Source organism: Prosopis cineraria, unplaced genomic scaffold (assembly GCF_029017545.1).
Source record: "Prosopis cineraria cultivar Desert tree isolate PC_DT_omini unplaced genomic scaffold, ASM2901754v1 PC9, whole genome shotgun sequence".
Taxonomy (NCBI): domain Eukaryota; kingdom Viridiplantae; phylum Streptophyta; class Magnoliopsida; order Fabales; family Fabaceae; genus Prosopis; species Prosopis cineraria.
In genome coordinates, this window is record NW_026555340.1 from 15,860,779 (window position 1) to 16,004,957 (window position 144,179).

The following is a 144,179-nucleotide window of genomic DNA, read 5'->3' on the forward strand; positions in this document are numbered from 1 at the left end:
GTAAGGAGAAGCATGGTCTAAACTAGATTGAGGAAACCTTTGGCCAGGCAACCTTTTCCTAATTTGGAGAGCAAAACTAGCCTAGTGATGGGGACTAGAGCTACAATTAGTTTCCTACAAGTTTAATCAAAGGTGATAAAGAGGTTATAAGGGGGACTTGAGCATGCATCATTTGATACATATTTTTCTATAAATCATTATGGAATTAAATGACTAATATAAACTCTAAAATATATCTTGTATGTGGTTTAAGTTGAACATGTGGAATGTATGAATTATATGTTACTACTGCTTTATATGTTGATTTAAATATCCTAATTACTAAGATCTTATAGGAAATCTCACTTGATTACTAGTATGTGTATGTTCTACTCAAATGTCCTCTCTTGCTCTCAAATTTTTGTCTTCTGGATACTTCTATTGGTATGTGTAAGACCTACCCAAATATCTTCTATTTTACCAGTAGATATTTTCCTCAATCATCATCTTTTATCATTAATCCTACCAGTATATCGTTCACCTTCTAGTATGTAGTCTTTTTAATCCTAACTAAAACCTTCATACTTATACTAGTATGTCCTAATATCTACTGGTATGTCTTTGAATTTTTTACCTCTCTTTTTCATTTCAAAAATAGAGCATCTTGATTCACCTATAATCTCTATTCCTTTCATCTTTACTGTGTTGTGTTTACTTCCTTATCATCCTAGAATCTTGTGAAACACAACCACGAGTAAAATTAATCTCTTACTTCCTCCTTTGATTTATTCTTTCTAGCCATATGCCATTGCCCTACTGGTATCCTTCTTTTTAACCTTTTTATCCTTTTGCTAGTATATTTTCTTTTCTTTGTACTTTTATTGATTGTATATCTACTTTTAGAGAGAGTTTTAAAATAGTAGCAGTTCATTATTGAACCTACTATATTCATCCTTCTTGTACTCACTTGAAATGGAGGAACTTAATGTAATGACCCTACATTTAAAAAAATAAATAAATAAATAAAAAAATACTCTCTCAATGGATATTTTATTTAAATAAATTTATAGTAAGTAGAAATTGGTAGTTTAGAGGAACTCATGCTAGAAATTTTTTTGAGAATCAAATTTTAAAATTTTTTTGAGCAAAAGGTTAGTTTTAAAATTGTAGGAAAATCTCATGTCCTTCCTCGTAATATTATTGTGCCTTTTCTTGTAATTTTTTCATGCTCATTCTTGTAATTTTTCCAAAAAATCCTTTCGGTCAGTTTTCTTTTCTCAAGTGAAAAAAACTCAAAAAATAGAGCATCTTGTTTTCAGTTCTCCACCGCCATTATACACTCATCTAGACGCTTCTAGCCGTTTATTTCCTTCACTCTTATAAACCTTCTTAGTTGGCTGTGGTAGGAGATCGTTTTGCTGCTGTTACTTTATCCTTTTCATTCATGTTTCTAGCCATGTTGAAGTTCAGTTGTTGAGACTTCCTTTCCCTGTCTTCATGATGATCTATGTCAACATGAGCCCGTGAGCCATGCGTGTGTTCGTTTTCAATATCGCCGGCGATCTTCTAGGTGTCGGAATAGCAACACCTTTCTCTCTCAGATCATGTTCTTCTATTGCGGTCGCTGGAGGTGTGGGTGATTGAAAGCTTCAGTCTTGCTTCTCCTCTACTCATGCGTCACTGTGAGTACAATTGTTGGAATAAACCTTGTGGGGAATGCTAAATGGGTAAATTTCAGTGTTTGGATTACCTCAAGTAAGTGGATAGTGTCCTAACTAATTTATCAATTAATTTTTCTTATTAAAAGTTATCTTGTTACATTGATTATTTAAATAATAATTATGTTGATTAGTAGATACTTTGTTAATTAAATTTCTTCATTTTTAAGTTTTAAGATGGTGGTGAAAAACGATTCATCATAGCATATGATTGTTTTACCCTTATGAGATATCCTTTCAAGATTAATAAAATTCCTTTTCATTATCATTGAAAATTTTTGATTATTCAATAAATGCAAGCATAAGCATTGAATATGAAATTTGATCCTGGCAAATATTCATACGAGTTTGATTTTGAGAATGAGAACTGTATCTTGAAAGTGATAATTTTCTCACATATTTGAAAATGGCTTTAAAAAGGGACTTTATACAGAACACTGGTTGTTAACGACAGTTTCGTTAGCCCTTGGCGCACCACGGTACATCTAGTTAGCAGGGTGTTTATAGGAGATGTTAGCCTCGTGCGATGGCCAACGCATGTGGAACGGAGAGATGGTTATTCGTGAGCATCGTACTCACGTTTGTTTTGTGGCTTCGACTGTATTTGGTTACACACCCTCGTGGACTGTGTGTCGGTGTTTGTTTGTGGCTTCGGCTGTGTTTGGTTACTCACCTTCGTGAACTGTGTGTCCGTGTTTGTTTCGTGGCTTCGGCTGTATTTGGTTACTCACCCTCGTGGACTATGTGTTCACATTTGTTTTCGTGGCATAAGTTGCGTTTGGTTATTTACTCTCGTGGACTGTGTGTCTATGTTTGTTAATTGTTTTGATAAGTCCTGATAATTATGAATCCAATCATTTGATGATTTTATATACTATTAATTTTTATTTAAAAATTTTTTATAAATATTTATTTCATTTATATGCTTTCTTGAAATCAAGTGATATTATTATTTGCTATGATAGTTCAATGATTTGAGATTTTATTTGAAATTTATAAAGCCATTTTATTATAAAGTTTATAAAATTTTTATGAAAATTTTGTCCATTTAACTTATATAACTATTTCAAACTTTTCATTTTATTTATGTTCTATTATCTATTATTGGGACGTTATTCACTGAAAAATTATTTTGGTCTCAAATACCTTAATTGACGTTGATCTTCCTGCCGATCCTTAGGCACTTATAGGACAGGTAGAGGGTTGATTGAAATTTTTCTTTTGATGTAATTATAAATTGTTACATGTCTTATTTTTATTTTATTTTTGAAAAGTACGATTAGGTGCTCCACATAAGCTATAACTAGGACTTTTATTTTTATATATATGCTGTTTGTCAGCTGGAAGGAGTTAAGCTCTTGATTTATTTGATATTTTGACTGCATTAATGTATTGTAGAAATTTTGAGAAATTCTATTTAAAAGAGGGGTTTTGTTAAAACCTTTATGAACATGTTGCAACTTTGTTATAATTATTAGTGTCAAAAGTGTTATAATTTCAATATAAATCTAATTTAATTGTAGAAACGGAGTGAACTTACAGTTTAAGGCTTATTGGGATGCGTGAAACGGTTCATATCTCGTGCCAATCGCTCTTCAAACTTAGGGTGTGGCACTTAAGCTTGGGGAGCTTAAAAGAAGTGGCTATTACATTTGTAAGGGGGAAGGTTATAGACTTGAAGAGTTTGAATTGTACTATGGCAGCCAAGAGCTTGGGTTAAACTTGGTGAGAGTAGAAAAAAATCTCAAGTACATCTTGAGGATTGGACATAGGCTCAAGTAGTTAGAGCTGAACCAAGATAAATACTTTGTGCAAAGCTTCTCCTCCCTTTGCTCAACTTTGTTTTATGATATTGTTCCTTACACCATTTAATTCTTGCATTATCTACTTTAAATTTTATTTAGCTCAATTCACCCTCCTGACTTTATAGTATTTTAGCCTAAATTGGTTAAAAAGAGGCCTAGTATTATGTTTAAGGATTTAAGAACTTGAGTTAGGTCTAAGCTTGTTTATTATGATTATTCGATTTAATTTTAAAGTATGCTTGGGGAATATCTACATGTGTATTTTATGACTTATCAAATATGATACTGGATGGCAAATGTATGAATTTTCTATTTGAACACTAAAACATGTTACTCACTTAGGTGAGTGGAGCAGAAGCCTGGGTGAGTAAGTGGCTTCTCGTCAGGGTGAGTGGTTCTACAAGCCGAGGCAAGTAAGTAGGAACTAGGATAGGGAAGCCTTATATATATGATTTATGTATGTTGAATGCTTTTAAATGGTTGCTAAACTTGTATGAGATCTAATTATCTTATTTTAAGAGATGTACACCTTTTAGGCTAGTCTAATGTCCTTGAAAGATTGATGTATGTGGTAATTAAGGTAATGACTAGGGTCATTATAGTATAAGAATCTTCTACATAATTGGCTTAGCAATGCTAAGGTCTAAGAGCTTGAGCATTAAGCCATTTAAAGGCAATTCCAGAAGCTTAATTAAATAAGCCTTTGTAATATCAAATCCTTGGTCTTTAATCTTTGCTGTGAGAATCTTCTTATCATCAAATAAATGAATAGAGCTATAGAAAGCTCTTATTATCTCCTCACACATAGGGTACTTTAATTCAGTTACTTCATGTAGGGTTCCATCACCTTGTGTTATATCTATTATCTTCCATAACCTTAAAATCAACATACCAACTTAACCCCAAATTCTTTTTAGCCATTTTCTCGTACTAAACTTAGATGTTTTCTCGTACAAACTTAGATGACCCCTTCATAAAAATCTTTTTAGTTGTAATCTACCTAATTATTTAGTTGCTTAGTGACTTTCCCTTTCCCTTTCTTCTTTAGCTTTCTTTAAATGCTTGCTTCTCCCATATTTAGATTATTAGAGTTTAGCATTTGGGAAGGAGCATTATCTAGAGTTCTCTTAAATGAACTTTAAACATGTGTCTCAGAAACATGGGCTTGGGATTGAGTAGTACCTTGCTTTCCCTTCCAGTGTGAGGGCTTTATGTTTTTGCTTTTTGAAGTGTCCTTCATATCTATATCAAATATATCCAAACATTGTCTTTTATGATATTCACTCAGTATAAGTTTGTTAATACCCATAAGAGTCTTAATCTCTCATAGTAATACATTCATACTTATATTGATACCAGATTCTTCCTACTAGTATCAACTTGAAGATTTTTACTTTGTTTTTTGAAGCCTTAAGAGAGTATTCTAGAGCTCACTTAAATGCTAATTCTTTTATCTTTTTTGAGTTGTTTTCACATCTTAAACACAACTATAGGTTTGATTAATCTCTTAATTAATTCTGTGATTATTCTTTATACTTATATATAATTTGATCTACTGGTACCAATCTTCATCTATTGTCTAAGCATTTAATGCATATAGCTATTACTCTCTTAAGTTGACATTAACATGAACACCTACCCAAAAGCACTGATATATTAGGATAATTAATAGGAAAACTTAGAGTAATAAAGATAAAGTCTCTAACGGCTAATTTATGAGTCTAACAGATTTATTTCAAGGATTAACTATAAATATGACTCATTTATAAAGTAGAAGAAGAAGAGAAAGAGAGAAGTTATTGAGCCAACTATATGCATTCAATTTTAATAGCCTTCTACTATTACATTCATTATTAGAGAGCCTCATTGATTGTACATCCACTCTAAGAGAGAGTTTTATTATACTAGTGATTCATTATTGAATTTACTCTATTCATATCTGCCTTTTACTACTTGAAATAGAGCTACTTAAGCTTAGAGAGCTTAAAAGGATTCATGATCATCTTTATGTGTATGAGAGAAATAGACTTACGAGTCTGAGAGATTATAAGTGGCTTTACAAGTACCTGGATCAAACATGTGGGAGAGAAACAAACTTATAAGTAGAGTTAGGTAAACAGGCTCAACCTAATAGTCCAGCTTGTTAGCTTGCCATTTTTTACAGTTTGGGTTAGTAAAATGAGCCTATTTTAAAATATAAGTTAAGTTAGCCCAAACCACAAAAATAGGCAAGGTAAGTGGGCTAGCTTGCTCTGCTTCTATTTTTTTCCTTTCAATTGCTACACTCTTATAGTATAGAGTACATATACACACACTAACTTGAACTCTAATCCTAATCTTTTAGTCTTATTAAGACTTTGAGATGATAGTCTACTTGGCCAAGGCAAGGTCTAAGATGAACGCTAGAGTGTAGGTAGTAGCAGAGTCTAACTTGACTACTGATTGTTAAGTCTATCTAGGTCTAAGACAGTCATAAAATGTAGAAGCCAAATGCTTGAGTTTAGCAAAGTGCTCAACGGATAAACTGACGAACTTGATAATAGCTTAGGCTAGGATGCTCAATTGCTCATGCAGAGTCACAATGCAATCATGCCTTCTTCTGAAATCATTCCTTAATTCCTTACTCAAGCTCAACTCTTTAATTCAGTCTCTTTTCTCATTCTTTAGTATGCTTAAGCTCAATGCCTCAACATGATCACAAATCCTTCTTTTAAACTCATTCTCTTAATCAGCTAACATGGTAATCGCTCTGGTTGCTCTTTGGTCTCTACTCAGCTTGCCATTGCTCTTCTTCTAACTTCACATCTTTACTCAAGTGTTTCAACTCATTGTCACTCTTTAAGTCTTCAGTCTTTACCATCATCTCTACTCAACTTGTTGTTGCTCTTGGGTACAAAGTCTTGTCTCTACTCAGTTGCCATCTCTCCTAAAGCAATGGTAATGTGCTCCCTCCCTGACTCAGTCTCTAGTTATTGTTGACTCTATCTCTGCTCATCTTCCTCCCTTTCTTACACTTAGGTATCCTATATACCTTGGCTTCTAATTCTATGCCCTGGTTGAATTGTATTTCTTCAAGTAGTGAACCATAGATACTTATAGCATAAATGGTGATTTCTAATTTTAATTTATATTTTGATAGATAAAATGTCTATTGCTTGTCAATAGATTGATTTTATAGATGATGATTTAGACTTAAAAGGGTCTGAAACTGATGATGAGTTAAAGCTAGAAAATACAAGTGTTGCTAATGTTATTGCTCCTAATATTGATGATGGAGAAAGAGAAGAGTATGGTGTTACTAATGAGAAAAACAAGAAACAAGAAATATAAAAAGAGAAAGATCTATTGTTTGGAAGTCTTTTACTAAGGTATATGCTAATGGAATACTAAAAGTAAAATGTCATAGTTATGGAAGGCTGTATAAGATAGGTAGTAAATCACATGGGACTTCTACTCTCCACCATCATGTTCAAACTTATCAACCCCTCACAAATTATCATGGTGTTGGCATGATGATGTTAAATCAAGAAGGAAAGCTTGTTTCTAGGAAAATTGATCTTAGAGTTTTAAGAGAAATGCTTTCTATGGCTATTATTAAGCATAACCTTCTTTATTCTTATATTGCATACAAATGGATAAAGAAAATACATTAGTATCTAAATCTTGATGCCACCCATTTTTTAAGAAAAAATGCTATGTCAGATGTTAGAAAATTGTATGTTAAGAAAAAAAAATTGAAGCAAATAATGCTAAAGTATCCTGGTAGAATGTGTTTAACATCTAATTGTTGGACTACAATAACTTCACAAGGATACATATGTTTAACTGCTCATTTTGTTGATAACAAGTGGAGGCTTAATAGTAAAATATTCTCTTTTTATAAGATGAAGCCACACACTTTGGGATGAAATTCGAAAGAAAGGTGCATGTGTGCTTGATAGAGCAAGGAATTGATAAAAAGTATTTTTTATTATATTGGATAATGCTTCACCGAATGACAAGATACAAGAAATATTGAGGGAGAGATTGATTTGGCAAAGTAGGTTGGTATGCAATGGAGAATTTTTTCATATGAGATGTTATGCCGATATTTTAAATTTAATAGTTCAGGAGGGTTTGAAGATGGCAAGTTTTGTATTGAAAAAGATCAAGGAGAGTATTAAATATGTTAAAGAATTAGAGATGAGGACGATTACTTTTAAGAGGTACATTTACCAAGTTGGGGATATTGACACATTAATTGGCTTAAGAATATATTGTCCCACTAGATAGAATTCAACATATGCAATGCTTAAAAGTGTGATTAAATATCATCGTGCTTTTAATAGCTTTCCATAACTAACAAAGATTATAAGTTCAGCCCTTCCATTAAAGAATGGAGGAGAGTGAAGAGATATGTACTTTATTGGAGCCTTTTGATGTGATTACCAACTTGATTTTATGGACATCTTATCCAACCTCAAACATCTATTTTATGCAAATAGCAAGAATTGAAATCTTGGTGAATGAACACATGATGAGTGAAGACCATATACTATAAGAAATGGCAAGCAAAATAAAAGAGAAATTTTACAAGTATTGGAGTGATTATAGTATGATTCTTGTACTTGGGACTATTCTTGATCCATAAATGAAGTTTGAAGTGATTGAACATTACTATCCTTTGATTGATCCTCTACATGGCTATGCAAAGATTGAAACTATCACGTGCAAGTTGACTTATATATTCGACTAATATAAAGAAATGAGTAGTACATCATCATCTCCAACTACTTAATCATTTCTAAGTCCAAGGACATCATCATTAAATCATCAATCTTATTGATTCACATAACATGGTAGAGAAAAGGAGGGATGAGAAAAAGGCATTATCTTAAGCATATAGTGTAAGTCTTTTAATTTTATATATTTACTCTTGGAACTTTATTTTGATTGGAAATTTATTTCAAGCTTATGTTGAACAATTTATTGGCAATTTTAATTTTATCTTAAGCTTATATTAAATAATTTTATATAATTATTCTTGGCATTTCATTTGAATTTGATACAATATTTCTTAGAGAGAAGATCCATGATGCTTCTTTAATTACAAAGTCTAAATTATATTATTGTTTGGAAGAAGCAACTCTTTATCTTAATGCATTCATAGAAATGAATGTTTTGGATTATTGGAAGAATAATCAACATAGATTTCTAATTCTTTCAAAAATTGCATGTGATGTCTTGAGCATTTGGATCACTATAGTAGATGATGAATCAGCCTTCAGCATTGGCGTATGTATTCTTACAAAGTATTGGTCTTCCCTTCTTCTAGAGATGTTCAAGCTTTTATGTGTACAAGGAATTTGTTGCTTGGATGGAATTATGATTGTAATTTTCTACAAAATGATATATTTTATTAATGTTAACTTTTATTAACATACTCAATTTGTAATATATGTTGATTTGTGTTTGTGGTAGGTGAAGGTTTTGATGATAAAGATAATGATGACAATAATGGTGAAGCTAAATTTATTATATCGGATGAAGATAATCATGCAACAAAACAAGCTTCTAATATCATCAATTTAACTTGAGTTATTTTGAGTATTGTGTATTTATGTTCACTTGAAAGTTAGACTATTAATCATTGTTTGATTTGAGTGGACTTTTGATTCAAGTAATGTTAATTGTTGAACAATTTAAATTAAGATGGCTATATTTGAAATTTTATATTCTTGTTAATTGTGTTATACAAAAAATTTAAATTGTTCAAAAAAAATAATTTTGATGTTTTTAAATGTGTGGCCATGAAATAGGCTAGGTTAGGTTTTCTAGCTCATTTAATTGGCAAGCTGGTCTAACCTGGTCCACAAAAATGCCAGCCCATGCATAGCTTGTTTGCCCAGTGTTACTTGTGAGTTTGAGAAATTGTAAGTGGCTTCACAGGTTCTCAGATCAAACTTGTGAGAGAGAAATAGACTTGTGAGTCTAAGAGATTGTAAGTGGCTTCACAAGTACTTAAATTGAACTTATGAGATTGTTGTAAAGGAGTATGATATAGACATTAAGTCTAAGATTGTGGTGTGGCTTCACAAGTGTCTAGACCAAACTTATGGTTATAGTGAAAAATTTCAAGAGGTTCTTGAAGATTGGATGTAGGCTAAGTAGATTAGGCTGAACTAGGATAAACCATCTTTGCAAAGCTTCTCTTCCTTACTCTCAGATTAGTTTAGTGATATTGTTTCCATTTTATCTTTATATCTACCTCAATTGATTTATTTTTTTCATTAGCCCAATTCACTCCTTTTTGGGCAAATCTTATTGTACCCACTCAAAAATGTACTTTTCATACTCATATAATAGAATTTGAGGTTCTTTATAATAGCTTCTGCAAGAAGTAAATGAATTGTTTTCGATCTTGTAATTAGAGCAAAAGTGTCTTTGTAGTCAATGCCATCTCCTAGATTTTATCTTTGGTCACAATCTTGCTTTATTTTTGACAATGACTCTTTCTTCATCAAGTTTATTCTTGAAGATCCCCTTTATCCCAATAACAAGATGATCCTTACGTCTTGGTACTAAGCCCCAAACTTGAATTCACTCAAATTGATTGAGCTCTCTTACAAGAAATCTATCTAATAAGAGTTGGATAGAGATTACTCAATGGTCTTGGGCTCAACTTTAATAGAAAAGTTTGAGTGACTAGCAATGTTTTGAAGATAGCTTCTTGTATGTACAGGGTTACTTACATCACTAGTAACTTGCTTGAGTAGATGATTCTTGTTGTTCCTCTAAGTAGTTAGTTAATTGGTTCTTCTTTATCCATTAGCAAGTTTTCTTCCTTCTTTACTGAATCTTAAGATTTCTAGATTTGAACATTGTCCATTATCTCAATTGCCTCATCAACATTAAATGCATCCTTCTTTATCAGGTTCTCATCAAAGACCACATATATTGATTCTTCCATGGTCTTATTTTTGTAGTTGAAGACACGTTATGCCTATGTAACATCATAAAATTTTAAGTTAGGGAACTAATTACTAGTTAAGGGTAAATTATTAATTTAGTTGATTAATTAGATAATTAGGATTTTGGATGAAAAATTGGCGTTTTAACTTCTTATGTTGTTGAATGGATAGGATTGGGTAGAAGAATAACAATTTAAAGTGACACGTGCGAGCAGCAATGTGTTTTGTCGCATTATACCACATGCCACGACATACATTGTATATGCCACAGTGTATGGCATAGAAAACTGACGGCACTACTGATAGCCCAATAAAGCATGTGTAATGAACCTTAGTTTATGATTTTATTGTATAAAAGTAGCCAATAAGATTACATAAGCATGAAATGTCAAATGAAACTTGTATAATTGTGTGTAGCTTAGCTCTGACATGTGTATTCATGTGATATATGTTGATTTTATGTAATCGAGGGTTGATACGGTGTCAAGTGCATGTTTGTATGTTTGGTTGCAAAGTTTGGGCCAATCATGTGTAAATATATGATTTTTCCAAATGTATGTGTTTAAGGGCAACTTGATGGCCAAACCCATGTTTATGTGTGGTATGGATATTATAAATGCTCAATCAGGTGTGAAAGGTTCCATTAGATGTAGTTAAGCTTTAGAAGTGGCTAATGACATGTGGTTTGAAATTGAGATGCTCAAGTGAATGAAAGCAACTTAAAATAGTCATTTTACATCCAGGTGTCCAATTTTCAAATAAAGTATCGAATTGGAGTGAAACTAATGTCATTAGCTAAATTTTAAAATAAGCTTTATGCGAGCACTTGAATCCCCCAATTAAATAATGTATGCAAAGATGGCACATGTCAGAAGTTCGTATCAAATGTGCTAATTGACAGCAAAATCTTATATGTGCACTATGGCATATGGTTCATATGTTGTGGTGTATGTGTCATATGTAATGGCATATGGCCTAATTCAACTTAAAATTATTGTTTTAATTGTATTTTCTCTTTGCATGTTGTACATGTAATCCTTATGCTTTCGCTAGGCATTAGTAAGTATTTTAAACATTGATTAATGGTTTTGAAAAGATTTTATCTAGGATCCCAATATTTTTATGTTAAATCGTTATATAATACACACACACACACACACATAGTGGACTGATGTGCTATACTATAATGTTGGAAGGGGTATTATACCCTACTTTTATTAGAGCATCCTAGAAAGATTCCCACATCAAACTTTGCATTAAGTTTTCCAATATTCTCCTTCTTGTTGTTGTGGATACACACCTTGCTTCCAAACACATAAAGATGAAAAATATTTGGCTTCCTTTCTTTATAAAACTGATATGAAGTCTTTTTGAGCTTAGGTCTAACACATGCTCTATTTATGATATGACATGCTATAATTATAGCATCTGCCTAAAATACTTAAAAACCTCCATTGTCATTTAGCATAGATCTTGCCATTTTAATGAGAATTATATTCTTTCTCTCAACCACACCATTTTGTTAGGCATCCTTAGTGCTGAGAAATTATGGTTGATCCCATGTTCATTGCATAATTCCTTGAATTCTTTATTCTCAAACTCTTGTCTATAATCAAACTTGATAGATAGAATATAAGCACTTTTGCATTTTGAAACTTTTTAGCAAAAGCACTAAAAGCATAGAATGTTTTATCCTTAGCATTAAGGAAGAGGGTTCATATAAATCTAGAGTAATCATCTATAATAACAAGTATATAAAGATTATTACCAAAAAATTTTACTCTTAAAGGACCCACCAAGTCTATATGCAAGAGTTGAAGAGGTTTTTTAGTAGATATATAATCATTAGATTTGAAATATAATTTGGTTTATTTTTCAAATTAACATGTTTGGCATACTTTTTCTTAATCAAAACTTAAAGGTGGGAGGCCAATGACCAAACCACTTTTCATTAATTTCTCTAGTTGCTTTTTGTTCATATAAGCCAAGCGTTAATGCCACAAAAATCTTTCCTCACATTTACTCAAAAAACATCTAAGAGAGAAGTTTAGAATCAAGATCAAAAGTATAGTAGTTACCATCCTTATTTTCATAGAGGATGACTTTCTTATATAACTTTCTTTGAATAATGCAAAATTTTGAGTCAAATATGACTTTGTTTCCTTTGTCACATCCTTGATTGACACTTGTGAGTTGTGAAATAATCCTTCAACATATAGAACATCATTAATGCTGACTTTCTTTCCTGTTTTAAGGTCACCAGCAATGTGTCCTTTTTTATGTGCTCCAAGGTAAGATGACCTATTTCTCTTTTGAATAGTTCAACAAATTGATCAATATCTCTAGTCATGTGCCTTAAGCACCTACTATCTATGTGCCACTTCTTCTTCCTCTTCTTTCAAACAGTAGGGCTTACTTGTAAGAAATACTCATTTTACTTTAGGTACCTATTTCTTGTTGGGTACTTTTATATTGGTTAGTCTCATAGGTACACATTAGTGCCATTTTTCATATGAAGGCAAGACTTGACATGGTACCCTTTTTGTTATAAAAGAGCAGGTAATAAAGGGACTAGATGAATGCATACAAGGTTTAAAATAATTATGATAATATATTGCAACCTTCTGTAGCTTCTTTTAAGAAATATTATCTATGAGATTATACCTAATTCATGACCTATCAAAGATGTAATGTTGGGAGTGGATCAAAATGTTTAACATCTCGGTACCTTGAGTAAACTTAATTAAATCTCTTTTTAGGGTGTCATTCAAACTCTATAATGCAATACAATTAGCACATGACTTAGGCTTCTCTTTCTTAATGCTCTCTTTTTTAGAAGAAGTTTTCAATTTATCTTCTAACTTGAAAATAGTCTTCTTAGCATGTAGGAGTTATTTACATTGCTCTTGAAATAAATAAAATATATCATTATATTTAGCTTGGAGATATCAAAATTTACCTCATCTAATTTTGGTTCAATCAAATTATCCTCTTCTTCTTCTTAGGCAACAAGGTACAAGTTGGCCATCTCCTCCTCTTCTTATTCATCACAGAGGAGCTATCTCCCTAAGTAGCAAATGCTTTGTTTTGATGGGGCTACTCCTTTTTCTTCTTCCTCTTCTTCTTCTTCTTTTCTTGCTTCCTTTGCCATTGTGGATGATCCATTTGATGTATCTAGGTTTTTTACACTTATAGCAAGTGAGAGGCTCCATTTGATCCTTTTTGATATTGTTGAAGGATTCTCTTCTAAATTTGACATATCTAGTTAAAGGGGTAAATTAGGCATAAGAAAGATTTGACTAATCAAGTGAAATAAAAGGATAAGTTAAAAGAGATATAACCAAAACACAGATGAGAGTATGGAAGAAATACTTATATATATTAATTATTTTGGTTTTGCTCCAACCACTTGAGCCTATACCTAGTCTCCAAGTCGTACTTGAGATTTTCTCAACTTATTCTACCAAGATTAGGCTGGGCTTTTAGTTTCCTCAGTACAATCCCAAACTTATACTTAAGTTTGAATCACTCCCTCTTGCAAAGGTAATGATTAAACCTTCTTAAGCTCCCCAATTTTAAGATCCTCTATTTCAAGAATAGAAAATAGGGATAAATAGAGTAAGTTCAAAAGTGAACTACTACTATCAACTACTCTCTCTAAGAGTTGATTTACAATCAATGAAGGTCACTTGAATATTACATTAGAAAGTAGGTGAAACAATAAATGAATATGCTCATGTATTAACTCAATTGTTCATTCTCTTCACTTCTTCATAAATGCATCTATTTATAGTGTTATTTATAGAGGATTTATTAGACACAAATAGATAGTTGTTAGAAGCTTTGTCTTCTCTCGTATGAGTTTTTTTAAAAATAAGGTGATGGTATAGTACTTTATGGAGGAGTTTTCTCTTATGGCAAGTAAGAAAAGTAACTGCTCTTTGTAATAAATGTTCTAACAAAAGGTACATGAGAGTTTATATCGAAAGAACAAATCCTATTTGGGAATAAGGATAATGAAATAATCAATAAGAGTTTAATCCATACCAAATTTGTATTTAAAAGGATTCTAGGATGATTATAGAGCTATAACACAACTTAGAAACTATGAAAAGAATGAATATAGAATGTGATTCGATGAGTTTGAACTGAACATGTAAAATAGAATAACATTTTTCATGTTTATTCTAGAATAAAGGTGCTAATATCAAAATAATCAAGAACGCTTGGTGAGTTAGCACAGTGTTCACTATTTTGAATAGCTCACATATATTACAATAAATCATTTAGAAAGATGGTGATTTATGGGGCACTATTTAGGAATAAGGATGTTATACCTAAATTAGAAGGCTAATTCTGGAATAGGGATGCTTACTCCTAAATAAAGAAAGGCGTTCAGAATAATAGTGACAAGTCAAAGCTTTAGAGAGACTAACCACTATACTAGAATAAGGACGTTATTCTCAAATAAGGAATTTAGCAAGTGAAAAGCAGGGTTACTTTAGAATAAAGAGGGGACATGAGAACAAGCTATTCTAGAATAGCTTGCTTATTTTGGAATAAGGACGACAAAATTCAAAACTCATATAAGCTATTAGAAGATTTTAGATGGTAAGACACATTCAAAAACATCTTAAACAAGCAAATTGGTCCATACAAGAATAAAATTAAGTCAAATACTCAACCTTAGAAGGAAACACAATGAAATATAATATTGATTCAATTTTGAGTTTTGTGGCTATTTTGGAATAGAGGCTTTATTTAGGAATAAGGATCTCGAGTCAAAATTAAACCAAATTTACCATTTTTCCCTTACAAGCCATTAGATCTTAATTAACATTCCCTTAAATACACAAAGTTCTCTCATTTTGTAATTATCAAAATTAGGGTTCAACAAAAGAATACCCATGAACTTGTTATAATGGGTGTAATAGGCCCCATTCTATTAAATTTGACTAATATTCATCAACATTGACATTTGAAAAATGGAAGCAAACATAAGATGAAAAAATATTCATAAACTTTTTCTCTAGGATCTTTTGGTATCCTAAAGTCAACAATAATGGTGTATGGTCACCTTTTAATTTTATAAAATAACCTAACCTTCCCCAATATGTTAAGTTTTATTTATAGAAATTCATGGTCAATGTCAAGTATTTTTAATAGCTTAGGAAAGGTTAGAGCCAGCAATTTGGGTCAAACCCGATAGGTCAGCTTGAATAAGCCTAAAAAATTATAGTACCAAGCTTTGGTGTTTAGAAAAATTTCTTTACTTTAGACTTAATCGAGCCATTTGAATAAGCTTAAAAAAATCCAAGCCAAACTTGAATATGCTTGAAACCAAAAGTTATTAGCACTGAGCATGTTAATATGGTCATTTTTTTTATAAAGTTAATCATAAATTATTATTTTTTACCATAGGATACCAAAAGCTCCTAAAGAAAAATGTTTCTATTTTTGGGTATTTTTGTACCTTATTTTTGCTTCCTTTTTTTTAAACAAATAATGTTAATGGAAGTTAGTCAAATTTAACAGAATGGGTATTGTAATGTCTGCTTAGACATTACTCATAATCACAACATATAATAGTGATTAGGAGCTATTAATTCCCTCCTAAGTTTACCATAATCATAGGTGGGTTAAATCAATTAATTATTTGAAATATAATTAAAAAACTTTTGGAACCCTAAAAAACCTTCAAAATTGTTGTTTGAGGTCAAATTTAATTATTTATAAAAGTATGGGAAGCATGGAATGCAAAGGAAGCAAAACGTAGGAAAATAAGGCCAAAACTTTCATTTTTATATAATTTAGCATAGACGTCACGGCATGTGATCCATATGCCATGGCACGTAGTATAGAAAGGAAAATTTGGACATTGCGTCATATGCAACGGCTTGTGCATGACATACCATGGGGCATATGACCTTATCATGACAACTTTTTAAGGTAAAACTTCAAACGAGCATCATTTTCTGATCTAATGTTTAATTAAAGTGATTCAAATGCACACATATGACTTATTAGATAATCTAACTAATGATGTAAGTTTCATTATAATTTAACATTGTATGTAAAATTTGGATACTCAAATGTAAAAAGTTAGATTTAAAACTAATGTAGGACATCTAAGTGCTCAAATCTTAAAACTTATACTACCTACTCAGTCAGGGCTTAAACCAAATCCAATGGATTAATATACATCTGATTGAGCATTTAAATATATAGTAATACATCAAACACAAAATTTGACTACTTAAGCTCGATTTCACCTAACAGGGCTAATATCACACAATCATAAACAAATACTACTTAGCCTTATTATTGCCACAAAATACACTAAATTTACATTATCACCAAATATATACAACATCCCTTGCACTTGTACTAATATTTTAGCCCTTCACCACAAAATCACCATATATTCACTATATATGCACTATCTCAGCTAAAATACAATATAACATAATATAATGCAAGTACAATAAACAAAATGACATACACTCTTAGTTAGCAACTCATAGTGTCATATATTTAATTTTATATACACAACTCAAAACAAAATTGGACATTGCAATTACAATTTAGTCACTTTGCTAGCCTTTGCCTGATTCCTTCCTTTACTCAATTTCAACTGTAAAACTTATAAAATAATAATCATAGGTTGAGATAAAAATATTAATAACTAAGACAATTTACATTATCAATTAACACTTCAAGTTATAAAAAAGTATTTAAAATGTGCAATATCACATACATAGGTACAAAAACTATCACTATGGTATGATGCATGATCACTACCTATTTGATCCTCCAACACTACAAGTTAAACCTTTAGGCTATTTCACAAGACTAGGTTGCATATATAGTCTAAACTCACCATCTATGATAAGGCTACCTGGCCAAGCTGGCCTAAACCACTTCTAGACTACAGATTTCTCCTATTATAAGTAATTATGGTGTTGTTATTCTAACACCATACCACATAGATGCTAAGGAGCATATTCTCTAACACCACACCAGTTTGGGCACTGAGGAGAGAAATTATCCAACACTACACCCTTTTGATCACTAAGGAGAGTATAAGCTCTCTTGGCATCCCAAGTGTCAATAGTGCCATATAGACTTAATTATTACTATCTTCACTAAGGTGAACTCTCACCCATACTAACTTGCACCACATATTACCATAAGGGCTAGTACATATTACTTACTAAAGAATCATGATCATTTCACCACATATTGATATATACATTCATTAGCGAATTAACATGCATTGATATTCAACTTTCTAAATATATATAATTAACTAATATTTTTACTATCCATATAAATAAATATAGTTTCACATGCCAATACTCTATATTTTTTCAAATACTTTACTTTTGCATAACCATATGTGTGTGTGTGTGTGTATTTATTTATTTAACCACTATCAAGTACAATCAACTTGCAAATAACTTTTACAAGCTAATAAATAATATAAATCATCCTATTACCTCAACCCCTTTATTGCTAAAAGGGTTTCCATGGTACTATGTTTCCTCTATCACTACTTGAACCTTTAATAAGGTTCCACTCACCATAATTTTCAATAATAAGTATCATATATTAATTTCTCAAATTAACATAAATACCTTTTAACTAAATTTAGGTACTCAAAATCCTTAGCTTCTATCATTTAGCTATTTGAAGCTACAACAAACTCATCCAATCTTCACTTAACTAGCTAACCCATACTTATAATCAACTCCTATGATTTCACAACTTCAAATCTCAAGCTATGGTTTATCCAATCCACTACAAATTGCACATAAGATTCATATTCATACTTATCCAAGGTTAAGAAACTTAAATTAAACTTTTAGAGTCATATGAAATCTTTAAAACACAGGCTTATAGCTTCATCAATTCAAAGCAATTTTACCTACTCCCAAATTCAATGAAATATAAAATGAAGAGATGAAAGATAGGAGTAGGAAGCTTACCCAAGAGTTTGAAGGCCTAAATTAGCTTTTAAATTCACCAAAATTGAGGCCCTAGCAAAAGTCCTGTCATTCTCCTTTGAGATATGTGGTTTCCCCTAACTATATTTGATTTTTCAAGCTGATTTCATGTCCTTATGCTACCAAAAATGTGCCATGCACCATAACATGTGGCACATATGCTATATCATGTGATTTAGTAAGCAAAGCCTCACTTTTACTCCCCTGATCTAATCTAATTTCCACTCTAGCCAGAGCTTAGAGCTATAACTAATCCAAAATGTCAACCTAAAAACATGATTAACTTAATCAATCCATTAATTTAGTAATTTAACCTTAATTAGCTATTGAGCCCCCCAAATTAAAAATTTATGATATTACAGTTCTCTCCTTCTTTAAAGGAATTTTGCCCTTAAAATTCAACAACTATAAAATACACCTAAGGAGATAGATGCAAATATTGTTACTTCATCTTGTGCTTTGTCTCCTAAGTAGTATTATAGGGAGCCATTCCTTTCCATACTACCTTATCCAGCCACATAGTCTTGTTACACAACTAACTAGTACAAAAAGCATTTTTGCCATAGTTAAAACACATACTTGGCGACAGAAGATGCTGTGTAGTAGTAAATAGCCATTTTTCACCATAGGTCAGACAAAACTATAATGAAAGATACTATTTTTCACCATAAGTCCCAGTTCACCTATGGCAAAAAAGACAGTAATGAAAAATATCATCTTTATTATAACTATTTTCTAAATTAATTACATTTATGAAATAAACGTTTAAGTAATAATTTATTTTGATTAATTAATTAAATTAAATTATTTAATTTTTTTAGAATTTCTCATAAGCATTTATGGTGACAATTCATCTTAGGTCTATTATTATAAATGATATACTTTAGCACTCAATTTTGAATAAGCTACTTGCTCAAATATTACCATAGTTTTTTAACAAACTATGGTGAAAAATATGTTATTAAAATTCTATTTTGTACTAGTGACTGCTTGTCTTTTAACACCTACTATTTACTTTAACTTTACTCGATAAGTCATGTTCTTTTACAGCTCTACCTCCTCGAGCTAAATTGCATGAGATGGATCAGGTGAGGAAACATGGAAAATGTCGTGAATCCTAGACAATTTGTAATGGCAAAGTGATTTAGTAAGTGAAACATCTTGAATTTTTAATTCTTGCATTAATACTAATTAAGAGATAAATTAGTGATTTAATCGTGATTAGGATTTTAAATGATGAAATATTATTTTGACTCTTTAGGATAATATATGAATAGATATGAGCGGAAGTACAGCATTGTGAAGTAGAGTGTGTGAGAGTGATGAGGAGTTTCCTCAATATGCCTAATACCACAGCTAGAGTTGGATGTGCCGCAGTGTATGGCATAGAATTTTAATAAGTTTATATGTGGAACTCATGGAAAACAAAAAGGAAATTAGAGAAAGAGAGGTCAAGCATAGAGAAAAAGAGGAGGTCTGCTAGGGTATTGATTTTTAAGAGCAAGAATGATGTTTCCGACCTGTTAATATCGGGCGTCTTGTATTGCCTTAATCTCCGATTCTACCCTATTTTCTCTTAGTTTAAACTAATGAGAAACTGAATTCAAAAGTTTTAAGAAAATAGTTTCTTATCTTATAATAATAGAAAGGTTCTTTAAAACTAAACTAGTACTTGGTGAATAGTTTAAGTTGAAATGATAAAGCTTTGAAGCTATAGGCTCAAGTTGACCTATTTTAGAGAGAGAGTAATGAGAAAAATCTATTAGTAAGTAGGATAGTGCTTGTAATAAGTGGTAATTGGTTGTAGTATGTAGTAATGAACATGAATAAGGGAAATGGTAATGACTAAGTGCTTAACTATTGTAATTAGCACTTTTACTCAATAAGACAATTGACTTCAGTTGCCAATTTTGTGTAGATTCTAGCATATGATGCATTAATAGTGGAAAGAGACTTGAGTAAGGTTGTAGAAATAGGTAAACCTTTTCTATCAGATGAAAAGGTTGAGGTAATCATATAGTTCGTTATGTTTATTAGCTATTATAACTATGTAGAAGTAAATGTATAATTATGCATTCATTGTTTTATGAGTTTTTATGTATGATTTTGCAATATAAATAAGTTTAGCATGAAATTGATTTGTGAAATGAAAGTTTGATGACTTCTTGCTTGGTTTGATATATATATATATATATATATAGTATAAAATATAGAATTGAGATGAATTATATGAAAAGCATGATCATAAGGGGTGGGAGTTCACCCAGGATATGTGTAGATGTATGTGTGTGGTGATGGGTGTAAATAAATCTATATGGTCAGGCTGGTATCATAGGACATCTAGTGTGACATTATATTTGGGTTGGTACTATGGGACATTCGGTACATTATTATATTAGGACTATTACTATAGAACATCCAGGTAGTCTGGAAACTCCCTAGTGCTCGTTAGTGTACAGTTAGGAGTCAATAACATCTCTATCACAAGTTTGTGAGATGAGGGAAACCATAATTTATCGGTGGGATAGATTACCTTTGGCTGGGTGTTTCTACCACTGAAAGTGTGCTCGAGTCAATATGTGATTGATCCATTAGAGTCTATAATTTCATGTCAGGGAGCTTTAGAGGCTAAGCAAAAAGATGATCATGTTATCACTACTACAAAAAATATCTTTTTGAGCACATTTTTCAGAGCTCTTATGGAAAAAGTGCCATTAAAAAGAGGTAGAACATATAAGAGCACTTATTTTAATAAGCACGCTGGTATGTCGATATTTAGGAGCACTCATTTTAAAAAGTGCTCCTAAAATTCAAAAATAAAAATTTTTAAAATATTTTTAAAAAATATTTCACATTTAGGGGAGCTCTAAAAAAGAGCGCTCCGATAATAACAACCATTTAGGAGTGCTCATTATTAGAGTGCTCTTAAAGATATATATTTTGGAGTGCCCTTATGGTGAGTGCTTCGAAAAATTTTATTAGAAAAAAAACCTTTAGGATTTTGTTTTAGAGTGCTTTTTTTAAAAAAATTAAAAAAATAAATAACCTTTAAGAGCACTCAGTCCATGAGCGCTTCTAAAAGGTTTAGTTTTAGAGTGCTCTTTTATAGGGTACTCTGAAACATTATTTTTAAAAAAAAAATTAGAAAAATAAATAACCTTTAAGAGCACTCAGTCCATGAGCACTCCTAAAAGGTTTAGTTTTGGAGCGCTCTTTTATAGAGGGCTCTACAATATTTTTTAAAAAAATTAAAAAAATAAACCACCTTTAAGATCTCTCAGTCTATGAGTACTCCTAAATGGGTCTCTTTCGGAGCACTTTGTCCATGACTGCTCCGAAAAGTAAATAAAAAAATAAAACGCTTGACATATTTTCAAAAATATTAAAAATATTTTCAAAAAATATCTCACATTTAGTAGCACCCTAAAAAAAAGTGCTCTAGTAATAATAACCATTTAGGAGTGCTCTAATAATGAGCGCTCTTAAAGATATATATTTTGGAGGGCTCTTATATTGAGCGCTACGATAAATTTTATTAGAAAATAAAATACACCTTTAGGATTTCATTTTAAAGTGCTCTTTTATTGAGAACTCTGAAAAATTTTCTCTTTTAAAAAATTAAAAATAAATAAATAACCTTTAAGAGTGCTCAGTTCGTGAGCGCTCCTAAAGGGTTTAGTTTCAAAGCACTCTTTTATAGGGTGCTCTGAAACATTATTTTTTAAAAAAATTTAAAAAATAAATAACCTTTAGGAGTGCTCAGTCCATGAGCACTCCTAAAGGTTTAGTTTTTAAGCGCTCTTTTATAGAGCATTCTGAAATATTTAAAAAAATAAAAAAAAATAAACCACCTTTAGGAGCTCTTAGTTCGTGAGTACTCCTAAATGGGTCTCTTTTGAAGAACTCTGTCTGTGAGCGCTTTGAAAAGTAAATGAAAAAAATAAAATGCTTGATAGATCTGTCTGTGACTTACTTGAAGATTTCATTTTCACCCAGTTTTCGCCGCGACCTCTCTATCCAATAAGTGAACATCTCTACCATGGGAAGCTAATTTGTCGAAGACTATTACAACTTCGCCATCTGCACTGTAAAAAACTCATCAATCTGTGGAGAGTCGCTGCCTACTTTGCCTCACGTCACCATAACTTGCAGATCTGAATTGCCATCCTTGTCTTTAAAAAACTTGCTCGACACCGTGAAGCTGCCAGTGTTGTGCGGCCTTATCGTTCCCTCTAGTAAGCTTTACGCTGTGCTTCCCCTGCAGCCTCTAGTCACCACTGTAAGCACATCATTGCCGCCTCTACATCAGTTTTTTTTAAATACAAAATTATATATATAAATTAGGATTAATTTTTTGTGTGTGTGCGCGCGCGCTCTTTATGAGTTACTCTTTATCTGGAAATGTTTTTGTTTGGCTATGATAATAACACACATTTATAGTTGTAATAACCTACTTATATACTAATTTGCAAATCAAAACACACATTTTACACTAATTTTGATGTGATATTGACAATTGAAGCTAAGTGTGATAATAGTAATTTGTAATCATGGTTAATTTTGCTATGACATTATATGATTATCATTTCAATTTTAGTTTATTTGGAAATTGAATGTAGTTATTATTAAAGATTAGGAGGTTGAAATTTAAGAGAGAAAACTCTTGCTTTAATTTTTTTATTGTATTTGTTAAATGTTCTATTATGCTTACATTGATATTCTTTGTTTGATATTATAATTGTATTAAGCTAATAGATAAACTATAAAGATCAATTATAATATTGTTTGATCGATTTTAGTAACATTATACTTTAAAATTTTTATCTGGATGAATTGATATACTACATTATTAGATTTCATTATTTGGGATGTTCTACTTTTAGGGGAGACTCTGTCAATTTTTTTTTAAATGTAAGTCTTTGTTTCTTCAATTTATATGACTACATTAATATATGGATTGTAAGTGGTTGTCAGCTAATCGACTATCTAGAGAATATTGGGATAGTGTGGATAAGTTCATTGAGTTTGCATTTTGTCATGATTAAGACCGCTGTGGAGTCATATGTCCTTATTTAAAATGTTGCTATGGAAAATGCAAGTTTATGATGCTGTCATTGTTGATTTCTAGGCCTCGACAACTAGAAAACAATATAGATGTGTATGTAGTTCTATTAATTAAAGATCTGAAGATACTATGAGAGACAGGTGTAAAAGTTTATGATGGGTATAGAGAAAAATATTTCATCCTGCGAGCAATGTTGTTTGGCACCATAAATGACTTTCCAGCAGTTTGAATTTCAATAGATTAGCTAATTCAATTGATTTAGAGCAGCAAGTACTCTTTCAAAATAGAGTAAGAAGAACGAGCTATCCAAATATTGAGTATGATTTGGTAAGTTTCAATTAATATTATCTATTCATATTACTTATATATATATATACGGAAATTTTTTTTTATTCTAATATCTTCTTTAAATAGAGGGAAGAGGCTAGACCTAATGCTTCAATTTCTCGAGCTCTTGTTTGGAAGACTGCTTAAGAAGATAAAGAAGGAAAATTACCCAATGAACACACTTGAAAAGTCTAGGAGGATTATGTGAGTATTGATATCTTAGTGTATTACTTTATTTATATTATTTACTTAATAATCAGTTTACAATTTGTTTAACAGGAAGCAATATCACAAGATGATGTGGGTGAACATATGGATGCCCTTGGTAGGGTATTGGGAGCTCCAAAGGTCTCTGGTTGCGTTAGAGGAGTCAGATTCATCATTTCTTAGGGCACTAACTTTATTTAAGATGATTTTAGTGCAAGGATGGTGAAAATGGAGGCAAGAATGGAAAAAAAATTTCAAGCTCAAATGGAAAAGAAATTTGAGCAAATGATTGGAGTCATAAATGTGTCACAAGCTAGCCCTAATGATAAAAATAGCTTCTCATTCCATACTAAAGAATATTTTCTTAAGGTTATAATATCTCTTTATATTATCTTCTCTTTATTCACAAATTATGTTTCACATTTTTTTAAAATATTTAATTTTTAATTTTTAGGGCGAGTCTCAATGTCAATTATGGTTAGAATCACTACATTGTCATGTTGTGGCACTCGGATCTATGTACGATGATAATAGTGTTACTATACACTCTAGACCATTGCTTGCTAATCACTTAAAGATGACTATAACTATTCCAATAGAAAATAATGTTGAGTTGCCAATGCAAATAGAAGATGAGGATATATTCATGATTTTTGATGCTGTTGGAACTTACATGGCTTGGCCTATAAGGCTTATTAAGTTACAAGTATAATAATTGATGGTTCTTTAAAATCATTAATGTTTTCTTTCAGCCTTACCAATTAATTTTACATTTTGTAGTCCTCAAAATCTAAAGAAATAGTAAGGAAGCCAATCAAAGCGAAAGGAAAGCCATTTAAAAGATCTACCTCTATAACTAAGGTAGGGAAGATCTACATATAATCTACTCAACTAAAATATCCTCATCAAAACGCACTTAAAGTGATTATGTAGACAATTTTTAAAAATAAGATCCATGAAGTAGAATTTGAAAAAGATTTTTATGGTGAAATAATTAGTAAAAAATTAGTAGATGAAAATATTAATGAGATTTTGACCAAGGATTGGCTATAAAGCACACAAATTATGGTATTTATTTAATATTAGTTGTGAATGTTTCTATTTTTTCATTTTAGGTACTTGTATCATACTTTTGTGATGCCGAGCTCAATGATAACAAAATTTTTATTTATTAGCCCTCACAATACTAGTACCTATAGTGTTGAGTATCACTCCCAAAAGATTATTAACACAGTCAAAGTCAAACGCAAGAGAAACATTTTATTTTCAGCTCCTCACAATCTAGGGTAAGTTGCTATTGTTATTCATCTTTAAATTTAGTTGACATTTTAGTTAATGAAATATTTTATTTTTTCAGGCAATATTGGATACTTGTTAGTATCAATCCATTCCTCCCTATAATTTATTATCTTAAAGAGATAGTGACTTTAAGAATTACAAATCTATGAGGATATCATTTATTACGTTTTTAGTTCTATATTTTTTATATATGTTTATTATAACAATTAGTTTTTACTTGATAAGCTTAATCATTATAGACTGTACCACGTTATCAAGGTGGTGAAGGTCTCCCTCCAAACATCAAAAGACTTGATCCTGTTGAGTTTTATACATGAAAAAAAATAAAGGTTTGTATTATTTTCTTAATAAAATAAGTTGTTATGTATCGAAATGATTGTTTGATTGATATTTTATGTTTGTTATTCTGAATATGCTATTTTAGATTGATGTAAAATTTTTGAAAAATTCTAAAAATTCTAAGTTATAGGGGAGACTCTACTAGATTTTCAACTGCAAATACGTGTATTATATATATAACTTCATCCGTAAAGTATTTTAAACTAAGTTGAAATTTGTTTCTACCATATTTTAATAATGATATCTTTTATTGTTTTATAGGTACCTACACAATTACAAGGTTGGGAGTATGGATACTATGTTATGAAGTTTATAAGAGAAGTAATCACACAACAAGAGTTGATTTGTAACATTTCAAAAAATTTCAAGACTCGGATTTATTTTAAAAAAATAAAATAAAATATCTATAATTAAATTAAAATTTAGAATAATTTGATAGAGGTCCAGAGTTTAAATTTTACTAAGTAAAAGTTGGGTTTTATTTTATTTTTGACTATGAAAAAAATTACTAAAGTTGATTTGGGCTTTTATGCTATAATAAAAAATGTTAGGCCCTTTCTTGTAATTTTCTCCAAAGTCTTATACCAGCATTTTAAAGGGAAAAACAGACGCAGAAATGAAATGGAACAAAGAAAAAGGAAAGAAATGAATGTGAGAGAGGAAGAAGAGACGAGAAAGAGAGGGAGTTAAGCTTGGATCTAAGAGGCTTTGCGACCATTACGAGCTTGACTACATGATAGGTAAACTTCCTACTTCAATCCTCTTCCCTTCCTCTTAATTTTCTTCAATTTTTAAAAGAAAGAATTTCTAGATTTTGATCCCAAAAGCTTTATTCTTGTAAGCTTTTGTTTCTTTGGATCCTAGAGAGGATGTTTTGAGTTTTTATATGGTGTTCTAATATTTTGAGTGGATAATTGGATGAAAATAGATGTTTTGGGCACAAATCAAACCCTAAGAGGTTGGGTTTTGCTCTTCAATGATTTAAGTCTATTGATTTAGTTACAATTTTGCCATTTGAGCCCAATAAGATTTAAATTAAGTTTTGGTTTTCATTATAAGGGCTAATGGTGAAAGTTGGTGATACTAAGTGAAAGTTTTTAATTGATTAAAATTATATAAATTGAAAATTAGCCTAGTGATGGCTAATAAATGGTTTTGGTGGTTAAGTGACACTATGTGAATGGTTAGTTTAATATATGGACCATTAGGATGGATTATGACTCATTGACCCAAGTTGTGGTATGAGTTATAGTTTTCATTAATACTATTTGTCATGATAAGTGATGTGGATCACTTATATGCTGTAGGGATTATTGGTGAAATTTTTTTGAAAGTTAAGGAACAAGCCAAGTCCTATTTTGTACAAGAAGAACCCTTTTGGTACCAAAGTGTTGAGATAACAGGGGAATTTATATTTCTTATTACCTTGTTTTAGCTATTTTTGAATAACTATTACTAGCTATCATGCATTACATATTTTAAAACATTAAATGTGCTTTATAAGGGGTTATGGGGTACTACTTTGATTATAGTGTAAATATGTTTTCTAATTGTTTAACAACAATGTTTTTATGGAAACAAAATTTGTTTGCATGTATTGTAATCATAAAGAATAGAAGTTGTACTTAAGAAAGTGTAAATAAGTAAGGTACTTTAAATAGGCTAAGGAACCGTTTAAGGGAGATTTATAAATGTTATACTACCTTAGAGTGTTGAAGTGGTCAATACTCGGGAAAGGTAGACACGAATAAAAGACATGATCTCGATGGGAGTTCACTAATGAGAAGGTGTGGACTTTTGATATTTTATGGCACACTGCCAGTACTCAGTGTTGCCTTACGTATTATAGGCTCAATGCACTAAAGTGATTAGTGTATTGAGTGTTTGACACTTCTTAGTGGGGGAGGGAATCTGACATATGAATTGTGAGGTTGAGTGCCTAGGTTAAGGTAGCCCTCACATGGAGAGTAAGTCGGGCTGGCTCTGGGAGGGAGTTAGCTTTGACTGCTCAGGATTCATGTCAAAGGGGCATAGGCGGTTCGGTGGATTAAATCATGCTTTAGATTATGTTTTGTGCCTGTAGAGGTACAAATAGGTATAAGGTTTACCTGCGAGTTAAAGAGTGCCAGGGGGCATTCTGTTGGTCATGAAAGGCCATACCAGCCTAGGTCATGCATTCATGCATTTTAAATGGCTAAATTATATACTATGTTAAATTTATTATTCATTTATTTGATTATGGCTTGCTTTGTAATAATCAATGTAGATTTCTCTATTACTGAGACTGTGGTTATCTCACCCCTTTCTTTTCAACATTTTCAGGTCCAGGTAAAGGAACCAGTGGAGGACGGGGAAAGGAGCAGAGCTAGGGGTTTTTGTGAATTGTAAAGAACTGCAACCCCTTTCTTTCAAGCAAATCTATTATAATGTATTTAGAGTTAGGGTGCCAGTAGGATATGATTATGTATATGTGTGGATTGTATGGCTTGTGTATGAATTTTTGTTTGCTTGTAGACTTGTGGCTAGGAAACTTGACTATGGTATGTGCTTTTGATAAATTTATTTAGTAGACTAAGTTTCTACTACAAGTAAATATTTATTTTGGTATATATGTGATTCTATAAGCAAATGCAAAGTAGTTGCATTGCAAATGGTGTGCTATGGGCAAACATATATCTTGGATAGAGAGAGTAGGTGTGTGGGCCCCACAGAGATCTCTGAGCCAAGTGAAAATGTTTAGCGTGTGTATTTATATGTGTATATGATATTTGGAATAGTTTTTGGCCACTCTTGTGTGATTTGTGCATTTTAGGGGTTTATGGTCTATTTTAGGAAATGGCACCCGAGTGGTTAAATTTTGGTATAAAGAGTTTTTCTATCATTTAAATATTCTATCAGGTGTTTTTAGTCCTATTTGATGTGTCCAAAGTGTCCCTACAAGTTTGTGGCCATTAGGATGAGATTTGGATAATTTTGAAAATGGTTTTTACTAAAAAACTATACTTTTGTATCTGAGTTTCTAAATCTTAATCCGACCGTTGGATTTCTCTAAAATTTGGGTCACAAGTAAAACCTTTATAAGCTTTGTGTGGGCTTTGAAATCATGTTGATCGGATATCGAATGGAGAAATGGTGCTCTTCGGAATTTGGTCCGGAGGAGCTATTATGACAGCACTTTTGCTGTCATGATAGCAACATTGATAATGTTGCAACATATACGAAATTCAATCCATCTATTGGATCTCTCCAAAATTTTGTATGCTAATAGTACTATTTAAAATTGACATGTGGGCTTTGGAATCGCTCCGATCGGAGGTCAAATGATGAAATGGTGCACCCTGAAAGTTAGTCCGGAGGTGCTATCATGATAGTAAAAATGACCAAACTTTTAACATATCTAATTTTTAATCCGATCGTTGAATCTTTTTAAAATTTAGTGTACTTACCCTTTGAATGTGACGTGTGAGATTTAAAATTACTTCAATTGAAGGCTAGAAGGTGAATCGACACCTCCTGGAAGTTTGCCAAGGAGGGCTGTCATGACAGCAAAATTAATGCTATCATGACAATAATTAACTGCCCCTATTTGCCTTATTTGCTTCTGTGCGCTACATATTATTAATCTTTTATACTTTTCTAAGAGGTTTTATACGTGTGTTTTTCCATTATATAAATTGTTATTGATTTAAATGATTTGTTTCCTAAGTTGGTTTTAGGATTAACTCCTTAACTACACTTTGTTTATTTAAATGTGATTTTTGAATAATACTCGGGGCAAGTGTTACATGATCATTCTTGAAAATATAAGCCACAAGCTTTGAAATTAAATTAATATAATGTTAATTACTTATATATTGCTTTCATATCTTGTGTAGTATTTTATTGGAGCAAGATCCTTACGTTTTACTATAGAATAAATAGAAGATTTAATTGAAGAGTGGTCAAAATATATTGCTAGCTTTTTGTGACAGGAATTTAGATTTCAATGTTAGAAAAATACTAATAGTTTCATTTATTATTAGGCTTGTTAGAAATTAAACTAGCTAGTTAGAAAATTGAAATTGTTGTTTACATTTCAAGTTCTTTCCTTGTATATAAATTTTTATGTTTATATTGTTTTTGGATTAGTTTTTAATATTGGCATTAGTCATTTTTAAAGAGACATAAAGGGAAAATTTTCAAAAAATGTAAATTTTAAAAAAAATAAATATGGCCTACGAGAGCGCTTGTATAATGAGCACTCTTGAATAAAGACATACAGAGCGCTCTATAATTGAGGGCTATGATATTCAGTAGCAGTCTTCAATAGAGCACTCTTATATATCGACATACAGGAGCACCCTTGAAAAGAGCGCTCCTGAATATGGACATATGGGAGTGCTCATGTCAAGAGTGCTCCCATATGTTGATATACGAGAGGGCTCTTCAAAAGAGCGCTCCCATATAAGCTACTGTATATTATCTTAAAGTAGATATACAAGAGCGCTTATCAAAAAGGCTCCTGTATATTTCAGAGCGCTCGATACGGGAGTGCTTTGGAAATACTCCCTAAGGCTAAAAAAAGCACTCCTATAAGCTTATTTTGTAGTAGTGTATTGTTAGTAATTGTGTGGAAATGCTTTGAAAAGAAGAAAGTCTATATACTTTTGATATATATATATATATATAGAAGTTATTACTTTGATTTTGTTACTTTACCATGGTTATTTGTATTAATGAACTATTAAATGAGCTATAATGGTTATTGAAATTATTATCTCACAAGTGGTTATTTACATTTTTTAAGTTCTGGTAGTAGTGGTACTAAAGGAAAAGATTCAGGCTAAGAATTATGAATTATCGATAAAGCCTTGTAAGCTTGGGTGTAATGAACTTGCATATTAGTAGTTGAATGTTTGTATATAAGTTACCATAGTAATCAATACTTGTGCATAAACTTGTGAATGTGTATATGTGTGTGTGATTTGTGAGTTCTAAACAATAGACTTGTATATATGTGAGTATGTGATAAAATGTTAGTGTGGGCTAGACAATGGATGTTTGAGAATATGATGGTGAGATATATGTGATGTATGTGTTGAATTTAGCCTTGGATGTGAATGAGATTGAGAAATATGAAATATGCCCAATAGTGTGTGATGGGTACTTTACAGGCCAAATGTGTATATGTGTGTTATATTGTGTATATAACTGTTCAAGCAAGTGGTATTTGTCCATTTGGATGTGGTCAAGGCTCTAAAAGTGGCCAATGACTTGTGATTTCAAATGGTGATGTTCAAGTGGTAAATTTTGACTAAAGAGTTGTCAAAATGTACTTGGATGTCCAATTTTTGAATGGTATATTAGATTTAAATAAGACTACTATCATTAGTTAGATTTTAAAATAAGCTTCGTATAAGTACTTGAATTACCCCAATCGGACATTGAATGTGAAAATGGTGCATATCTGAAGTTTGCATCAGATTTTGCAATTTGAAAGTAGAATTTTGAGGTACACGCCATAGTGCATATATTAACAAGGGACAACATGCCATAGTGCATGGCACAGAGCATGCTGCTTAAGCCTCTATGTCACATACTACGATACATGTGGCACAAGTCGCAGTGCATGGCCCCTGTTTTAGCTTATTTTGGTTTTATTGTTAATTTTGATGTGCTTATGAATAATGCTTCTACTATGTAGTATTTTACAACTCGAATATTTTAAGAATGGGTTTTAAAAATATTTTATCTTGGGATCCCAAAACTTTCAAAATAAATGGTTTTGAATTGATTAGTAGATTGCATGAAAGATTGAATGGTAATGTCATTGAGTGCATTATAATAGGCAACCAGCCTAGCTTTCCTAAGAATCTCAAATAGGCCCATGAATCAGGGAGATAGTTTCTTTGCTCTAATTGGCCTCTCAATTCTTGTTATCGGTGAGATTCATAAAAACACGTGATCACCCACTATAACATAATAACAACCTTCCACACTTATTCACATAACTCTTTTGCCTACTATGTGTCATCAATAACTTTTGCCTAATCACCTCAATCTTGTAGGTGGTCAAATTCACAATGTCTGGTCCCAGAATGCTCCTTTCAATTAACTCAGTCTAATAAAGAGGGGATCGACACTTCTTCCTATATAGTGCCTTATAAGATGCCATCCCTATACTAGAGTGGAAACTAGTATTATAGAAAAACTTAGCCAAATGTAAATGACTATCCCAATTGCCTCTCAACATCAAGGCACAAGATCTCAACACATCCTCTAAAGTCTGTATAGTTCTTTTTATTTTTCCATCAGTCTATAAATGATACTATGTTGAATTTTAAATTAGTGGCCATTTCTCTCTGCAACTCTCCCTAAAAGTTTGATGTGAACTTTAGGTCATGGTTAGAGACAATATCCTTAGGCAACCCATGTAATTTGAAAATTTCTTAAATGTAGATTTCTACCAACTTTTTAAAGAATCTTTTATTCATACTGCCAAGAAATGGACTAAGTTTGTCAACCTATCCACAATCACCCAAACTAAATCATGACCAGACAGTGTCCTTAGCAATACTAAGACAAAATCTATAGAAATATTGTCTCACATCCACTTCAGTATCTTCAATAGTTGCAATGTCCTTGCTGCTCTTCAATGCTTGACTTTGACCTTTTGACAAATCAAACAATGGGATACAAAATCTATCATACAACTGATACCACTTCATATCGTAACACATCTTAGTTACCCCTAAATGTTTCATATATCTACTCTTGTGTGCTTGATCCAAAATTTTCTTTCTCAAATCACCCTTATAGGGTGCACAACCTTATCTTGGTACACAACAAACCCATCATCACTGAAATTAAAGTCTATGGTTCGCTTTTCCTCTATATCTTTTGGTGTTCCTAAAAAATACTCATCCTCAAGCTGTGTAGTTCTCAATACTCTGCAAAATTCATTAGTGATCTTTGTGGAATGTAAGCTATACAGGGTTTAGTGAATCATGTTGAATATCTGAAAAGCCCTTAATCATGTCAAACTTCTTAAATAAACTAAGGTGTAGTAATGTGAGCACCTTAGGTCATTTTATCCTCAAGGAGCAAGCATTTTGCAACAAAATTAAGTCATTGACCATGACAAATTAAAATTCTAGAATTGAATTGAAGAGTTTAAAAGAGAAGTTAGATATTTCTATTTGTTTTAATGTAAAACAAACAAAGAGAAAATGTGTAGAAATCAACCAAGTACAAAAGTAACTTCATAAGGTTAGATTCCACCAGTTTCATTCTTATTCTTTATTAATCTTGGTAAATTTTTTTCACCTCTCACTAACAAATCGATGATGAAGCTGTCTATGTTATTTTCTAAAACACAAAACGTTTTTTAATTAATTAAGATTAAAGGAAATTTTTGTCACTCAATATTCTCTCAAGAATGTATAGTATTTTAAATTTATATGTAGTGTAATTTTCATTTTAAATATTTGAAAATAATCTACTGGGCACTTTGTCCTTAAAATAATGTTTGGTTAAAAATTGTATTTTGGCCTTTTACATAAATAAGAAATAATATTTGTATCCTATTATTTATATGAAATTTTGGAAACTTAATTGATGGTGTACTTGTGTAATTTCATGGGTCCTTTTCTAGAATTTTTGAGATTCTTTTCTATAATTGTAAGTTAATTAATGGTTAAAGTTAATTTTTTTACTGGTATTTTCAATGTATCATTTTTTAATGTTACATGGTGAAATTGCAATACATAAATAATTAGAATATAAAATGTTTGTGAACAAATAGTTTAGGGAAAGCAATATCCTTTAACTCATCAATTAAAACTATCACCAATGTGTGTGTGTATACATTGTAAAAATGTAGCACGTAGCCTTCCTTCATTGTAAAAAATTAACAAGAGAGAATGACAATTAAGTCTTAAAATATTGAATTAATGACAATTATATTCTCAACAAAATTTTTTAGGAAATAAATTATAAATATTAATTTAAATTACAAATAAAAACTTTTATTTCAATCTATATTTCAATCTAAGAGTTATATTCAATATTTAAATATTTATTTGTAATTAAAAATTCTAAATTTATAATTATTTAAATTGATATTTTTAACTATTTTTTTAAAAAAATTATTAAAAATTTAATTATCATTAATTTAAAATTTTAAGACCTAACTGTCTTTCTCCTACTTAACAATATGTCGCAAGAGTAAACAAAATAAATAAATAAAAAAGTTGTCCTTTCAAATTTTTGTGCAGCAATTAATTTATTACTTAGTTGTCATGTCACATCTAAAAACAGTTGTAGATAAAAAATTAAAATATACTCCCTCATTATGCAACAATTAATTTATTACTTAGTTATTATATCACGTCTAAAAAGAGTTGTATATAAAAAAGATAAAATATACTCTATTGTTATGCAATAATTAATTTATTACTTGGTTATCATGTCACATCTAAAAACAGTTGCACATAAAAAAATAAAATATATTTCTTCTCATTCTATTTATAAATTTTTTTATCAATTTTATTAATACTAATACAATAAAAATATAAAAAATAATTACAAATATAATTTTAAATTTAAATTTTAAATGAAAAATAAAAAATAATCCAATTAATATAATATTATTTTTTTATATTTTTCTCTCATACTCTACAAAAAAATTATTCCCAATAAAAAAGGAACGGTTAATTTTCCTTCATAGTGAAAAATGTTAGATGATGAAGGGTGTTTTGAAACTTATTTTAATATGTACAATCATCACCAACAAATGATTAATAATGTGGAATACATTTTCTTTCTAGAAACTCACCAATAATAAGGCGGATTGGAGGGACTACACCTCATGGTGGGTCGTTCAAAATTAGTGGCTGCATGGGTGTGGGATTGTCGGTGACAATTGCAGAATTTAAAGTATGTCTCTATATAAAAATTTTAAAAGTATATCATGTCACTTTTTTTATTAAGAATAATTTTAAAAATATATTTTAAATATTTTTTATAAGTCACACCATGACTTAAAAATATAATTAAATAAATATTTTAAAATGTACACTATAAATGGAATAGGAGAAAGTACTTCTTTTACTTTTTATTTCAAAATTAAGCATATGTAGTTAGTTATTAATTTTACTTAAAAATTGAGTAAAATATACTAACCACTTCTTAAAAAAAAATAAAACAAAACAAAAGAGCCAATATCTTCAAGCAACATTGTTGACTTTGTGTCCTGAGCTTCTTCTATTTATACTTAGGACTCCATCACTCGCCATTACGCTTCCTGCAAAGCCAAATCTTCTTCATAGCGCTTTGCCATTAGCAATTAATTAACCATGTCTTCTTCTTCAGCCTCTTCATCTTCCAAATCCAAATCCAAATCCACAACCTTCGGATACGATTTCTTCATAATTTTGAGAGACCCAGATGAAGGTCGTGCACTGAAAGCCTCCCTCGAAAACTCTTTACAACAGGCTGGATTCACAACTTTCTTTGACGATGATGACGGTGGCGGCGATCTGAAGCCGCAGCAGGAGAATCGGTTCTCCTCCATCCACCATGAGACCATAAAAAGGTGTAGATTTGTTTTGTTTAGTTTCACACAAAACTTCCAGGAGGCTGACTTGTATCTTACTGGAGTGGAGGATGTCCTGTGGTATCGTGATACTATGAATAAAATAGTTCTCCCAGTGCTCGATGGAGGGAGCCAGGAGCAAGTGCATGAGCTGTTGGAGAGTTCGAGTCGAAGATCATATGACAACATGCGAATCGCTACTTGGCTATCCGGCTACACACTGCTGCCACGTGATTTAGGGTAACAAATCAATTTTTAATTATGATCTTACTTTATGCTTTTTACCATTTAAATAATTTATAGAATCTATAAATTGTTTAGGTTCTAATATCATGTACTCTCTCCGATCCACTTTATTAATTAATTATTTTTTAAAAGGGTTAAGTGATTTAATTTATAAATTATTAGATTGATAATGATATTTTATTTAAAATAAAATGTTTAAACTACCCTTAAAAATAAGAGAAAGAGAGAAAAACATAAAAATATTATATAGTTATATTTATTTTTTGAGAGTTATGTTTGAAATTTATTAATTTTTATTCCTTGTATTTTTATTGTATTAGTATTAATAAAATTGATAGAAATAATTTATAAATAAGACCGGAGACTTTTAGCTTGGACTTGAATCCCTACAAAGATGTCAACGATCTAGATTTCAAAATATATATATACACACAATTTATATAAACTATAAAAAATTTAATAAATTCACTTGATAATCAATTTTGAACCGTTCAAAAGATTTAATTTAATATTCAAATTTTAATAATTTTTACAATAATTGACTATCCAGTTATATTTTTGATAGTGAAAATTTAATTTTTTTAATTTTTTATTATTTTTATATATTTTGTTTTGGTAAGTAATATAATATTAAAATTTAAAATATGGTTATTCTTCTAACATGAAATTTTTAAAAAAATTATAGGTTAAAAACTTTAAATCTAAAATGTTTAGCATAAATTTACATAGTCAATTTATAAATTAGGACCCTTTAAAGCTCAGAGTGGTGATCAAGTAGTGTTATCAAATTTTTCTTATAGTTTTATAATTTTTAATAAACGTAAAAATGAAAAAATTTAAATCTTTTCAGTGCAATCCTTGCTCTATATTCTATACAGTGGAGGGACTCCGAAATATAAATCCTTTTGGCTTTTGAGTATAATGTTATGATTTGACATATTCAACCATTGGTTAAGATGACGATTGGATTTCTTCGGTTATTATCAAGAGGAAAGTGAAGAAGAAATTGGATTGTGGGACACATTTGGTTTGAGTCATGTGGTCATGTGACGAGAATCTCAAATTTTTGCACTGTTAAATTAGATTTGATGATTTAAATTTCACAATTTTTAAAAATATATATTTAATTTGAACGATTTATATTTGCAGTAAAAAAGAAATGGAGAGAAATAATAAGAAAGAGAAACCCACCCTAAAAATTGGTTGGCTAGAAAAGTCTTTTGAGGGGAAGATGGGGTGTTATTGGTTTTTTATATTTTAAAGCTTCAATTTCATTAATTTTTCATACCAAATAAAAATTATGATGCAATTCTATTTAAATTCTTATTCATACCAAATACGATTACCAAAAAAAGATTTTAAAGCTGATTTAGAATATTCTTATCCAATTCCTTTCAATAATTTTTTTTACCACAAAAAAATTTTCAATCAAAGGGCTAAGTGTCAAAGTGAGAGCAGGGATTTGGATCTCGTGCAATATATTTTGTGCTGTGGTTAGGAAGTGAAGAGATTCTGATAGTGCATTCTATCTAATGGCTGAATAGAGGCGCACAAAGAACATTATCATCAGCAAAGCTTATAAGCTTTTTTTATGTAACAAAAACTCTTTTTTTGTTTTTTTTAAGGATGATGCAGAGCGTGGATTCTATCTAATGAATATTCTCTTTTTTTTTTAACAATAAAAAAGTTACTTCATTATTTAAACCAAAACGATGTAGTGTGGATTCTATCTAATGAAATGTTTTTTTTTTTTTCATTTTAACAATTCTGCAAAAATCGTACTCTACTTTTGGCTTCTCTCTCATACAATGTTTAGGAGAAATTAAAAAACAAGGAATGGAACAAATGAAAATTTATTTTTTTTTATTTTAACCATACATGAAAAAAAATTAGGTTTTAAAGAGTAGGAAAAAAAAATTGTATGCTTTGTAACTTTTTGTGCACCTCTCTTTTCCTAATTATTGGAATAACTTGTTTACTGGGAAAAGAAATAGGTAGAAGTGCATTACCCCTTTAATCAAAACTAGAGCTTGGTCCTTCTTGAACCTAGTTAGTTTGGCCTTGACTTCCTTCGTACCCTCCCCTTGGAATTTCCTCTTATAATGAAGCACCTTGTTAGCATAGGAAAGATTATGGTGGTTATTCCATGATGGGTTTTAGGTGTTGAAGTACATCCTTCCACCTTGGCCTCCTCTCCCTTGATTGAATTGTTGCCTCCCATACATAGCATTCACTTGTTTGACTTGATATGGACAATTAACATCTACATGCATGGGTGAGCCACATATAGTACAAGAGTAAGGCATAAGAGAATTGGACATACTTACATTGCTTGCATATGGGGAACCTTGGGGTGGAAAACGCATGGCAACTTGAGAAATTTGGGCCACATTACCTTGGCTAAATGTACCTTGTGAATTAGAAAGCATTTTACCTTTCTTCAAAGCAAGCAATTCATGTTGATTATCATTTAAACCCGCATTCATGGAAGACACATTTCTTTTATTCCTAATGGAGTATTGACCTCCATTGGTAGCCGTCTTTTCTAGAAAATCCTAAGCTTTCAAGGCACTAAGGTCAATAAGGGAACCCACCGCTAGCAGCATCAATGTTCACTTTGTCTTTAGGAGTCAAACCATTATAAAAGTATTGGTTTAGGTTCTCACTTGTAATTTGATGGTGAAGGCATTTAGCCAAAAGACTCTAAAATCTAGTCCAATACTCATAAATATTTTATCCTCACTTTGCATAACACTATAGATTTGTTTCTTGGGATTTAAAAATTTAGAGTTTGAAAAAAATTTCTCAAGAAACAATCTTCTCAAATCAGCCCAAGTGTGAACCCTAATGTAAGAGGGGTTGTTAAAATACCACTATTTGGCAACACTTTCTAAAGTAAACATAAAAGCCTTAGCTTGAACCTCATCTACCCTAACATGTGGGGGTTTCATGTTTTTGCACACAAGGAAGAAATTATGGAGGAACCTATGGCAATCCTCACTAGGGAGCCCATAGAACTTAGGAAGAGCATTTAGCAATAAGTGTTTTAACTCAAAGTTTACCTCATTTGGAGCTACTTACAAATCATAAGGATTTTCATCTCAAGTAAGTTAGATAACTTGCTTAATGAACCTCTCCTCTTATTGTTCCTAGGATGCTCATGCCTATTATTTACTACATGCTCTTGGAAGGTGTGTGGATCAACTAGCTAGGAATGCCCATCATGATAGCGTTGACTTGCAAATTATGTAGATGGTTCCTATGAACTATTTTAATTTTTTTTTACTCAGAAATACCTGCCATTTCGATGGCAAACTAGTGTCTTGTTTTCCTTCCTATTAAACTAAGCTTTCCATGATATTCCAAAAAAAGTGGATAGAATGTACTATCAGGATTTCTCTACTTCTCATTTACTACACCAAATATATTGCATGGGATCTAGGCATGAGAAAGTAGAAGAAATGTTTTCACCTATCATTAATTTGGTAAGATATTGATTTACAATTTATTGATAGGATTGTAGTCAAAAACTGATTAATACTAAATTAATATATTTTCTAATTTACATATTATAATATAATAAAAAATTTATAAATATTGTGATTTGTTATTGATAAATATGTGATTAATATTATAATTTTTAGACAAAAATATTAAGAAAATGGTAAATCATGCATTGGGTATTTTTAAGAGATATACTGTAGGGATCAATGTATTGAAAATTGGACTAGTTATTAAACTAGTTTAGACAATGGTTCAAGGGTTGATGGTTCAACTAGGGTCAAACTAGAATCAAACCTGTCTTGATAAAATAATATAATTGAAATAAATGGACGTTAATTCTTAAAACATTCATTCGTATCAATGTCTTTGGAACTATTTCACTTATTATTAATATTAGTTCATGTCAAATTTTAGTTTTTCCTCTTCCTTTTCCCAATTATTTTGTCATTTTTAAGTATGCAATCACATTTCTTTAGAACCCACCATTCTCCCTCCCTCTTTTTCTCTTTCATCATGAATCACTCTTCCCTCCCTCACTTTTTCTCTTTCTTCCTCCTTCAGTCCTCCCTCCCTTACTTTTCTTTCTTTGTCTTTTTCTCTCTTCCTTCTTTTCGAATGCCATTTCCCTCTCCCATCATCCATTTTCACACCTCCACATCTCCTAACCTTCCTTTTAGATGCACTAGCACATGTAGAAGGAAGAGTACAAATTATGGTAGTAAAGACAAACTCCCTCACTCTGGGTTTAAGGTTAACGACTGAGAATGCTAATAAGAGAAGGAAGTTGCTGCACCTAGAAATGAAGACAAAGATGAAGGTTGAAGGAGGCTAAATTTGAGTATTAAGGTAGAAGGATTTGATCTAGTGTACTTGATTTTTTTAATGCTTTGAACCTTTCTAGAACAAGAAAAACATTGGACCACTTGACCCAATCTAACTTGTGGAGTTAAGCGATCAAATATGGTAGATTCTCAGGTCACTTAGGTCAACTTTCAAGCAATAAAATTATCAAATCAGCTGGGACACATGACCGATTTTCCAGTTGGATCAGACAACCATTTTAGTTTTTCATACTATGGTAGGGACTAGTTGAGCTTTATGTATAGCTGATGTGAGTGAGAAAATTAAACTTCATACATGGGAAAGAAGAGGAATTCTCTTGAGATGCTAGGGTTTGCACTTACTACATTTTCTTTCTAAATTTTCTCTCTACGAGAAAAGAAATTCTGTGAGTAAAATTATTTTTTCCATTGTCAATCCTTATCTATTTTTTTTTGTGAATATTGCCCAAGAGAACTCATTTTTAACCTAGGTAGCAACAAAATCTGCCACTCTAAGGTGTTCTTCTTCATTACGCTCTTCTTTTTACACTCTTCTTCTACTACTATTACTTCTTTACTACACTCTTCTACTGCCATGATTTTGAGTTGTTTAAGCCTTGATTCAGAGCATCAAATTTGATTCACTAATATAAAAATGAGATTGAGGAGCATGCATTAAGTTGTTTAAGGAAATATGAGGACCCTCAATTTCCTTTTTGCCATGATTTTGACATGTTTAAGCCTTGAGTTGTTTAATTAAGCCACATGCGTTCTATTTGATTTCCTTGCTTTTCGTTCGATTTCCCTTCCCTTTAATTTTTCATTTTTTTAAAATAAAGGTCGCTTTTTCTTTTTTCCTTCATGAAAGCTTGAGGAGCAAGTTAGGTAATTATAGGATTTGCCACAACCTTATAGGTTTGATTTTACATTTTGCATAAAGGGAAACAAAGATGTTAGTGTATTATTGTAATATTATCTATAGCTCTACTATGCAACCCAGTTTTTGATATTTGATGACTTACATTAAAACAGAGTGCTATTTAACTTTTAAATTTTATTTTAAATTCTAATTCTTAAATGGCTACCTCTTGTCACTGGAATGAAATCAATGACCTGATCACAAAAGCCATATCACAAGAAGGCTTACAACTTCATGTGAAAAAAGTGCTTCTCCTAATAGAGTTAGCTCATATAAAACCAGTCATAGTCGAAATATGGGGAGTTGGAAGAATTGGCAAAACTACTCTTGCTAGATCTATTTTTGATAGAATTGGTCACAATTTTGAGAGTAAAAGTTTCCTTGAAAATATCAAGCATGTATGGGACAAAGATAATGGTTGATTTCTTCTATAAAGGCAACTTCTTTTAGATATTTCTAAAAGTGAACACGAATAAATAGAGAATGTACTCTATAAAAGAGCCATTGTAGTCCTTGATGATGTCAATCACATAAACCAAATCAAGGATCTTTATGGAAATAATGGTAAGTTTTATTATGGGAGCTTGATATTAATTACAACAAGAAATAAAGATTTACTTGGTCCTTTGCTAACATATCATATCAAGTAAAAAGGTTGGACAATAATGAGTCTGTTCAGCTTTTTAGCTGGTATGCATTTAAGAAATCTAGTCCAGCAAATGATTTTGCAAACCTTTCAAGGAAGGTAATTGCTTTATGTGAAGGACTACCATTAGTTCTTGAAGTTATTGGCTCTCTACTGTATGAAAGGACAATACCTGATTGGAAAAAAGTATTAAATACATTGAAAAAAGTTCCTAATGGTGAAATACAACAAAAGTTGAAAATAAGCCTTGACTACTTGACTAATTCAGAGAAAGAGTTATTTTGTGATATAGCCTATGTTTATGGTGGTCAAAGTAGCCACTATGTTAAAACATTGTTAAAGGGATCAAAGTTATATGTAGAAGAGGGAATGCATAAAATGATTAAACGGAACCTTATCAAGGTTGTGAATGGTAAAATTCATGTTCATGATTTACTTCAAGAGATAAGAAGAGGAATTCATCTTAATAAGCAAAATCTCAATTATGTCCACGATGTATTCTTAAGTTTTGGAGGAGAAGATACCTGTAAATCATTCACTACTCATCTTTCTCTTTCCCTAAAACAAGTAGGTATTAAGGTCTTCATGGATGAAGAAGGGATTGAAAGGGGAGAAAATATTTCAGAGTCATTATTTCAGGCCATTGAAAACTCGAGATTTTCAATCATCATATTCTCACAAAATTATGCTGGCTCTAGTTGGTGCTTGCATGAATTACAAAAAATCATGGAGTGCTACAAAACAACTCATCAAGAGGTTTTCCCTATATTCTACAATGTGCAACCATCTGAAGTTTGTAAACAACAGAATGCATTTGGAAAGGCATTAGAAAGGCTTATAATAAGACCCTCGACTAATAAAGGTAATAAATTGACAAACGATTTGAAGAGAGTCCTTGTTGAGGCTGCTAACTTATCAGGATGGGATATGTAAAACTACAGTATTGTTATTTTCTTTTCCTTATTTCTTGAAATGGTCAAATTCCTTAAGTTCATTTTTCTACATATTTTTTTGATTGAGTTCTTTAATTTTGTTTGCAACATGGATGTGTTCATGATTAAGCTAGTTTTACTTACTTACCTAGCTACATCTAATTAAACGCTAAATGAACATGAAATAATCCTAGTTAAATATCCACAAAATGGAATGTAAAAAGTTATATTGATGTGTTTAATTCATAAAAAAAGGAATCTTGGTACATTATACATGTATAGCTCAAAATTACCAAAAAGAATAGTTTAAAAAATAGATGAATAAAAAATGTATTTAACAAAGCCACCAAAAACTATTTTAGGTAATAAGAATGATGCAATCTGTGAATAAAAGTTCATGACTTTAAACCTCCTAGTCTACAAAAGATATATTTAACAAAGCTAGATTAGATAAAACAATAAAATAAGGTAAGGTGTAAGTAGAGGTTGAGGATCTCAAAGCCTCCTACTGTGATAATGAAAGAAATTGTATTTACAAAGCATATGACGGCCAAAAGTAACTAAAGTAGCATATTATAAGTGAATGTTAAATGCTTATATTAAATGTGTAAAATTATGGTATTCCTTTTATGTTTAAATATAAGAGAAAATAACAAATTCACACAAGTTAAGAAAGTTAGTTAAGTATAATAATGATGCTTGGAATTTAAAAATATGGACTAAATTATCTCCATAATTAATGAAACAAATTTGTCTAGGAAAAATAAAAATTGACTTTATGAGGGACAATTTGAAAAAAATGTGATAAATGCTTCTAGAAATTTACAATTTTAGTCAAGTAAAAACAAAGAGACACATGATAGTTTCTCTTATATTTGAAAATGGAAGGAGTAGTTGGTAAAAATTTCCTTTCCCCCTTCTTTTTGCCAATAAAAAAAGTCTTAACTTACTATTAATCATCATGTGTATATATAATTTGTAGGTGTTGATAATGTTGTTTATAATTGAATGGTAAAAATAATAGCTTTTGCTTAATTGATAAAAAGCATTTACTGTTACTTCATTGGTGATTTTCTTACATAAAAAAAATATTTTTTTGCCCTTGAACTATTCCCCAAGAACATTTAGTGTCCTAAACAATTTTTCATAGTAATTTCACCTCTAAAGTAATTAAAACATAGCATATTTGGCCATGATTCTAAATACTCCAATGTTGACTTAAATTTGACAACAAATGTTTACCAAGTGGATTTAAGTTAAGGTGTAATTTTCTCCCTAAACTATTCTTTGAGGAGCACCCAATGTCCTAAACTATTTGCATCGTAGCAATTTTGCCCTTAATGTAATTAAAATGTAGCAAAAATACACCTTAACTTGGATCCACATGGCATGACAAGTGGCATTTTTGATCAAGTTTAAGTCCCAATCAACATTTCTAACGGTAAATGTTGGGGTATTTAACGTCAAGGAAACATATGCTATGCTTTAATTACTTTAATGAAAAAATTGCTCCTTAAGGAATTTAGACATTGATTACTCCTTAAGGAATAGTTTAGAAGTAAAAATGTACCTTAACTCTATTATATTTTCAATGAAAGTCACAAACTTATGCATAAAATATATATATATATATATATATAGGCTAAAGGTGTAAATTTGGCCACAAATTATTTTTTGAGAGCATCTGGTAGCCTAAACTATCAAATGGTGCACAATCATAAACTTTTAAAAATGAAACATCCAATAGCCTGCCGTTAACTTTAGCTAACAGTCGTTATGTGGGGCCCATAATGACATGTGATGCAACACGGGCACGATACATCAACATGGTAAAGGTGCAAATTTAGCCACGAACTATTTTTCAAGAAGCGCTGAGTAGCCTCTACTATAAAAAATGGATGATCTAACACCTCCCTTTCAATTTTAACCAAATATCATTTATTTTCATACTTATAAGGCCCATAAAGCATTAATCTCTCTATCTTCTTACCTTCATTCTCAATCTCAACTCGAGAAGAAGAGGTTCAAAAAGTTTTTATCTAAAGATATTCATGAAGACGATGCTAACAAAGTACAAGAAACAATTCATAACTAAATTAAGCTAGAATCAAACTTTTATCATGCCCAATAAAATCAAGTTTCTACTTTATTAGCATTGTCTTTGTGAATATTTCATATAAGAACTCATTAAACCTCTTCTGGAACTTATATTGAGAATAAAGACAAGAAGATTGAAAATATTAATACTTTGTGGGCCTCAAAAGTATGAAAATATATGGTGTTTGGTCAAATTTGAGGGGAAGGTACTGGTGGTCTATTTTTTTTATAGTGAAGGCTACCCAGCGCTCCACAAAAAATAGTTTGTGGCTAAATTTACACCTTTACCATGCTGACATATTGTGCCCGTGTCATGCCACGTGTATTATGGGCCCCACATAACGTCTGTTAGCTAAAGTTAATGGTGGGCCACTGGATGCTCCATTTTTTAAAATTCATGATTTATTGTGCACCATCTAAAAGTTTAGGCTACCAGATGCTCCTAAAAAAAGTTTGTAGCTAAATTTGATACTTTACCCTATATATATATGTAAGTGAAAGTAACTTAATACGCATAGGGATATACTCCCTTTATCCTTATATATAAAATATTTTTAAACCAAATCATGCAAACCAATAAAAGTTAGTTATCTAGTTAATAGCATAACAACATTCTAATTTTGCCCCTAATTATTGTAAATAAAAAATGATCTATTTTTTCATAGTAAACTAATAAGAGTACTTACCTTTTTCTCTTTCCAATTTAATAAAGGTATAATAATCTATTCATTAAAAAATATGCTAACAACCTCTTATATTTAGGGATAAAAAAGATTTTAAAGACCTCTTATATATAAGGATGGAGGGAGAATATATTATATATAGCAGGGCATAATATACCATATGAATCTCTTGTACTCACATCTTCTAGAGTTAGGCCATAATAGTTGAGCTGATGATCAAGGGTGGTATATTAATTTATTGTTATCATTTATAGCTATTATAGTTTTGTACTATGAATTTTAATGATTCTTACTATAATTCTTGTCATCTTATTTCTTGTTGTTACTAGAATTGAAGTTGAGTTACTGGATGATGTTGTCAAAACAATCATAATGAGGCTAGACAATAGCAAATACATATTTGTTGCTTGCTATCAAGTGGGTTTGGAGTCTCGAGTGCAAGATATCATCCAAGTGCTAAGTAGTGATTCAAATGAGACAATCATAGTCGGCACTTAGGGGATGGGAGGGATTGGCAAGACAATAATGGCCAAGGCTATTTACAATGAAATGGGCAGAGGTTTTATAGGAAAGAGTTTCCTTACAAACATTAGGGAAGTTTGGAAGCAAGATAATGATCAAGTTGAATTGCAAGAACAACTTCTTTCTAGCATCTTAACAACAAGAAGGATAAGCTACCAAATGCAGAAATGGGAAAATCTCTAATCAAGGAAATTCTTTGTAAAAAAAAGAGTATTTCTTGTATTAGATGATGTGAGTAGTGAAGACCAACTCAAAGTTTTATGTAAGGATCATGGATGGCTTGGATAAAGTAGTAGGATAATTATCACTACTAGAGATGAACGCTTGCTTCAGTTCCTTCAAGTAGATATACTATTGAATGCAAGGGAAATGGATGATAATGAATCTATTGAGCTTTTCAGTTGGCATGCATTTAAGAAAGTACTTCCTGAAGAAAATTTCATTGAACTTTCAAGAAAGGAAGTATCATATTATAGAGGACTTCCACTAGCTCTTAAAATCCTTAGGTCATATTTGTTTGATAGAGAAATACCTTATTGGGAAAGCACTTTGAATAAATTAAAATGAATTTTGAATGGCAAAACATATGAAATTTTAAAGATAAGTTATGATGGTTTGAGTGACCAAATGGAGAAGGAGCTATTCCTAGACATATGTTATTTTTTCATTGGGAAGGATAGAAGTTATGCTACTCAAATATTAGATGGTTGTGGTCTTAATGCAGAAATTGGAATTACTCATCTAATTGAAGGAAGCCTTTTACAAGTTGTAAAACTTAGAAACAAGAATAGGCTCGACATGCATGACTTACTACGTGATATAGGAAGAGCAATCATTTGTGAGCAATCACCAAGAAAGCCTGAGAAGCATACAAGATTATGGAGTAATGATGATGTGTTGCATGTGTTAAGAAAGAACATGGTAAGAATGTTTTTGAATAACTTAATTTTACAGTTTAATAAATTTTTCATTGAAATCTTGATACTTATTTCTTCATCATTCATTATGAACTCCTTAAGTTGTTGATTATATGTTATATTGATTTTGTTTTCTCTTCTTTTCCTATTTCATAGGGAACAATAACTATTTAGGGATTGTCTTTGAACATGCTAGGAAAAAATTCAATATCATTGAGTACTAAGGCATTTGAGAATATGGAAGGGCTTCATTTACTCAATTTTGATAATGTACAACTTAATGGAGACTATAGTTATCTATTAAAGGAATTAAGATGACTTTGTTGGCATAGATTTCCCTTGAAAAACTTACCAACGAACTTTAACCTAGAAAGATAGTTTCCATTGACTTAAAGTGGAGTAACCTCACAAAAGTATGGGAAGAAAGCTAGGTATTTACAATGAACTTTGTGAATTAAACATTAGTAGCAAGATTTATGTTCTTTTTCCATCTATTTTATTGTTTCTACATATTTATCATGATTTTTATCTTGGGATAATCTTCTTGCATAGGTGTTGGAATGGTTAAAAGTTCTCAATTTGAGTCATTCTTATTACCAAATAGAAACACCTGACTTTTCAGAATTACCATACCTTAAGAAGTTGATGCTTAAAGATTGTCCAAGTTTATCTATGATTCACCCCTCCATTGGAGATCTTAGGCATATTAGTTCATTGAATTTAAAAGATTGCAATGGCCTAAAGCATCTTCCAAGAAGTATATATGACTTGAAATCATTGAAAACTCTCAATCTTTTTGGTTGTTCCAAGATTGAAAGGCTGGATGAAGATATTGAGAAAATGGAATCCTTGACAATTTTGGTGGCAAGTCAAACTGCTATAACACAAGTACCCATTGCTTTAACGAGAATGAGGAAGCTAAAATATGTTTCTTTATGTAGTCATGAAGGATTGTCACATGATGTATTCCCATCTCTTATTTTTTCATGGATGCCCCAATATATCATTCAAAGTCCTTGTTTCAAGCATATGGAATAATGCCATCTTTAGTAAAGTGTCTTTCACATCCTTTGTTTGACAAAAGTCATAGATCATTCAAAGTAATGCCAAAAACATCTCAAGCTTCATGTAAAAAGGCTTCAACATTGATTGGTTTTCATGAGCAAGTAGCTCACTTGAAAAGTTCAGAAACATTCATGAGTTCTGTCACTATCCATGTAGGTGAGTTCAATAATGTAATTATCAATACACTTTTGAAGGTTATTTCACAGGTTATTCTCTCTATCTCTATTATACTAACAATACATATATAGCTTGTTTGGACTTTGGAAGAGCATCTTTCTTATACATGTTTAACTTAAATGTGCAATATGCTTTTATTAGTATCATGTGTGCACATATAATAATGGCCATGTATGTGTGTAAATGCATATAATAATTCACATTAATTATATACTTTTAATCTTGAAGTGTTGAAAATAATGATAGAAGTGAATAGCAATGTCTATTTTAATTTTGAATAGCTTGTAAGTGTTTAGAAAGTGTCAATTTCTTTAAAACAGTGTCAAATGTCTATTATGTAAATCAAACAACATTGACATACATGTAATTTTGATTAGCTCATACATGCTTTGTAAGATTTTAAAGCATGTTGCATTGCGTATTCAAATATTGGCTTGTAATATATTTATCTTCGTCTACATAAAAATATTTTCTTCCATTTAATTTTGAAATATATCTAACCCAATTTTAATTTCAAAACCCACTCTTAACCATTTAAGTTATAAAGACATGCAAGTACATTTTTGTTTGTAATTAAAAATAATGTTTAAGAGTGGCTGCTGATACATTTATATTTATAAATACCCTTTTGTCTATATGGTTAATATAATTGGGCTCTTCTTTATTATAATTATGGTTCAAGGATGCAATGGAAGAGGGTTTGGAGTTAATTTTCTTCCTGGAGACAATCATCCTCATTGGAAGAATTTTAAAGGTGAAGGATCTTCAATAATATTTGAAGTGCCTCACATTATTGGTAGAAGCTTGAAAGGATTGATTCTATACATAATCTATTTGTCTTCTCAATATAACATTACATCTACATATCCTATTAGTGTCTTGGTATCAAATCATACAAAGGCTATAATTAAGTTCTACTAAAAAGATGCAAGAATTGCTTCAAAGGATAAAGATAATTGGCAAAACATAATTTCTAACCTGGAGCCTGGTAATAGAGTAGAGATTATAGCTACTTTTGCATGTGAATTAAAAGTGAAAAATGTAGTTCTCTATCTAATATATGATGAAGATGTTAGTAAGAGAATTATGAATTGAATGCTTTCAAGAGCATAATTGTATGAATAATGTTGTATATGTATCTTTGACATGAAAGCAAGCTATACAAATGTGCTTGCTTAGATCTAAACTATAACAATGGTTTTCAGTTGTCAAGTGGGTTTCTTTTTGGAGTAATGTCTTCTACTTACAAAAAGGTCACACATAAGTGTATATTCTAAAACTTATATGTGCTTTCTTATAGTAAAGCTATAGACTTTTTTGTTTTGCAACTTTTGCGTAAGATACAATCATATAAATAGATTGTTCACAATTTTTTTTCTCAAGCTTTTCTTTATGGTAGCAAAGTGTTATGTAATTTGGTCACCCAAGAGAAAGTGAATTAGTTATTCTATAAATTTTTTGAAAACCTTTTCCTAACTAAAAATAGATTTTGTTTCAAAACAAAGTTCAAAAGATGAGCTATTAAATTAAATAAAGTTTAGAGAATTACAGAAGCATCTTAACACAAGGATTTATAATGGATCAACCTAATTACTTAGCCTACGTCTAGTCCTCAAGATCACACTAAATGTTTCAATAATCACAAGCTTCTATGGGTGCTTGCCACCAAAATACAGTTACTAAGACTACAAGTCTTGAACTCTCTTTATAGACACTTACAAAACATTGTAAGCTAACATACAAGCACTTAGTAAAAACCTTTCTCTAAAATTTTAGAAGTAAGAATTAACCAATAACTATTATAAACTAGTGAACACTTATAAACCAATAACCATTTCAGAAGTAAGAATAAACTCACAAAAAGAGTAGATTGAAATATAGTGAACCCTTATAAACTAATAAATAGAGAACTTTTTCAAAAATACTTGATGTGATAGGTAAAACAATGAATGCAAGTAGTTAATTTGTTATCCACTCAACTAAATAAGGTTCTATTTATAATTACAGACCTTAAGTAACCATTTGCAGTTATTGCATTGTGTGTATAAAAGAAGAAACGGAGAAAAAGCACTTTATTTTTGAAACTTATTTAATACATGTTAGAACTCTAAAACTCGTGTGTTTTAGGTTTACTCTTACGTGGATGAGTAGTGCAGAAAAGGCTTTAAGAAGGCTTAGCTCAATACATGTGCGAAAGCTCATAAGCTTCTCTGGGAGGTTGAAACATTTATGGAGGCTATATGGATCTCATGAGGAATAGATGCAAGAATTGAATGACCTTTCGAACACTTGAAACTTGCATGGGTGACATCTAAAACTCATGAATTAGGTATTCTAGGCTCAAACTCTAGCAAACATGAGTAACAAGCTAAAACTCATGTGAGTCATACTGGAACTTGTAAGGATGAGTAAGTTTAGTAACTCAAGTTGCAACAAATAGGTGAATACTAGCAAGGATGGGATCATTATCCTTATGAAGGTGAGTAATCTCAAACCTTGGTTAATATTATCACTTAGAAATTCACATGTCTCACTATTAAAACTCACATGTTCTAATTGGTCAAAACCAAACTCCTCTCTGCCATTTTAAAACTCATGTGCTTAACCCCTTAAGCTCATATGTTTGAGTAGGTCAGAGACAACCTTTTCTTTAAAGCTTTAAAGATCGTGTGTTTCAAACTAAAACTTGCATGTTTAGGCATCACATAATCAAAGGCATTTTGGAACACTAAAACTTATAAGGATCACTTTAATACTTACAAGTATCACAAAAAAAACACTCAAAGAATAATCTAAGGCATTAACCTAGATCACGTGTGTTTTAGAGTAGAACTCATGAGGATTATATTAAAGCATCAAATGTACAAAGATATTTTCTAGGTTTAAAAACCATTAGTATGTGTGTGAGAGCTTAAGACTTAACTCTAAAAAATATTTTACTATGATATGAAAATGCAAGCTCTCATGTTTAAACATGTTTTTAGTATCAAGAACTAAGAGAACATAAAATACAACCTATAAAGCTAAGTCTTCTCTTATTCTTGCTCCTTTGCTCTCTTGAGATGATTTTGTCATAATTATTCTTATAACCTACAAAAAAAAACCTTTTACTTGAATTTCATTGTCATCAAAACAAAGTATTCAATATAAAACATTTTTTTTTGTTATGGTCATAAGGTTTAATTTAGTTGCTGAGTCTAGTTAGGTAGATATTAAGCAAGGCTCAAGATGCATAAGTAATAAATCATATTATTTGCATCATTTTTATTCTCTTTATTCTTAGATTTTGATATTTGTTTTGGGTTTTTTTGAACATTTTGGCATCCTTTGGATTTATTCTACTTAAATAAATTATCATAAATATTTATATGTTAAAGGGAAAAAATACCTATTAACTTGTTCTTTAGGAGTACTTAGTATCCTTAAGTGAACAAAGGTGTAAGATGAAAGTCCACCCAAGAGGGGATGAATTAGACTTAATAAAAATTTGACTAATTAAGTGAAATAAAAGGGATAAGTTAAAAGATATATTACTAAATAGATGAGAGTAGGGAAGAAAGGCTTATACAAATCAATTAGCTTAGTTTGGCTCTAACCACTTGAACCTATGTCTAGTCCTTAAGTTGCACTTGAGATTTTCTCCACTTACTCTACTATAATTAAGCCAAACACTAAGGGTAAGTCTCTTCTGTCCATTCCCTTCATCCTTCTCCATTTTCTTGAAGATTTGAATTAAGGTTTGCATAGGATGATGATTTTCAATTTATAATGGCTATAGGTCTAAACTTATTGACTTAAATGGAGTTAATGGGACTTGTTTAGATTAATTAAACCTAGAATTTATGGCTTTAATTATTTTAGGGGTATGGGTGCCATTAATATTCGAAAATGAACACTTGATGAGGTAATTGAGGTTAGTAAATGCTATTAATGGTAATGCAGAAGCTTAATGAAGTTATTGAGAGATAAAGACAACTAATGAACCCTATAGGCATGCCTAAATAAGAGAATTTGAGATTTTAAGAGTTTTGGAAGTGTTGAGAAAATATTAATAATTATTCTAATAGTGATGTTAATGTCAATTGGCATGATTAATTGTAGATTAATCATTTCCTGGCACCATTTGAGCTAAGTGAAGCTTGGAAGTGGTTATTTTGAGAGGAGAACATTTGAGCTCTCAAATTGACGTAACCAATTAAAGTTTAGCTTATGCAATTGTTTATTAATTGGTTATAAACATGTATAATTTGATTTGAAAATGTGACTATGTTTTTGAACATATTAAAAGATGCAATTATGATATAAAATAAATTTTCAGGTGTTTATTCTGAAAAATGAACTTGTGGTGTGGGAATATTTATGATGCTTTACTAGAATATGATAGAAAGTATATAAGTAAGAGAAATGATGAGTATGCTATGTATATATCTTGAATGGATTTGATGAGTTTCGATTGGGCATGCTATGAATTTAATATTTGATAAATATAGAATACAAAGAACTTGTTGAGTATCTGCATGTGTTAGAATAAGCATGAATTGCATTACATGATCATATGAGGTGGGAGTTTGTCTATAAGGAGAAGAGTAGATATTGGAAATCCACATGGTAAGGACACCATTAGGAGCTCAATGGCTTGCCTCTTTATTTTAGTATCCCACTTGATCTTTGAAGGACTATTGCATTTGTTTATTGAGGGACTTGAACCTAACTAGTTTCCATCAATTCATGAGAAAGCTAGATTAGGGGCACGACATCCATAGTTGTTAGTACTGTTACTCACAAGTGAGTGTAGTAGCCTTAACTGGGCATCTCCCTACAAGTGGAAGGCTTGGGTAGTCCGATGTCATGGATAAAGCCCACTAAACAGTCATTAATTTCATGTCAGAGGTATCAAGAAGGTATAAAGATGCCATTGATCATGCATATCTTGGACACATGGTTAGTATTATTATGGTCTTACATTTTATATTGAGGTTACATGGTTGTTAGTTTTGTCATCCTCTCATATTTTTATTGACAAGTCGTATGATTATATATTGTGACTATGAATGACATGATGATTATGATTAAGAATAATATGTGATAATTAATTAGTGCCCCTTATATTACTATAATTGATTGACATGTATTTGTATAAACTAGATTAACTTTGATTATTGAGTGGTTATACTCATTCATCTCTCTTCAATATTTACAAGACCTTGCTCGAGTCAGGATCGAGCAAAAGCACTAGAGCTTAGGATCTACTAAATCCTAACTGTGGGCCTTTTGTAGATTTAATTATGTATATTTTTTTGATAATTTCCCAACTAGGTTATCATAAAATTTTGACTACTTGCACTAATTGTGAAATTGATTTAAATGTGTATTTTACGCCTTGAGTTGTATATAATGTGGTTGCAAAGTCTATATAAGGAAAAGTACTAGTATAAGTAGGACAATGTGTAAATGTAAGGATATCATGAATTATGTGTTGATTTACGAGATTTAGACTTTCCCTTCTATTTCTATGGTGAAAGGGTTAAGCATGAAAATTATGAAATATGTGTTGTTAAATTGTAGTGGTGTGTTGTATAGCTTCTTTCCAGTCATTGAGTGTGATCTAAGGGTTTTATAAGCTTTTGGCACTTGGATAGAATATTAGACACCCAAGTTGTGTTTTAATGGTAAAAGGAGTGAGTTTAAAAATGAGTGTCTAAATTTTGATTGAAAATTTATTTACATGTGAAGCTAGTACCGTTAGATAAAGCTTGGAGAAATCTTTCTGTAGAGACCTAGATCACCTTAATTAGACTTCAAATAAAAATAGGGTGCGTCAAAAGTTAGCCTCCAAAGTTTTCATTTGACAACAACTATGCTGTCATGATCTATGCAATGTGTTGCTGCTCATTGTTTTTTAGAAAATGATACTTGTTCAGCATTTTTGCAAATTCTTTGATAAAAATTGGTATCCTATGTTTTCCATAACATGTTTTTCTCTTATTTAAGTTTATGATAATTTTGTAATATTTTAAGTTTTAAAAACTTGGGATCCATTATTATAAATTTTGCAAACTTGTTATCCTCTTGGGTTAGCCCTAAGATTACTTTAGTTTTAGTGTTGATTATGGATTAGTAAGGGTGACTTTACACCTATAATCTCTTTGAGAGGGAATATATTAGAAAAATACTTCTATCTTATTCTTTAGAGAATTAAGGGAAGAGTTCTCTTAGCTAAGTAAAGAGAGAGATTCCTTTGAGAAAAGTGTAAACTATTCACTGTCTTGAAGTGAGGTGTTGTAATGGCTCTCAAGTTCTTAGTCTAAACTTGTGAATGTATTATGGTAACAAATGCCTACTTAAACTTGTGTATTTAGAGGATAAAATCTCATAAGTGTTATAAAAACTGGATGTAAGCTAAGTGGTTGGGCTGACATAGGAAAAATTAATTTGTGCAATATCTTCTCTATCCCTACACCATTTATATTTAGCCTATTATATTCTTACTCTCTTGGTTCTTGGTTTTGAAAACTCTTATTCACTTTATCTTCAAGACCTTGATTTGATAAATTGTTTTTTAACCTTATGTGCTTAATCTATTTTCAAGTATTTCAGTTTTCTATTCTTCTATTTAAAAACCTTTTAAAACTTGATTTAAGTTTTCTATCTAGTGTAATACAAGCTCTTGGCAATTAAAGTACTTACATTTGCTTAAATTAGTGTTGATAAATTTTTGTTGCACCTTTCTTTTAGCAAGACTTCATGAAAAGTTATGTTTAGTCAAAAATTTATAAAACACCCAATTCACACCTTCTCTTGGGTGTAGTTGCCTAATCTAACATACATTATCTCCAACTTACTCTATTTAACTCCTATTAGTTTAAATATCATCATTTATAACCCCTACAATCCAATTTCAACACTTTAATGCCTAGGTCCATCTAAATTTGAAAACCCAAACATATAAACATGCAAAATCTCTGAACTTAAGTTTAGAACATTTAAACAAACCCCATTATTTCCATTAGAACTAATGGGTTTAGAGCTAACCCTTTCAAGATTGAGAACTATCATCTATTTCCTCCCACAACCTAATATCCAAAACATGTAGAGTGTAACCTCCGTTATATATACTCTATATATATAAAAGAAGATTACGGTGTTACCACATTGCTCATAACAATCAACAATTGTTTTGTTTGAAAAGCTTGGGTCTAAGACTCGTTTACAAAAATCATAATTTATAAGAGAAAAACACAATATAATCAGAGGAGAACATGGCAGAAGCAAATCATACACTCCTATAATACGTAGTGAACATAATCCACCAACATTCCTATCTCAATTGTATGCATTTTCATCACAAAAATCAAGTGGAAATTTGGTCTGTCCACCATGGCGTGCAGTACATATGCTGCGGCATATGACACAGAGCCACACACTCAACTTTTTTGCATCATTTGCCACAGCATGTGTTACCATGCGTTGTGGCGCGACTGTCTAATTTTTTGTTGTCATTTTGATAGCAAAAATAACAAATTTCTAGCGTACGCCATTTTCACATACAACATCCGATTGGAGTGATTCAAGCACCTAAACGAAGCTTAGCTCGTAAGCTAACTAATGAGATAAGTTTAGACACAATCTAACAGTTTGATCAAAATTTAAACACCCGAGTGCAAAAAGTTACTTTTTCTAAATTTTATGCACTTAGGCGCTCAAATTGATCCCTTTCTCTCATTAGATCACATAAAGTCTTGAATCAAGTCCAAAAAAACCTAATATACTTAATTGACCATATTCTATCACAATTATACTCATATATCAAAATTTGACCCTTCTACAATTAATTTTCACATTTTTAACATTACACAAACTTGCCATTTCTTAGCATAACTTAGTCCACTAGGCCATTTCCCGACACATTTGTATACATTCATGTTCACAATATAATCTTAGCCCTAAATTACTCATTTCATCATAATTTATCACTTAGCTTAAGATTCACCAACACAAACATACTCAATCATAGCCCTTTAATTCAATTCAACACATACACATAATCAGGCTAGATTTCACAAAATCTCTACTCAAATCATGTATAGCAACTCATATACAAATACACACACAATTCTTAGTTAAGTTTGTTACATAAACTCTGAGTCCACACAGCTTCCAACAACTCAAGCTAGTCTATACGACCATCACTAATATCGCCTCACATCCTGGTATATCTTTGTAGCTCTCAGTTAGATTGTGTACTTGCTATAATGAGCCTCACTTAAGATAACCTTCCTCAATTCAATATCATTAGGCACACAAACCTTATCTCGGTAAACTATAAAACCATCATCATTGAAACTGAAATGAATGGCTCAATTTACTTCAATCTCTTCTCTAATCCTCAAAAGACTCTCATCTTCTAACAGTGCCACACTTAACTCTCTCTAGAAATTATTACTAATCTTAATGAAATAGGCACCAATTAATGCCTTCAGTGGTGCATCCTACTGCAACTCAACAAATGACTTCATCAATCTGTACTCTCACGCCATTAAACTTGCCACATGCAAAGTCTTCCAGGTTAATGCATCAGCAACCACATTAGTTTTATCTGGATGATATTTTAACTCAAAGTTATAATCCTTAAGAAGCTCCGTCCATCTCCTCTGCCTCATATTCAGCTCCTTTTGATCCACCAAGTATTTCAAACTCTTATGGTTACTAAACACAGTGAACACTACACCATATAGGTAATAGTGCCAAATCTTTAAAGCAAACACTATAGCTACAAGCTTTAAATCATGTACTGGATAGTTCTTCATGCAGCCTCAATTGTTGAGAAGCATAAGCTATAAGCCGACTGTCTTGCATCAAGACACAACCAAGACCTCTCAAAGATACATCCGTGTACTCCTCATAAGGCAACCTCGAATTAAGGATAATCAACACTGGTGCTGTGGTTAACTTCTCTTTCAGCTACTGAAATGCCACTTCACATCGATCATCCTAAATACCAGCCTAATCTTTTTGCGTAGATTAGTTAAAGAAGAAGCTATTTGGGAAATTCTCTGGATAAATCGGCGATAATACCTAGCTAATCCCAAAAAACTATGTATCTCTGTGACTGAACTAGGGCGTTCCCACTTCAACACTACATCAACCTTATGCAAATCTACTGAAATTCCATGCGCTAACAGCACGTGTACTAAAAATCTCACTTCTATCAACCAAAACTCACACTTACTGAGCTTGACATACAACTTTTTATCCTTCAGAGTCTGAAGTACGGTCCTCAAATGCCTCGCATGCTGCTCCTCATTCTCAGAATAGATCAGGATATCATCTATAAAGACCACTACAAATTGATCCAAGTATGGCCTAAAGATTCGGTTCATATAATCTATAAACGCTGCTAACGCATTGGTCAAACCAAATGGTATAACTAAAAATTCACAATGGCCATATTAAGTCTTAAAAGCTATCTTGGGTACATCAACTGTACTGACTCTCAATTGATGATACCCTAACCTCAAGTCAATCTTAGAAAAGACTAAGCCACCAACCAATTGATCTAAAAGATCATCTATCCTTGGCAAAGGATGCTTATTCTTCATAGTCATCTTATTCAACTATCAATAGTCTATATAAAGATGCAGACTACCATCCTTCTTCCTCACAAACAACACTGGCGATCCCCAAGGTGATATGCTTAGTCAGATAAATCCTTTCTTTAATAAATCTTCAATCTGCTTCTTTAACTCAGCCAATTCTGAAGGTGACATTCTATATGGTGCCTTTGATATTGGTTTGGTTCCAGGAACTAAATCAATTGAGAACTCTACTTCCTTTTTGGGAGGTAATCTAGCCATTTTATTGGAAAACACCTCATAGAATTCACTTACTATCCTAATCTTCTCAATTCCACCATCATACACTGTATTGGCTATAAAGAACACCATACAGGCATCACAACCTTATTGGATCAACTTCTCAACACTTACTACCGATAAAAACTTAGGTTGCTTCAAAGATCCATTACTGCATACAACACCAGTAGTGAAACCACCTTTTTGGCACAATCAAGCGTAGCATTATTTGTTACTAACCAATCCAGGCCAATAATCACATCTATTCCTCTCATAGGAATACAAATCAAATTGATATTGAAAATTCTATCCTTACATCAAATCTCCACATTTTGACAAGCTCTACTTATAATACTAGACAATCTAAAAGGCATTGTCACTCTAATAAGCACAAGAAATTCTTGTAAAGACATATTCAATCTATCCACACATTCCTCAAACACAAAGGAATGAGTAGCACTAGAATCAAATAATGCCTCCCATTAACAGAAATCATACCTCTGATCAGGTTCGAAGACACTCTGGCCTCTTCCTACGTAACTGTGAATACTTAGCTAGGAATTGTAGATCTCTATTTAGTCCCTTCAACTCTGCCTTTCGAGCATTGCTTCGCTATGTGTCCCGACTTGCCACACTTGTAACAAGCCCAACATCTTCTCAGATGAGATTTGCCACATATGTTACATTAAGGCATCCTTCCAGTACTTAGAGTTGGAGCTGGAGCATTCAATGCTTGCCTTGAAGATTATAGAGGCCCAATTCTCACACCTCCACCTCTCTGTATTGATCCTCTATGCATAGGTTGAGATTGAAATCCTTCACTGAAACCTCTCCTTCCAGAAGAACTGGAACTACCGTATTGAACCCAGGCCTCTTTGAAATTCCACCAGTCAAACCCAAAGGAGATGAAATCCTCCCCATACTGTCTCGCCTCCTCTTGGTATCTACTTTTTTGCCATACCTAGCTACTACCCTCAACTTGTGGCACATCTCCTCTTATATTGTCACATCCAGTAGTGCAATTTGTTGTCGATACTCTGGTCTCATCTTTTCGAGTAACCTTTTAGCTTTCCACTTTAAGTCATTATTTTGCTAGAGATACATGAAATCAATAGACAAGTCATTAAACCTTCTTATAAACTCTTCCTGATCCAAGTCTCCCTATTTGAAAGCATGAAATTCCTCTTCCTTTTTGATTTTAAATGAGACTGGGAAATGCTGATTGAATAATACTTTCTTAAACTCATCCCAACTCAATCGAATACAATCAGTTGGCCTCACAGACTCCTACCACCTCTTAGCAGCCCTAACTAGCTGCAATGTGGCTAGGACAACTTTCTACTCTGAGGTACAAATTACTATCTCAAAGATGGTTTTCATTTGCTCTATCTAAAGTTCTACTTCACCCTCTCTCATAGTTTCATCAAATGTCGATGGGTTAAACTGAACAAACATCTTTCAAGTATGATCAATAGACGGATCAGTGCCAGGAATCTCTGGTTTGCTACCTAAACCCTGAGATAGTCTAGGTCTACTATATCTTCTTGCACCAAGATATTGTGTCATGATCCCTTACAGTCTACCTTATATCAACAACCATATCCCTGAGCTCCTCAAGTAGCTCATCACATCTATCTCTTTATGGCTAAACTGGTTGGACTTTTGACTCTCACTTCTTAACAATCTACCTAAATACCGCAATTCTAGCACGAGTACCTCTCATACTGTACTACTTTCTCCCCTCCTAAGGATGAAAACAAGAGACACAAAGGACATTAGGGAAAGAGTTATATAATGAACAATTATAAGTTTCCATATTTTTAAATGAATGCATTAATCACAATCAGGTCTCGAAACTTGAGAAACTGATACCAAAATGTAACCTCCCTTAAATATACTCCGTATATAAGAATATTACGGTATTGCCACATTACTCACAATAATCAGTAAATGTTTTTGTTTGAAAAGCTTGGGCCCAAGACTCATTTACAAAAATCATAATTCATCAGAGAAAAACATAATACAATCATAGGAGAACACGGTGGAAGCAAATCATACACTCTTCTAATACGTAGTGGACATAACCCATTAACGTTCCTATTTCAATTGCATGCATTTTCATCATAAAAATTAAGTAAAAACCTAGTTCGTACATTGCAATATGCAGTACATATGCTGCGTTATATGCCACAGAACCACATGCTCAAATTTTCTATGTCATGCACCGCAGCATGTGTCACCATACGCCGCAACGTGCTTGTCTAATTTTCTGGTGTTATTTTGACAGCAAAAATGATAAACTTCCGGCATCTGTTTTCACTACGACATTCGATTGGAGAGATTCAAACACCCACACGAAGCTTAGCTCATAAGCTAACTAATAAGATAGGTTTGGACATGATCTATTGGTCCGATCAAATTTTAGAAACCTGAGTGTAAAAAGTCACTTTTTTTGAAAATTTTACATACCTAATTGCTCAAATCAATCCCTTTCTCTCATTAGACCACACAAGGCCTTAAATTAAGTCCAAAATGACCTAATGTACCTAATTGACCATATTCTATCACAATCATACTCATATCAAAATTTAACCCTTCTACGACCAATTTTCACATTTCTAACTTTACACAAACTTACCATTTCTTGACATAACTTAGCCCACTTGGCCATTATATTTCTCAACACATTTATATACATTCATGTTCACAATACAATCTTAGCCCCAAATTACTCATTTCATCATAATTTGTCACTTGACTAAAGATTCACCAACACAAACATACTCAATCGTAGTTCTTGATTTAATTCAACACATAAACACATAATCGGGCTAAATTTCACAAAATCTCTACTCAAATCATACATGCAACCCTATGGCAACTCATATACACATACATACACAATTCTTAGTTAAGTTCATTACATAAACTCTGAGTCCACACAGCTTCCAACAACTCAAGTCGGTTCTGACTCTCTTTCCTTATCATGATCACTTCCTGATCCTGAAAACATGTAACCACGGGGTGAGATAAAAATCTCAGTAACAAAATAACTTACTCTTATTGACTATTACATGCAATAATATGGAAATAAAGCATAGTATTCCATTCAAATCTCACTAAAATAACATTTATATCACATTTTTATTTCCATTCCTTTTCATCACTTTCCATCAATCACATAAGATTCCATGCCATCTCGTAACATATCTCAACATATCACATAGCATGCTAGCATCATCACTATCAATCAGACCTTTAAATCACCCCGACATAAAACCATAGGCTTACCTTAGACTAATGTATACTCTCATTAGTCTTGAGATCACCTATAGTGGTAGAATCACCTGGCCAAAAATATTCTAACTCATAATACAGACTATAGTTTCCCCCAGTACATATAATGGGGCATCATTGACTCCAACACTGTATCACAAAGATAGTAAGGAGTCTCTCATCTCCAACACCGCATCTTAATAGGTACTAAGGAGATCTTCTCCAACATTACACCTTACAAGGCACTAAGAAGAATTGTTTACAACACCGTACCCTATCAAGTACTAAGGAAACCCATATAGTCTTTATCATCTCCTATACTTGGGTGAACTCCTACCCCTACGATCATACTTTCTAAACCATTTAAGATTCCCCTTTATTCTTTTACTCATTTCTCAAACATAGCATATATATGTTCACATACCATTTGAAAACACACTTTTTAATTCTTTTATTCAATCAAAAGCTATTTCATGCAACATTCACACAATGCTATAAAACATGCTCAATTCAAAAAAAGTTTATGCACTATATAGCATACTAACATATAGTTACAATAAACAGCCAAATAAAGGAAGTTATTCGATTACCTCAACCCTTTTGTCACTAAAAAAGTTATCCATAGATTTCAACTACCACAACAGCTTATCTCAAGCTTCCTTTCTCTACTCACATGTCCAATATGCTAATTGAAACATATTTGGCACATTTTAGTCATTTGGTCCATTGTGACCAAAAACTCATTTCTATTACTTAAGGCTATATTCATCCATAAACTCTTTTTCATGTATCCATTCTAGATCCATTATTACCTAATTACTACTTTACATCACCTCAATCGGTCTTATTTCACTAGAACATGATTTTTACCCTAACTTTCTCTCTCTAAGGAATAAAATTGAGCCTACGAGTTCAAAGCTCTACGTTCAACTTTAAACCAGTCACAAAGCTCTAATTTAACTTTTAAGAACCTTTTTATTACTATTAGGCATCAAACCCCTGAAATTTCACCTATTCAATTTCCTTATAACTCATTTTCAAAAAAATTTGTGTAGAATGAAAAATAAAAGTTATACGTAGCTTACCTAACAAGTTATCAATCTGAATCACCTTCCAATAACCTGAAATGGCTCGTTCTAACTTCTCAGCCCTTCTCCTCTCCCCTCTTATGTGTTTCTCATATTTTTACTTCTGAAAATCACCAGATTTCACAACTTAAAAAGTGATTTTCTAGTCCATACATCGCGACACATGGCACAGTGAGATCTATTCTTACCACGCACACTTGTTTTGACCCGAATTGTATTCCTATCACCCATATCTACTCATACAACACACCAACAAGTCAAATCATCAAGTAATTTTCCAAATCTCTAATCTCATACTAATTAACATTCTCCCTCGATTAACCACTAAACTCAGAATTAAGAAATTCAGGATGTTACATAGAGGGATAGGAAGAGGAGAGAAGATGATTACCTTGAAAGATTAGGAATGAAATCTCCTTTGAATGTTACTAAATGGATGCCTTAGAAGAGCCACATATTTCTCCTTTCGTTCCTTCTATTCTCCTTCTTTTCTTTCTATTGTGTACATGCCCATTTTAATTTTTTATTCGAGCTATCCACCACAGTAGATGGTACAAAATGGAAGTTCAAAATCTAGCTCATTTAATTAGGCCTATGCATCCCAATACACCTTTAAGGCCAATCAAAAGGCCACTAACACATCTAATAGGCCCATAAACAATCTTTAACCATCTTCAAACTAATTTTATGCATAATATTATTAGTTTACCCTTGTTAACTACGCTTAAGGATTTAAAATTTAGGGTGCTATACTAACCCAATCAAACCCGAGTATAGTCAGCTAGGTTAGATGGGTTAGCCAAGTTAATTTTTTTAAAAAAAGTGAAAAGAATGAATGACTACAAAAAAAAATAGTGGATTAACAATAGAAAATAATTCCATTGCTAATTGACTTCTGTGGGTAATCTATTGCAAATTTTGTTGCTAGTATATTATTTTAGAAATTATAATATCTCTATAATTTTACAATTTTAATAAATTGGTAAAATATTTAATTGTAATCTAGCATGTCTCTACTTGTATTTTTCACTCTTTTCATAAAATTCTAATTTTTTGAAGATATACATTATATACACTTTAAAATTTATCATATCACAATCCCTATAAATTAATTTAGCCTAAAGATAATGTTGTCAATTCTATATTATTTTCTTAATTAAGTGCATAAATCTTCTTGGCATATAATGGATATTTCAAGTTTGCCATTTGTTTCAACTATATCTCAATCATAAGAGATTCCACATATATCAAATTGATTTTAGTGGCAATAGAGAAAATAGGAATCCTCACTTGATGGTTTTAATTTTCCTTTCTTCTATTTTAATATTTTTCTAATATGAAAGTTAAACCTATGACATTCACAAAGTACTTGCTTTGCTTGTAGCCAATTAGCTAGCATGATGATATTAGTTGTCTTAGTGATATATTTCATATATAATTTTATTTTATAATAAAATTAATGATGTTTTTTTAATTCATTATGATTAATTTTTTTAATGTAAATTAACTTATGTTAATTTTTCATATGATTATATATATAAATATATATTATAAGTTTAAATTAATGAAATTACAAATATAGCGAGTATCAAAATTTCAAAAATAAAAAAAGAACCTTATTTCCTGTGTAGCAATGCTCTATTTTGGAGGAGAAGATCTACAGTGATTTCATATTACAAAATCTTTTATTTTGTCTTTGCACCATCTTGCAATGTGTGATAGGAACTAACAATCAATATGTTATAGGTAGTTTGAAGATTATCATGCATCATGGAAACTTCTTGTTTGCACATTCTTGTTAGGAAGGAAGTGTTATTTTGCAAGACATTCAACATATGCTCTCTTCTTTTGCTTAGTGTCTGTAGATCACAAATTAGTGAAACATTGTACTTTTTTATTCTCTCTTCCTTCTTTTCTTTACCTTTGCTTACTTATGAATTGTAACTTTTATTAACTTTACTTTATTGTTTGACCCTCTTTTATACATACATATATATATATATATATATTGTATTAAATAATTTATATATATAATATTATATACATTATATATATACAGGAAGTGTTATTTTACAAGACATTGAACATATGTTCTCTTCTTTTGCCTAGTGTCTGCAAATAACATTTAGTCAACATTGTAATCCTTTGTTCTCTTTTTTTTTTTATTTTCTTTACCTTTGCCAACTTATGAATTGTAACTTTTATTAACTTTAATCAATCATATGACCCTCTTTTATATATACATATATATGAAATAAAAAATACTTAAAGAGAAAAATTTTCCCGAAACTTTTTCTCCAGGAACACTAAGTATCATCAACTTTTGTTTGGGACATTTTTACCCTATAACTTTAAAAAAGGGGACTTTTTTACCATACTATTAAATTTAAAGTTAGTTGATTGTTGGAACTTAAGTTTGACCAATAAAATGTTTATGTGGCACTAACTGGATGTTGACTAAATCCATTTGTTTCTTCTTCTTCCTTCTCTCTGCAAACCTAGCTTTTCTACCTCCCTTCCTTCTCTACATGTCTCTTCTTCCTCCTTCTCTCTATAGGTTTTAGTTATCTCTATAGACCCACTGCACAACCTTTGCCTCTGCTCATTCTCTCCTCCCCTTCTCTTCTCCTTAAAGCTCTGTCTCCTCCCCTTCTCTTTTCTCCTCCACCCTTTGCTCTGTCTTCTCCTCCCTCTCTCTCCCTGTAACCTCCTCCTATATCCTCCAGATATAAGAGAAAATTAACAAAATCACCACACCAAACACACCAATCAGCAATTAAAGAATTCATTTGAAAAGCTTTAGCCTAAGGTTTATTTTGCAAAATCATCAAAATTATAATGCACTTGAGTAACACATAGTGGAAGAAAATCATACGCATTCACAACACTCATTGCATGCCTTAAAAACTAGGAAATCAAGTTGGAAAATAGGCCATACATTGTGGAGTACAGCACATGTGCCATAATATGTGGCACAGAGTCACACACCCAACTTTCTATGCCATACGCCGTGGTGTGCTAGTCCAAAATTTCTGTTGTCATTTTGACAGCAAAATGACAAACTTTCAGCATGCACCATTTTTACATATGACATCTGATCTGAGTGATTCAAGTGCCTACATAAAGCTTATCTCATAAGCTAGATAATGAGATAAGTTTAGACACGATCTAATGATCCAATTAAAATTTAGACACTCAGGTGTAAAAAGTTATTTTGTTTGAAAATTTTATGCACCCAATCGCTCAAATCGATCTTTTTCTCTCATTAGACCACATAAGGCATTGAATCAAGTTCAAAAGGACCTAATACACCTGATTAACTACAATATATCACATATACAGAAATCAACACATTTTGACCCACTTGGCCCCTTTTCTCAACACATTCATATATAACCATATCTATAACATATTCACAATACAATCTTAACCTTAAATTATTCATTTCATCATAATTTCCACATATGGGCTAAGATTCACCAAACTCACAACATTTCTAACACTAACACACTTAAATCCTAGCCCCTGATTCATTTCACCACGTAAACACACAATTGGGCTAAAATTTTACAAAATCACTACTTAAAACATACATGCAACCCTATGGCAACTTATTTACACATATACACAAGTTTTTGATTCATTACACAAACTCAAAGATTCCACATGGCTTTAGCAACTCTAAACCGGTCCAAACTCTTTTCCTTTACCCTAATCACTGCTCTGTCATGTAAAAATGTAACCATAAATGTGAGATAAAAATCTCAATAACAAAATAAATCACTCCTATTAACTATTAAATGCAATTATATGGAAGTAAAGCATAATATACCATTTTATATAACATATCACATATTTCATTTCAAATATCACTCATATCAATCACCTTATTACTTTCACACTTATTTCATCACTTTTTTACATTTTTTCACATATAAAACATATAGTAACATATAGCATGATTACTATCAATTGAACCTCCAAATCACCCTAACATGAAATAACAGGCTCGCCTTAAACCAATCTATACTCTCATTGATCCTAAGCTTTAGTAGTAGAATCACCAGGCCAAAGATGTTCTATCTCACTTTTGGACTATGGTTTCCCCTAATACACATAATAGGGTGTCGTTGACTCTAACACTGTATCACACAAACACTAAAGGGTCCCAAATCTCTAACACCACACCTTAATAGGTATTGAGGAGATCTTTTCCAACACCGCACCTCGAAAGGCACTAAGGAGGTATAATTATCCAACATTGCACCTTTTCAGGCATTAAGGAGAATATGCCATATAGTCTTATCACTACTTCTCCACTCAGGTGAACTCTCACCCCGATGATCATGCTTTCTGAACCACAAAGGTCCCTAATCACCACTTTACATGTTTTCTTATACATAGCATGTGTGTGTGTGTGTGTATTTTCATACCATATGAAATCACACGTTTTAATATGTTTATTCGATCAAAAGCTATTTCATACAACATTCACAAGATGCCATAAATCATGCTTGGTTGAAAATCATTTCATGTAATACATAGCATACTTACAATCACAACAAATAATCAAATAAAGAAAGTTATTCGATTATTTCAACCCTTCTGTCACTAGAAAGGTTACCCATAAATTTCAACTACCACTATAGCTTATCACAAGCCTCCTTTCTCTACTCATACGCTAGAAATGCTAATCTGAACACATTTGGCACAATTTAATCATTTAGTCCAATTTGACCAAAAGTACATATTTACTCCTTATGACTATTTAGCTGTATATTCTTTTTGATTTAGTTATTCTAAATCCATTACTACTCAATTTCTATTTTACATCACCTTACTCAATCTCATTTCACTCAAACAAAATTCTCACCTTAAAAACCTCTTGATTTAGGGCCAAATTAAGCCCATGGGTTCAAAGCTTTACCTTTTAGCTTTAAACCAGTCACAAAGCTCTATTTTAACTCTCGAGAACCTTTTTATTTCTATTAGACAAGAATCAAACCCCTAAAATTTTATTAATTCAATTTCTCTACAACTCATATTCAGATAAATTTAGGTAGAATGGAAAGTAAGGGTTATACGTTGCTTACGCGCTAAGTTACCAATTAGAAGCACCTTCTAATGAATTGAAATAGCTTGCCCTAGCTGACCTTCCCTTCTTCTCTTCTCCTTTTATGTGTTTTCAAATTTGCCTCTCTGAAATTCACTTAGATTTCACGATTTAAGGGGTCATTTTATGGTCCATGCATCGTAACGCATGCAGCATAAGTCATGGTGCGTGGCACAGTGACAATAATTCTCAACACACACTTGCTTTAACCCATAATGCAATCCTTCCACCCGTACCTATTCATTTAACATCCCAATGAGTCCAATCATCTAAATCTCTAATCCCACACTAATTACCACTTTATCGTCAATCAATAGCTAATTACAGGATTAAGAAATTCAAGATGTTACACTCCCCTACAAGTCTCAATGTGATACTAGTTCCCATCACCACCCATCTCCACTTGCAATGAACCTCCCTCATAGCTTGCTTGGTGTTGCCAGTGATGTTGATTGAACAATGTTGTTGACTCGCTCAGGAAGTAAAGAAGCTAAAGGATTTAGGTTTGATGTTCAATAATTTGTATGAGTCAATCATGTGTTTAATAGCATTGAGGCTGCTCGACATGCCAATGAACCACTTGACAGGGATGATTTCAGATGCCTTGTGTCATTTGCCTTTGGAAAGCCTCAATCTCAATGAAAATCATTTTGAGGGCAAATGATTATGGCTTTGATGTCACTATCTTCATTATGACCATTGATTCTTCTACCACACGCTCATAAATCATCCAAGAAACTTCAAACCCTAATAGTACTTGTCTAAACATTGCCGTTCTCCTACCTATAGATCTCTTTGTCAAATTCAGGCCATTCAACTCACAGTTTAGAGCACAGATCAAGTTAATAATGGCAGAGTCACTCCCATTCTTTGAATCAGCTTTAGTTTTTTTTTTAATTTTTGTTCGTCTGATTGGGCATTTTGTGCTCCATTTAGTTACTAATAAAATTGTTCATCTGATTGTGGAGTATGGATTGTTGGAAGCAAACTTCAATGGCTTGTTGGAAGCTTTATGGATTTTGCATTTTTATGAAAATGAAGATGGAGAGGACGTTGTGGTTAAGATTGGGTTCTAGATTCTAGGCAGGATGACTGGATGAGGATGCATAATTTTTTTACTTTTTTTTTTGTTAATCAACTATCCACCTTATTAGTGCCATGTATACAGTTGTTGGTCAAAGAAAATTTTTAATGGTCAACTAACTTTGAATTTAATGGTAGGGTAAAAAAGCCCTTTTTTTAAAGTACCAAGGCAAGAGTGCTCCAAACAAAAGTTTAGGGTACCTAGTGCCCCTAGAGAAAAAGTTTCAAGAAAAATTTGCCCTTCAACCCAATAAAAAAATATATAATTTTATATATGTTATATGTAAGGTTGATATGCAATTTGAATCTTAAACTATGGGTCCAAGCGTGATTTGAACCCTAAACTTTTAAAAGATATATTCGGAACCCTAAATAATAAAAGTTAGGACAATTTCACCCCCACCATTAAATTTAAACAAATGTCCATTTGTTTTTTAGAATTTGGGGCCTAATGTGTGATTTTCCTCAAATGAAGGTATGAAAGAGTGGGAGAGTGAAATTTGGAGAAAATCACACATTAGGGCCTAGTTTTAAAAAACTAACCCATGTTTGTTCAAATTCAAAGTTAGAGGCAAAATTGCTTCAATTTTAACTGTTTTAGGTTTAGAATGTACCTTTTAAAAGTTTAAGATTCAAATCGTCCCTAGATCGATAGCTCATCGTTCAAATTGTATATTAACCTTATTATATAATATATACTTAATTTTCCATATATATTTTCCCAATAAGGGGTGTGTCAAAATTTTTAATTGTTGAATTTAAATTGTAGATTTTTTTAAAGAAATTATTTGTAATTATAATATAAAATTTTCAAAAAGCAAAGAAAGATTTATAAAAAGAACTTGTTCTTAAGTATAGAACACAAGACCTCTACCTTATAAACAACCACTTCAAGCCATCAAGCTATGGGATTCTAATTGTTAGCAGAGGAAGCTATTTTATTAAATAATTAATTTGCCCAAATTAAAAGCTCTATCTGATTTCCCTCCCCCCAAATTTTCATTTCCTTCCCCCCCAATTAAGCCTTTGTTCACCCTCTCCCTATCTGATAGTCTTAGCATCTCATTCTCATACCTTAGTATCTTTTTTGTACTTACTTTGTCTCTTCCGATAGTCCCCACTGCTATGCAAACATCTAAATCCACCACCACCCACTTGTCTTTTCCGATTAAAAGAACTGATTTTGGGTCAAAGATGCTGGAAGGGACATATATGCTGGAAGGGGCAGATACGAGAAGCAGAGGACGAAGAAGAAGTTGATTTCGAAAAAATTAAGTGTGAGTGTGCTTTTCTTTTTCCTTACCTTTTCTGACTTTCATGGAAAGCACCAAGAACTATTACAAGATATAGCGGATTGTTTGTTTTCCATTTCTCTTGCTGTATACTCTAAAATGTGTAATATTTCAACTGTGCCTCTTCTTATTTATATTACGGCATCTAATTTATAATCTTCACGGTTTAGTTACTCCAGTTTGTATACAAAAATGGAAGAAAAAAAGAGCATTAATTGGGTAAGAGACGAAATTAAAGGGAAAGATTCGGTGCAAGCATCAGAATCATGTCGATTCCCCTATATCCGAGTCATGCATATGCTCAAGCATTTTATTCTGCTTGTTGCTGCCAATTTGAGTTTCTCCACCGAAAGTGTTTCTGTCTTCCCTTTTTTAATTCCATTTTAATCTTAAAGCTATTCTTCTAATAACTATTTGAAGTCTGTGCAAGAGCAATATAAAATTAATCAATAAGAACTCAAATGCATTCTCATCCCATTTTTAAATTTCTTGCACGCTCCCCCATAGTTGAATCATGACTCACCATCAATCTATTATTACTAAGTTGACGGTTTGCCCATGAGCCCAAGACCCATAAATCCGAATGTTGTGGCATGCATTGTTAGATATTATTATTTGTTAATCATCTTATTACTACTTTAATTAGTCTCGAGGGATGAGTCACCTACATTAATAACAAGCTTGGTGCATTTGGTTTATATGATGTGATAATAGTACTTTGTCTTTTAGACTTTATTTAGATAGAACCATAAATTGGTTGTATATCTAGCTTAGCCTTCAGTTTGTTATAAATACATGTACTCTCTCTTTTATTCTTTATTATTCTACTCCGTGAAACATCAGAAAGTAATTCTGCCCAGAGAAAGATAAGACAAAAGGGGGGAAAAATGGATTAGCTAAGCTCATCAAAAAGCCAAAAAGTATCATTTATTATAGAATTAATGTTATTGTTGATGGTACTTGTTAGAATGTAGTGTTTCCAATATAATGAAACATTTCTTTTGCCTCTGAAATGTTCTGAATAATCAACTCTTTTTTTTTCTAGTAAAAACAGTTGTCAAGGTCTAACAAGTCTTTTATTGGCATTGACAGAATCCATTCCCTGCTTGGTCATGGATCTCCTAATCCCATTTCTTTCCGTGCTTAGTTGAATTAAATAAATATTACCTCAAGAATATGATTTTGTAGGTAAGCTAGCTTTTTGGATTTGAAAACATACCTCACAAAGAACTCTGTCAATTGTGCAGGTAAAATTTGATTTTATCTCTTATATCTTGGTGATTGTGCATATATTTCATTTTCTATTCTCTTGAACTGTATGACAATGTTGTAAGCTAGCTTTCATACTTGCTTCTTGCTGCTTTGGAATGCCACTAATTTTCTTTCTTTTTCTTGTTTTATCACTACAACTTCCTAAAGAAATAAAAAAACTTAAACAGATTTATTTGAAGTTAAACGAAGAAATTGTTCTCCTAAAAGTGCTTACTATATAAAAATTAGGACACAAAGTTTTAGGGATATAGAAATTACATATGAGGTTCATTTTTTTTTCCTTTCAAATTATGTCTGCTTTGAGAGGATATATATTTTAAAAATACCACCGGTGTATCATATATATATATATATAGTAATATGTGATGTAAAGGGAAGATATATAGGTATACGTAGGGGCCATGGGAGGCTAAGTTCATTAATTAATTATTATTAAAAGGCTAAGACTTAGAGTGACCAAATTAACACACAGGTCAGCTTGGCCACCAACATTCACGTGTCTCCCATACTAGCATATATTATGTGTGCATATATGTGCACACATACGCACACACAAATCTTAATTAAATCACAACTCTCTCTCCATTCAAAGTCCTATTCGGTTGCTTTACACACAAATTTCTATATATATGTTGGTACGTAACTATCATTTTCTACATTTAAAACTTCCATTTTGTAAAACATAACATTTATAATTTTATATAGACACTCCAGATAAGCAAAGCTCCAAAAACTCATCGAGAAGAGCACGTGAATCATGATCAAAGTGACTAACGTACTTGGCTGGAGTTAAAATTCATCAGTCAACTGAATAAATTTATATTTTTTTCTTAGCCTTAGCAAATATGTTGGTAAAAGAAACTTTGGCCAACCATGTACTTGCGTTACTTTTATAACATTCTTATTCATATAAGAATCTAAAGATGCAAGTGCCTAGCTACTGATATTTTTATATTATGATAGTGATGTGATATATTTCATACTATCTTATATTGTTTTACTTTCAATTTATTGAACTATATAAATTAATATTATCATATTTCATTAATTAGAAAATAGAGGTTCCAGAAAATTGAAGATGGATGTACAGTAGATTATATCTAAGCACTAAGTGGTTTACAACAGATTTCGAGCAACATATAGGGACATTTCTTGCATATGCATACCAATTACCTTATTCTTAAAAATCAATAAAGATTAGGTGTCCATGTGCCCAATATAAGTCTAGGCTATATCTAACTTTTGATAAGGTAAAGACACATATTTATAGTTATGGATTCATGCCAGACTACTATATATGGAGAAATCATGAAGAAAAAGAAATTGAATATCATTCACCCATGTTTCCAATACCAAGTGCCCTATATTCCTCACATAGGCCACTAGGTAATCAACATATGCAATATGGCACCATGGTGAGATAGATGTAGCTAGGCCAAATTCTAGGGATAACTATAATGAAAGTGTTGAAGAGATGTCAAATCCTAATGCAATAGCATTCTATGACATGTTATGTGCTGCACAACAACCTTCATGACAAAATTTTTCATTGCTAATCATGGAAAACTCCATTACTAAATGATTTAGTGACGGAATTAGCGATGAAATATTTCCATCAGTAAAAACATTGTCACTAATTTTTTAGATATAGAATTGCATTCCATCGCTAATTAACGATGGAATAGTGATAGAAAATTTTTGTCACTAAATAAGAATAAGTTATTCTGATTTTGCGAAAGAATACATTCTATCGCTAATCCGTCACAAATTTTTCAACAAACTTATTCCGTATTTAATTTTTAGGTGAACTAAAACTTCATTGCCACGTTATCTGATGGACCAATGCCACCTCAACATAGCCTCGTCACTTAGTGGACCAATGCTACCTCAATACCACATCACCACCACCTTATCACTATATCATTTTTCACTACCGTGTCAAATATTATTATCTTCAATTGTGCCTTGACCAAGCTCAAACTCACAACCTCACACTTCCCAGTGCTTTTGCGTCCACCTTATTACCAGTTGAGCTGAAAGGAATCTTCATTCTTAATTGTTAAATTAAATATATAATACATAATCACATGCACATATATTAATAAATATATTATTTAAATTTAAATTATTATTAAATAAATATTTAAATTTACTTTTTTAAATTATATTTATTTATTCATACATCAAAATTAATTTATATATAATAATTATTTCTACTATATTATATTTTTAAAAAATTATTTTGATAATAAATTTAACATTAAATTGAAAAATATTTTATCATCATTATATATTATATTATAATTTGTATCTATATAATATATAATATTTTAAATTTTTAAATTTTATTTATTATTTTATTTAATTTTATTTTTAAACAAGAAAAATTAAGTATACAATTTAAATTATTATTAATAATATACAAATAATTTAAAATAATAAATTATTATAAATTATAGATTATTTATTTATAGCATAATAATAAATTATTAAATAAATTATATATAAATATATATTATAAATAATAAATTAAATTAAAAATAATTTGTTATGGAATTAGCAACAAAATTATGACACAAAGCTTTATGATGGAATTTTCCATTGCAAATTTTTGTCACTCAATTGGAATAAGATATTCTAAAAATTAGCAATGAAATTTTTCAACACTAAATTATGTCAGTAAAGTATTTCTAATAGATTAGTAACAAAATAATGACAGAATTTTAGCGACGGAATGTTTCGTTGCTAAATTCTATTGCTTATTCGATGCTTTTTGGTAGTGCTTTATGGGAATGTTGCAAAGAGGAATATGAACTTTCAATAGCTTTGCAGTTATTAAGTATTAAGGTAACAATGAAGATGTCAAAACAAGGCTATAATTTAGTTTCTCAATTCATAAGGAGGACACAACCTAAAGACACATGCATGCCTACAAACTTGTACAAAACAAACAAGTTGGTGTCAAAGCTAGGTCTTGATTATAAGAAGATAGATTGTTGTGTGAATGGGTGTACGTTATACTATAAAATTGATAAGAGTGTAGCCTAATCTAAGTTTTGTTGTGAGGAAAGATATTCCTCAAAAAAGTGTCATGGAAGACAAAAAGAAAGTTGCAAGGAAACAATTCTAGTTTTTACCTCTAATTTTAAGATTGCAAAAATAAATTAAAAAACTGCAAAGCTCATGAGGTGGCACTATGAGAATCATTGTCTCATCAAGGTTCTAATGTCCTTTCTCACCCTTTTGATCGTGAAGCATGGAAAGTTTTTGATAATACATACCTTAACTTTTCCTGCGATCCACGAAATATGAACCTTGGCTTATGTGATAATAGATTTACGCCATTTGGGCAATCTAAAAGACATATTCTTATTGGTCTATGATTCTTGCTCCATATAATTTATCACTAGAGGTATGCATGACACAAGAATATATTTTCTTGACATTGATAGTCCCCAGTCCTAATAATTCTAAAGGAAAAACAGATGTGTATTTATTGCTATTGATAGATGAATTAAAATTATTATAGGATGAGGGTGTGTTAACATATGATGTCTCATTGAGACAAAATTTCTATTGGATAGGCTGGTACCTAAAAATGGGTGAATTAGATGACACTAAAAATTTCTTAAAAGGTTAAAGAGTGGGAAAGACTTGAGCAAGGAGGAAAGAGATAATACACACAAGATTTATACTGGTTTAGCCTAAAACTTAGCTACTTTTAGTTTGCAAGATCAAACTTGAGATTTTTAACTAAAAACCACAAGTTTCAATGGGTTCTTGCTACCATAATATAACTCCTAAGACTTAACTTGTTTTGATATAATGACAAACTTTACTACAATCCACCAAGTTGTTACAATCACTTGAAAAATATTTTTTTCAAAATTTTAATTGAAGAATAAAACTTTCACAAAAAACTCTCTTGAAGAGTTGATAGATTACAAATGTAAGTTTAGAAACTTGTGAGAGCTTTTCACAAACTTTATCAAGAGTGATAAATGAATGCCATATTTTAATGCACAATTGAAAGCTTTTTAGAATACTCAAAAGATGAATAGTTTGCTTAAAGATCAGAATTCTTGTTTTAGATTTGAATTGTATCACATATATATTTTTGATAGTTGATAGACTACTGGAACAGTGTTTCTAGCCTTTAGTAACATTTATTGTATACAACCTTATCTAAGTTTCAGACATGTATATGTGACAATTCAAGCATGGATCTCAAGGTGTCTCCCTCGTGTTTTAAAGGGTAAGAATATAAAACCTATTTCGTGTGACAAAACTTGTATGTGAACTTAGGTTCTCATGCATGAATTAGTTGGCCGAATGCCAAACTCAATTCTGTAAGACAAATCATGTATTGAACTAACTTTGTTTCATGCATGGAATGGCTATTTTCAAAACTCAAACCATTTGAGAAGATAGATCACATGTGAAACACTATAATACTTACACATGAAATGGCAAGTTACAAAACTTAAACCATTCTGTAAGTCATATCACATGTGGGACCATTATATACCCAAACAAGGAATGTATGATTAAAAAGATTTAAAACAAAGATGACAGATCATGCAAGAGTACAATATTGACCTAGATTTAAAATGGCTTAAGACACAATTTGACAAAATATGTTCAATAGACTTGACATATCACGTGTAGATACCTTTTGAATTACGTGTGAAATGACACTTTACAATTTGTAATAAAACACAAGATGACAATTCAAAGTGATTTTTATTTTATAACTACCAAACCAAATTAAATTTTGAAAAATAATTTCATATTCATTCTTCTGGACATAAATACATGGAACACAATGTTAACCCAATTTTTCATAAAAAGTGTAATTTTAGACCAAAATAACTCTAGTGCACAATTTTGCCCCTTAGGCAATTTTCTTGTTTTTGACACAATGAATGCACCAAAATGAGGAATAAAACTTGTAAAATAGGTCCTAAATGAATAGATAAAGTGTGTAAAATATGAGTCTTATCGATTTTGCCACACTTATCCTTTACACTCTGGGAAAAGTCAACACAAAAAAAATGAACTATCAACCCTAGGAAATGAAAACAAAGCAAGCAAACAAAAAGAAAAGAGATGCTCAAAGATGTCAAATTATGAGTGACTAAATTAGTCCCTATCATCAATCATGTGATTGCAACAAAGAAAGAATTATGAACATCATAAACAAACTTTAACTGAGAGTCAATTACATAGCGTAAGCCTCATAAGATAAAGTGTTTACACTCTTCACCCAAAAGTATTTAGGTTATACAATTTCACTCAAGTTCTCTTAGTCATTACCCTACCATAGGCTTGTAACATCTCTACATCTCCACCATTAAATATTACTCAAAATCAAGAATCAAAAGGTCTTATTAGGATATAATGTGGTGTATGAAAGGATGACTTTAGAATGCATGTGAGAACTAGTGTTTGGCCTAAAAACTTGCCTTGGCCGAATCAATGCAACTTAATATGCAATGCGTAACAAAGTTCAATAGGTGACAATCTTTAAGAGTGCAATAATGAATGAAGATGGAAATGAGTAAGGGAATTATTTTGAGCTAGCAATCTTTATTCCTTATATTTCTTTTTCCTTTTCTCTTTCTTTTCAACTCTTTGGTTTTTTTCCCCAACAGTATCTTTCTTTTTTTTCTTTTTCTATATCTTTTCTTTTGAGTTGGTCTAACTCTAGTGAATTGGATCTTGCGTTAAAGATGGAATGAAGGCCAAATATGCATAAGTGGATGTAGGGTGAACGAATAGATGGATGGAACATAAAAGATAATTACCATTTGAATAAAGATATGCAAAACATCTTAAGAGGATAAATGAATGTACATGCATTCCATGGGAAAATATGGGATGAATATTTTTAAAAGAAATTTTTCAAGAGGAAAAAAGTGGCTAACAAAATATATAACAATTAAGGGTTGGCTATTTGGCTCTAGCTTTATGAAATGAATGTCATCTATCATTTTCCTTCAATTAAGTACATGAAATGTAATTTCAAATAAGAAGTGAAATAAGTTTTAGAGGGTAAATAAGGAGAACAATCATACAAGAGTGTTTGGCTTCTTCCAATAAGGGTATAATGTCACTCTAATTCATTAACTCAAGATAAAAGAATGCTCACTTCTCACTTATTCAAACTCTATGGCAATCACAATTCAAGAATCAAGGTTCAAATTCAATCAACTTAGTCATTAACAACTTTAAACAAAATAAAACAGAATTTTTTAAAAACCAAAATAAACAAAACAAAATATTTATTCCATAATAAAATTAAACTAAGCAATCACACTTAACAATCTAGACTAGATTAGCTAACTATATAATATAGTACCAACTTAGGTCATCTCCTAAAGAGATATTAAAGATTAAATCTAGAGCTTCTTAATGAAATCAAATTAAAATAAAAGCCCAAAGAGTTGATTGATTTTAATTAATTTAAACTAAATATTAATTAACCTAATTAAAACCTAAAAACCTAAGCTAATGAGTTTGTGAAAATAGGATAGAATAGGGTACCTAGAGTTAGATTAATGCTCAAATTCTAACCACTTATGAAATATAAATTAGCCACCCTTAATTCTTCTTTTCCTAACCAAATTATGAAGCTACTAGGATAATTCTTTCTAGCAACTTAACTTCATTAGGGACCCTAATTAAGCCTAGAATTCTAGAGCCCAATTCAACTTCTTAATTTAGTCTTAGCCCCAAGTTAGATAATCAATGGCAAATTCTAGCAAGTATGTTCAGCCTCTTACACCCAAATGACCCCTAAAATTATGGTAGATCACAAGCAAGTCCAACACTTCTTAAGATTGTGATAAAGCATAAGCTAAATTAAAACACTCAAGAACATTCAAAATTATGACACATTTAAGAGTGGCTAAAATATATAACTCAACATACCAAATGAAATTTAACAATAATCAAATCAATCTCCTACAATAATATCAACTAGAATTATGGTTGTAAAGCTAATACATAGCAATCCAATATTATGGTCTTACAAGTCTATTAATGGAGAAAAATTAAGAAAAAAATAAAAGGGTTACCAAAATTGAAGTTCTAAGTGGTTTATTGAGCTTCTATCCTCCTCCAAGCACCTAAAATGATTTAACCTTCAAAATTCTTCAAGTCCTCCATGAAAAGCTTAAGTTGGTTGAACCCCTTAATAGAACCAAGTAGAGAATGAAGTATGAAATGGATGATCAAGTGGTAGGATATATAGAGGGGAGTGAGAGGAGAAGAATGGGAGTGATTTGATGATAATCTAATAGTTAGATGAAGAGAAATTGACGAGAGAAGGGAGCTACCATGGTTGGAAAAATGAGAGAAAATGAAGAACAATGAAGAACAAGACAGAGAATGTAAAATAAAAATAAAAGAGGTGGTGAGAGATTATGTGTGGAGGCTAGGGTTAATTCTTTTAGTGAAAAAAGAGTTGATGTTTGCGTGCATTTCCAGCTACAAATGAGGGGAAAAATAAAACAAAAAGGAAAAGAAAAGGCTCGGGTGAGACACATTTCCACATGCTCAAATAGGTGGCTTCCTCTCATTGGCTCAAAGGGAATATCTTAAATAAGAATATTCTCACTTATTTTATCAAATAATCTGATTATTCTCTCTCTTTTCAGCCCATAAATGATGCCATATTTCCCCTATGTAGCCCTCTTCCATGATCCTTGACCAATTGTAAAATGTCCAAGTCAACATGTGCCACCTAAGTCACAAAATGTACATAAAATCGAAATCAAATATTCATGTGACCTAATAAATAAATCCTTTCACATTGAATTAATTAATTATCATGGAAGAATATTAATAAAGTAAAATTCAAGGATTGTGATACATGAAAACTCATACATGCACATAAAACTCTAATTCGATTAACAAAGTCAACAACCTCGAAATATAATTTTTATTTTATAACTAACAAACCAAATTGAATTTTGAAAAACTAATTTCATATTCATTCTTCTAGGCATAAAACACATGAAACACAATGTTGACCCATTTTTCATAAAAAATGCAATTTTAGACCAAAATAACTCTAAAGCACAATTTTGCCTCTTAAATGATCTTTCTTACATTTGACACCATAAATGTATCAAAATGAGAAATAAAACATGTAAAATGGGTCTTAAATGAATGGATAAAGTGTGTAAAATATAGATTTCATCATGGAGGCGAGTGTGATAGTTTAATCCTACTTAATTCAAATCTAAACCTAAGGTGGTTAACTTAGCCTAGGGACATGCAGCACCCAAATCAACTCCCTTAACCCTCAAAATTATGGTTATCACTTAGGTTTCCTTTCTTAAGGTGTTACACTTTTTAAGGAATGTAAGGAATGTTTCTTGAATGATAAAAAAGCAAAGGCTACCACAAGATATATTCTAATGAATTGTCATGAGGTGCAACCTTATATGAAGCAAGTGATATTAAAATAGGATAAAATTAAACCTTATATCAAATATATACTTGGTTATTAACATATTATTTGTCATTTACTTGTCTAAACATTAAAGGAAGAGAACCCTCAAATTATGGATAATGAGATAGAATCTCAAATCAATGAACAATTTTCCCTATGGTTTAAAGATAATGTAAGTGGTGATTGTTTAAATTTTGTATTGTGAAAGAAACCTTAACTAATATAATATTCATAAATAAAAAATATCATGTAGGTTGAAAACCTAAACAATAATATTGTGGATCCATTTTTCATGACATTGCTTAGGGCCTGAAGATAAGAGTTAGAACATAACCTATATACTTTATTAATGAGTATAAATTTCATGCACAATCATGGGTCTTTTCAAAAAAATGATAAATGGTGGTGTTTGTATTAAGGTAGCTAACTATGCACAATTAGAGCATGACTTTTATGGTATTCTACAAGAGGTTATGGAAATTGAATATATGGGGCTCCCAGTGAAGAGATTAGCGTTATTCAACTATGAGTGGTTTGACCTAACACTAAATCATGGTATAAGGGTTCATGAACAATATGGAATCATCAAAGTATATGAATTACGGAGGTACAACAAGTATGACTCATTTATTTTTGCTCAACAAGCAGCGCAAATGTGTCACGTACCTTATGCTTGTTGCTGTCCAAAGGCTAATTGATTAGCTATTATAAGTAATTTTTGTTATTCAAATCTTGATATATTTAAGAAATGATTTAATAAATGACATACTTTTAAAAAAATATAAATATATTGATTTATATAAATTTATAATTCACATATACTAAATCATGAATCGTGATTTAAGAGAAATGAAGTGTACATTTGAGTTAAAAAATATCTAAGAAATCATAAATTCATGATCATATTTCAAGCAATACATTTTAAAAATAAGTGATTTCAATGAAAAAAAAGAAAATAAGAATTATATTCTTTCACCCAAAACATATAAAAATAATGTAGGAAATATTATAAAGAAAAATGATTTTAGAAAAATTAAATAAAAAATAATTGAATTATTCTGTTTAAATTTTAAAAGATGTAAGTTTATGGTAAGAACATAAACTGCAAGGGCATTATGGTCTGAATAATTTTTCATCTTCAAACTAAAAATGAAAACTGAAAAGTAAATAAAAGTTAAGTTCTTCAAATGTATATTTCATAGCTTTTCAATAGACTTTCTCAATGTGTTTTGAATTTTTTTGTTTAAAATATCCAACAAACTTTAACATTTGAAAATCTTCAAAATACTCTGTAAATGTGAAAAGCTTGTTATCCAAATATACACTTGTTACCCAAATGTAAAAAGCTTGTTATCCTAAGGATCTGTTTGGTTGGAGGGAGGGAAGGGGAAGGGAGGGGAGGTGAGGGGAGAGGAGGGAAGGGAGGGGGAGGGGGGAGGAGGGAGAAGGGAGGGGAGGGGAGCTCCCCCCCAATTGGAGGGGAGGCTTTGGAGGGGAGGGGAGAAAATTTTAAAAATTCCCCTCCCCTCCTCCTAACCCAATGAGGGGAGGGAAGAGGAGCCTCTTCCCTCCAACCAAACGGGGCCTTAAATTTCACAAGCACAAATGTAGAAAATGTTCGTTCTTCAACAATAAATTTCCTCGTTGATTTCTCAATAACACCAAAGGACCACCCTCCACCGATACCAACGACACATGTTGTTATAATCTATTTGATGTCAAGGAGTAATAAACGGGAAACAGTAAGGATGGGATAAAAAGAAAAATAATTATAAATTTGGCACAATTATAAGACTATTATATTAAGTTTCCAAAAAAAAAGAATAAATTAGGCCACTAACTAAAAAAAATTACACCCAGATAATATAAATTAAATTTTTAAAAATTTGAAAACATGGACAATTATATTAATATATAAGAAATTTATTATTAGTATACAATAATATATTATTAGTAAATATAATAAATAGATCATAATATAAAATATAATAAATATTGAGTTATTTTTTTAAAAAATTAATCCTTTAATCCCTTAATTTTAATTTACTTAAAATTCTATCCTTCAACTATGATTCATTACAACTCAGTTTTTTAACTATAATTCACTTATAACTCAGTTCCTTAACTTTTGACTCACTTATAATTTAGTTCCTCAACTTTTATTAACTTTTTTTCTTCATGTTAGCTTAAATCTCATATCAAAGAGTAAGAGGAGAGTATTTTAAAATAATGTATGAGTTTTTTTTATCCCTCTTATTTGACAACGAATTTTTTTAAAGAAAAAATTAAAAAATAAGGACTGAATATAAGTAAATCAAAAGTTGAGGAATTGAGTCGCAGCAAGTTATAATTGAAAGATTGAATTATAAGTAAATTAAAAATTAAAGGATTAAAAAAAATTTTTTTTTTTTTTTGATTCGTTCCTATTGCTACAAAAGTCCCAAAATAAAAGAGAAAAATCCTTCGTTATAAATCCTTTCAAATTCAAATTGATTGCAAGCAAGCTGTGGCAAAGCGCTCACCTTATCACCCATTTACACCCAAGAGTGGAAGCTCATCTACCTGCCAATGGCCTTGTGGCCTGGTGGCTCCAAGTTGCTCCCGGTTGGCGGGTTTAATGCCACTTGCTCTCGCTCTCAAGCTCAAGCTGTTCCCTTTGTGCTCAAAAGCTCGTCTCAGTTCTCAGAAATGGAAATGGGAAAAGTGGGTAGGATCAAGTTGGGTTCACAAGGCTTTGAGGTTTCGGTCCAGGGACTTGGTTGCATGGGCATGTCTCCTGTCTATGATACTCCTAAACCGGAATCCGACATGATTGCTCTCATCCACCACGCCATCCAAAACGGTGTCACATTTCTCGACACCGCGATGTCTTTGGTCTGTATACGAATGAAATTCTTCTCGGAAAGGTATGCTCGATTCCAAGTCCTTTTTGCTTTTGTTACTACTCTGTGGGTTTATGACGAATTGGTTGTCAATTTCTTCGGCCAGTCTTTGAAGGGTGGTGTGAGGGAGAAGGTTGAATTGGGTTCCAAATTTGGACTCAGCGTTGCCGACGGCAAGGTTGGTATCCGCGGCGATCCTGCATACGTGAGAGCGGCTTGTGATGCCAGCTTGAAGAGACTGGAGATCGATTGCATTGATCTCTATTACGTTCATCGTATTGATACTCGTGTTCCTATTGAAGTCACGGTCCGTGTTTATCTGCTTTGGATATTCTTTTCTCTGGGTAGATTACAGTTTATCTATGTGGTTCGTGGTTGATGTGAATCAATTTCACATTGTGTTTTCGCCAAATTGGGATACAAGATAGATAGGCCGTTGAATAATACACCTTTCATCTATCCCGTATCCAAATTTTATCGTTTATTGTTAGATTGGGGAGCTTCAAAAACTTGTTGAGGAGGGAAAAATAAAATACATTGGCTTGTCTGAGGCCTCAGCTTCAACAATCAGAAGAGCACATGCTATTCATCCTATTACAGCTGTGCAGTTGGAGTGGTCCTTATGGACAAGAGACGCAGAGGAGGAAATAATTCCGACCTGCAGGTGACGTTTGAACTACTAAAATTGCTACTTCTAATATCTCTATCATTTCTCTTTATTGGGGCTTTTGACACAAAAATGGGGTTTAGCCATGCAACCTCTAATTTTGCATCTGTGAAATTCTCAGAGAACTCGGCATTGGAATTGTGGCATATTGTCCTCTTGGACGAGGATTCTTTGCATCAGGAGCGAAGGTGGTTGAAAGCTTTTCAGAGAGAGAGAGACTTCCGGAAGGTTTGTGTTTATTCTAATTTGCATCATGCACTATGGTTGCGTTTGTCATAATAAACTAGTTTAGCTCTTAATGGTATTATTCAAAGGCCACATGTTTAATGGTAGTAATTGTCTTTTTAACCTTTTGCATCCTTCAAAATTTCAATTATAGTTTTATCATTCAAGATTAAATAGTCGTAAAATGCTGTTGAATTAGTTGATCATCTTTCTTGTGGATATTATAATCATATAGCATCAGTTTGTTTAAAAACATGCATAAACTGGATAAATTGTGAGGTTAATAACGCAATTGGTGTTCAAGTGCTTTAGCTCTCTTGACAAATCTTGAGTAATTTCATGATATTTTGAAAGGAAAAGCATTGTTGAATTGCATAGCTCTCTTGTTTATTTGAAGAACCATTGCGTACCTTTTCTTTTCTAAGTTCAATTGGCAACATGTTTTCAAATTCACTCTCTGCATGCTGGATTATTCCAATGTACCATTTTTGCTGTTGATTAGGTTAACTTTTATAGGGATGGAGGGGGAAATTGGATGAAAACTGTCATATTTTCATGGATAAAAGCTCTTATGACATCAAACTTGTGTCAAATCTAAATTCAAATATTGGCAAAAAAATCTAAAGTCAAATTTACTGCTTGAACATTGTCTTTCCTAATTTATTATTTAGAATCAGAAACGAGCTTGACTCGATTTTCAGTTGCCAGCACACATGAAATCTATAAACCTCAGCTGTTATTGCAGTACAGGATGAAATGCCATTCATCAAGGCATTTAAGTTGATGATTACTGATGAAATTTGAGATAAATATACTGAGTCACTTGACTTTACATTAAAGCATCATTGGTATTCTTGCTTTGAAGTGAAGGAGTCATGAACTTTGGAGGACATTCAAGTTTAAGTAATAAAATACTATGCATAAATAACCTCTAGGTACTAGAATATCTTTGATATCTTTTTCCCCCATAGTATTTTTGGTGAGAAAGGGTGAAGGGAAATTGTAAAATATGAAGACTAATTTGTTAAAAGGAGAAAAAATTATCAAGTTGCTAAAAATTTTCTGTCTTTTGATTATTTCCCCATTTTCAGCATGTTAGATTATTAATGTGCACTGTAAATAACTTACAATCTTTGAGTTCTAAATATCAGATGAATATTCTACTTAAGCATATGTTCTATATAGACAGACAGTATATATTCATTAACGGGGTATATATTATACTGATTTACTCATTTCATATCTATTATGTAATCTTCCGCAATTGGCTATATGAGACAATGGATACAATATACAAAAACAGGGAAAAAGATTGAAAAATGTAAAGATGTTATGATATACTATTTATGTAATCTCTTAACATGCTGTGACAGACTTGCCTTTACTGGTGTAGCATCCTTGTGAAGGACTGGGATTTGGAATTTGTCTTACCTGACAATTTGTTTCAAAGCAAATTGTGTGGAAAAAAGTCTATATCCATGCTTGAAATGTCTATTATCTATATATTTTGATTCTATCACCCAGCATCTTAGAAAACATAAGGATATTACCACCGTCCGCTCAATTTAATTTGAATCCTATTGTGTGGGACTGTTATTATCTATATATTGACATTAGAATATAATCTCATCCGTCTATATCGTGCCTTATTTCAGCTTGTGCCTAGATTCCATCCTGAAAACATGGAGCACAACAAGATTATATTTGAGAGGGTTGTGAAATGGCTACAAGGAAGGGATGCACTCCGGCCCAGCTAGCATTGGCCTGGGTTCATCATCAGGGAAATGATGTGTGTCCAATACCAGGAACCACCAAAATTGAGAACTTAAACCAAAACATTGGAGCTTTGTCAGTTAAGCTTACTCCAAAAGAAATGGAAGAACTCGAGTCTTTTGTTGCTGCTGATGCGGTCAAGGGCGAAAGAACTCGTCCCGGAATAGCTACATACAAGGATGCTGATACTCCTCCTCTTTCTTCTTGGAAAGCTGCATGAAGAAGTTCATTCCTTATTCTTTGTATATTCAGTGCTTGCTATTGTTACCTTTAACAAACTGCTGATATGTGCAAAGAGGTATCCTTGCCACACAGGAGTTGTCATGCACACTCTCCGTCTCAAATTATAAAAACTTTGATATAAATTTGGTATCTCGAAATATAAAACATTTTGACAAAAACAAGTTTTTATTAATAATGTTTTTTCCAACATTACTCTTCCCATTATATTTTTAGTTGATATTGTTTTATAAATAAATATTAAATGATGGGCATTTTTGAAAATTTTATTTTTGTTTTAAAAAAATAAAATTATAAAATATATTTAATGAGTTTTATTAATATATATAATTTTGTTTAAAAGTATCTTATAATTTAAGATGTAGGAAATATTTTATTAGCCCTTGTAGAGTGTGGGCAAGGGGATATGGATGGTATTTGGGCATTCAAGAGGGACACTTTTGGATTTTTCAATACTGCCCTGAAAAATAAAACTGGCGTTTTAGCAGCCATTAGGATCACTTTGAATTGTATGTATAATATCTCAAATCCTCCCATCGGAATGAGAAGGGCAATCTTTCCATGCAAGTTGTTAAAAATAGCGGCTTGGTGTGACCTTACTTTTCTAGGAAATTGTTTTTTTTTTTTTATGTCTTTGCTTTTATTTCTAGTGATGGTCAATTTCTCATAAATAGCAGGGAATGATAAAATTTTTAGTTGCTTAATGATACTTTTGGACCAATGAGAATTTAAATTTAGATTTAATTTTAAACCAAATTTCTTATTTGGATACAAAAGTTTATGAATTTGCTTTTGATTCAAATTCAAATTCTTTTTTATTATAATTCTATTGTAATTTTAATTTTTTTTTTACATATTAGTCATTTAAAATTTTAATTACTTGAAACATCTTGTTTTCTTTAAACTTTTATTATTGATATCTTTATGATTATCATATTTTTCTTATCTCTTATTATTTAAAAAATATAGATAAACTCTTCATTTTTAATTTTTCATTTTTGTCTCGAATTTAAACTCATCTTTTATCTTCATTTGAATTTTTTCAAAATAAGTGTAAGAGTATATTGATAAAAATCAAACTGATTTGAAAATTAATTTGTTTTCATTTCATTACACATAAATGCTAAATCATCAACATTATTTACAAATTACATTAATTTAAGAGTTAATTTGTGTTTTAAAATTCAAATGACAAATACAATAATTAAAAAAAATGAAAAAGACTCACTTGATAAAAATTCAATTTAAAAGATCATATTGATAACCAAAATAATCTAGAGCAAATTCTTATTATGCCTAAATATTAAAGGCTAACTTTTTGCATTGGATGAATCCTTGATGGATGTGTCTAATGCCTAATGGTGTTGCACTTGCACGCCTATTAGCTCGGGAGCTACTATTTCAACTTGTCTTTTATGTTTCCTAGCGAGTACATAAAATGAGTAGGATCTACCGACAATAAAGATTTCTTTTTTTATGTATGGAAAATAATGAATAGACAGCTCCCAATCAAATTATTATATATAAAAAGCTTGATATTCAAACTCCTAATTATTTGTTTAAATGATGAAAAACTTTATCATTTAAAACAACTTTAGTTGGTTATCCTTTGTATTAACAAGGTCAATTTACTGCACACAGACCAAAACATATTATTAGCCAATTTAACATGATTTTTTTTTTAATCAACTATTAATTAAAGTTAACTTTTATTGACTAAGATTAAATTGTATTGTTTTTAAAAATTAAAGAAGAGCATTACCTCAAAAATAAATTTAAAATCTTAAACACTTTTGGACTTAAAGTTTAAGGGCCAATTTGTTCTTTTGCCCTTAAAATTATTTATTGGAAATATTAAGGTAAAGACTTGCATATTTGAGTCTAGACCTTAATTTAAGAGTCAATTGAGCCAATTAATTTCGGAGGGGGAGGAGAAACATGAAAGTGCCATTGAAAAAGAAATATGGATCCTTTAATCTTTTTTTCCCGATAAATCTTGCGTAAGATAGAAAATTTGATGTTACTTTAAAAAGGTTTATCATTCAGATTTTTACACAAGAAATAGATGATACTGCAAGTGAATCAAGTTATCGGATGACCATTCATAAGATGGCACTTTGTCCTTTTTTTTTTTTTTTGGTTTTTGGGATAAGATTATTAGGGTGAATTTTGATGAGAATTTGAAACCAATTCAGCCTTTTATTCTACAAAATCGATTTATTCTTGAGCCAATTCAATGTTGACTAGTTTATTGGGTTTTGAGCTTTTGACCTCTACGGGTTTTTTTAATGTCAATTTTATGGGTTTTCTAAAGCAACGATGGAAGAAAGATTAAAAAAAAAAAACTATTAATTAGCCAACGACATGATATATATGTACAGAATACATAGACAAATATAAGTATATAACAACTCCTTTGAGGCAAGGATACCTCTTGTACTGATCAGTTTGCTAAAGGTAGCAACAAGTACCGGATATACAGAGTACAAGGAATGAAACTTTTAAGCAGCTTTCCAAGAAGAAAGAGGAGGAGTGTCACCTTCCTTCCACGTAGCCATTCCAGGACCAGATCTTTCACCTTTGACTGCATCAGCAGCAACAAAAGACTCAAGTTCAGCCATTTCTTCTGGAGTAAGCTTAACTGACAAAGCCCCAATGTTTTGGTTCAAGTTCTCAATTTTGGTGGTTCCTGGTATAGGGCACACATCATTTCCCTGATGATGAACCCAGGCTAATGCCAGCTGAGACGGAGTGCATCCCTTCCTTGTAGCCATTTCATTAACCCTCTCAAATATAATCTTGTTGTGCTCCATGTTTTCGGGATAGAATCTAGGCAAACGCTGAAACGATGTACATACATGAAGCAGATTATGTCTTGACGTCAATCTATCAAGAATGGATGTTTCAAGCATGGATATGGAATTGTGCCCATCATTTACATTGAAGCAAAGTGTCAGGTATGACAAATTTTGTATCTCAACCGTAAGAAGGATGCTGCAACAGTCAAGGCATAAATAAGCCTGTTACAGCATGTCATGAGATTACATATCTTACATATAAATGCATTTTACATTTTTTTAATCTGATTTTCTGTTTTTATTTATTGCATACAATGCCTCAAAGACACAAATGTGCCGGATATTACATGATAGATATGAAGTGAGTAAATTGGTATCATATATTCTCTCTTAATATCTTGTCTGTCTATGACAAACATATGCTAATAACCAGAGATTTGAACTAAAATGCTAGTTATTTGCACTGCGCATTAATCATCTCACATGTTGACAATGAGGAAAGAAACGACAACAACAATGCCTTACTCCACTAGGTAGAGTCATCTATATAGATTATGCAATGTCATTATGCTTTGACAATGGGGAAAGAAACAAAAGACAATAAATTGTTAAGAAGCTTAATACTTATATTTTTCAATTACTAGAATTAATATACAGATTTTACAATTTTCTTTCACCCTTTCTCACCAAAAACAGTTAAGAGGGAAAAAGATTTAGGGGGGGATTTCTAAGGAATTAGTGAAAGCGCAAGCAAACATACAACGGTTCTCCATCATCACCAATATTTCAAATTACAGACTATAATTGTTGAATTATTCAAACTATAGTTTATTACCAGCTTGCATCATAAAAAAGAGAATAAATCAAAAGATATTCCACTACCTTGAAGGTTATTTATGCACAAAGTTACATTATTTATAAAGATGACTGTACACCAAAGTTCATTATTTAACGTGTCAAAGCAATGATAATGATGCTTTACTGTCAAGTCAAGTGAGAAGTGACTCAGTATAGTTATCTCAAATTTCATAAGTAATTATCAACTTTAATGTTAAGTCAAGTGTTATAGATTTTACGTGTGCTGGCAACTTGTAATCAAGTCAAGAACATGTCTACTTCTAAATTATAAATCTGAAAAAAATAATATTCAAGTGGTAAACTTGATTTCAGATTTGAAATTGATAAAAGTTTTAATATCATAACTTTTATATATGCAAACATGACACTAATATTCATCAAATTCCCACCTCATTCCCTAAGAAAAATAACCTAACCAGCAACAAAAATGGTGCATAGGAATATGCCAGTATGCAGAGACTGGATTTGAAAACATACAGCCCATCAAACATAGAAAAGAAAAGGTATGCAAGGATGCGTTATAATCCAGTCCTTTTTACCCATACGCATGAGATTGAACTTATATATTAGTAAGAGGACAAAGGAGTAAGGACAGTATAGAAGAAAGGCTCTAACCATATACTTCTATTCTCCCATAAGTTTATATATCAAGGAAACGTCCAGTGCCCTGTTAATAGAACTTACATTATATCTACAACCTCTGAGGCATAAACTAAGATGGATTGAGACAAGCTTGTTTTATTGATCAACCCATGACAGAAGAAATTCAAATAAAGTTGTATCAAGAAAACCTTCTCTCAAGCCATCTTACATTTTCAGTCAATGTCTCTTCTGTCAGGGTATAGTCATGTAATCTCTGCTCAGCGTTCAGACTTCAATTTTCAATGCATAAGCTAATTAAGAGGGAAAAGAAAGGACAAAGACTTGAAATAAACAAAATAGCCAAGCAATTTAATGGTGTTTTTCTTTTAAAAAATCTTGACATCACTCAAGATTTGTCAAGAGAGCTGAGCACTTGAACAACAATTGTGTTATTATCTTCACAATTTATCCAGTTCATGCATTGTTTTATTATGCAAATATGACTATAAAATCCACAAGAAAGATCATGAACAAATCCAACAACATTCTACAGCAATTTAATCTTGAATGGTAAAACTACAAGTGAAATTTCGAAAGACATAAAAAGGTTAGAAAAGAGAAGACTTTACTAACTTTCACATTGAAGGGCCTTGAAACAATACCATTAGGGGCTAAGCTAGTTTATTATGACAAATGAAACCAAAGTGCACAATGCACATTAGAATAAACACAAACCTTCCGAAAGTCATTCTCTGAGAAGCTTTCAAAAACCTTTGCTCCTAATGAAAAGAATCCTTGTCCAAGAGGACTATAAGCTACAATTCCAATGCCAAGTTCCCTGAGAATTTCACAAATGCAGAATAAGATGTTGGCTATACCCTAATTTTTTATCAAAAGCCCCAATAGAGAGAAAACATAGATATTATAATTAGCAACTTCCATAGCTCAAACCTCACCTGCAAGTTGGAATTATTTCTTCCTCCACATCTCTTGCCCATAAGGACCACTCCAACTGCACAGCCGTTATAGGATGAACAGCATGTGCTCTTCTGATTGTTGAAGCTGAGGCCTCAGACAAGCCAATATATTTTATTTTTCCCTCCTCAACAAGCTTTTTAAGTTCCCCAATCTTAAAATAAATAATACGAAAATAAGTATACAGTTTGACATCATACATGTAGATTTTTATACTTGTTAACAAATCAAAAAGTTATAGAACATCCTGCCCTTCATTCACTATCAGCTATACCATGCATAGGTTGAAATGGATGCATGTAATTATGGACCAATTGCTAGTTCCATTTATGCAAGTCACATCTCTTTGGAAATGGGTTATGAAAGATAAATTGCAGATTCACAGAAGTACTCTTAGTTGCAAAAATGACAGATTAACCTTCATATTGAAAACTTAAATTCTGTATATTAAAGCCTAGAAAGATAGCAAATGATCTAAGAGCATATCTTGCAGCAAACTCAATCTTTAAGACTAGTTGATCTTGATATGTCTAAGTTTGACAAGTATCCGTTCCTGGTTCCTGGTTCCCATTCCCCATTCCCGATAAGTCTCTCTCTAGTTCATTGACCTCCCACGTAACCCAAAAAGTAATGAATAAGATAATGTGGAGTGAACTGGTCAATTCTTGAACACAGAAAACGTACAAATGGATGGTAGGAAGAAGAAAAGATTTCTTGATTTCACAAGTCATTATGAAAAGAAAAATGCTACTTAGCCTTTTAGTCCATCTAGCAAAGCCAAAATGGCGATTTAATAAAATTGAATACAATGTTTCATTTTTATAAAGCCTAAGATACCACCATATGATCATGCAGCATACATTTTATAACTTGCGGGGACAAGAAATTACTTCAGAAACTTATGATAAATTCCTCGAAACAAGCAACTTTTAGTACCAAATAATTCACTTGGCCTTCAGAAATCAGGTCAGGTGAAGAAAAACTTTTAGCTCTAAGCACGAGGAATGCCTAGAATATTGATTCAAGACTTAAGATATTTAAAAGATCCAAAAATACTAGTGAAAAACTGAGGCTACAAAATGTTAAAAGTGTTCCCAAATCCTGAAAAAGTCCTCCATAGTTTTTCAGTTCAAGACGGTGGAAATCTTATGAGAAAACATATCAGAAACACCATGCTCCAGCATTCTATAAGATTCTGTATAAATAATAAATAATTGAAGGGCTAGAACCAAGAACGATTGTTCTCAATCTTCTGCAATTCCACCTTTTCTGCATATTATATCGCATAGTATTATATACGGACAAATTAAGTGATTAACCCTTGCTTTTTTGGTCCAAACCTATATGCCTCTCCTGGTTTAAGAGATCTCATTTCAGTTTGTGTGTAAAAACATTTTCATGGTCTTTTATGACTATTACAAGGTTAACTCCATTCAAACAAGATAAAATTCAAATTGTAAGTGAAAAAGACATATACCAGTGACTTGCATGGCTAATTTTGGTTAAGATTTACATACAGGATGTATGAAAGGTATATCATTCAACGGCCTATCTATCTTGTATCAATTCTTGTGAAAACACAAGGTGAAATTGATTTCACATCAAACACGAACCACATAGATAAACTATAATTTACCCGGAAAAAAGATCATCCAAAGCAGATAAAAGACGGACCGTGGCTTCAATAGGCACACGAATATCAACACGATGCTGGTAATAGAGATCAATGCAATCGATCTCCAGTCTCTTCAAGCTCGCTTCACAAGCCGCTCTCACGTACGCAGGATCGCCACGGATATCAGCCTTGCCGTTGGCAAAGATGATTCCAAATTTGGAGGCCAATTCAACCTTCTCCCTCACACCTCCCTTCAGAGCCTGACAGGAAAATTCACACCCAATTCGTCACAAACCCAAAGAGTGAACAAACGCAAAGAAGAAACAAACAGCAAAATGACTTGGAAGCGACCAATACCTTTCCGAGAAGAATTTCATTCGTGTGTGGGCCGTAGATGTCGGAGGTGTCGAGAAATGTGACGCCGCTCTGGATGGCGTGGTGGATGAGAGCGATCATGTCGGGTTCGGGTTTAGGAGTGCCATAGCCAGAAGACATGCTCATGCAACCAAGTCCCTGGGCCGATACCTCCAAGCCTTGTGAACCTAGCTTGATCCTACCCACTTTCGCCATTTCTGAGAACTGAGAAGAGCTTCCACTGTGAGTACGCTATAAAGTAGTACGCAGTAACACTGCGTTCGCATTTGGTGCTCATCACTCCATTTCAATCTTATTCGTTTAAATTAATTTTTAAATATTTTAAATATTATATTAATTAAAATAAAAAATATAAAAAATTTTAATATTAAATCTAAAATTATTTATAGTACATTTAAATAATTAATTTATAAAATTTATAATTTTTTAATATTAAATTAAGTTATTTAAAGTATATATGAACTATATAAAATTCATCTGTATAATTAAATTATAAAATTATAATTTGTTTAATATTAAACTAGACTGATATTGCATAGTTAAATTATAAAATTAAAAATTTTTTTAATATTAAATTAGATTGTTAGATTAAATTTGCACTGATCAAATTGATAATAAATAATTATATTAAAAATTTAAAATTTTTTATACTTTTACATATTTTTATATTAATAAATTTAATATTAAAAATATTTAAAAATTAATTTAAATAAATAATAAAGATCAAATAAGATTAAAATAGGGAGTTAGAATTAGAGCACGTGATCCTTATCAATGCAATTCCCAGGAGCGCTGAAGTATGGAAAGTGCTCGCGCTCGATCTTGTAGTGCCGCTGACAGTCTGGCGTGTCCTTCCCTCCTTTGTAGGGAATTAAACGGTCTGTTTTTGACAGGGTTAAGGACATTTTTCCCTTTTAATTATTTGCTCATAGTATTGATCATCCAAAAATTTCAAATGGTATAATTTTTTTTTTACCATTTGAAAATAATCCATCCAACACTTTAAAATTTAAAAAAAGTTAACTTTAACTTAATTGATTTAAAAATTATATGAAATAATTTCAAAAATTACAAAAAAAAACCCATAAAATTACATTACCTAAAAAAATTGATAACAATTAAGTTCTTTGAATTATATATATAATATGATACAAATGTTATTTCTTATTCTTATAAAGAGCCAAAATAAAATTTTGATAAACTATTATTTTAAATGCTTAATTGATATTAATTTTTTAATAGGAGTAAGAAAATTAATCGATATTAATTTTCTTATTTCAGGTTATTCTTTAAGTTCATTATTTTAACTTAACAACTTGCCTTTAAAAAAGTTAATTTTGACTCTTAAAAAAAGTTAATTTTTCAAAGAATTGAAAATTTCTAACTTCAATTGAAAATTAGCAATAATTCTTTAACTTAATTCCATTTTAAGAAGTAGACTATAGATTGTAATTGGATTAATGCTAAATGAACAAGTAAAGAGTATAATAATGGGGTGAATGAATTTATGAATTTTGATAAAATGAATATCATTGATGATAAAAGCAATTTTAAGCCTAAAAACACGCCCTGACCATGATAAGCTCTTGAGAGACTATTTATTTTTACTAGCCTAACCAATCATCTGCGATAACTTCGTTCTCTGGCATCTACAGGTTTCTCCCTCACCATTATAAACTCCCGTCTAATATCCAGCCAATTCAGTGAATCCTTTTTGCCAATTTCCCATTTAACAACATCTCTCTTAATTTTGGGGACACAACAGTCACCCTGAACAGTGCTCATAGATAACAGATCAACATGTTCAATTCAATGCAAGACATATTAAACAAGCTAATTTGCCAAGGGGGAAAATGGGAGTCAGAAGACATGTTTTCGAGCAGCTCAATGTCGTGGCTTGTTTAGACAAACATGCATGCATAAGCAAATCTCCTAGAAGGACAAATATAAGTATATAACAACTCCATTGAGGCAAGGATACCCTCTTGTACTGGTCAGTTTGCTTAAGATAGCAACGAGTACTGAATATACAAAACACAAGGAATGAACTTTTTAAGCAGCTTTCCAAGAAGAAAGAGGAGGAGTGTCACCTTCCTTCCATGTAGCTATCCCAGGACCAGATCTTTCACCCTTGACTGCATCAGCAGCAACAAACGACTCAAGTTCTGCCATTTCTTCTGGGGTAAGCTTAACTGACAAAGCCCCAATGTTTTGGTTCAAGTTCTCAATTTTGGTGGTTCCTGGTATAGGGCACACATCATTTCCCTGATGATGAACCCAGGCCAATGCTAGTTGAGACGGAGTGCATCCCTTCCTTGTAGCCATTTCATTAACCCTCTCAAATATAATCTTGTTGTGCTCCATGTTTTCGGGATAGAATCTAGGCAAACGCTGAAACGACGTACAATACATACATGAAGCAGATTATATCTTGATGTCAATCTATCAACAACGGATGTTTCAAGCATGGATATGGAATTGTATCCATCATTTACATTGAAGCAAAGTGTCAGGTATGACAAATTTTATATGTCAACCTTGAGAAGGATGCTGCAACAGTCAAGGCATAAATAAGCCTGTCACAGCATGTCATGAGATTGCATATCTTACATATAAATGCATTTTACATTTTTTAATCTGATTTTCTGTTTTTATATGTTGCATACAATGCCTCACAGACACAAATGTGCAAGATATTACAAGATAGATATGAAGTGAGTAAATTGGCATCATATATATTCTCTTAATTACACACGTCTTGTCTGTCTATGACGAACATATGCTAATAACCAGAGATTAGAACTAAAATACGTATCATTTGCTGTGCACATTCATCATCTCACATGTTGACAGTGGGGAAAGAAACAACAACAATGCCTTATCCCACTAGGTGAGATCGGTTACATAGATTGCATAACACAATTATGCTTTGACAATGAGGAAAGAAACAAAAGACAGTAAATTTTTAAGCAGCTTAATACTTCTATTTTTCATTTACTAGAATTAATCTCCATATTTTACAATTTTATTTCACCCTTTCACACCAAAAATAGTTAAGAGGGAAAAAGATTTAGGAGGGATTTCTTAATAATTAGTGAAAGCTCAAGCACATACCAACAGTTCTCCCTCATCACAAATATTTAAATTACATACTATAATTGTTAAATTGTTCAAACTATACTTTGTCACCGGCTTGTATCATAAAAAAAAAAAAAAGAATAAATAAAAGATATTCTACTACCTTAAAGGTTATTTATGCAGAAAGTTACATTACTTATAAACTTGAATACCCTCCAAAGTTCATGACTTTAAGTCTTTAACGTTTCAAAGCAATAATAATGATGCTTTAGTGTCAAGTCAAGTGACTCAGTATAGTTATCTCAAATTTCATTAGTAATTATCAACTTTAACGTTAAGTCAAGTGGTATAAGTTTAATGTGTGCTGCCAACATGTAATCGAGTCAAGAGCATGTCTACTTCTAAATTATAAATTTGAAAAGACAATGTTCAAATGGTAAACTTTATTCTAGATTTGAAATTGATAAGAGTTTTGATATCAAAATAACTTTTATCTATGCAAACATGACACTAATATTCATCAAATTCCCACCTCAACTCCTATGAAGAATAACCTAGTCAGCAACAAAAATGGCACATAGGAATAACCCAGTATGCAGAGATTGGATTTGAAAACATGTAGCCCATCAAATATAGAAAAGAAAAGGCATACAAGGATTATTTATAATCCAGTCCTTTTTACCCATATACGAGATTGAACTTATATATTAGTAAGAGAAGTAAGGACAGTATAGAAGAAAGGCTCTAGCCATATAATTCTATTCTCCCATAAGTTTATATATCAAGGAAACGTGCAGTACCCTGTTGATAGGACTTACATTATATCTACAAGCCTCCAAGGCATAAACTAAGAGGGATGGAGACAAGCTTGTTTTATTGATCAACCAATGAAGGAAGAAATCCAAATAAAGTTGTATCAAGATAACCTTCTGCCAAGCCATCTTACATTTTCAGTCAATCTCTCTTCCGTCAGGGTTTAGTCATGCAATCTTTATCAGCGTTCAGACTTCAATTTTCAATGTATAAGCTGAGCAATTGAACAACAATCGTTTTATTATCTTCACAATTTATCCAGTTCATGCATTGTTTTATTACACAAATATGATTATAAAATCCATAAGAAAGATCATCAACTAATTCAACAACATTCTACAGCAATTTAATCTTGAATGGTAAAACTACAAGTGAAATTTCGAAAGACATAAAAAGGTTAGAAAAGAGAAGACTTTACTAACTTTCACATTGAAGGGCCTGGAAACAATACCATTAGGAGCTAAGCTAGTTTATTATGACAAATGAAACCAAAGTGCATATTGCATATTAGAGTTAACACAAACCTTCCGAAAGTCATTCTCTGAAAAGCTTTCAACAACCTTTGCTCCTAATGAAAAGAATCCTCGTCCAAGAGGACTATAAGCTACAATTCCAATGCCAAGTTCCCTGAGAATTTCACAAATGCAAAATAAGAGGTTGCAAAGCTATACCCTAATTTTTTATCAAAAGCCCCAATAGATAGAAAAGATAGATATTATAATTAGCAACATCCGTAGTTCAAACATCACCTGCAAGTTGGAATTATTTCTTCCTCCACATCTCTTGCCCATAAGGACCACTCCAACTGCACAGCCGTTATAGGATGAACAGCATGTGCTCTTCTGATTGTTGAAGCCGAGGCCTCAGACAAGCCAATATGTTTTATTTTTCCCTCCTCAACAAGCTTTTTAAGTTCCCCAATCTTAAAATAAGTAAAATGAAAATAAGTATACAGTTCGATATCATACATGTAGACTTTTCTACATGTTAACAAATCAAAAAATTATAGAACATCTTGCCCTTCATTCTCTATCAGCTATACCATGCACATGTTGAAATGGATGCATGTCAATTATGGACCAATTGCCAGTTCCATTTATCAAAGTTGCATCCCTTTGGAAATAAGTTATGGAAGATAAATTGCAGACTCACAAAAGTACTCTTGGTTCCAAAGAATCATACATTAACCTTGATAGTGAAAACTTAAATTCTCTATTAAAGCCTAGAAATATAGCAAATGATCTAAGAGCATATCTTGCACCAAACTCAATCTTTAAGATTAGCTGATCTTGATATGTCTAGGTTTGACAAGTATCCGCTCTTGGTTCCTGTACCTCATTCCCCATAACTCTCTCCCTAGTTCATTGACCTCCCACGTAACCCATTAAACAATGCATAAGATAATGTGGAGTGAACTGGTGGTAGGTAGGAATAATTTGGAATGATAGAAAATTGAGAGAGAGCGGAAAAGCATGAGAGAAGAACAGGAAGGTAGAGAGAGCAGAGAAGAATGAGAGATTAAAGAGAAGAAGTTGAAAGAAATTGAGAAGTAGCGGTGTCACTGAATAATACGTCTTCTTTCATAAAACATCAAACTACAATTTCAGCCAATATATAGACGTCCCTTCCCAACACTCTTCCCAACGGCTGTATTAACTAACTAACCAATTATATCCTAATTACAAATTTATAACAATACCCCCCTCAAAGAGATCCTTGCCCTCAAGGATCAGTAATAACAAATTGAGGAAATTGCTGCTGAAACTGATGCAAAGCTGTCCAGGATGCTTCTTCCTCTGGTAATTGCTTTCACTTGACCAAAATTTCAGTCATTATCCTCCTCTTTTTTCTGGCCAACTCTTTCCTGCAAAATGCATTCAGGTTCTAAAACTGGAGGTATTTCAGGCCAGTCAAGAGCTGGATGCCTCTGCTTGACTTTAGGATCAGGACATAGCTTCAATAGGTATATATGAAAGGTTGCATGTATTCTAGAATCAGGTGGTAGTTCTAACTTGTACACCACTGCTCCAATTCTTTGAATCACTTTGTAAGGACCAAAATATCTAGGAGCCAATTTTTGGTTAATCCTAGAAACTGCAGAAAGTTGTCTATAGGGTTGTAACTTTAAGAAAACCCATTGTCCCATTGTAAATTCCCGATCAGATCTGTGTGAATCTGCCCTTTACTTCATCATATTCGCAGTGCGATAAAGATGATGTTTGAGAACAGCTATCATCTCTTCTCTTGCTGTAAATGACCTGTCCACAGCATCTAGCACACTATTATGAGGTAAATAAGGAGAATGGAGAGGAGGTTTCTGACCATATAGAAGTTCATAGGGAGCAGCCTTAGTTGCTGTGTGAAAAGTGGTATTATACCACCACTCTGCATGAGACAACCACTCACTCCACTGCTTGGGCTGTTCCCAACACATACACCAAAGGTAAGTTTCCAAACAACGATTAAGCACTTTGGACTGCCCATCCATTTGAGGGTGATAAGCAGTGGAAAGAAGTTGCTTTACCCCCAAAACCTGCAAAAACTCTTTCCAAAAGCCACTAACAAATAAAAGGTCACGGTCACTAATAATTTCAGATGGTGGCCCATGTAATTTATAAACCTGATCCATAAAAATTTAAGCTAAAATAGAAGCTGAAAAGGGATGGGTGAGTGGTAAAAAGTGTGCATACTTTCTCATACGGTCAATTACTATCCAAATAGTGTCTTTACCAAGGGATTTAGGGAGTCCTTCAATAAAATCCATAGTGATACTCTACCATACCTTGCTAGGAATAGGCAAAGGCTGTAATAGTCCAGGGGCAGCAACAGTCATATTTACACCTAGCACATGTATCACACTGTTTAATGAAATCAGAAATGTCAATTATCATTTTTTTCCACCAAAATAAGGCCTTAACCCTCTGATATGTAGCCTGGATTCCTGAATGACTAACTTGTGGGCTGGCATGGAGCCGGTCTAATATTTGCTGCCTCAAATGAGGATCAGAACCTATCACCAGCTTCCCTTTTCTTCTTAATGAGCTCCCATCTCAAGAAAAATGACCCCACACTCCCTCATTTTCTTGAGTTTTCTTCCAGATTTCTGAAATAACAGCATCTACGTCCCAACTTCCCTTGATTTTCTCAAGCAACTCTGGTGATGATGTGTCTAAAATCATCTGCATAATTTGCTGTTTCGGTATTCTTGAGAGAGGATCTGCAACAGAATTTTCATTACCCTTTTTGTACTGAATCTCATAGTCAAAACCAGCTAATTTAGCAACCCAAAACATCTGAAAACTGGTCTTCAACTTCTTCCCAAGCAGATATTTTAGGCTTTGCTGATCTGACCTTATTTTAAATTTTTTCCTTTCTAAATATTGATGCCAATGAAGCACAACCAAGACCACAACCATCAATTCCTTTTGACATATCGAGAGTTTTTGATGCCTTTTAGCCAAACCCTTGCTAAAATATGCAATTGGTTGACCTGATTGCATTAGAACAGCCCCTCACGCATCAATTTCAACTACAAATTGTTTTGAGAAATCTGGAAGGGTGAGTATCGGAGCAGAAATAAGGACTTCTTTGAGTTTAGTAAAAGCTGCAGCAGCTACCTTTGACCACTCAAATCCATTCTTTTTAAGAAGAAGAGTTAGTGGCTTAGCTAAAATCCCATAGCCCTTGACAAACCTTCTATTGTATCCAGCCAGCCCCAAGAAAGCCCTTACTTGCTTAATATTTGTGGGTTCAGGCCATTCAGCCACTGCTTGAACCTTCTTGGGATCTATCCGGACTTGCCCACCACCAATTAAATGACCCAAATACTCAACTTCACTTGCTGCAAAACAACATTTGCTCTTTTTAATAAAAAAACTGATGCTGTCTTAAAATAGAAAACACTTCCTTGAGGTGCTGCACATGATCAGGGAGATTAGAGCTATAGATTAATATATCATCAAAAAAAACTAACACAAACTTCCTCAAATAAGGATGGAATATACTATTCATAGCCGCTTGAAAAGTTGTTGGTGCATTAGTTAGACCAAATGGCATAACTAACCATTCATAATGCCCACTATGTGTCTTAAAAGCAGTCTTTGAAACATCTTGAGGCACCATTCGGATTTGATGATAACCAGCCATCAAGTCTAATTTTGTAAACCATTTTGTAACACTTAACTCATCAAAGAGGTCTTCCACTAAGGGAATAGGGTATTGGTTTTTCACTGTCTTTTTATTCAATTCCCTATAATCTATACACATCCTCCAAGTACCATCCTTCTTTTTGACTAAAACAATTGGAGCAGAAAATGAGCTGGAACTCTCTTGTATTACCCCAGTGTGTAGTAATTCCCTGACTAATCCTTCAATAATATCTTTTTGGGTGGAGGGATATCTGTAGGGCTTTAAGTTTATAGGATTGGTGCCTTCTTAAAGGACAATAGGGTGATCATGCCCCTCATGAAATGGTGGTAATCCCTTGGGTGCTTCAAAGAGGTCAGGAAACACTTGCAATGTAGAATTAATCTCCTATGGAATTTCTGTACAGGTCTGCACTGAGAAGATTTCCACCTTCTCAAGCCCCTTTGGTATTAATTGCAGCAAAAATACTTGGTTAGTGGAAAAATCCTTAATTTCCACTCTCTTTGGTTGCACTACTCATAGGGTATTGGAAGGCATAGCTTGAAGCTTACACATTTTACCTTCAAGCCAAAAAAACATAGTTAGAGACTCATAATCCTAGAAAGCATTTTTAACACTTTTGAGCCATTTCAGCCAAAGTATTAAATCATAGGTATGTAATTCAAGAATTCTAAAATCACAAGAAAATTCTAAACCCTGCATTCTCCATTTGAACCCCTCCCAAATTCCATGCACTTTCAGTCTTCTTCCTCCAGCCACTTCTATCCATTCTTCCTGCATTCCATCAGATTGCCACCCAAGTCTTTTTGCCACATTAAAGTCCAAAAAGTCATGGGTGCTGCCACTGTCAATTAGAATATGAAGCTGTCTCTTGCCAAAATACCCTATGAGCCTCATTGAAGAACTATTATCAACTTCTTCCATAGCATGTAGTGAGATAAAACGTTGAGTTTCTTCCCCTTCAACCTCACCGTCTTCTTCAGACGGAGTAGCTTCTTCCGGGACATCATTAACCTCAATAAAATAAAGCTGTAATCTATGCCTTTGTGGGCATCTATGATCCCATGAAAATTTTTCATGACAATAGAAGTACAATTTTTTTCTTCTGTGCTCAGCTTCTTCGTCCACAGAAAGAATTTTAGCGGCATTATCGACCAATTTTTGAGTAATTGAGACACTTTTTTGAGGTAAAGAGGGTGTCTTTCCTTTAGTATGGGACCCACTGCCCATTAGTGCTTTTTTATAGGGAGCCCACGCATTTGACTGGAAGGGTTGTGTGGCTGGTGCTGCGGGTTGGGTGGCCGAAACTAAGGGTGCCACATATCCTCCCCTTTTATTCTGGCTTTTCTTCTCAGTTTGTCTCTGAAATATGATTTCTTGCATTCTCACTAGCTTTCGAGCCTCTTTCAGGGTCTGAGGATTGAAAAGGAAAACTGGACCTTCATATTCCTCTCGAAGACCCGAGAGATACATGTCCACCAAATACTCAGGCAGTCGCAGCTTACACACAATCATATCAAACTCATCGTGATACTCGGCTAGAGCTCCTTGTTTCTTCAGATGAGCTAAATCGCTCATCAGGGTCTCATGAATAAGTCCGAAACCATTTTTAATTTCTTCTATATATTCTTCCTAGGTTGGCCAAACTCCTTCCCACGATTTCTCATAAGCTTGATGCCATTAGAAGGTTCTTGGGTCAAGATGCATGCTTGCTATCTTGATCTTGGTTTCTTCTGGCGTCTCATCAAGCTCAAAATATCGCTCGCATTTCATAATCCAGCCGAGAACATCTTCCCTAGTAAACTTTGGGCATTCCATCTTCGTGAACTGAGTGGGCCTCCTATATTCTCTTCATTCATACCCATCTCTGCATCTATAATCCTCATGCTCGTGATGACATTCAACAATCTGTGCATTTCAATAGTGGCCTTCTCTTTCAGCCTCTCGGTCCCTTACCAAGGATTGAAGTTGTTGGGAAAGCCCATCAACCAATTCTGTCAAAGCATGAATCTTTCTATTGTTTTCTTCGATCTTGACCATGAAATCTTCCATTTCTTGTCGGCTTTGATGGTGTCTGCTGCGCGTCTTGACCATGAACCGTGATTGGAGATATAAAAGGGGAGCTGAAGAGCGTCTGCTCTGATACCATTGATAGGTAGGAATAATTTGGAATGATAGAAAATTGAGAGAGAGAGCGGAAAAGGATGAGAGAAGAACAGGAAGGTAGAGAGAGCAGATAAGAATGAGAGATTAAAGAGAAGAAGTTGAGAGAAATTGAGAAGTAGTGGTGTCATTGAATAATACGTCTTCTTTCATAAAACATCAAACTACAATTTCAGCCTATATATAGACGTCCCTTCCCAACACTCTTCCCAACGGCTATATTAACTAACTAACTAACCAATTATATCCTAACTACAAATTTATAACAACTGGTCAATTCTTGGACACAGAAAACATACAAATGGATGGTAGGAAGAAGAAAGGATTTCTTGATTTCACAAGTCATTATGGAAAGAAAAATGTTCCTTAGCTTTTTAGTCCATCTAGCATAGCCAAAATGACAATTTACAGAAACTTGAGTACAATGTTTCATTTTTATAAAGCCTAAAGATGCCACCATATGATCATGTAGCATACATTTTATAACTCGCAGGGAAAAGAAATTGCTTCAGAAACTTATCTTAAATTCTTCCAAACAAGAAACTTTTAGTACCAAATAATCCACTTGGCCTTCAGAAATCAGGCCAGGTGAAGAAAAAATTTTAGCCATGAGCACAAGGAATGCCTAGAATATTGGTTCAAGACCTATGATATTTAAAAGATCCAAAAGTATGAGTGAAAATCTGAGGCTACAAAATGTTAAAAGTGTTCCTGAATCCTGATAAAGTTTTTGCGAGAAAATCATCTCATATTATTAAAATAATGCTCCATAGTTTTTCAGTTCAAGAGGGGGGAAATCTTACAAGAAAACATATCAGAATCGCCAGGCTCTAGCATTCTATAAGAGTCCGTATAAATAATAAATACTTGAGGAGCCAGAACCAAGAACAATTGTTCTCAATCTTCTGCAATCCCACACAGTGCTAACTATATCGAGGATTTTAGGTTTTCTGCATATTATATTGCGTAGCATTTTCTACAGGCAAATTAACCCTTGCATTTTTGGTCCAAACCTGTATGCCTCCCCGGTTTAAGAGATCTCATTCCAGCACTCTTGGTTCATTTTGTTACACCTGACCCAATGTAAATATGAAAGTTACACTGATAATTTATTGTCAGTGTGTGTGTAAACCTTTTCATGGTCTTTTGTGACTATTACTAGGATTATGTTAACTCCGTTGGAACAAGATAAAATTCAAATTGTAAGTGAAAAAGACATATACCAGCGACTTGCATGATTATTTTGGTTAAAATTTATATTCAGGATGTATGAAAGGTACATTATTCAACGGCCTATCTATCTTGTGGCCCAATTTTAGTGAAAATACAAGGTGAAATTGATTTCACATCAAACACGAACCACATAGATAAACTGTAATCTACCCAGAGAAAAGATCAACCAGAGCAGATAGAAGACGGACCGTGACTTCAATAGGCACACGAGTATCAACACGATGCTGGTAATAGAGATCAATGCAATCGATCTCCAGTCTCTTCAAGCTAGCCTCACAAGCCGATCTCACGTACGCAGGATCGCCACGGATATCTACCTTGCCATCGGCAAAGCTGACTCCGAATTTAGAGGCCAATTCAACCTTCTCCCTCACACCTCCCTTCAGAGCCTGACAGGAAAATTCACACCCAATTCGTCATAAACCCAAAGAGTGAACAAACGCGAAGAAGAAACAAACAGCAAAAGGACTTGGAAGCGACCAATACCATTCCGAGAAGAATTTCATTCGTGTGTGGCCCGTAGATGTCGGAGGTGTCGAGAAATGTGATGCCGCTCTGGATGGCGTGGTGGATGAGAGCGATCATGTCGGGTTCAGGTTTAGAAGTGCCATAGGCAGAAGACATGCTCATGCAACCAAGTCCCTGGGTTGATACCTCCAAGCCTTGTGAACCCAGCTTGATCCTACCCACTTTCGCCATTTCTGAGAATTGAGATAAGCTTCCACTGTGAGTGTGATATAAAGTAGTAGGCAGTAGCATTGGCACAGCAGAGTATGGAAAAGTGCTCGAGCTCGACCTTCTCGTGCCGCTGCCAGTCTGACGTGTCCTTCACTCCTTTTTAGGGAATTAAACGGTCTTTTTTTTTTTTTTTAGGCCAAAGAAATTCATTCATTCAACGAAAAGGACACAAAGCCTCACAATAGTAGCTCAGAAGGAAAAGCAACAATTAAAAGTACTAACACAAACCCAAGCAATAAACCTAAGCAAAAAGCAAACTAAAATACAAGCACCCCGTAATGCCCTTAACCAATACCAACTCTATCTGGACTAATCACAGTTTGATCAACAGATCTGGAGGGAAAACAGGCATCTCACAGTAAAATAGAAGGTAGCGGAGGTGGTTGTGGGGACTCCACACAACCCAAAAATCCCAACTCATTCGAAGTAAATCCCGCCAACCAATCGGCAACCCAGTCTATTGTTGATCGGGTCAAAAGACACTCTTAATTATTTGCTGGTGGTATGGATTACCCTAAGGAAAAATGACAATTAAGCACTCTTTAAGAACATTTAAATTAAATTTTAATTAAGAATCTTAATTCTTATTTGGGATAAAAAATATAATTTATAAGGTAAAATTCACTAATACTACTTGAAGATTCACTAATTCAACTTGAGAAAATTGCTAATGTACATTATAAAAATATGAAACTCCACTTAAAAATTAATTATTTAACAAAAAGTATAACTTAAAAATTCATTAACTCGACTTAAAAAAAATTTTAATGTATATTATGAAAATATAAAACTCCACTTAAAAGTTAATTATTTAACAAAAAAATATCAGTTTGAACAAGTCACTTTTTGTTAGATAATTGATTCCCAAGTGGAGTTTTATTTTTTTACAATATATGTTATAAATTTTTTCAAATCTGATTAGTGAATTTTCAAGTGATGTTTTTTTGTTAAACAATCAATTCTCAAGTAAAGTTTTATATTTTCACAATATATATTAGAAATTTTTTTAAATGGAGTTAGTGAATTCTCAAGTAATATTTTTTGTTAAACAATTGATTTTCAAGTTGGGTTTAATGTTTTCACAATATACGTTAATAATTTTTTAAAGTTGGGTTAAATTACCAAATGACATTAGTTAATCTCACCTTACAAACTATATTTTTTATTTCAATTAAAAACCATAATCCTTAACTGAGATTTTAAAATATTATGGTCCTTAATTGAGATTAATATTCTTATAAAGTCTTTAATTGTCACTTTTCCTCATCCAAAACTTTCAAACCATATAATTTCTCTTTTTATTATTTAAAAAATAATTCATTGAGCACTTAAAAAAAGTTAACTTTGACTTAGTTGACTTAAAAATTATAAAAAAAATCTAAAAAATTATAAAAAAAACATCCCATAAAATTATGCTACCTCATAAAAAATTAATATCAATTAAAATAATAGGATATAAATGTTTTTCTTATCCATGTAAAGAGTCAAAATATGATTTGAATAACTACTATTTTAGAGACTTAATCGATATTAATTTTCTTATAAAGGTATGAAAATAATGGTTAGTTTAACTTTGATTGATAAAAATGGTGGTAAGAAAATTAATCAAGATTAATTTTTTTATTTAAGGTTATTTTTTAGGTTCGTTATTTTAGCTTAGCACTTTATTGCTAAAAAGTTAACTTTGATTATTAGAAAAAAGTTAACTTTCTAAAGCATTGGAAATGTCCAATTTCAATTGAAAATTAGCAATAATCCTTTAACTTAATTTCATTTTAGGAAGTGAACTATGGATTGTAATTGGATAAATGCTAAACAAACAAATGATGAGTAAGATAATGGGGTGAATGTGTTTTTACACTTTGTTAAAAAGAATACCATTGATGATAGTGAAAGTTTTATTGTCCTTGTGTAGAATGTTTGAATGAGAGAAGACTAAGTACTACAAAAATATACATGCACCTAACTTGTGAGGGGTTTTGCAAAAGTTATATAGTATGGACATGGCATGATGAAGCAATGGGAAAGGTCGAGGTCAAGTATACTGCAATAGTGGAAGGTTGATGATCATGATAAGATAGAGGATCAGTTGGAGGACAAAATTCATAATATTGGAAAAGAGACTTTTGAGCAATCATATGCACACAGCAATATGTGCAGTGATGTGAAGAGTTTGAAGGCAAGACATGGATGGAGTGATGAGAGTTTTATATAATTGCTTAAGCTAGTGAAAGGCATGCTTCAAGATCAAAATATATCAAGGTATCATTATTATGATGCGAATAAAATATTATGTCTATTAGGCATGTTATTTAAGAAAATACATGAATGTTCTAATAATTTCATACTCTATTAAAAAAAAGAATTTGAAGAAGATATGAAGTATTTAATATGTGAGACACTACGGTCCAATTCCCTAATGATTGCATTATTAGTCCTCCTAAAATGGCCCATTTATACCATAAATAGAAAGGAACTTCAAAGAGGACGATTGACAAAAATGTAAAGTGATTGCAGTACTATGTATTATCTTAACATATGCAATACCTTCATGGACAATGCCATGATCTATTTATAATATGCATTGGTTGTTCTAGGAAGACAAATGAGTGGAGGCACTACTATTGGACCAAAATCATAATATTGCCATTACTTTGTGTAAATTTGCAATAATTAAGGAAATAAACTCCACAAAACATAAAAGAGATGTCTCATGAAAAGTTACACTCTAAAAGATGGCAACAAACACATAAAATCCAACAAACCATATAAATAATTCAGCAAAGAGCAAAGTCTACTTAAAAAAGAGAATACAAAATTAGTCATGCCAAAAAGCACAACTATGTTGCCAGCACATTAAACTTGTTCAAGTAATACTATTGTCAAATAAACAATCTATATTTTTGCCCAAACTAAGAAGGAGATCAAGAGACATAAAGGAATTAGTTAGAATATTATCATCCTTAAAATGACATCTAAGGGGCCAAGAGGTGTCCAAGGCACTTTTTTTTTTCAAAGAATGTCCAAGACACCTTTTAGTATACTAGCATTTTGATGCATCAAGATATAAGATGCCTCTGTTGCATGTGTTATCTCATAGCTGTATTCGCCAACCCATTGCATAATTGCTAGCGATTTTGGAGAGAGTTACCCATAGAGGGTTCTAGCCAGCAAGAAGTTGAATTAAGTGATTTGGTGTGTAGCCATTATGGTATCAACTTTCTATGGGAGGCTAATTGAAGGAGACTTGACAATATGAGATACTAACAAGCTATTTGGTTCGAATGCAAATCCTCTTAGTAATGCAATGTTGATTACCATTGACATGTTTGGTTGGTTCTTGATAAGGTGGGGAACATATTTTTTTTATATTTAACTAGAATTATAATAAGTATAAAATGCACCTTAAACCAAAGAAAAAAACTCTCAATTTTGATCATCTTATTCCTTTGATAGAACCATAGATTTGGAGATTAATAAATCAAATTCTTTGAAGCAAAAAGAAAAAAGGGAGCAGATCTTGAGTAGTAAAGTCCAACACCCATTCACGCAACAAGTAGCATAAGAAACTATTACAATAAAATAATTTAACAAATTATGATAACACAAATGGAGGGAAGAGGAGTAGAAAAGAAACCCACATAAAAAAATCTCAATATTAGAATAGCCATTACAATAAATTTTAGACCACTTTTAGCATTGGAGAAGGTTGTAGATGGAGGATGGTAGAAGATATAAATAATAAGTTAGGAATAGATCTTTAGCAAAAAATAAATGTTGTCGACAACAAATATGAGAGATGAGTAATGTCGACAACAACTTCTCTATCCAAATGAGTTTCACAATTTGTGGTGGTGGTGAATAACTTGGAAAATGGTAGATAAGGAGTTGAGCAATGATGGAGATGGATCCTATAAAAGAGAAGCTAAGAAATGATGGAGAGAACCTAATAGAGAGGAAGGTGAGCAGTGTAACATCTCAAAAAAAAAATTTCCATGATTTATTAATCTAATAAAGGGTGATTATGAAAATTTAAGTATAACTAGATTTGAGGATAGTTAGAGTCAGCTATTGGGTTTAGCTTTAGCTTTTAGATTAGGTATGAAAGTGAATTGGGTTACTCGGGCTCAAATTATAAAGAAAAATTAAATTTTTAACCCACTGTGCATTATGCCACAACATAAAAATTTATGCCACAACATAATTTCCCGAATCAATTTTTTTTAAAACACAAAATCAATTCAAAAAACAAAAAGTGAGACTTGAAACAAAGAGGGAACGACCAAGAGAGTTTTTTTTTATCAGGGCATCAACTCTTGGGCATTTTAAAGGTGTTTGAAGTTTGGTTTCACTTTAATATGCCTTCTTTATCACTTCTTCTTCCCTTTACACGTTTTAGAAGTGATATCTAAGGTTGAGAGTTAAAGATTTTTGGATTTAATGCTATGGGTCAAAACTCATTAGTCTAAATGGGATTAATGGAAGTCGTTTAAGTATTTTACATGTAGTTTAGAAGTTTTTACAATGTTGTAAGCTTGGGTCATCCATTTTGGATGAACCCTAGACCTCCAAAGTGTGATTTTAGATTGTTGGGTGTTATGTTAGTGATTATTTAATTTAATGGAAGCTAAATGGAGTTAATAGGAGTTAATCAACCTAATGGTTATGCTTAAGTACAAGATATTAGAATTTTAGTTAATTAAAGTGTTGATTAATTGAAGTTGGAAGAGTTTTTATGATGATTTTAGTGATGATTGGTATAATTAATTGTAAATCAATCATGTTGTGCACCATTCAAGCTTTGATATAGCTTGTGAAGAATTTTATTGAGGGGTAAACCTTTAAACTCTCAAAGGTTTCAAGTAACTAGGGGAAACCTAGTTTATATAGTTGAATATTAATTGTTCATTTGTTGAAATGGTTGATTTGAAACATGTTTAATATTTTTAAACTCATGATACAAATTTTTTATGGTTGGTGATGTATTATTGTTACAAATTATATGTATGTTCATATACATGCTAATAGTGATGATGAATGAAAAATTGTGATTATGTACTAGTTAGTATGTAGAACGAGTTAGGTATGAGTATAGATATATGGATTCATGATATGAATGGTTGATTAAAATGCATATACATATGTTATATACATGCATAACATGATTATTGGCAAGAGTTCGCCTAGGAAGAGGAGTAGTTGATTAAATCCATATGGTATTGATAGTGACTATTGGAATTGAAAGCTTGCCTTGGCACTGACCATTGGAATTGAGAGATAGCCTTTGTCTCATGGTTGATTCAGGACTGTCTCATTTATTCTATGAGGGACTTAAACCTAATTAGTCTCCATTGGTTCATGATAAGGCTAGATTAGGGATATGACACCCTATAGTTGTTAGTATTAGAGGAAATGGGATTACACAAGTGAGTGAGTTGACTCTGGCCTGGTAGCTTCTCACAAGTGGAAGGTTGGGCTAATCCGTAAAGGATGTAGCTATCGAAGAGCCATCGATTTCATGTCGGAGGTAGTAGAAGGGTATACGATTGGCATATGATCATGCATTTAGTCCCAATAACATGATTATTAGTATTATGGTCTGATGCAGTTTAGGGGCGGATGGTTGGTATTATTGTGACCCCAAGTTGTGCATTATTGATATATATATATATATATATATGATTATGTGTTTGAAGCCCGATCATATGGTTGTTCTTATTGTGGCCGAGGCTATACATTGTCATACATGCTTTATGTGTATGTTTATTGTCAATTGCATCCATTTTTTATTAATGTGCAATTGTATAGATTAGGTTAAACTTAGTTATTGAGTGGTTGTACTCACCCCTCAATTTTCAATATTTTCAAGGCTTAGCTCATCGAATCAAGACCAGGGAAAATATGCCAAGTCATAGGATTGTAAATTAATCATTTGTATGCCTCTTTATGTTGTTTCATGTGTATTAAGATTGTTAACTTACCAACTACGATTCACATGAATATTTTTATACTATTTGCATTATTATTGCATCACACTTGTGTATTTTATACCCTGAGTTAGTGAGTTTTAGTTGTAAACTCTAGTATAGGGCCAAAATACTTGTGCAAGTAAGAAATGTGTATTTTGACTACTTTGGAATGAAAATGATAGTTTTGTATAAGAAATTCTCCCTTGTGTTTTATGTGTTATGGGATTGAGTCATAAATTTGTGATATATATGTTTTTGATTGAGTGTAGTGTGTTGCACGAGTCTTATAAGGTCTATTGAGAGTAGCATAGTGGTGATTGTGAGCTTACAGCACTTGATTATGATTTTGGACATCCTAATTTTGTTTTGAAAGCTTAAATGGATAAGTTTGCATTTTGGTGTCCAACTTTTAATTGAGAAATAATTTGAATATGAAACTAGTGTAATTAGCTAGAGTTTAGAGAAAGCTTTCTATAAACACTTAGATCACCTCAATTAAATGTGAATGAAGATTTAAGGTGCATCAAAAGTTCAGTCAAAAAATCTGCCATTACAGCTTCTTTTTGCTATCATGGCTTTTGCATTCTATGCCGTAGCCTAAAATTTTATGCTATAGCATATTATGGAAGAATCACTATTTTAGCTCTTTTGACCCTAATTTAATATTATCTTACCTTGTATGATATCGATGTTTCTATATACATTTTCCTCTTACTTTTGTTTATGAAATAATTTTTTTAACATGTTAAGTTTTAAAAATTTAAGATCCCATTTATGTAAATTTTACAAACTTGGTAACTTACTTAGGTTAGTCCTGTGATTACCTTAGTTATGGAGTTAATTATGGATTAGTAAGGGAGACCTTACAAATAGCATTGTAGCAATAGAGACAAGTGACATTGACAAAGGTGAGAATGGGAGAGGGGGTGATTAGAAAGGATGTCTGAGGCTAGACAAGTTACAGGGATCAAAGGGTATTATGTGTCTTTTCACCATGGATATTAAGAACAAAAAAACATATAAGACCTTATAGTGAATAGTAATCCCTATTCATAGAAGGGAGCCTATGAATGCTTATTACTATGCTTTTGGTAATCCAAATTACCATAGGCCCATACTAAATGTTAACCAAACATGTTTTACATGGTAATGCAATCCCATTACCATCATTATTATGGTGCAATAAAATTGAACCAAATAGACCTTAAGTCTCATGTTAAATAGGATGGGATGCTCAATGGAATATCTAAGTAGATTAGTTTGCCTATGTCAATAGGTAACTTTTGGGGTAGGATAATTAATGTCTCATGTCAGTTTTTCTAAGGATGATCAAGACTTAATGATGCAAAAGAGGAAGAGGTTAGAGGAACAAGCTAAATCCAACCCTTTCACTATTCTTTCTCTACCATCCTTAATGTGTCACAAAGATAAATGGAGGTAAACACACCAAAAGAAGTGCCCTACACGACCAACAAGGTTCATGTAATTGCTAAAAAGATTGTAAATATTACCATTATTCCTTATTTAATTTGCTTTAGTTAAATAAATATTGGCAATATTTATTGTATGTATGTTACATGATGAAATTAAAAAAAAAGCAAGTCAAGGAATCCCATGCCAGGTGGACGTAATGACATCTTGATTGTTGCTACAGGAAAACAAAAGCATTAGGTTATACTAGGGGAGTTAGAGGAGGGGTGGGCATAAGGGACATCTTTAGAGAACCTACATACCACCTAAAGAGCCGTTATTAAGGAGGATTTAGAGGTGATGCTTGCAATTATGAGGCAAGAGGTGAGGATAAGGTAGAAGAATCATTTGATGCCAAGCTAGATGCCAGGATATAGCAAATGAAGTAGAGAATGATTATTATCCTAAGCTCAACATTGGATAAATCTTCCATAGAAATCCACTCTTCTACTGATCATCAAAGCACCAAAGAGAGCTGCTGCATTATCAAGCATCTATCAAAGAACATTGCAAGTCCTACCATGAGTGATCCCTGAGTTATATATGGAGGATCTTGATAGATACTTAGTAGCATGTGATAGCTTCCACAACTTGGGGCTAACTATAACATCCTAGATTTTAATCTCTAGGTAATAAATTAATTATAAGAATTTCAATGTAAAAGAAGGGAGTTTTGATACATAAGAAATTATTGAACATTTATCAAAAATTAAGAATTTAGAAAGTAAGTAAAATAATTTATTTTTAAAAGAAAATTTGTCTAAAATAGAATAAATTATAAGAATCTATCTTCAAGAATTAATAATAATAACAACAAGAAGAAGAAGACAAGAGCCCTTGGCTATGGGCTCGCAGCCCACTTCCCTTTCCCCAAAAAATAATTACCTTAGTTAACATGAACACACACATGGCACTTATGCTCTTAACTAAGAAATAGTCGCTCCACCCTAACGAACCTTCATTTAAAGAAGAAGATGATCAACTTGCTCACAGCTCCAAGAAGATAAAGAATTTTGGTGATATTGAAGGAACGAGCTCAAATAATTTGCTCTAGGGATATTGGCTAAAGCTTAGGTCAAAAGAACAAGGTAAAGCTTATGGAAAACCTACCTTTGCAGAAAAGCTCAAAGGTATTAGTAGAGATGAAGAACAATATGAAGAGGAACTAGAGAAAAATGAAGGCTCGAATGATGAAGGTAACAATATGGGTACATTAGAAGCTGTTGAGATTAACTGTAAAACTATATAAGATCTAAAAAGAAACTTCCCTACTTTTGTTTTCTCCTCTAAGATGAAGAAAAGGCTTTGTAAAGCCTATAACAAAGCTGTGATAGTGAAATTCTTGGATAAAAGCATTGGGTTTAAAGCTCTAAAATCAAGACTGTAGATAATGTGGGTAAAGAAAGGAGTCATCAGATTGATCAACATAGGCTACAATTTCTTTATGGTCAAGTTATCAAATCAAGAGGATTATTTTAAAGCCCTAGCTGGTGGTCCTTGGATGATTTATGACCACTATCTGACTGTGAGGCCTTGGCAGGTGAAATTTAAACCAAAAACAGCAAAAATCGATAAGGTTTCATGCTAGGTGAGAGTACTAAAAGTGTGCTTAAAGTTCTATAATACTGAAGTATTAACCTACATTGGTAATAGAATTAGTCAAATCATCAAAGTAGATATCCATTCTTCTTGCCAGCTTAGAGGTCATTTTACATGTATATGCATTTTAGTTGATCTTGAGAAACAATTGATGTCTGGTTTCCATTTAGAGGGTGAAGATTGTCAGCTTCAATATGAAGGTTTGCATTTTTTGTGCTCTAAGTATGGTCTTTATGGGCATAAAGCTAAAGCCTGTCCTTTAAAAAAATACTCAAGCTCACTGTGAGGATAAATCAAAGCATACTGCTACTCAAGTTGAGACTGAAAGAAGCAACACAACATAGAAGGAGGTGGCACTGCCTAAATAATGGTCGGTTGTGCAAAAAATGAGAAGACAGGGAAAGGGAAAGGAAAAGATGATAGAGACAATGTCTAAAGGTTAGAATGGGTCACAATTTAGGGTGCTTGCTAATGAAGAGGCAATGAACAATGCAACAAATGGTGTAGAAGCTAATATACATGTGTAAGTAATGGGCATGCACGATGATGGTATGGTAAGAGTGGAGGGCCCACTTGTAACATCCTCAATTTTAACCTAAATTAATTAAGCCTAAATTAGATTAATTAAGTGTATTAGTGAAATGTGTGGCTAGAGAGGCCTAACAGGTGTGTTTGACTATGATTTCTAGCACTAAACACGAGTTCGAAAGAGAATCAAGTCATTCAGGAATGAAAAAAGGAAGAAATTTTGAAAGGGAAAGTTTTATGCTATGTGCCGCAGCTTGTGGATAAGTCGCCACAATGCATGTGTGGTAACACACCTGGGGAGATGCTCTCTGTACCATGCATTATGGTGCATTATGCGTCCACTGCTTCACATGGTCACATTTATACTATAATAAGATCGTGAACTGATGTAACAAAAGAAGGAGAAAACAAAAATATATAAAAGAGGGATAAAAATGCTCTGCTAGGGCTTAGAGAATCGAAGTATTAGGAGTATTTTGGAGCTCTTAAATATTAAGGTAAGCTTCCTACACGTAAATCCTTCTTCTTCTTCCATTTTTCTTGATATTGGAAGTTAGGGTTTGATTGATAATGGAGATTTTCTATCTATATAAGCTATGGGTTCGAACCCATAGACTTAAGTAAAGTTAATGGGCTGGATTGAGCTAATGAAACTTGATATTTATGGAGTTATGATGAATAGTGGTTAAAGGGCATTAAATGTCCAAAAATTCCCTTTAAATGTATTTAGTTGGGGTAATGTGGTTCCATTAATGACCATTAAAGAGCTCAATAATGTTAAGGAGGGTTAAAGGAAGCTAAGAAACTTTATGGGTATTTTTATATGAGTCAAGAATGAATTTTGAGCATTAAGAAGTATTGAACTATTAGTAAAAATTAGCCCAAATATGGATATTGATGATTTGCATTATAAATTCTTGTAGAATGACTATCTTTGGCACCATTCAAGCTTTTTAAAAGCTTTAGGAGTGAGTATTTGAGGGATGAAATTTTTAATCTCTCAAAAGTTTGAGGTAATCAGAGGGATTCTATCCTATACTTTACATGTTAATTAGTTTGTTGATTAATAATTGATCATTGAAATGTGAAAAAGTATGGCATGGATTGCTTGAGAATCTACTAGGTTGATTTTTGTGAGTCCAATGACTTGTTATGTGAATTCTTTGAAAACAATATTAGTGGATTTTCATATTGTGATTTATTAGGAGTTCAATGATTTTATGGTTGGTGGAGTAAAATGATTTCTTGTTAAGAAGTTCTATGAGTATATGGGTTTATGAAGAGTTCAACAAGGTATGAAATAGTAGATTTCAATGATTGTAAATGGGTAAGGTACAGTGATTATGAGAATATGAAGTTTAATGACTTATTTTATTTAGAGTTCAACGATGTGAATTATGATAGGGTATAATGACTATGTACTTGAGGAGTTCAATGACATACGTGTTGTAGAGTTCTATGATGTTGGTAAATGTGAGTTATTACATATCTATGCATTCATAATCATGAGAGGTGAGAGTTTGCTTAAGAGAGGAGTGGAGAATTAATCCACGTGGTAGGGCTCCCATCTAAATTGATAGTTTACCCAAATTGTTTTATATGCACATTGTCTCACTTATTTAATGAGAGACTATCATATTGGTTCAAACAAGGGGCTTGAACCTAGCTAGCTATCCACTAGTTCAATGAGGAAGCTAGTTTAAGGAGTATGACATCTCATAGTGCGAGAAAATAGGGAAAACTATGTTTCATAAGGTAGTTGGGTAAACCTGGCTAAGTAATCACCTCACAAGTATTTAGGTTAGGGAGGTCTTGGATTATAGACTATCCCAATAGACTATAGCCTATAGTTTCATATCAAAGAAATAAAGAAGATATAAGGGAGCTGTGATCATACATTTGGTAAGAAAGGGCATATAGTTGCCACCTTGTGACCCTAGTGAAATAATACATATAAAATGCCTTGTTCTTTATTAAGCAACACTTGTTTGATTATTACCTTTTAAGTTGTTTCATTGTGAATGAAATTGGAGTTGTAAACTTTTGAAACACATTTATGACTTGTTATTAATCACTATGACATGGGTGTGTATTGACGAGAATCACATACTTGAATAATGCTTTTAAACATATTCATGTTCTGAAATTGATTAAGAACTTACCACTTACATTTAAATTAATTAACATGCATTAGTATAAGTTAGTTGGACTTTGGTTACTAAGTGATTGTACTCATCCCCTTATCTTAAATATTACAAGAAATAAATCAAGAGGATCGGATAGAGGAAAACAATCAAAGATTTAGGATTGTGATCTTATTTAGTAGGCCTCCTTATTTTGAGTCATTATATGTATGTGACAATTGAAATTGCCAATTAGGAACAGTCAATTTTTGATTTTTACTTGCATTATGTGTTTATGAACTGTAAGTGTATTTTAGAGCCTTAGGAAGTGAGTTTCTGAAATGTGATATTTGTGATAGGGTCAAAATACTAGTGAAGTAAGAGTTGGACATATTGTGTGATGACTATGGATTATTTGATAAAAAAGTTGCTTGAACTCCCTTTTTATTTTTTTTTGAATTAAAGGGTTGAGTATTAAAATTATGAATTATAAATGTTTGATATGATGTGTGTGCGTTGTAGAAGTTAGTTTTGGTGTATTGCATGGTCTAAATGGTGTCAATAATTATTGGCTTTGAGTGAATGAGTTGGACATTTAGTTTTGCAAAAAAGGTTGAAAAAGTGTAATTTTTAAAAAGGGTGTCCAAATTTTTGATTATGTAATAATTTGATTATGAAATTAAAGCCATTAGTTAGAGTTCAAAAAGAGCTTTTTGTCGACACCTAGTTCATGTCAATAGGACATCGGACGAAGGAATGGGGTGCATTAGAAGTTGCCTCAAAAGCTCTCAAATTAATAGCAGAGTTTACTGTCATGGATCATGTAATGCTCCGCAAAACATGGCCAAAAGGCAAACATGCTGTGGCGCATGTTCAATAAGCCACAACGCATGCCCTAGTTTTTGTACAATCACTTTGTTTTCTAATTTTTTAGCAAATGTACTAATGTTAGGAATGATCCTATGCTTCTGGATAATTTGTGAACTCTGATTTGTTTCTTTCAAAGGTCAGTAGAAATGGTTTTTAATTTTAAAAACTTGAGATCCACCTATTTGTAACTTGGTATGTTAATTACTTTAATCTAATCTCTTAATTAATTGAGATTTAGAGTTAATCAAGGTTAAAGAAGGAGGATATTACACCACTACATAGCATGAAACATAGAAAAAACAAAAAAAAGGAGTGCGATAAAGAGAGTGGAAGAGGATATTGATTGGGGCATTATTGCAGCACACAATCAAGTAGTACAACAAATAGTAAAGCATCAGAGAGAGGAGAAGGAAAAGCTAGTATGTTAGAAGTCTGATAGGAAATGGGTGGAGAAAAGATCTAAGGAAAGAGGAAGAATCATAATAAGAGTAATGAAGTGTTAATGTTCATATGGGAAGAGAGTAATAGCAGAGAGATCAATCCTTAGAGACTATACAAGGCCCATGAAAATGCTACGATGATGAACCAGTATCATAGGCTTTAAGACATGGAGCAAAAAGTAGATCTAGACCGAAACATTTTAACTAAGCCATTTGGAGTCCCGATGGGAAACTTATTGTCCAGAGAGGAGTCCATTGACTCAATTGTCCTTGAAATATAGTTCACCTATGGGCTTTAAGAGTAAGTTTACTTAGGCCTAATTTTAATTTTTTATGGTTAATAAATATTATTGAAATGTAAGGGGAACTTGTGGTCAACACCTCCTTTACAATTTAAAAGCAATATAAGGTAATTCTCGCCCCATGATTATTGTTTTAGCTGAGACTCGATGTGAGGATGAGTCACGAGTAAGGAAACTAAAAAACTAGGCTTTGATTCTCTTTTTATTATGCCTAATGTTGGTAACTTAGTGACAATTTGGAAGAGTAATGAAGTCTAGGTATAGATTAGTGACCAAAATCATCAATTCATACATCTCAGAAGGCGATTGACAAATAGGAGAATGTTCTTGCTATAGTTGTCTATGCATTACCACATTCAAATTTTAGAGAAGAGCTATAGTAGAAAATTGAGGAGTTAGCTAAGATTAGGACTGAGCCCTGGTTAGTATTTAGTAATTTTAATGACATAACATCCCCTTTTGAGCGTATGGGTGGAAAGACATATAAATCCAATAGATATCAATAGTTTAAAGAGTAGAATCGATAGATGCAAGTTAACAGATTGAGTGCCTCAAGACCTAAATTCAAATGGAAAAGGGCTATAGTTTATGGGCTGTGCGAGACTCTATGAGCGGCTTGATCGAGCTTTAGCATAATTCGACTTTCCTATCATATTTTCCTAAGAGCATAGTCAAGGTATTCCCTAAAACTAATTTCTCTAATCATAATCCTATCTCCATCTACCTTGGTAAAGCTGTAGTAGAGCACGAAAAGACAAAACCCTTTTATTTTAAAGCTATATGGCTTAGTTATGAGAACTTTAATGAGTTTTTTTCAAAAGCAATTGGGTGAATTCTGATGATTTATGTGATAGTCTAAACAAAATTAAATATGCAATCAAAGACTAGAACAGAAAGGTGTTTGGATATGTAAAAAGGAAAAAAGGTATTATCTTTGCTTATCTTAATAGCACTTAAAGAGCTTATTCACATCCTTACTCTACTTTCTTGAAGAATTTAGAAGTAGAATTATAGAGAAAGCTTGATGATATCTTAAAGTTGGAAGAAATGAAGTAGTTCTAGAAAATGAAAATGGAATGCGTACTAAAGGTGATCGTAACACTCAATATTACCATATGAAAACCACATTGTGGAGAAGGAAAAATAGAATCACAGCTTTATGGTCTGATTCAGGCCAATGGATAAAAGATGAAAAGAGGTTGCAAGACATGGTTATGGACTTCTTTAAGAAGCTATATAGTAAAGAGGAGGAAGATGATGCTTTTATTGAACTTCAAACCTCCAGAACTTTCCCTAGAATGAATCAAGATGTTATGAGTTCTTTACAGCATTACCTGATGATGAAGAAGTTAAGTTTGCCATTTTCTCTATGGATCCCTATAAGGTGCTAGGGCATGATGGTTTTTCCCTAATTTTCTTTCAAGCTAATTGGAATTTAGTTGGTCCTTCTATCTGTCACTTTGTCAAGAATGTGTTTAAAGGGAATTATGATATTATGAAAGCCAACAAAATATTAATTTCTCTTATTCCAAAATGAGAGAAACCATAATTTGTTTCACATTTTAGGCCTATTGCACTATGCACAGTTCATTACAAATGCATCATGAATATAATCACTAAGAGGCTGAAGGTGGTTATGGATGGCATTTTCTCCCTATATTAGTCTAGTTTATACCAAGAAGGAAAATTCAAGACAATATCATTATCGACCAAGAAATTATGCACACAATGAAAAAGACCAGAAGAAAGCGAGGTCTTATGGCTATGAAGATAGACTTGGAAAAAACATACGATAGAGTCAAATGGGACTTTCTCCTCAAGTTCTTGTTGATGTAGGAATGGAACCAAAGTTCATTGATTTAATAATGAATTGTGTCTCCTCTATCACCTACAATGTTCCATGAAATGGAAACCAATTTGAGTATTTAACTCCAAAAAGGGGGTTCCAATTTCACCGTATTTATTTGTCTTGTGTATGGACAAATTATCATATAATAAATGATGCTGTGGTAGAAGGAAGTTGGAATCCGTTTCATGTGATGATAGAAGGCCCTATCATTTCACACCTAGTGTTTGTTGATGGCTCACTTTTATTTAGAGAAGCTTCTGAGAGACAAATGAATGCTATAATAAATTTCTTAACAATTTTCTCAAGGGAATCTGGTGCAAGAGTCAATAAGAGTAAGTCATCATTATGCTTTTTTCTTAAGGTGGATCCACACTTGAAAGGGAAAATTAGACTTATCTTTAGGATGAAAATTATTGTAGAGATTGGTATGTATTTGAGCTTTCCACTTATTAGAAACAAGAAGAAAAATGGAGAAATTTAGCTATGTAGTGGATAAAGTAAAGTCTAAACTTATAGGATGGAAGGCTAATTGTCTTTCAATAGCAGGTAGGGCAATTTTGGTGAAGTCTGTGCTTAGCTCAATTCATACCTATTCTATGCAAGTGACAGGACTGCTAATTAGCACTTGCAAAGGAATTGAAAAGCTTCAAAGGAATTTTATATGGGGTAAAAATCATTCATATGCCGATCATCTTATTAGCTGGGGTACATTAACACTTCCTAAAATGTATGAAGGCTTGGGTTTCAAGAGATTAACATTAGTGAATAAGTCTTTTAGAGTAAAATTGGCATGGAATCTTCTCAGTGGCACAAATAAGCTCTGGGTTGATATTATGCAAAATAAGTATATGTTGACAAACATAGAAAGCTTGTTAACTGTAATAGTTGGAGACTCTTCAGTATGGAAGTTTGTCTATGAACAAGATGAGATTCTTAAAGAAGGAACCAAATAGGAAGTATGAAATGGTGAATTTATGTTTTTTTTATGATTTTTGGCTATTTCCTGATAAAAAGCTTAAAGATTTTTGTTTGAGACCCTTAACAACAGAGGAATTGGCTAGTAAAGTTTGTGATTGGGTTGCTTTTGGTACATGGGGCTATGTTAGATTATCCTCAATTATCTCAGCAGAGGTAATGCAATGTCTGATAGCAATTTTACCTCCACGAGATTCTATGGGAAATGACATTATGACATGGAATGGGAATGCTAATGGACTCTTCATTATTAAGAGTGCTTATTCTTTACTAAAAAAAACTCTTCTGCCCTTTATAATACTACTTTGAAGGCTATTTGAAAGTAATGCAAAAAGGGTTAGGTTCTTTTTGTGGTAGTTGTATCATGAAAGATTGCCCACAATGAATGGAGAAGTATGTGGGCTCATAATCAACCTACATGTAGCTGGTGCAATACGGAGGTGGAGTCCATTATCCATATAGTTCGTGATTGCCCTTATGCTAGGAATCTATGAAGACGTTTGGTCAAGAGAAGGTATTATTCTCTTTTTTACTCCTTACTATTAAAAGAGTGGATCAATTCTAATCTAAAAACAAGTTTGGTGATTTTAGTAACTATGATTGGAATTTATTATAGGGAGTTATTATGTGGGAGCTTTGGAAGTAGAGATGTTGTCATAGCTTTGAAACTGATTTTCAAAAGCCTGTTAACCCTTTGACTATGATTTTAGCTATTTAGAGAAATTATATTAATAATAATATTTTAACTGAGGAGAGTTTCTCTAAACCCATGAATCAAGTCCCTTCTTAGACTTTTCTACCACATGGTTGGGTTAAGTTTAATATGGATGGGGCTATGTCTACCTCTAGTGGTATAGCAAGGTACGGTGGCATACTAAGAGACTATACTGGGCATTGAATAATGGGATTTTGTCATCATATTGGGCTATGTAGTGCTTATAAATCGAAGGAATGGGCAATCTAGAAAGGAGTCTATTTTGCATGGGATTTGGTTTTAGACATGTCATTATCGAATCTGACTGTAAGAATCTCCTAGATAATTTGGCTGAAGATAGAAACTGTCATTCTTCAAGCAATATGGTACCTGTGGAGATCCTTGACATGCTGAATTAGAATTGGCAGATTAGATTGCAGTATGTTCCAAGAGATATTAATCATGTAACTGACAAGCTTGTGAAGGAAGGATTAGCTTATTCTTCTCTCTTGAAGTTGATCCTACTTTTATTAGGAGTTTAGTGTCCTCTAATGTTTTGGGACATGATTCCCCTCCTTTGTAGTTTAATTTAAACTTATAGGCATTTTTCCCTCTTTATTACCAAAAAAAAAAAAATGAACACACACTACACATTTTTGCAGTCGAACAAGAGAGCATGTGAGGGAGAGTTAGTGTGTGAGGCAATGAAGAAGGTTAGAAGTAGCATAATCAGATATTTTAAAGGTATTTTGAATATTTATAAGAAAATGTAAGTATTCTAAATTATTTGTTCTATCAATCTATTTTTATTTTTTAAAAGATGAAAAATCTAGAGTGTAATATATTTAGAATTTTTGGGTCTTTTTGTTGATAAAAAGTTACTCTAAAAATATTTTCAGATCTCTTTTGATTTTTAGAAAGTTTAATTTCTAGATGTAAATTTCTAGAAGAAATGTTTGATATGAATAGAGACTTTAAATCAATTCTTTTGAATCATAAAAAAAATTATTAAAAATATAAATATAGCGAAACTAGTCTATAAAAAAAAGGGTATGAACTTAAATAATATTTTGGGTTCTTAGGTGTATTTTAAGGTCATAAATAAATTTAGGATAACCTTAGAGTAGTTTTAGGGTAATTTTTTTAATAGTTTTTAAATTATATATTAATATTTTTATTTGTGGGTGCCTTCTGTAGACTCTTATTGAGATCTTTGATTACTTCAATTTGTTGTATTGCTACATGTAAGCTTAAGAAGAGCAGGTAACTTAAGGTTTTTTTCATGTATGTGCCAACTATATTTGTTAGGTTAACTTATATAAAGTATACTCTTATTTGTTTTGTCTAATTGAGTACGATACCTATATATAACTATATGATAAAACTGTAAAGAATGTGATTGTGGAATTCAATGAGTTACTTTAAATTCGACCAACCATGTTGTGACTTATTGCCATCAGTATGTGAGGTAATATATTTCCTTTAAAAACGTGTTGGTATGCATTATTCTAAATTATTGCATATACAAGTAATGCATTGGTAATGGGTTGACGAGATCGAGATGGTGATGGTGATGGTAATAGTGATAGTGTTGACTTATACATAATTGTGACCATGTGGCTTGCCTTCACTGTGTGCATAGTAGTTGGCCTTTTCTTTTCATAGCCCTGTTCCTCAATATATACCTAGCCAGGTTTGTAAAAGGGGAACATAAGATAATGACACTCCTGGTCAGGTTCTTTTAGAAAGGGAGCCAAAATCTAGGGCTTGGGCTCTATATTATTACCTTTGGCTGGCTATATTTTGAGCTTTAAAGATGCTTTAATCAGTCTAGTGAGTAGGCTAGATCGTGGATAAGCTTATAGTCCTAGTCAACAATATAAGGTAGGACGGAGCAATAAGAAAATTTTTGCACATGATCATATGTTGCATATAATTATTATGAATCATGGCCTATAAATTGTTATGCTCATAATTTAATAATGATGATGAAATTATATGTATGCCTATATTGAAATGTGTTGGTTGTGAGTTTATACATATATGGTGGAACTTTAATATTATTTATTTAACTTATCAAAATTATAAGTTTAATACTAATAACCATAGTAGACCTTTAATGTGAGTCTTTTTCTTTTCTACTATGATTAGCTCTTTTAATTATATTTAAACCCTTTTTACCATGGTAAGGTGAATAGGGTAGTTGTTCCTTGATTACCATGGTAATATAAAATATGATGGTTAAGATTGTGGAGTAATTGGGCAATTACAAATTTGGCATTAAGATGATTGTTTGATGCTTTGGCGTACCTTCATGAATCTAACAAGTTAGATTATTCTGTTTCATGATTTGTAAATTTTGATTGTCTTAGATTATTTACATGGCAAATGGTATAGGTTGTTTGCATTAAGTCATGTGTACTATGTAATAGGGATAATACATAACCACATTTTGATTCAAAAATATTACTATGCAAGCAGAGTTAGACTATCCATTACATTCATGTACCAATTACAACTAAATTTTCAACAATACATTAGAAATAGAGTTCAAATCACCATTGTCATCTTTAACATGAAAATCCTTACACACGTTTCATAACCATAAAAAGGAAAACCCCTGAAATAAACAAAGCTACCATTGCCATCTTTAGTTTCCTCTTCTTATTTCACATCTCCATTACAAAGGTATAATGTTTTTCCTTCGACTCCTTTGGGTTCCCCTTTAGGCATTAAGCATTGTTTCGTGTAAAGTAGCTAAAGAAGGATCTTTACACTTTGTTCTTCCCTTTCAATGAGCCAATAATAATGAGTCAATATGACTAAGTAGCTCCTGCATGACCTCCTTGGACCTTTCTCCCAAATAAGGATTGTGCCATGCAAAGTACCTATATCCCCATCCTTGTTTCTCATTCACCATCATAAAAACTTGGACATAAATGAAGCAAGCGACATAAATCAAATGAGATTGAATTAAACATGCCTGCTAATAGTTTTGACAACCATAAAACCTTATACTAAGGTTGTGCTTCGTCTAAGAGATCTAGTGTTCAACCACTATACCCTAAAGATAGTGCTTCAGTTTGCCTCTGTAGTTCATATATCTACCTCATTGCCTTATGATGTTTAACTTCCTTGTTGCTTTTGACATTGTTGAAGTAGATTCGCTGATAAAGCTTCCTTGCAACAACATGATAGCCTTATCTCCTCCTTTTTGATTGATGTGTAGGTTGTCATGGGCACTCTTAAATGTTGTTTAATAACTTTGTTCGGTAGATCAACAACGCACAGACATGTAACCAAATGGTCAAGCGACTAGATTGCCACATGTCTTATTTAACGTCCGTTATCTCTTATTTTAAAGGTAGGGTGTTAGTTAACCCATTTTTTAAGGTTAAGGGGGACGAATAGACCAAATATGAGTTTAGGACATTGGGTATCCTTGAAAGAATAGTTTAAGGACAAAAATGAGCAAAATCCTTTAATATTCAATACAAGTTTGACATCATTAGTTATATGTCAGATAATTTAACACCATTATACTATCATCCCTTTAAGAATAATTAAAATTAGAAGGACCAATGTTGGATATAGGAAACACTAGAGGGAACTTGAAACATTGAAAAAAGATATAAAGACCAATAACAAAGTATGATAAAATCATATAGGGCAATAATGATATTTCCCTAAACAAAATGTAACAAGTATTGAAAGTTCAAACTTTAGTAATAAGTCAATAATCAAGCCCAATTGTAAGCTAATAAGAATATGAACAAGAGACTGTAAGTTCCCTATTATAGAAGGCGTGAAGGACACGTTAGAGACACAATAAGGTAGAGCATTTTCTATACGCTATTATGTTGCAACCTTATATCACACTTAAAGTGGAAGCTCATCTGTTGTAATTTTTATGTACGTGTGTCAAAAGGAAAAGTCTCACATTGCTCACATAAAGAGAGCTCCTAAGATATATATACTAAAGAATGAAATGGGCAAGTAAATAGGCTTGGAAGAAAAATGGCCTTGTGCGAATGAAATAGGCTTACGCAGGGCAATTATAGTTGAAAATAATCGATTTGCTCCCATGTGTATTATTAGATTTATTATATTAAGTATGCATAATGATAATATACTCTATCAAATAGCTTAAGCTATTACCATTTGATTAGATACTTTCTAAGCTTTATATATTATGATCCATGTTCCAATCTTTTAGATGTAGGACTTCTTTTTACACTCTAATATTCTCTTTACTACTTTTTTTCTCCCTATTTTTTTTTTTCATTTTTTCTTCTTCTTGCATGGGTTGTACTTTTTTTAGTCTCAAAGGCCTTAGATCTATCCAACTTCTTCTCCTTTTTTCTTCTTCTTACCTCATTTATTTTCTTTCTTTTTTTTTAACTTCTTGTTGTATTTATTTTTCATCTTTCATTTCTTTCATTTTTTCCCTTTTTTCTTTCTTTTTTAATCCCCCAATTAAATGGCTCATGATACCATGTTAGATTTGTTATATTAAGTATGCATGAGAATAGTATACGCTACCAAATAGCTTAAGCCATTTGATTAGATACTTCTTAAGCTTTATATATCATGATCTATTTTCTAATCTTTTAAATGTGAGACTTTTTTAACCAAGTTTATTTCTTATAGACTGTAAAATTAATTTTGTAAAATATGCTTATCCAAAAATCTTTGAATTTGGCATTTCAAAATTTAAATTATTCATCTTCCCTTAATAACATTTTGAATGCCCATTAAAAAGTAGATATTTTCTAAATTAAAACCAAAACCAATTTCTAAATGTTTTAATATGCCAATGTTTAGAACCTTTAAGAAAATTCACATTATATGGCTTTATGTTTCTAAAATTTTTCCTTAATTGTGTGTTAAGGCTAATTGGGAGTCCAGCTAATTTGTGTCTATAAATACTGAGGAGCTCAATGAGTCTAATGCCTAACTCTTGAGTTTTCTAGTCAATTCTCTCCTCTTCTTCATGCTGTGTTGTGCTATGTGGGTTTATTTATGTTAGCTTCTGCTGTTTTTATGTCCCTGTTACTCTTTGCAGGATGAGAACAAACTCGTATGGTGGAATAGCTTTTTAAGGACAGTGTCCTTTGACATGACTCATCTTAAAAATACCCATTACTTCTAACAATCTTAAGAGCTAATATAGCATCTATGCTGGAACATCATTCTTGGAAATGTTCCTAGTAATTTGGTGGAGATGCATTCATCCCGATTGTTGTTGTTATTTCCCTTCTGAAACCATCCCTAAACATTTCAAAGATAGAATGTTGATAGCAAAAAACTTTAAGAGCTGGCAGGAATAAATATCACCATCCTTGATTTGCATGGTGTAGCAACTCTCTTAACTAAGCCGAGCCCTTGTTTATGTTGACCAGGCTCATAGGAGTGCTTGGACACATGAAAATAAGGTATATTGGCATAAATCATTAAAACTTTGTCTATAATTTGTTTTTTGTCTACTATGTCTACAAAGAAGCCAATAAGATATAGGAGTCACTGGTGACAAAGTATACTACTTTAAGATGTTGGAAAGCAAAAGTTTTGCATGAGAAATTTTTACAGATGGGAGATGACCGAGAACAAAGATGTGAAGGAGTAGATAAATGAGTATCACAAGTTGCTAGAGGAACTTCATGCTAAGAATATCAATTTACCATATGAGTTTGTTGCTAGGATCTTTATTGAGAAGCTACTAGAATTGTGGACAATTATGAGCAATAGTTGAAACACAAAGAGGTAGTTTGTCTCTAACTAACCTGATCACGCTTATCATAATTGAAGACACTAACTAAAAAGTTATTCATATAGCTAGAAGCACATAAATGACATTAGCCAATTTGGTGAAGATAAAGATAAGAAAAAGAATAAAAAATATGATTACAAACCCAATTGTTCTAACCCCTCTTTTAGGAAAAAAATGAGTCTCTTGTGTCTGTGGCAAGCTAGGATGTTATGCAGCATAATGTAGAAAAAGAGTAAATCTTGAGAATCATCCTAAGCCAACTGCAAATTTGGTCTAAAGAGATGATGATAACAATGATGATGACATCTTTGTTATAGTAGTGTCTCAAGCTTCTTAATCTTTAATGTAAGAATTATGTGGTAGACTCTGAAGCTACCAAGCACATAAGGGTATTCAAAACTGATTCAAATCGAAAGGACCAACCTAAATTGACCCAAATCAAAAGAAATCAACAAAATCAAATAACAATCAAATCTGCTTTAGTTTTGATGATATGGGAATTGATTGGTTTGGTTCAAGTTTCAGTTTTAAGCAAGACCTAATTAAAAAAATACTAGTTATTTATTCATAAAATATATAATCTTAATCCTAACCTAATCTAATATAAATTTGGAAATAAACTCAAACCCCTTACCCAGCCCATTACCTGATAAATAACCTAATAACTTACTTCCGAAGCCTAAATGAAGCCTATTGCTCAAGACAAAAGCACTTGGGAAAGTTTTTGCTTTTTGTATGTCCTACAATAATTTTTGGGATTGGCTTTACTTCGTTGAGCCTTCGTGCCTCTACTGAGCTCAAAACACTACATCTCAATAATAAAAATACATCTTGGCCATCAATTTTACTAAGCAATCCTAGCCTTCCATTTCCATTTTAATTTAATTTTTTTCATTCTTATTCTAGAATCATTCATTCAATTTTAGTGGGTTGTGGGCTCTAATTTCACAAGATCATTGACAATCTCAAATCTTATTGTAAGCAGATGTGAAAAGCTTCGTTCTCATTTGGCTCAGTGACTATCGATCTCCTAAACTTCATTTTTGCCACAGATTCAAGATCTCCTTTAAATCTCAGATTTGAAAATCTTTCAAATCTAAGATTTAAAGGAGTCTTTCCCCTGCAATATCTATAAGTTCTCTCTATTTCTTAGGACTATGATTTCTTCTACTTTGTTCTTCTAGTTAGAATGTGTTAATATGAATTATTTATTTTGTTCATCAATTGTTACTTCTACTTTTGCATCTTATATTAGGAAATGAAGGGCAAGATTCAATTTGTGAAGAACATGCATGATTTTGTTGCTAATGCCAGATAACTTGTTTCCAACATTGTTGTTATATTCGATAACATGAACAAATTATTGTTAGTCCAACATGGTTAATTATTAGCTTCTTTGGCTTTGTTCAGTGACTTTTACCTAATTAATAAAGGATATCTTTTGCTTTGTTTAGATGGAAAAATTTCTAATTAATTTACTTCATTTGACAAACGATTGAGGAAAAAGATAAGTCTTGGAAACCATAAATTCATTTCCATGTGAGGACTATAAAAGATGTTAAGGTTACCAACTTACACAACGAGAATAAAGATCAAGGGGGTGCTATGAATGGGCATTACAAAAGTTGCAAAGCTGGATTAAGGATGAATAATTTGCTTATATTTTACAGTTTATTGGCATTGAAAATATAAAAGGAATTACTTCTTGTATTAAGTTTGCATATTATAAGGTCCTAAAGAGTGACATCTATACCTAGATAATTTAACTATCTTCAATGATGGATTCAAAAAAATTAATCAATGGGGGCATAATTTATATACTTAAAATAAATATTAATATTTTTATAAAATAAATAATTCTAAATATTTATTAAATTATATTAATAGTATAAGTTAATAAAATTAAATATTAAAAAAATGCATAAAACATAACATTATAATAACATAAAATACTCTCTTTATATAAATATTAAATACATACATACATACATACATACATATATATATATATATATTAGAATCATGTTTTTAATTTTTATTAAATAAAGTTGATATATCTCTTTTGTATGGTAGAGAATTTTTTGTGATAAAATTTTTCATAAACAATTTTTTTCTAAATTTTGATTTTTCATTTTAAAATTATTGCTATTTAACTTTATAACACATGTATATATAATTTTAGATAATGGAATAAGTAAACATTTATAAGGGGATAAGTGAAATTTTTTGAAGTGAGGGGAGCAATCAAAATTTTGTAAGTGGGTAACTAAATTATTTAGGGTCATCTTAAGTAAGTTTTCTTTAGGTTAGTGGGGGCAATTGTCCCCTCTATTATAAACATGGATCCGTCCTTGAGTATCTTAAGTATTCCTAATCTTCTCACTATGGGCTATGTAAACATTCTCCATTCCCTTTTTGTTTGAAAACTTAGGTGCTTAAATTAAAGTTATTGGCAATTTTTGTTCTTAGTATTGCTATTAGTACTATGCCTTGCAACTGAATGAGATGCTTGTAATTGAATAAGGGCTTCTTTTTTTAGTGCATTTTGAGGTCATTTATCACAAGCTTCACTCACACAGTAGTGCAATTTTTTATATTGAATTTAAATAAAAGTTAGGTATTTCATTGATGGGTTATTGGTTAAATACTCTAAAAAATTAAGGGGTTAACTATTTCTAGATAAGCTGTAGTAACTTTATATTTGAAACTGTCTTAGTGCCAAACACAATTGCTTTAATGCATTATAAACCAACCAATAGGTAGCTAACATTAATTTAGCTTCATGTTTAAAATTTAATGTTAGAAATATCTCATTACTACATATTGAGGTTAATGACTCATGAAAATGTAACATTGATCAAATATTGTAGAATTATAATTGCAGTCCAAAAACAAAGAAGTCAAATTGTCAACTTAGAGAAAAGGCTATGAACATGAGCTACATTTTCAAAAAGAGAGCAGCCTAAGAAGAGTGAAGGCTATACAATCATCAAATGGCTTCTATGACCAAAACACAAGAGCATTCCAAGTGAAATCTAGAACAAAAAGGAAGAGAAATCTAGAACAATAGGAAGAAAAAAAAATGAAATGAAGCATCCCAATTCCCAAAAGTAGTAGAAACAATGGCTGGAACAACAGGAAGCAAATGTAACTAATATAAACCAATGGCTGAAATAGAGGAGTTAAATTAAATAACATCATTTAGGAGGATCTAGGTTAAATTGCGAACTTCTATTTGTACATGAAGAATATAAATAAGTATTGTATTTTCTTGAAACTGTAAAGAGTATTAAAAGTTTCATTGATTTGAATAAAAGTCAGTCATTTTGTCTTGAAAATTATTATAATTTACCATTTGTGAATGTTTGGCTAAACTCTATTGCTTCAAATGATATCATATCATAATCAAGTGGTGCCTATATTAAAGAAAAGAGAAAGAATGATTAGATATATATTTTCTAGATCAACTAACTAGTTGGAATATTGTAATATCCTCCTTCTCTAAACCTGATTTAATTCCAAATCTTAATTAATAAAGAGATTAGATTAGGATAATTAACATAATACCAAGTTGCAAATGGGTAGGAAAGTTGGGATCCTAAGTTTTCAAAAATAAAATCATTCCCAATGATGTTTGAAAAAAACAAATCAGAGTTCACAAATTATGTGAAAGCATGGGACCATTTCAAACACGAGTGCATTTGTTAAAGAATCAAGAAACAAATTAATTCTACAAAAACTAGGGTGTACATCGCAGCTCGGGGTGTATTGCACATATCCTGATAGCAACTTTCTGTTGTTAAATGATAACTTCTAGGGCAATTTTCAAAACGCCCCATTCTTCCATTCGACATCTGACTAATACAAAATAAGTGTTTACAGAAAGCTCTTTTTAAGCTCTAACTAATAGCTTTGGTCTCATAATCAAAATTTAAACATTCTTTTCAAAACTTGTACTTTTTCAATATTTTTCTCAAAAGTAAGTATCCAACTCATTCATCAAAAGCCAATAGTCATTGACACTACTTAAACCACATGCATTACACCAAAACTAACTTGTGAAACACACCATATCATACCAAACACTTACAATTCACAATTTCACTACCCAACCCCTTAATCTCAAAAACATATAAGGGGGAGTTTAAGCACCTTTTTCATCAAATAATTCCAAATCAACACATAATATGGCCAACTCTTACTTGCATTAGTATTTTGACCCCATCACAGATATGACATTTCATAAACTCATTCCTTAGGGCCCAAAATACCCTTACAATTCACAAAACACATAATGTAAGTAAGAATCAAAATGGACTATTCCTAGATGGCAATTTCAACTCTCAAATACATATAATGACTCAAAAATAAAGAGGCTTGCTAAATAGGATCATAATCCTAAGCCTCTAGTTATTTTTCTCTATCCGATCCTCTGAGCTATTCCCCATAATATTAAAGATAGTAGGGTGGGTGTAACTACTCAATAACTAAGGTCCAACTAACTTATACTAATGCGTGTTAATTAATTTAAATGTAAGTAGAAAATATAAACAATTCTCCAAACCATATAAAACATTTAAAAGTATAAATTCACATTTCCAAGCATAATAGCACATAATTAGGAAGTAATGCTTTTTAACAATTTTCATGTAGAAGAGAGTTTGTCACATAATCAAACGACATATACTTGAAAGTGATTAAGACTCAATTTATGATTATCATCATTAGGGTCACAATACAGACAATCATATGTCCTTACTCATTTTATGTATGATCACACCTCTCTTATATCCTCCTTATTCCTCTAACATGAAACTGTGTGTTATAGCACAATGGAATAGTTTAGAATCCAGGAATTCCCTAACCTAAACACTTATAAGGGGATTACCTGGCCAAGGTTTACCCAACTAACTTGTGAAACACGATTTCCCCTATTTTCTCACACCATGAGGTGTTATTATTCCTAAACTAGCTTTCTCATTAAACCAGTAGATAACTAGTTAGGTTTAAATCCTCATTGAACTAGTAGGACAGTCCCTCCTTGAACAAGTGAGTCAATGAGTATATAAACAATCCAGGCAAGCCATTAACTCAAATAGGAGCCTTACCATGTAGATTTAATTCTCTACTCTTTCTAAGCAAACTCTTACCTCTTAAGATTATGCAATGCATATATTATGCAATAATTCTCATTTAACACACATCATGTAACTCCACAACACATATGTCATTAAACTCTTCAACTACATAGTGATTATACCCTATCACAATTTACATCATTGAACTCCAATTAAAATGAGTCATTGGACTCTATATTTCATAATCATTGTACCTCACACATTCACAATTATTGAACTCCTATCAATTTAAATTATTGAACTCTAAAAAAATCACATCGTTGCACTCCCATAATAATCTATCATTAAACTCCCAATAAATCCCAATACGAAAATTCACTAATAACATTTTTAATAGATTGCATTTTTGTGCAAAAAACATCATAGTGGATTTCTAAGAAATTCATACGACATTTACATTCAATCAATTTCACATAATTAAATTATACTTATCAATCAATAAACTAATTAATACATAAAAACACAAGATAGAATTTTTTCTGGTTACCTCAAACCTTTGAGAGGTCAAAGGTTTCACCCCTTAAATACTCACTCCTCAAACTTCTAAGAAGTTAGAATGGTGCCAATAAGGTTACTCTACCAGCAATCACAATGCAATTCATCAATATCCACATTTGGGCTAATTTTCACTAATAATTCAACATTTCTTAATGCTCAATATTCATTCTTGACTCATATAAAAGTTCCTATAGGGTTTATTAGCTTCTTATAACCCTCATTAACATTATTGAGCTCTTTAATGGTTATTGTTCCCAACCAATATATTTATGGTGAAATTTGCATATTAAATGCTTTCCAACCACCAATCATCATAAATTTATAAATACCAAGTTTTTTTTAGCTCAATCTACTCTCATTAACTCTATTTAAGTCAATAAGTTTGGACCCATAGCCTATATGGATCAAAAATTATCATTATTAACCAAACCCTAATTTATACCATTAAGAAAATGAAAGAAGAGAGAAGGATCTAGGTGTAGGAAGCTTACCTTTGATATTTATGAGCTCCAAAATACTCCTAATACTTAGATTCTCTAAGCCCTAGTACTGCTCGCTTGCTACTCTCTCGTATTTCTTTGTTCTTCCTCTGTTTTCTACTTCATTTCACGAAGTTATGACAATAGAAATGTGACCATACACCGCATTGAACACAAAATGTGCCCCAGCACATGGCACAGAGAGCATCTCCTAAGCGTATTGCCACACATGTGTTGCGGTGGCTTATCCATAAGCCATGGCGAGTGGTACAGAACCTCCCCTTTCAGAATTTCTTCCCCTTTCATTCCCAAATGACCTGATTCTCCTTTGAACCCATGTTTAGGGCTGGAATTGAAACCAAACATGGCTGTTAGGCCTTTCTAGTCACATACCTCGCTAATACACTTAATCTAATTGGGTTTAATTAATCTAATTTAAAAAATTAAGGATGTTACAAATATCATGTACTTACCATCAATAAATTGGTTAAAGTTATTTGACTTGCTTCAGGTGTATTTAACATCATATGATCATGTTGTTCTCTAGTTGAGGTATCTTTTTCAAGTGTATCCAATATCAAAGGATCATATTGTACCTAATCATGCTATAGTTGGAAAATAAATAAAAGTTGCCTAAAAAGCATCTTAAAAAAAAGAAAAAATATAGATAGAAACTTATTAAAAGCATACCTTTAAAGTTTTTCTAGAAGCTCGTGAAGGTTTTTTGAGGTTTGAACTCTTCATTTTTTTTTGACTTGATTCCTCTACATAACTTCTCAGTCTTTTTTTTTTCTGCCACTTCTCTTTTCAAACCCAATTGTTTAACCATCACCACCATTACCTTCATCGCCATAATTTGCCTCATGATTTCCTCTATTATCATCACTATCTTTTTGTTTTATGTGAAGCCCAGCCACTTTCTTAGTAAGTTCCAATATTACTTGATGAATTAGAGAGAATACTTCTAGACTTTGTGATGCATTACTGGCTAATTGAATAAAGATAGGGCATAATTCCCTATATCATCTTGACATTTCTAATTTAGGATTGGCTTCAATTTCCTTTTCTTTAAAATCATACACTATACCACATCGTGCTTCTCTTGTCCATCTCTTTATTATATATTTCTTTAAAAGTAACTTGACATCACGGTCATGCAATACTCTCAATGCATGACAACATAACATGCTTACTTGTTCAAACTTTTTACAACTACAAGTAATTGTCTCTATTAAAGGACCAAATGTCAAACTATACTCCCCTCTCTTATTAATCACAGTGATGAAAAAATCAAATAAAGTAGCACCATCCTCCTCATCTTCATTTTTCTTTCTTTCATGTCTATATTTTATACATGTAGCATCATGTTGATCACATTAGAGTTGGAACAAGTAAAAAATAGGTCTAGTGTAGACTTCAGAAAGTTGACGAAGCATACATGAATTCTACAATTGTAACATCCTGAATTTCAGTCCCAAGAACTAGTTACTAATCAAGAGTAAATTAATAATTAGTGAATTAATTATGGTTTGGATGTTAAGTTGATGTTTTGTGTTATTTGAGTGTTGTATTGATAGGATTGAAGGGTATAAAGACAATTTTGGACATAATGTGCAAGCACAAATGAGATTGAACTCACTGTGCCACGCACCTCAGTGGAAGCTTCGTACATCACGGTGCATCGTCCAAGGATTACTTAAAGTTGACATGATTAGCTCATGAAATTAGAATGAAAAGGCTGAAAACATATCTAGAGGGGTGGAGACATTCAGCTCTACTAAGGTAAGTGATATTTGGAGCTCAGGAATTTGCTTCAATTAATAACTTGTTGGGTAAGTATTAGGCAATCCCAAGCTTTGTTTCTACCCCTTTTTCATTGAATTTCATTGATTGAGAAATTAAATCATGAAGTTGTAAGATATTGTAATTAAAAAAGGATTAAAATAGTATGTCAAATCCAGAACTAAAGTTTTGTGACTAGTATGGAGTTGAATGGTTGAGCTTTGAGAGTTAGGTTAAAAGGATGAAGTTAGTGGAATGAATGGATTAAGAGATTGTTTGAGTAGTCCATAGGGCTAATGACTATAAATAATAGATAAGTGGATTCAAAAGAGTTCAATTAAACTGCTTTATATGTTAAGGGATTTAGTTTAGCCGAATCAATACTTGTGAAAAGTATTAAAATTGACGAAGGGACACTGTGTTATATAGATTGAGTACATGTGAAGTTGCTCGTGAGAATTTGCACCCCTAGGAGCTTAGTGTGATTGGTAACCCTTAGTAGTAAGGGTTAAAAGTAATTGCAGTAACTTTTTTACTTATTTATTTGTGACATTATTTGCAAGTATTTTGATATAACTACGTGCATTGTGTTGTGAACTGATAAAGTAGCAGCATTGTGAAAGTATATGCATGTGGGTGTATGAGTATTGATTGAAAAGAATATGAGGTAGCACGTGCATAACATACATCGCACCTGCGAGATATATCTTGAATTATGGTAGAGGGATGTGGCTCTACCATGAGGAGGTCTAAAAGTACTGATGATCTAAAGCGTAGAGCTTGACTCTTCCAAGATAGGCCTAAGAGAAGAATCCTAATGATCCAAAGAATAGAGCTTGACTCCGCCATGACAGACTTAGGATATTGAATGATCCACAAGATTACTCTAGACTAGGGTAGGGGGTTACGATCCTACTCTGTATAAGGTTAGGAAGTCTTAATGATCCAAAGCATAGAGTTTAACTCTGCCATGACAGACCTAGGAGACCACATATATGCAAAAAGGATTACTTAGTCTAAGCAGTAGTATAGGGGGCCCTATTCCTTGTGACTGAAAGTCTTAGTCTGAGCATAGAGATTTCTCTACTAGGAGGAACTAGGAATGCATTACATGAGCATAACAAGATTGATGAGAATGAATTCTTGTATATGCATATGAAATTACTTTTATTAATATACATGCTACTTTATCGCTTGTTTATAATTTTGCTTATCAATCGGTAATTAGGTTTACCTTTGAGTTATTGGGATGTATGTCTTAACCCTTTACTTTTGAACACAACTAAAGAGAGTGCAAGAAGGCCAAGAAAGGAAACAAGAAAAGAGTAGCCTTACTTGATAGTGATATGACTACCATTTGAATGAAATGAATGTACAAAGTTTTTTATAGAGTTAAATTGCCAACCAAGATGCATAAATATATGTGAATATGAGAAAGTGGATTATGTTATGAATCTTACTTTATATATATATATATATATAGAGTATTGCATTATGCCGAGGGTGCCCTAGTAAAGGGTACGTGGGTAAGATGAAATGTGAAATGAGCAAGTATATGTTGTGTTGTAATTTGTTCCATTTGTGTATATGTGTAGTGATTATGTGTTGATTGTGAATTGTGTTATTATGTGAAAACTTAATATAAATGGTGAGAACTTGACACAAATGGTGAGGCGAATCCCCAATTAGAAGAGTCGAGTACATTTGTGATTCTTGATCATATGGTGAGGCAGAGCCCTATATGTAAAAGTTGGAGAGTTTAAAATGAAACAAGTCTAATTGTATATATGAATGTGTGTTATATATATGTATTCCTCATATAAGACTATAATTATGTAATGTGTCTTTGAAAGGTCAAAATGGGCTATTGATGTGATATTTGTGATATATGATGCTAATCAAGTGTATGTGATCCTTTTAGACTTGGTTCAAGGTCAAAGTGATTTAATGGGACAAGGAATGAGAATTGAGCACTTAGAGTATAAGTTTTTGAAAGAAAAAGTGACTTCTTACACCTGAATGTTCAATTTTAGATCAAATCATCAAATCGAGTCCAAACTTTTTTCATTAGCTAGTATACGTGATAAGCTTCATGTGGGTGCTTGAATCACTCCAATCAGATGTCATATGTGAAAATGGCGCACTTCAAAAGTTCATCATTTTTGCTAATAAATGACAGCAGAAATTCGGACTAGTGCACCATGGTGCATGGTGACTCACATTATGGCACATGCCACAGTGCATGTATTGCATGCTGTGGTGTATAGCCCATTTTTAAGGTTGAGAATGATATGTATTTTGAGTTGTTTGAATGTATTTGTGCTTCTGCTAGCCCTCTTATTTAAATATATGTTTTAAGAAGTTGGGATTCCACAATTTAAAAATGAATAAAGGGTTATTACTATGATTTTGATTTATTCATTGTGTGATTTGGAATGGTAAAGCCTAGATTAAGTTGGGACTTTACAGTAATATCAACCTTGACAACATATCATGTGTCTCAAATTCACATTGCAATTCATTATAGTACTTGTCTTCCACAGGTTGTTCAGACTTTTGAAAGAATTGATCGATATCTAATTTAAAACTTGTACAATTCTTAACTCATGCATTTATACTTTCACTAATCTGAGTGCTTCTCATACCAAGTGTCCTTAAGCCCTTTATATAACATGCTGCCCATTTCTCTTTTATTTCATACATGAGTATTAACCATATATTTTCTCCCATGTTGTGTTTTGATAATAATTTTTCTCATGCCTCCTCAAACTCTATTTCATCCCAACAATGATACATACAATGGTTGAAATCACTCAAGATGTAGGACTTATCATTTTTCAATTTTTTAAAATACTTCATTACATTTCTTGAAATATACCATGTGCACAAGGAATGTGGTACTTTTGGCATCATTTCTTGTAATGCTCGTGCCATTACAGCATCTTGGTCAATGAAAATAGTTAATGGCTTCATATTCTTGTGTGCACGCAAAAAAGTCTCAAAGAGCCATTTGAAACTTTCAGTAGTCTCATCATATAATAATGCAGCTCCAAATATCATTCCTCCTTTATAATGGTTTATGCTAGAGAAAATATTATGCCAAAGAAAATAGCAAGAGGTCTATAATCATGATTTGTACAATAAGTTGTGTCAAGTGAAACAACTTCTCCAAAGTAAGCATAGTCAATCAACATACATGCATCAGCCCAAAACACATTTGTAACTTGCTTCTCCAAATCCATTTGATGAGCATGAAAAAAGATGCATTTTTTGCCAATTGTTCTTTATAGTAATGAAAGAAACATCTAGCTTCACCATAATACATGATTCTCTCCTTGAATTAAGATAATTTTTTGCATCAACTCTTATAAATCTCATATTGGTTTAGCCTCCTACATATTCATTCATCAAATTAAATGCTGACTTTTTATTAATCCCATCTTTTTTAGTAGTTTCTAATTCAAATGCTTGTGCTAGTGTTATTCCATGATATGATCAAAACATGTGAACAACTTCTGGAGGTTGGAGGTCATGATTGTGATCTAGAAAAACTTCACTAATTTTATACTTTTCATTTTTTTTATACAACTTTCATTCTAGCTTTGCAACATGTTCTTCTCTCTAGTCTAAGATTCTTTACATCCTTACATCATTTGTTTGGTTTTTGCACTTCTTATTTACAACAAATAAATAACTAGTATAAATATGACCTATCTTTTCTACTCTTATTAAATTTCTCTTTTCAAACACCAAAACCCATTTTATAGTCATAATTTCTCCAGAACTGTCATGACTCTTTCACATTGTCAAACTCAAGACTAAGTTTAGGAATCAAATTTGTATCCATTATATAAGCCTGTGACAAGTTAACTAATTATAAATAAAGCAAATACAAACTAAGAAGAAGCAAGAACAAAGTTATAAAACAAATCCAGTCACCCAACATGTATAAGCCACAAAGAAGCAAGATCAAAGTTATAAAACCACACTGAAGTTATATATGTAATACAAACACAGAGGTCTAAAACCTGCAAGCAAGTGAGCAGTATATATATATATATAATTGTAGGTATATAAAATGAGGAACAACCATCAATAAAAAAGAGGAAGCATTAACCCACCAACGAAAATATATAACTAGCCATTACCCCTCTTTCTCATTAATGAAAATAACAAGATTTTACTCACCTAGTGCACTTACCAAATAAGCTCAAGTTAGGCTCAAACTTTTAATTAAACCTATTTAGTTAAACAGGTTAGGGCTATTTCTTCAAGGCCCACCCTATGAACCTAACAGATTGGGCTATATATATATATATATATATATATTATGTAATGTATCACAAATACATTAGTTTCACCATTTAATTTTTAATCAATTTATTCTTTTTTATTTCTAATTAAACTTTTAATCATGTTATGCTTATATATTAATCTCAATATTGTTATTTTATTTTAATATTATATTGTAACTGGAACGTCCTTTCAATTATTATATATTATAATTAATAAATCAGGTTATATATTATATATTATAGTAGTCCTAAAATATATTTGAGACATTTAAAATTAAAATACAAGCATATTTAAAATATTTACTTTTAAGTAAGCTTTTAAATAAGTTTTTAAGCTAAGTTAAATTTTAAATAGACTCAAATTTAAATACTAAAAAAATAGTTATACAGGCTTTAAATCATAATCAAATCTTTAATTTATCTCATACGTTTAGATCTCTCTCTTTAAATATATTTGATACCCAACTCGATCGAAGCCTTGCAGACATGGATCTCTCCGGCTTTAGTCTCTCTCATAGTCATACGTATGATAATTATGCTTTTGACTATGAGAGTTGAATAATAAATTATAGAGAGCTGAGAGGGGGTCCACAACAACTGAAAGAGCCGATGTGGCAGCATGGCACGACTCAGTCTTAAAAACTACCCGCTGCTTCCAAACATCATCTCAGTTGTCAGAAATGGCGATAGTGGGTAGGATCAAGCTGGGTTCACCAGGCTTGGAGGTATCGGCCCAGGGACTTGGTTGCATGAGCATGTCTTCTGGCTATGGCACTCCTAAACCTGAACCTGACATGATCGCTCTCATCCACCACGCCATCCAGAGCGGCGTCACATTTCTCGACACTTCCGATGTCTACGGCCCACACACGAATGAAATTCTTCTCGGAAAGCTATTGGTCGATTACAAGTCCTTTTGCAGTTTGTAGCTTCTTCGCGTTTGTTCACTCTGTGGGTTTATGATGAATTGGGTGTGAATTTATCTGGCCAGGCTCTGAAGGGAGGTGTGAAGGAGAAGGTTGAATTGGCCTCCAAATTCGGAATCAGCTTTGCCGACGGCAAGGCTGGTATCCGTGGCGATCCTGCGTACGTGAGAGCGGCTTGTGAGGCCAGCTTGAAGAGACTGGAGATCGATTGCATTGATCTCTATTACCAGCATCGTGTTGATACTCGTGTTCCTATTGAAGTCACGGTCCGTCTTTTATCTGCTTTGGATGATCTTTTCTCTGGGTAAATTATAGTTTATTTATGTGGTTCGTGTTTGAGGTGAAATCAATTTCACCTTGTGTTTTCACTAAAATTGATGCAAGATAGATAGGCCGTTGAATAATACACCTTTCATCTATCCTGTGGGTAAATTTTAACTAAAATAATCATGCAAGTCAGTGCTATATGTCTGTTTCACTTGCAATTTGAATTTTATCTTGTTCCAATGGAGTTACTTAATCCTAGTAATAGTCATCACAGACACACAATACACTGATAATAAATTATCATAGTAACTTTTACATATTTACATGGGTGTCAGGTGTAACCAAAAAAACCAAGAGTGCAGAAATGAGATATCTTAAACCAGGGGATGCGTACAGATTTGGACCAAACACGCAAGTGTTAATTTGCCCGTATGTAATATTATTCAGAAAAACTTAAAATCCTTGATATAGCTAGCACTGTGTGAGATTACGGAAGATTGAAAGCAATCTTTCTTGGCTCTGGCTCTTCGATAATGTACTATTTATACAGAATCTTATTAAATGCTGGTACTTGGTGATTCTAGTATGTTTTCTTATAAGGTTTACACCCTCATGAACTGGAAAACTATGGAGCATTATTTTAATCATATGAGATGATTTTCCTGCAAAATATTTATTAGGATTTGGGAACACTTTTAACATTTTGTAGCCTCAGTTTTCACTCATGTTTTCGGATCTTTTAATTACCATAGTCTTAAACCAATATTGTAGGCATTCCTTGTGGTTGTAGCTGAAATTTTTTCGTCACCTGACCTGATTTCTGAAGGCCAAGTGGATTATTTGGTACTAAAAGTTTCTTGTTTGGAGGAATTTAATCTGAGTTCCTGAAACAATATCTTTTCCCACCAGTTGTAAAATGCATGCTGCATGATCATATGGTGGTATATTAGGTTTTATAAAAATGAAACGTTGTATTCAGTTGTCTTTAAATTGCCATTTGGCTATGCTAGATGGACTAAAAGGTTAAGGAGCATCTTTCTTTTCTCAATGACTTGCACAATCAAGAAGTCCTTTCTTCTTCCTACCATCCATTCATACGTTTTCTGTGTCCAAGAGTATAACAATTCACTCCACATAATCATATACATTTTTTTGGATTACGTAGGAGGTCCATGACCTTGGGAGATACTTATAGGGAATGGGGTATGGGAACTTGGAAGGGATACTTGTCAAACCCAGATATATCAAGCTCAGCTAATCTTAAAGATTGAATTCAGACTTTTGGTGCAAGATCTGGGCCTAGATCATTTGCTATCTTTCTAGGCGTTACCATAGAGAATTTAAGTTTTCACTATAAAGGTTCATCTTGCAACTAAGAGTACTTTTGTGAATCTGCAATTTATCTTCCATAACTTATTTTCAAAGAGATCCAACTTTGACAAATGAAACTGACAATAGGTCCATAATTGACATGCATCCTTTTCGTCATGCACATGGTATGGCTTATAGGGAATGAAAGATAAGATGTTCTATAATTTTTTGATCCTTTTCACTCAAAAAAAAAAAAAAAAAACTGCATGTATGATATCAAACTTTATACTTATTTTCATATTTTTTATTTTAAGATCGGGGAACTTAAAAAGCTTGTCGAGGAGGGAAAAATAAAATATATTGGCTTGTCTGAGGCCTCAGCCTCAACAATCAGAAGAGCACATGCTGTTCATCCTATAACAGCTGTGCAGTTGGAGTGGTCATTATGGACAAGAGATGTGGAGGACGAAATAATTCCAACCTGCAGGTGAGGTTTGAACTGCTAAAGTTGCTAATTATAATATCTATCATTTCTCTCTATTGGTCTTTTGATAAACAATTAGGGTATAGATTTGCAACCTTTGATTTTGCATTCGTTAAATTTTCAGAGAACTTGGCATTGGAATTGTAGCTTATAGTCCTCTTGGACGAGGATTCTTTTCTTCAGGAGTGAAGGTGGTTGAAAGCTTTTCAGAGAATGACTTTCGGAAGGTTTGCAGTCATTCAAATATGCATTATGCACTTTGGTTTCACTTGTCATGAAAAACTAGCTTAGCTTCTAATGGTATTATTTCAAGGGAAAATGACAATTGAGGACCTATAAGAACATTAATGACAATTACAAACCCTAAATTACTGAAATTTTAATAACAGACCATGGTCTTTACTTGTAATAAATTATCTTTTATTGATTAGTTTGAGATTCACAACAAACTTTAGTAAATTATCAACTAATGCTACAAAAATTCCCAACTATCTTTTATTAATTTCTCAAGTGATAACACAAAATCACAAGTGATCAGCTTATAATTCATAACCGACTCTTGTAATTTTCTAGCTGACATTATAAATAATTCCAAGTGTATTTAGTAGATTTCCCAAGTAATTTATCTATATATTGACAGAAAAAAGATCACAAGGGGTTAGCTTGCAATTCACAACTAATTCTTGTAAATTCCCAACTAACATTTCAAATAATTCAAAGTGTATTTACTTGATTTTCCAAGTGGTTTATCTATATATCGGCAATAAAAAATTGAGATTCACAAGTAACTTTCATAAATTCCCAACTAATATTACAAATAATTTTAAGTGTATTTAGTAGATTTCCCAACTAACTATTTGCATTTTTTTAATTACAAGTGAAGATAATGGTCTGTTATTGAAATTTCCATAAAGGTTTGTGATTGTCATTAATATTCTTATGGGGTCGCTAATTGTCATTTTCCCTTATTTCAAAGCCCTTCAACTTGAAAGTCAGTAAAGTCAGCTTTTTCTAATCTTTTGTGTCCTTCAAAATTTCAATTATAGTTTTACCATTCAAGATTAAATAGCTGTAGAGTGTAGAGTGTTGTTGTTGAATTAATTGATAATCTTTCTTGTGGATTTTGTAATCATGTTTGCATAATATAACAATTGCATTCATTAGCATCAATTTGTTTAGAAACATGCATAAACTGGATAAATTGTGAAGATAATAACACAGTTGTTGTTCAGGTGCATAGCTCTCTTGACAAATCTCGAGTGATGGCAAGATTTTTTAAAAGAAAAACACAGTTAAATTTGCTCAGATCTTTTGTTTATTTCAATCCTGCTATTTCCCTCTGCATTTCCAGATTCTGTCCTTTTTTTCCATCTTAATTAGCTTATGCATTGAAAATTGAATTCTGAACGCTGAGTAGGGATTGCCAAACTAAACCCTGACAGAGGAGACATTGACTGAAAATATGCAAGATGGCTTGAGAAAAGTTTATCTTGATACATTTTTATTTGGATTTCTTCTTTCATAGGTTGATCAATAGAACAAGCTTGTCTCCATCCATCTAGTTTATGCCTTGGAGGCTTGTAGGTATCATGTAAGTTCTATCAACAGGGGGTACTGCCGTCCTGGACATTGCCTTGATATTTGAACTTGCAGGAGAATAGAATTATATGGCTACAGCCTTTCTTCTATACTGTCCTTGCTCCTCTCACTAATTTATGAGTTCAATCTCATGTGTATGGGTTAAAAGGACTAGAGTTTAAAGAATCCTTGTATGCTTCTTCTTTTCTGTTTGATGGGCTGCATGTTTTCTAATTCCTATGTGCCATATTTGTTGCTGACTAGGTTATTTTTTCGAAGGGGTGGAGGTGGGAATTTGACGAGCATTAGTGTCATGTTTGCGTAGAAAAAAGGTCTTATGATATCAAGTTTACCACTTCAACATTGTCTTTTCAAACTTATAATTTAAAGAAGATAACTGCTTGACTCGATTACAAGTTTCCAGCACAAATAAATAC

General features: G+C 32.1%; 4 protein-coding genes and 1 pseudogene across 10 annotated transcripts in view; 3 read left to right on the forward strand and 2 right to left on the reverse strand.

The window, feature by feature from the left end:
• The first annotated feature begins 34,970 nt into the window (after nt 1-34,970).
• LOC129320367 (uncharacterized) lies at nt 34,971-69,571 on the forward strand. Of its 5 annotated transcripts, none has more exons than XM_054965788.1 (2): nt 34,971-35,509; nt 69,385-69,571. In XM_054965788.1, the coding sequence occupies exons 1-2, from the start codon at nt 35,031-35,033 to the stop codon at nt 69,467-69,469; spliced, it is 564 nt and encodes a 187-aa protein (XP_054821763.1). In that variant the 5' UTR covers nt 34,971-35,030; the 3' UTR covers nt 69,470-69,571. The 5 variants fall into 5 exon arrangements, with proteins under 5 accessions (XP_054821763.1, XP_054821767.1, XP_054821764.1 ...); XM_054965792.1 differs by lacking the exon at nt 69,385-69,571 and adding an exon at nt 63,760-63,778; XM_054965789.1 differs by lacking the exon at nt 69,385-69,571 and adding an exon at nt 38,669-42,411.
• A 12,165-nt stretch (nt 69,572-81,736) lies between these two features.
• LOC129319471 (probable aldo-keto reductase 5) lies at nt 81,737-85,105 on the forward strand (annotated as a pseudogene).
• A 2,268-nt stretch (nt 85,106-87,373) lies between these two features.
• LOC129319477 (IN2-2 protein-like) lies at nt 87,374-92,490 on the reverse strand. Of its 2 annotated transcripts, none has more exons than XM_054964561.1 (5): nt 92,207-92,468; nt 91,909-92,109; nt 90,216-90,388; nt 89,995-90,097; nt 87,374-87,861 (listed from the first exon to the last, which is right to left on the reverse strand). In XM_054964561.1, exons 1-5 carry the CDS (start codon nt 92,417-92,419, stop codon nt 87,523-87,525), a joined length of 1,029 nt encoding a protein of 342 aa, XP_054820536.1. In that variant the 5' UTR covers nt 92,420-92,468; the 3' UTR covers nt 87,374-87,522. The 2 variants fall into 2 exon arrangements, with proteins under 2 accessions (XP_054820536.1, XP_054820537.1); XM_054964562.1 differs by lacking the exon at nt 87,374-87,861 and adding an exon at nt 87,868-88,015 and having other exon boundaries at nt 92,207-92,490.
• A 1,606-nt stretch (nt 92,491-94,096) lies between these two features.
• LOC129319472 (probable aldo-keto reductase 2) lies at nt 94,097-104,766 on the reverse strand. Its single transcript, XM_054964547.1, has 5 exons — nt 104,144-104,766; nt 103,846-104,046; nt 96,865-97,037; nt 96,640-96,742; nt 94,097-94,615 (listed from the first exon to the last, which is right to left on the reverse strand). The coding sequence occupies exons 1-5, from the start codon at nt 104,414-104,416 to the stop codon at nt 94,277-94,279; spliced, it is 1,089 nt and encodes a 362-aa protein (XP_054820522.1). The 5' UTR covers nt 104,417-104,766; the 3' UTR covers nt 94,097-94,276.
• A 35,071-nt stretch (nt 104,767-139,837) lies between these two features.
• The window catches only part of LOC129319475 (IN2-2 protein-like), a 5,885-nt gene continuing 1,543 nt past the window's right edge, over nt 139,838-144,179 (forward strand). Inside the window, exons 1-5 of one of the 2 annotated variants that reach the window (XM_054964559.1) lie at nt 139,838-140,075; nt 140,168-140,368; nt 141,995-142,167; nt 142,289-142,391; nt 143,690-144,179. The exon at nt 143,690-144,179 is cut by the window's right edge and continues 963 nt beyond it. In XM_054964559.1, the coding sequence (XP_054820534.1) occupies nt 139,857-140,075; nt 140,168-140,368; nt 141,995-142,167; nt 142,289-142,391; nt 143,690-143,701 (708 nt within the window). In that variant the 5' untranslated portion in view covers nt 139,838-139,856 and the 3' untranslated portion in view covers nt 143,702-144,179. The remainder of the gene's footprint in view (nt 140,076-140,167; nt 140,369-141,994; nt 142,168-142,288; nt 142,392-143,689) is intronic. The other variant, XM_054964557.1, reaches the window with a different exon arrangement.

What these genes read in the sequence shown, in the direction of transcription:
- LOC129320367 (XM_054965788.1), top strand. Translation starts at nt 35,031, where the DNA reads ATGTCTTCTTCTTCAGCCTCTTCATCTTCCAAATCCAAATCCAAATCC. An exon ending in CTGCTGCCACGTGATTTAGG is followed by an intron (nt 35,510 to 69,384) that starts GTAACAAATCAA and finishes TCCGATTAAAAG; the next exon opens with AACTGATTTTGGGTCAAAGA.
- LOC129319472 (XM_054964547.1), bottom strand. Translation starts at nt 104,416, where the DNA reads ATGCTACTGCCTACTACTTTATATCACACTCACAGTGGAAGCTTATCT. An exon ending in GAAATAATTCCAACTTGCAG is followed by an intron (nt 96,743 to 96,864) that starts GTGATGTTTGAA and finishes TGAAATTCTCAG; the next exon opens with GGAACTTGGCATTGGAATTG. An exon ending in CAGAGAATGACTTTCGGAAG is followed by an intron (nt 94,616 to 96,639) that starts GTTTGTGTTAAC and finishes ACGTCGTTTCAG; the next exon opens with CGTTTGCCTAGATTCTATCC.
- LOC129319477 (XM_054964561.1), bottom strand. Translation starts at nt 92,419, where the DNA reads ATGGCGAAAGTGGGTAGGATCAAGCTAGGTTCACAAGGCTTGGAGGTA. An exon ending in ATGAAATTCTTCTCGGAAAG is followed by an intron (nt 92,110 to 92,206) that starts GTATTGGTCGCT and finishes TTTTCCTGTCAG; the next exon opens with GCTCTGAAGGGAGGTGTGAG. An exon ending in GAAATAATTCCAACTTGCAG is followed by an intron (nt 90,098 to 90,215) that starts GTGAGGTTTGAG and finishes TGAAATTCTCAG; the next exon opens with GGAACTTGGCATTGGAATTG.